At 46.8% G+C, this 103,190-nt stretch overlaps 2 protein-coding genes across 8 annotated transcripts; one reads left to right on the top strand and one right to left on the bottom strand.

Moving 5' to 3' along the window:
- Positions 1-36,924: 36,924 nt before the first annotated feature.
- Positions 36,925-48,264, bottom strand: SLC25A28 (solute carrier family 25 member 28). Of its 2 annotated transcripts, XM_084800321.1 has the most exons (4): positions 47,832-48,264; positions 40,148-40,376; positions 39,095-39,151; positions 36,925-37,764 (listed from the first exon to the last, which is right to left on the bottom strand). In XM_084800321.1, exons 1-4 carry the CDS (start codon positions 48,120-48,122, stop codon positions 37,247-37,249), a joined length of 1,095 nt encoding a protein of 364 aa, XP_084656447.1. In that variant the 5' UTR covers positions 48,123-48,264; the 3' UTR covers positions 36,925-37,246. The 2 variants fall into 2 exon arrangements, with proteins under 2 accessions (XP_084656447.1, XP_084656448.1); XM_084800322.1 differs by lacking the exons at positions 40,148-40,376; positions 47,832-48,264 and adding an exon at positions 39,874-40,141.
- A 14,933-nt stretch (positions 48,265-63,197) lies between these two features.
- Positions 63,198-102,178, top strand: ENTPD7 (ectonucleoside triphosphate diphosphohydrolase 7). 6 transcript variants are annotated; one of them, XM_084754585.1, is made up of 13 exons: positions 63,198-64,261; positions 65,631-65,733; positions 66,745-66,927; positions 75,994-76,199; positions 76,851-77,001; positions 84,157-84,260; positions 88,761-88,817; positions 89,405-89,538; positions 91,655-91,821; positions 93,551-93,875; positions 96,367-96,452; positions 97,419-97,580; positions 99,404-102,178. In XM_084754585.1, the coding sequence occupies exons 2-13, from the start codon at positions 65,726-65,728 to the stop codon at positions 99,633-99,635; spliced, it is 1,815 nt and encodes a 604-aa protein (XP_084610711.1). In that variant the 5' UTR covers positions 63,198-64,261; positions 65,631-65,725; the 3' UTR covers positions 99,636-102,178. The 6 variants fall into 6 exon arrangements, with proteins under 6 accessions (XP_084610711.1, XP_084610710.1, XP_084610713.1 ...); XM_084754584.1 differs by lacking the exon at positions 63,198-64,261 and adding an exon at positions 65,135-65,370; XM_084754587.1 differs by lacking the exons at positions 63,198-64,261; positions 65,631-65,733 and adding exons at positions 70,165-70,270; positions 73,749-74,169 and having other exon boundaries at positions 66,792-66,927.
- The last annotated feature ends 1,012 nt before the right edge of the window (positions 102,179-103,190 follow it).

Genomic DNA, 103,190 nt, shown 5'->3' with positions numbered 1-103,190 from the left:
CTGTCACACCAGTGGACTCTACAGGCTACTCGCCCACTGAAAGTGAGTCGCTACTTCTGAAGTACAAAGGCGCAGGAGAAATGCAGGCAGCTATCCCATGTCTGTGGTTTACACTGTGGGTAGTAAGTGTGTGCCCCGGGGAGGTCAGAACCATAATGCAGAGTTGTTGGCAGCACCCAAACAGCCGGCTAGCATTTAAAGACATAGCCGTCGTTTACTGGAAGGTTTCCGCCATGTTGTCTTCCCTTAGCATTGAAATAAGGGTGTTAATGCATTAGATTGGTTTTCACTGGGGGTGGGGGGGGTGGGAGGAAGGGATGTGACGCGTTAATAACCTAGTGAGGAGCAAGCTGTCATCGTGAAAATCAGTGGTGTGTGTCCACTGACCATGGTAGTTTGCACTCCCTCCTCTGTCTTGTGTGTATGAAGGAAGGCTCCCTGGACCCTGATTTTTCACCTTTGCGGAGGGTGATAACCACTTAGAGGTTTAGGGCTGGGAAAATGATGGAACCAAGGTTTCTTTTGACATTGGTGGTAAATAGTTCCTAATTTTAACGTGTTACAGTGTTTATATATTGTGGGAAATGTTGCACTTTAGGCCTGGGGAAATCAAATATAGTCAGGTTTATTTATTTGCTTATTTTGAAAGGAGAAAAAAAAATGTATTTTGGCCCATGGTCTCAAATGCTCCCTGCACAACCAGCTGCCTCCATTGCTTTTAAGCATATTTGGCAAGGACAGAACATCGTGGCAGAGGAAACACTTTTCTTTTCTGAGCAGCCAGGGAGCAGAGAAAGAGGCAGCCTTGAGTTACACAGCAACTCTCAGAGGCCCTGGCAGCACTCTATAACAGTGGAAAAAGAGTCAGGGCTCCATGCCTTACACAAGCCTTACTGGCCTGGAGGACTAAGAGAGAAATACTGTGAACACAGAAAGGGGGAGCACGGTACTGTTAACATTCTGATGTTACATCTCGGATGTGACCCCCAGGACACCAGGGAAGAGAGAAGTTACTGTGGGCTCCACCAGACTCCAACACTGACTGTCCGTCTGCTGCTTATTTCTCTGTAACCGACCCACCTGACAGTGAACTTGCTGAGGTATGGAAGAACGAAAAAAAAAAAACAGTTGATGTCCTCCTGTGTTCTAGAAAGTGCCACCAGCACCCAGGTTTTCACAGAAAATAGATGGAGAGAGAGAGAGCTTCAAAATTCTCTCCACTCCAGCTCCCTGAGATGAATCACTGCCTTGGGTGACTTGAGTGTTACAGGAAGTGACCACCAGGGGGCACACTTTCATCACTGTAAAGCCGGGGTCTCGCTTCCCAGCTGGAAAACAAGCCAGCATGGAAGCCTTCAGGGAGCTGAGAAGGAACACACAGGTATCTTCAGAAAGAAACACATGTTTTTTCTTTGCATGCTTCATACCTAAACTCTATTGGTTCTTTCAAATATTGACCAAAGCTACTGTGGGGGAATGCTGGAAGCAGGATTCTCCATTTCTTTGGTCTAATGTGGCGCGGCTACGTAGACCCCAAGCAGTATCCTCTGATTGTCTTACTCTGTCTCCCAGAGTCTCGCTTGCTACACCTAATACCATTTACGCTGGTGGTTTAAAACAATTCCTACAATTAAAAAAAAATACAGAAAACTGTACCCACTTCCTGTGAGGTGGTAATGGATGATTTACTTTCTCAAACTCTGACTGACAGTGGGGATGCTGGCCAAATCCCTGGCTGGCTTCTCAGACACAGAAGGCTCCCTGCTCCCCCATTAAGTCCTGGTGTGAGTAGCAATCAAGATGAGGGTCTTATTAAAGCTGGAGATCTGGCTACCAGCCTTGACTGTGTGTGGCGCACGAGGTGGGGAGGAGTGAAGGCTGAGGCAGGAAGACTGCTACAAGTTCAAAGCCAGCTCTGTCTAGGTGAGACCAGGGGCTGGAGAGAGGGCACAGCAGGAAAGAGCACTGCTGACCAAAGCAAACACCTGAGTTCTAATCCCCAGCCCTCACGTAAAAGCGGAGTCTGATGGAACACAACACACACGATATGCAAAGTATTTAACTGATTAAAAATAAACCTTAGTGAGTTTTTTAAAAAAGTAATGAGATCCTGTTTCAAAGAAGAAGAGGAGGAGGGAAGAGGAGGAGGCGAGATTGGAGCCCTCACAGGCATTGTTGGTGGGACTGCAAAACAGTATAGCTGCTAAGGTAACTGACATGATGGTTTCTTAAAATAATAAAAATAAATGACCTGAATGTAGAAAAACCACATGACCCAACAAGTGTGGGTGTACCATATTCCCAAACGAATCAAAAGCAGAGGGGCTGGAGAGATGGCTCAGTGATTAAGAGCACTGCCTGCTCTTCTAAAGGACCCGGGTTCAATTCCCAGCACCCACATGGCAGCTCACAACTGTCTGTAACTCCAAAATTTGACACCCACGCACCAACGCACATAAATTAAAATTAAATAAAATATTTTTTTAAAAAAGGATCAAAAGCAGACTTGAGCTAAATGTGGGCATGTCTAATTTCATTACAACATTATTCATAATAAGCGGAAGGTGGAAGCAAGCCAGTGTCCATCAGAAACTAAGAAGCCAAGCGAAGCAATATGTGCTCACAGTGGCAAGTTGTTCAGCCCTAAGAAAGAGGGGCAACTCGAACGCACGCTACAGTGGAGATGAACACTGTAAACATTTTTGCTAAGTGACATGGAGCAGACTGGAAAGGACGAATAGAGTTCCACCTTTTTGGGATACCTGGAATGGCCCTCGTCGTACAGAAGGAGGCGTTGCCAGTGGCCACAGGAAGAGGACCATAGGAGAGGACAGTCGCAAAGTTAGTTTCAGTAATGTGACAACGATGGTGGCAGTACAACACGAATGTGCTTAAAGCCTCTGAATTATGCATTCAGAAACAGTTTAAACGGTGACACTTTATACTACCTATGTCTTACAAAAATGAAAAACACAGTGCATCCCTGGGTCCTACACTACTGGTTCCACGGGTTTGGGAGAAAGCACAGGAACTCTCCATTTTAAGCCCTGGGTTTTTCTTTTTCATGTGTATGTCACATATAAGATTTAGATATGGTTGTCTCTTTCCACTCAAAACAGCACTGGCAATAGGGACACAAAGGTGGGGCTGGAGTAGGGGCTTGGTGTACAAATGTGAATATCTGGGTTCAAATCCCTCACTCCCACATAAAAACTGGGCATGGCCAAACATGCCTGTAACTGTAGCACTGCAGGATGGAGAGGAGGTGAGGATTGAAGGAGCCTGCGGGCTACCCAGCCTAGCCAAAATGGCGAGCTTCAGACTCAGTGAGAGACCATGTCCCCAAAGAATCAAGCGGAGAACGAAAGAGGACACACAACACACACAGATTTTTAAAAAAATTAAAACAACCTACATATGTCCACTCAATTATGATACGGGTCATTAGAGCTGGCAGTGTAGCTCAGTTGGCAGTGTGCTTGAGCAGCACACAGGAAGCCTTGGGTTCAATTCCCAGTCCCGATTTAAAATCTGAGCTTGACAGCTCATGTCAATAATCCAAGGAGGCAGAAGGATGAAAAAAGCCAAGGTCATTTTAGGCTACACAGTAAGTTCAAGGCCAGCCAGGGCTACATGAGACTTGGTCTCAAAAACAAACAAACCAAAAAATCCCCATGAGCTGATGATACCTTAGCAACTAGCATGTTTACAAAGCATGTTTACAGCCGCATTATCATTTAGCTTGTGGGGCTGTTTGTGAGGCAAACGGCATCATCCCCTGATAGCTGAGTCAGTGCATCTAGACAACTGCATTTCCACTGCCAAATCTCTTGTGTCTTGCATTCGCTTTTCTTTGCTTGGTGTTTCTGGCACCTCTTGCTGTCCTAGAATACGTCAAGTATGATCCGTTCATTAGCAGATCAACCCCTTAGTTGAAGCTGCCCAGACTGAAAGCCCAGGCGGCCAGGAAGCAGCTAAGGGTCTTTCCTTGCCTCTCAAGGATATCAGAGCCAAGTTCTTGAGCACTAAATGGCTCCTTCACAGACGCGCTGTTGGAACCACACTTCTGCTTAATCTGCTTGGCAAGCAGAAATGTCAGGTAGTTTGTGAAAGGGTATAGTAGAGACAAACTAGGTTCATTCCTCTTTATGATTAAATCTGTTTCTCAAGGACTGGGCTACGCCCCACCTGTAACCTTTACTACACGTGGCTCCGTCCTGCCTGTTCCAGGGAATGGCGACCATGCCTTTGTCTTGGGGGGTTGTTATGGTCAACTTGCTGTGCTTGTGTCCTGCCTTTGTGACCCCCACCTATTTACCTTCCAAAGCCACCATTTGGAAACCCCCTACTCCTAAGCTACAAAAACCTTATCTTCTCCGCATCCGGGGCCGCTCTCTGAAACCTGCATTAAGGGAGATGGCTGCCGGACCAGCAATGTGTTCTGCCATGCACAATAAGCTATGTGTTCTGCCATGCACAATAAGAAAGCTTGCTCTAATGTGGCCATTGGGTTGGTGATCCTCTAGTCCTGCCTGCTGGCCTTAACTCTTCTCTCCGGGACTACTGTTGCCAAGTTCTTATGGGTCTTACCAGAGAGATTCATTCAGTTGTAAACATATGTTTACCACTCTCGAGGGGATGGGACCTGAGAGAATGGAGCCGAAAAAACGAGGCCGACTAAAGTCTCACACATGCCCACTTTATTCAGCGAATCAGACAATTTATACTCTGCGAGTTAAGAGGAGTCACATGAGTAAAGTGTCCGCATCACAGCGGCAAGCCAAATGTGGTGGGCTAGCTGCGTGCAGCAAAAGCATGGTTTTCCATAGAGGCATATAGACAAATAGCAATGGCCAGTTGCAATGAGTAATCTGAAGTGAACCCACTTCTATCCACTACACCTGGGGGGGGGGGGCCACAAAAGCATAATCCAAGAGGCCGCAACTGAGGCCGCAAGACCATTGCCTTAGTTTCTTGGTGTTTCCTCACAAGCACTCAGAAGTCTCCTCACACAACTCCATTCTTGGACTGTGTTCTGACACATACACATACAACATATTATCTATCTTTCTTTAGAACACACATAGGCACACAAACAATGACATACTTTACTCATTGTTCTCACACACACATATATGTATATGTATACATATATACATACAGACATACACACACATATATGTATATGTATATGTAAATACATACAGACACACACACACACACACACACACACATATATATACTTATATATCAGAGATCATTCCTTATCCTGTTTCAGTTTTTCCATGGCTACATAAATTCTGCTATGTAGACTTGACGTGGTTCACGTATCTTGTTCCCTTTATTGGTTTTGTTTTGTTTTTCTTTGAGACAAGGTCTCTCTACATAGCTCTGGTTGCCCTGGAACTCACTATGTAAACCCAGAGATTCTCCTGCCTCTGCCTCCAGAGTGCTGGGGTGCTTTAATAGGTGTGCACCACCACACCCAGCTATCTATTCCCTTTTATGGATGACTATGCTACCAACAGTTGCCAAAACGCTATGCCTGAATTCTTGCAGCTCATTTTCCTGCAGGTGAGTTCTTCTATGGAATTGCCAGGCCAGAGGTTATGATTTGTTTTCAACTGTGATAGACGTAGCCAGGTACCTTCTGAAGACACTGCACCAGCCCACAGCCTCGGCAGCAGAGTTACCACACTTTTTTATTTCTGAGCTCTGCCTCTCCAGTGACATAGGAGCTTGTTGCCATCTTAACTTTTATTTCTTATGATCAGCAAAGTGGAGCCTTGTCCAGTGGTTAGGCACCAGCCCCTCTGTGAGTTTACAATTCAGATCCTCATTTCTGTATTGTGCTAGATTTTATTGATTTTTTCCTTTTTTACTTACATAAATGTTTTACCCACTTAGAATGCACATTTGGGGGCTGGAGAGATGGCTCAGACGTTAAGAGCACTGTCTACTCTTCCAAAGGTCCTGAATTCAATTCCCAGCAACCATATGGTGGCTCACAACCATCTATACTGAGATCTGGTGCCCCCTTCTGGTGTGGAGGTGTTCATGCAGGCAGAGCACTGTATAAATAATAAATAAATCTTTAAAAAAAGAATGCACATTTTGGAAGGCACTTGTAGCCAAGCCCGAGGGCCTGAGTCCAATCTATGGCAACTAGATGTTAGAAGGAAAGAAAAAATTACTGAAAATTGTCCTCTGGTCTTCATAAGTGAACTGTGGCACACACGCATGCATGCATGCATGCATACAAGCACACATACACACACAAAACAAATAAATACATGTAATGAAAAGGATGTTAATTTTAGGTTCATGAGCACTTAAAATATATTTCTCATTTTGTTTTTTTCTTCATAAGAACTTTGTTTTGCCAGGAAGAATAGTTTAATGAAATTCAGCTCTTCTTTTACGGCTTCTGGATTTTGCAATACACTCAGACCTGTGTTTGCATGTGTCCTTTCAGTGTTCCTTTGAGTCCACTTGGAATGTATAAAGTATGAAACTTTTATTTGGCTTTATTTGGCTACCTCATCATGCTAGCATTTATTTATTGCCTTTCCCCCATGGGTTTGAAATTCTGTCTTTATAAGATAGTAAATTCGTATTTGCATTTCTGAACATTCAATTTCATGCACGTTTACTTTTCTTTCTGAGCAGCCTATGTCATTTAAAGAATGGTTAAGGATGATTGTAGCTGGTCTTTGCTATTTTGTGGGTTCTTCTTTTTCCCATCCTTTATCTCCCCAGTTTCACTCCGTATCACTAGATAGGAGAAAAAGAAGCATAGAGGGGAGAAAGAGAGAGAGAGATCCCTGAATCTAATTTCTTTGCTCTTGTCTCTTCTTTGAGCACAACTACTAACAAGCTGCAGCCAACCCCCATGAAGGACCACCAACCACCAACCCCACCCACTGGAGCTCCAGCATCTATAGACCCTCTGAAAAGTTCCCAGAATTCCAAACATCACACAATTGCAGAAACTATCTGCAGCTGGCAAAAAATCACGCTTCTGCTAGAGCATGAGGCAAATCATAGCCAGCTGCTGCAGACATTCCAAAGCAGCCCCACATCCCCACACCCGGGAGTAGACAAAAACATATTCTTACAGTATTTCCTTTTTTTTTTTTTTAAAGAAACCAAAATTCCAGGCTGTGATGGAATTACTTTATTCACCACTCTTAAATCGGTTAACACTCTCTACATAATTATTAAGAGCAATAGCTGGATGATAAAGTCCCCATCTAGCGTGTTCAAGGCACGGGGTTCGATTCCCAGGACCAAAGAAGATTAGTTCAATACAACCACCCCTAAAGCACTAATTCTGGTATATAATTACTTTCATGTATGCTTGAAAGAAAGATAGCATAATGGGAAAGTCCTGGGTTTCTGTGTCTACCTCACACTCAGCTGAGTGACCTTGGAGGCCATCCTTAGTCACTTACCTGCTCCAGCTGGTCTTCAGTCTCTTCATTCATAAAACAGAAACAATTTCAGACCTTTAGCCAACGAGCCAATTAAAAAGCAAAGGAAGGCAGACTGTTTACGGCAGTGCCTGGTAGGCAGCAAATAGTTATTGTCATTTCTGTTGCTCTTAGGATTTAACCCTCAGGTGACCAACTTGTGTCCATTTGTCTGGACTTTTCCCATTTTGCCACTGATATCCCAGAGTTGGGGGCAATCTACCGGTCCCGAGAAAAACCAGGGCATTTGTTCACCCCAACAATAGCCACATGCTTGTTTTTTCCTCCACAGAGCCCATACTGCTCAGTCCTCACATTCATTAACTCGTTTCTTACATATTTGTCACAAAATGTGTGCTTTTTCTGCAAACAATCCAGATTCTTTTCTGGGTCCAGTAGACTGCGCCCTCCCTGGGGCTAGTAGGCATTCTTTGGCCATCAGAGCCTAATCTTGGATTTCCTCAGGTTTCCACCCAAGTCAAGATCAAAGTGCTGCACCCCGAAGGTGGGGAGGTTAGAAAATAGAGCTCAGCCGAGACAGAAGGCAAAGGATCCCAGGGCGAGGAGACTGGAAAGCTTTGCTTCTAGAACTGACGAGACACCACAGGCAGTCTCCCCAGAACCGACTTGCTAGAGTGCGAAGGCCAGTGCTCTTCCTCATCACTACCATGCTCTCCTCTGCTCTGATAGACAAGCCGTGGGGCCCAGCGGGGCATGTAGCACATTTTGTGTTTCTCAGCTGGGCCTGCTCAGAGTCCACACAGACAAAAAATGCTGGGTCCTGGTTAGCTCCGTGTCAGAGAAGTCAAGTTGGTTTAGATTTAATTTAATGATGCAATAGAAAGAGATTAGACTGAAAGCCAGAAAATGGAGTTTTACCTCACTCCTTTCATGGACTGACTCTGAAACCCCAAACCACTGTCTTCCTGCACAAAATAGGCAGTTCAAGGTGTCCAACACACTGCTCCCACATTCTTTGCCAGCCCTCTGCCTCTGCTGGACAACAAAGGACAAAATTGAATGGGTCTTTATCATTTATTTATTAGCATCCTCTGTGCTCGGCTCTGGTAGTGCTGTTGGAAAAGGGTTGCACCCTGATGCTCCCACCTCCTGGGTGTCAGTGGCTTCTTTCCAAAAGGCAGCGTGATAGAGGGGGACCTGGGGGACCTGCAAGAGACTGAAGAAAATGAAACACCAATGTGGGGGAACACCCATCATGTCACTGTCAACTTCTCCTGTCTGGCCATGTCCTTCATCTGGCCTCAGAAAGCAAACTCTAGAATGGGCAGAGTCTGGCTCTCTGGGCAAGGCAACCTACCCTTCTCTGGCCAAACAGCACCAGAGTGACCCGCGTTCTCTCTCCCTGTCACATCTGATCAGAGGACTGGAAAGAGAGCAAAGCCTTAGCAGAGGAAAAAGCGCCCTAAAACAAGGGCAGCAGAACAGGAATCAAATCTGCCCCCCACGCCCACCCCAAATGTTTGTCATGGAGCTCTCTTGGGACTCAGCAGCCACCGTCCACCTGTGTGTTGCCTGTGTTGCTTTTCATCTCCAATGGCAGCATGCAGTAGTTACGATAGATGCTATCTGCCTGAAAGGCCCAAGGTATTTATTATCTTGGCCTAATAGAAAAGTTTGCTCATCTCTGCCATAAAGGGATTGCCTGGTAGTTCCTGCTAATGAGACCCCCAGCACTATGCCTGTTCACTGCAAGAAACAGGTCTTTGGGGTTCCCTTCTAGTCTGGGGGTTATGCTGTACTTTTCTGAGACATTATTATTATTATTATTATTATTATTTTTTTTTTTGCTTATGCTAGTGTGGGTCCATTATTATCGCAAAGAACCAATGAAACCTATCATTTTAGCATTTACTGTTTGTTTGTTTGTTTTTTGTTTTTTTCTAGACTGGATTTCTCCTGGACTCACTTTGTAGACCAGGCTGGCCTCGAACTCACATCAATCCGCCTGCCTCTGCCTCCTGAGTGCTGGGATTAAAGGCGTGCACCACCATGTTAGCATTTACTTTTTATTTTTCAACTTTCTAAAATTTTTTTCACAGACATTTCACTGTAGCTGGGGGTCCAATCCCACCCACTTTAGAGGCTGAAACAGGAGGAAGTGAGGTTCAAAGCCTGAACAGCCTAGGGAGAGCTCCACCCAATCCCCACCTTCACCCACAAAACAAAAGGAAAAGGGGAGGAAAGCATGGAAGAGGGAGAGCATGGGCCTTTCCGTATTGGCCCTGGGTTCCGCGTTCACGCATATACGGTCCCCAGGCTCAGACACAGGCAGGGGTGCAGCCTCTTGAACCGTCCGGGTCTGTTGCAGGGCCTGTAAGCACTTGAGGCCAGAATGGTTAGGGATTTCTGTTTTATGCACTCCTTGAGTTGTGGTGCTCCTAGCCCTTAAAACGTATAAAGGTAGGGGGCTGGCCCAATTTTCACTGGTCTCGAGGGCATATTTAGTTTACTTATCTTGAGCTTTGTGGCCTCTAGGTACAATGTAGCTGCCAATCAATATTTGGCAGGACCTTTGACAGATTTAGAGAAACTTTGGCCGTGAAGGCCAGGCCATTGTGGGGCCACAGGGGGAGGGACAACCCAAATTTATCGTAATATCTGGGCCTGAGTAAGTCGCCCCCACAGTCTTCTGATAATGGGAAGAGGTCCAGAGTCAGTGTTGGGGTCCCAGTCAGGTCAGAGGGAGAAAACTTGCCCTATCCGGTCTGCACTGTCGCACTGGTCCCCCGTCCAGCCCAAGGGCAGCTTTTCTACTCTTGTCAGAGACTAATGGGTCTGACGTTTCCAGTCATACAGACGACTGCTTGAAAAGGAAACTTGACAAAGTGGTCAGAGCCAGGGGCAACTGCTCTGGTGAAGGCTTGAGGTCACTAAGTGGTAGTGTCACATACCTTAAATGCCAGCACTCAGGAAGCAGAGCAGATAGATCTGATCTATAAAGCCAGTTCTAGGACAGCCAAGGCTACTCAGACAAACTGTGTCTTAAAGAAAACAAAAACAAGCTGGGTAGTGGTGCACATTCCTTTGATCCCAGCACTCAGGAGGCAGAGGCAGGTGAATCTCTGTGAGTTCAAGTCCAGCTTGGTCTGTAGAGCGAGTTCTGGGCAGAGAAACTCTATCTTGAAAAACCAAACCAAACCAAACAACAACAAAAACACCCCAAGACAGAAACAAGCAAACAAAGAGGCTACAGATCTTAAGCAGGGGTGGGAGAGTGTGGGGGATCTTGCACCAGAGCAAGCCACTGGTCAATACAGGGAAACTGGTTGGGTGGCCAAAATCTATCTCCTAGTCGCCATGGTCCAGACAGCCTGAACCACCACTGGGCCATCGAGAGCCAATTGATTTCATGGAAAGTCTAGAGGGATTTTTGCATCACCATAACAGCAGCTGCCACAGCCAGAGTCACCACCGGGCTGGTTTCTAAAGATCTCTCTGTGGCCTTTAGAAATGTCACAAGGTATCCGCTAGAGAAGACTGCTCAGACACAGATTCAAGCCGATAGAAAGTCTCTGTTTGCTGGTGGGCGAATGCACCGGCTGCTCAGGACCCTACTGCAGTCCCGAGCCTTTCTCAGTGTGAGCTTTTAGGCACAAAAGCCACGTCCTGGGTTGACATACTTCAGTTAAGAAGAACGGCTAGCCAGAAGCAGAACCACGGAAGCCAAAAGGCAAGGTTAGTGCATTCAGGGACTTTCCCAGAACTCTGGACTCTGATGGATCAGCTTTGGTCCTCATTGTGGCAAGAGGTGCTGCCCATGTGCTGAGTGCCACGGCCTGAGTGGTACTTCCATCATGGCGTCAGTTGTGCTAAGGTTTTGGGGGCCTGTTACCCTCCCTCACTTCCTTCTCTCCTCCCTTCTGGTGATGGGAGCTGAGCTCAGAGCCTCAGGCGTGCACTTGTAGCTAACTTGATATTGTAAATGTTCTAACGGTGTTAGAGGACAGCGCGAGCACGGTGAGATCCGCGTGGGGTTAGGGATCCTGGGCTCTGGGCGCGCTTCTTGGCTCTGGCCTAGCAGTGTTTTGTACATGAACAGGACTTCTGAGAGTCGCAGCATTTGAAAATGCAATGGAATATGCTGATAATCACTATGGAAGAAAGAGAGTGCGAGTTCAGATAATTTCTTCAAGCCGAGCCAAGAAGCAGAGTCTGGCTGGTGCCAGCACTTTCAGAAACGAAACCAGCGCTGAGGCTTGTGTGAAGGAAGGAGACAGATCCTCCGGATTTGCAGAGCCTGGAAGATGCCTTCAGTGATGAAAAATGTCTATCTGGATTGGCAGCCTCCAATAAGCAGGCGGATTATCTGGCTTCCTCGGCTCAGAACTGACCGGACTTGTTAGACCACGCCATAGCTTTCAGGAAGGAGGGAGGGAGGAGGAACTGGCTGGTAACATTTAGTGCAAATAAGACACAAGCTGAGCTGGCACCTGGGAGCTGGCAAGTCGGCCAAATTCAGGTCTGCGGAGCAGAGTGGAGGGAAAAAATGGTCGCTGACTTCACACACAGCGTAACCTCCACTTACCAAGAAGCACCGTGGCCCACTCGAGTGTATCAGTGAACCTGAGATTTGTCACCAACTGAAATCACGAATGTTTTCGAATCACATCACTTTGTTGTAGGTACCACAAAACATTTAGGCTCATCACTACTTTAAAATTATGATAGATGCTTGACTCGCTGCTGTAGAGCTTGTTTCTTTGTTTGTTTGTTTTGTTTTGCTTTGCTTTTCAAGACAGGCTTTCTCTGTGTAGCCTTGGCGGTCCTGTACTTGCTTTGTAGGCCAGGCACCCCAAAGAGCTGGAAGTACAGGTGTGTGCCAACATGCCCAGTTTAGAGTTTGTTTCTTAATACATAAAGTACCTACATTAGTACTGTGTTGTATAGTTGGGGTTTTTGTTTGTTTGTTTTGCCTTTGAGAAAGTCTCACTCACTGTGTACCCTGGCTGGCCCAGGAAGTCACTGTGTAGACCAAGCTGGCCTTAAATTTACAGAAATCCACCTGCTTCTGCCTCCCACGTGCTAGGCCAAAGGTGTGTGTGTGTGTGTGTGTGTGTGTGTGTGTGTGTGTGTGTGTGTGTGTACACGTGCACACAAGCATGTGTGCAGAGGTCAGAGGACTTGCAGGAGTCATTTCCAACTGCAGGTGCTGGGGATTGAGCTCAGGTTGATGGCAAATGCCTTTACCCAGTGAATCACCTTGTCAGGCCTGGCTTTTCAGTTTTCCTTTTTATTACATTTCTTTACTTAGTGTGTGGTGTGTGGCTATGCGTGCGTGCCACGGCACGTATGTGGAGGTCAGGGGGAATTACTTCTCTCTTCCTCTCAAGTGGGTCCTGGGCCACCAGTTCAGGTCATCCACTTTGGTGGACGCCACCTTCTGAGTCACGCTGACAGCCCCATAGGTTTATTTGTGTAACTGCGTTCTGATGTAATTTATTTTCTAATCCTATAAATCACATGCATTCCAACAAGGGCTCTAGGGGCTCCAAGAGACTGCCAAGGGGGTTGATCCATGGAGTCTGTTCTAGAAACAGTCAAATAGAATAGACCAACGCCTTTCCAGAAGACATTAAGGGATCCCTGTAGAAATGTGGACAAATGCTTCAAGTACACTGTGACAAAGGAGTCCTTCCACATGGCTGTACCTGGGGGTGGAGTGGGGATTCTGTTTAGTTTTTTGTTTTCAGATGACAAGTAGAAAGATGAAAGACTCTGAATTTGCTTTTACACTGTCATTACATCAGCCTTTTTGTGTCTGACGGTGCAGGGGTGGAGCCCCGGCCTGGAGCATGCTGGGAGGTGTGCTCTGGCAAGGAGCTGCATCCCTGCCCTTCCCTTTCTGTTCCACTCATCATTTTAAAAAGCATTTGAGATCTTTTCCTTACTTAGCTAAGACACCATTAGGATTGAAGTAATGAGGACGAATATTCTAACCAGTTTTTATGAATTAAACCAAAATCCATGCACCTTAAAAACAATCGATAGAGCTCTCTCGCTCTCTCTCTCTCTCTCTCTCTCTCTCTCTCTCTCTCTCTTTCTCTCTCTCTCTTCTGATACAGAAAGATTATAGCATTGTTAAGTGGGAAACCAGAGCAGCACATGAAACAGACAGAACCCACTGCTGGATTTGTTCTTTGTTTTGTTTTTCAAGACAGGGTTTCTCTGTGTAGCCCTGGCCAGGCTGTCCTGGCTCACTCGGTAAACCAGGCTGGCCTCAAACTCACAGATCTGCCTGCCTCTGCATGTGCTGTCATGCCTGACCTCCACTTCTATTTTAAACACACACACACACACACACACACACACACACACACACACACTGTGGAGGTCAGAGGAAAATTTGTTGCAATTCTTTTATCCACCCACGTGGGTTCTAGGGATCAAACCCAATTCAAGGGCCTTTGCCCATGACACACTACTGTAATGTAACGCTATAGTCCATCCATCACCCAGCCGGTAGATATTTATTAGATGTCTGATGTAGCTAGGGATATGTAGGGAAGGGAGAAGGAACAGGGGAAAGCATTAAAGTTGGCTGATCTAGCTAAGGGTGAAAGAAGCAAATTCTTTTCAAGTAATCCAGGGACTGTGCTGGAGAGCTACTACACCACTATATTGGGGGGAGGGGGTGTGGGGGGAGGTCAGAGATCTCTACAGAAAAGATGCTGGAATGGAGCCTGAATGACAAGGAGCAGAAGGAAGCAGCAGCAATGTGTTCTGGGTAAGGTTAACAGCAAGTAGGAGGTGGTGTGAATTAGTGGAGAAAACCATAGGCTGTCTGGTTCTATTTCAAATTCAGTTAAGCCATGGGAAATATTACAGTATGTCTAAAATGCGATGTATTTAAACGCTTTTTCCTTGGTTTAGCTGATATTTGAGCTTGGCTGGATGTCCTGTACATGATGGGACCCTGTCAGAAAGAGCACTAAACAGGGAGGCAGAGCTGGAGTGATGCACAGAGAGCAATGAACCTGGGTAGGTGGGGGACAGAGATGCTCTGGGGACAGCAAAGAGGTGGCAGGACCCAGAGCTTGGGCCGCATAGAAGAAAGTTTCCAAAACCAAAGTTATCAACCAAGGTTGTCCTGAGAGCTGCTGCTCCTCCCACTCAGGGAAGTCACTGGCTTTACCTTTCTGCAACCCTACGTCTTCTGGGAAAGGCTTCTGGGAAGATGAACAATTGTCTGGGCTGTTATGCTGGGTGGTGCCTGGGGAGTCCTCAGGCCACTAGTTGGCTTGCCTGAACATAGCGTGCGGTATACATTGTTTGGTCTGAGCTCTTAAGTGCTCTTTCCCTGTTTGTTTGTTTAATTCCTGGGCTTTTGTATGTGGTCCTCTATAAATCTTCCTTTTCTTAAGGGCTATGTTTGACAACTCCATTTCCCCCTAACTGGACACATTTCCCCTGCTAAGGGTCAAAAAGACTAATTTCCCTAAACGGGAGTATCAGAGACACCCTTAGGCTCACACACTGGGAGTGTCTAATTCTGGCCATTTTAAGAATCTGATGAGATCATATCTAACTACAAAGGCAGTGATGTTCTCCAAAGCCCAACCATGTGCCTTTTGGAAAATAAACTCCTGACCCCCTCAGCAATGGCCACTGAAGACCCTACGAAAGATATTTTGATCAAACACTTTAATTTCCACGAGAAACCTGGAGTGGTGATGCCTGCCTGACATCCCTGTGCCTGGGAGGCAGAGTCAAGGTGGGATCAATGCAAGTTCAAGGCCAGCCTGGTCTGTGTTTCCAATTCTATTCCAACCAGGACTACATCTCAAAAACCCCCTAGACAAGCTGGGCATGATGGTATGTGCCTTTAGTTCCAACAATTGGGAGGCAGAGGCAGGTGGATGTCTGAGTTCCTTGCCAGCCAGGACTATAAAGCAAGACCTGGTCTCAAAAACAACAAACAGCTGGGGGTGGTGGCGCACACCTTTGATCCCATCACTCGGGAGGCAGAGGCAGGCGGGTCGCTGTGAGTTCAAGCGAGTCTAGGACAGCCAAGGCTACACAGAGAAACCTTGCCTCAAAAAACAAAACAAAACAACAACAAAAAGGCGAAAACACCTCTGCCAAAGTTTTCGTATGAGACAATTGAGGCCAGTGAAGATCATTATTTGCTTAAGGACCCCAAACTGATAGTGGTGCTTGAACACTAGTTCAGAACTAAGTCCCTTCTTCCCTCCAGCCATGTTGAGCTTGGCGAGGAGGAGGGGGCAGGGATAGAGCGGAGGAGTGGGCGTGGTCACATGGGTCAGCCTGGAACATCACCTGAGGCTTTTAAGGTTATAAAACACCTGCTTCCCTACAGGACCCCATTCTGGTGACATGATCTCCATTTTGCAGGAGGACAGGCTGGAGCGCAGAAAGGGTTAAATGACTGGTCTAAGGTCACACTGCTGGTAAACAGAGGACAAGACGTCAAAAACCCAGCTGTTTGGCCTCCAGATCTCTGTGACTCCCAGGCTGGTGCGGTCTCTGTAGCAAGTTTCATGCCAGCCAAGACTATGTAGTGAGACAGGGAGGAGCAAGCTGGCATTAGTGTCTCAAAGATCTAGGGTAGGCAGGCATTTGACGTGAGGGAGAGGCCCAGCCTGGTGCTATGTTAAACTCATCCTTCTTACCTCACATCAAGCTTATCAGTGGGGTATAAGCACCCCCACTTTAGAGAGGGGAAGACTGGGGATGGCTAAGAGGTCACTCGCTGGTAAGGAACAGGCTTAGGATTTGACTTGTCTGAGATGAGACCCTTAGCAGGTTTCCACTCCCACCTTCGTTTCAATGGAAAACTTAGCCAGGGGCTGGGGGTGTGGCTCAGCTATTAGAGTGCCTACCAGGCAGGAAGCCTCCAGAACACCACACGAACCAGGTATGGCAGCGCACAACTACAATTCCAGGACTCAGGAGGCGGAGGCAGGAAGACCAGACGTTCAAAGTTCACCCTGAACTCCATAGCAAGTTCCAGGCCAGACTGGGCTACCCAAAACCCTTTACGAAAGTCCCTCCCTCTTCCTTCCAGGCCATAGCTTGGTTTTGGGGGCCTGAACTGGAGCTCTTCCTGTGTCAGAGGTCAAGTTCCAGCCTTGGCTCTGTGGACCTCTGGCTGGCTACTCACATCTCAGAATCTCCTTTTCTTAGAGCCCTGTCCCCAGCATCTCCTGAAGGCTACCAGCGCTAGGCAGGAAGCAGACCTGGACTGCCTTGTGTTTGTGCAAGAACGTGTCCTGTCTCCCCGTCTTCTTCCCCTCCTGCTGCTAATTTTTGTTTCCCAGATACTCACGATGTGTTTTCCCCAACCAAGTGTCCCTGGAGAACTAGTACAGAAATTCCTTCCCGCGTTCCTTTACCGCCTCCAGACAACCACCTTGCTCCTCTGTTAACCCAGCCCTTCCTGTAGCATCAAGCCTTTCTGCTCTGAATCAACAGAGTGGGGAAAGAGCTGGGATCCCTCGGCAAGGCTGTCATTGCTAATGTCTCTCTTGTTTAGACATCCTTTGTAGCTAATGGATCTCTCCAGGCTTGGCGTCTGCGACATTCCTCAGAAGCCTCCCCATTAGGCCAGGCACTGGCTGACCCTCTCTCATCCTTTGTGGGAATGCAGAGTCAGTGAATCTGGCCCAGTAGCTCGGGGTCCCCGCGTGATGAGTGGGGCACACTGCCCAACAGCCAGCCATGGTATGCCCCTTTCTCATTCTTTTGGTTTTTTCCCCCTTCTCATTCTTGCCAAGGGTCTATGATCACTGGAAAACAAGTGAAAATGTAAGTCCAAGAAAAAACAAGATGAGCCGGTGGTGTATGCCTTTAATCTGGGGAGGCAGAGGCAGGCGGATCGCTGTGAGTTCGAGGCCAGCCTGCTCTACAAAGTGAGTCCAGGATGGCCAAGGCTACGCAGAGAACCCCTGTCTTGAAAAAACAAAAAAACAAAAAAACAAAAAAACAAAAAAGAAAGAAAGAAAAAAGAAAAAGAAAAAGAAAAAACAATATGTACTCAGAAAATGTGATCAGTGTTTATTCTCAGCAATAAAATGCCAGCATTTGGAGAAGATAGTTGAGGGTACATAGAGGATTCTTTCTCCCTTTTCTGGGGTTGAATTCAGTCCTTCACATATGTAGGCAACAGTTCTACCACTGACCTACGTCTCCAGCCCTCTTTTTTTTTTTTTCCACTATATTTGAGAACTTCACATTTACCTAAAAAATACCTTAAAGGTAAATGTTACACAAATAAAGAATAACCTTAGACAGGTTATTTAGCTTCTTCCAGCTCTGGAGTCTTCATCTAATGGTGAGGAGGAGGAAGGGGGCTGGATGAGAGGATGCCAGCATAGTGGTAGGGCAAGGCTGGTACCAGCAAGACCCAGGAGATGGGAGGTGGGGCCAGCCAAAGGGGCAGCTCTCCCGCCTCCAAGCCCCATGGCTGCTCGGTCTCCACTATGCTATGTCTCAATGTCCACATCACAGACTCCCTGGTGTTACTGAGCTGCCCACACGAGGAGCAGCCTACTGTGTCTGCCCATTTCCCAAGGTTTCTAACTGCTTATTTGTTGCTTTGGTTAAGAAGAGACCTCAGGCTGGTCCTGATCTAAGAACCTCCTGTCTCGAGTTACAGGTAGGCACCACCATGTCTGGTTACAACTGGTTATTTTATTGTTTGTTTGGTTTTGGTTTTTCGAGACAGAGTTTCTCTGTGTAGCCTTGGCTGTCCAGAACTCTGTAGACCAGGCTGGCCTTGAACTCACGCTATCTGCCTGCCTCTGCCTCCCGAGTGATGGGATTAAAGGCATGAGCCACCATGCCTGGCCACAGCTGGTTATTTTAAAGGGCAAGCTCGAAGGTGCTTATGAACACTAATTGTTTTGTAAGCTTAGGGGCATAGGCCTCTTCTTCTTAGTGCATTCATTTGTTTGTTCGCTCATGTAACAAGTCTCAGTTGGTGTGATAAAGATAGGGACCATAGTCCAGACACTGTATGTAGAATGCAGAGCAGAAGAGGCCTGTCCTTGCCCCCTGGGATACTCACTTCCTAGGAACCAGCCTTTCCCTGTGGTTTCCTCTGGTTTCCCGTCTCTGCGGCAATACCCAGCCTTTTTGCTCCAGGATACAGACAGCTCAGGCTCCCACAGTCACATAGATCAGGTACACAAAACATGGCAGCACTATGGGCTATGGCTGGCTAGTCTTCTGGTTTTGGGATAAACTTGGCCTTGGGAAATACTTAGGGCAGCAGCGGCTGTAACTGCAAACTCTTTCCACTCCAGTGTCCCCCCCCTTCCACGTCCACTATGTATGTATATATTAACTAGTCTATACCCAAGACTGTCTTCCATGTCATCCTGAGCACTGGGAATGTGGATGCCTCACGGAGCGGAGTGCTGGAGGCTCTGGGTTCAATCCTTAGCCCCGCAAAACACACAAACACTCGGAAACCTCTTTGCTAAGCAGCTTTCCTCTTTCTTGCAATATCCCCTCCTCCCAAATTTGCAGTCAGCCTCACCCTCCCCAGGGACGGGTGGGGACTCTTCCATCCACCAAGAGTTCGTCATTTCAGACATCATTACAAGTTGAGATAGCCACCCCTGCCCATCCTCTCTATGTGCAGTTTTATGCTCATGTTTGCCTCTGCTACTGAGCAGTCTCTGCTTGCCGGGCAAGTAAGTCTCTCCCACTGGACAAAACCCCCAACACCTATTCATCTGTTTTACAGGAAATTAGGTAACTTTACCTTACTTTTCATTTTAATAAACTTATGAGAGGTATTTATCTTGAATAAAAACAATTATTTTCCCCTCTAAAGCATGATTTCAGTATTGCTTATTAACTGCTTTTATGATTTATAATCTATAGAGAAGTCTTTTAGATTCCTCACAGATAAAGTATTAGCCACATTATAGAGGAGGACCCCGGGTGAATTCTGCACAGCGTGGTAGCCAAGTATAAGATTCTGTTTATGCCCGGGCAGAGGTGACATACACCTTTAATCCCAGCACTGAGGAGGCAGAGGGAGGCAGAGCTCTGAGTTTGAGACTTGCCCGGTCTACAGAGCCCAGGACATCCAGGGCTACACAGAGAAATCCTATCTTGAAAAACCAAAAGAAGGAAGAGGAGGAAGAAAAGGAAAAGGAGGAAGAGAAGGAGAAGGAAAAGGAGGAGGAGGAAGAAGAAGAGGAGGAAGAAGAAGAAAGGAAGGAAGGAAAAAGGAAAGACGATTCTGTTTCTGAAATGCTGAAAGGATGCTCAGTGGTTATCAGTGCATTTAGATTATGAAGAAGTAAGTTTCTGTATTATCTCAGGAGGTGAGGAGCCCAAGTTCTAGACTCAGTCTGGGTCTTAACTTACCTTTCCCTAAGAACTTGGTTAGAGGTGACCCAAAAGTAGAAAGAGAGGAAGGAGGTGGATTGTTATCCCAGAATCTCAAGAGGCAATAGCAGAGACTGCTGGCTACATATGCTAAAGTCTGTTGTTAGTAACTGAGCTCTGATCTTTATCAGGACATAGGGATCTGAGTTTCTCAAAGTGAAGCTACTCGTAGTGGTCGTAAGTATCGCCATTATTGTATTAGTAGCCTACAGCCCTGCTCTCTCTCAGATCTCTCTTTGGCCTAACATGGCATCTGTGGAGCAAGAGCCCTGTCAGGTTCTGGGTTTGTTGCCAACCCATTCATGCCTTTAAGGGAGAGGTGAACCCATGTTCCCTGGCCTAGTAACATGCCTGGCATCCTCTTTGCTTTTGTTTCCTGGGTCTCTGAGTTCCTGGCTCCTGGAATTCTCACAGTGAGTGTATGGGGGGGGGCAGTAAGGGGGAGATGTTGGGGGGCAGGGTACTGACTGCGCCAGCTTGATGGTGTAGAGGGTGGATTAGGCAGGAGGAAGGGGAAGTAATCTACCTGTGTGAAAGCCTAAGCAAACCAGGCAAGCAGAGGAACACTTAGGGACCGAGAGAGGAAGAGACTGAGAGGTTTCTGTTGGGGGGTGCGGAAGATAGGCTTGAGTGAGAGGCGGGGCAACCTTGTTGTGGAGGGTCTTCAAGGCCTCGGAGAAGAGTCTGGATTTGATCTTGGAAGGGGAAGAAAAGCTGCTCCATTTCCGAATAGGGCAAGGACAGGCAGTGGGCACTGTTTCCAAAAGAGTAAATCTGGCCACAGTATGCAAAACAGACAGAAGGCAGGAAGAGCCTGGAGACAGAGAGACCAGTATAAATCTTCTAGCCGGTCATCAGAGAGCCAAACATTGTCAACAGAGCTTGAAAGACGCCGTATGAAGCAGCCGAACAAAAGTGTAGAGATTTCAGCCAAGCACAGATGAGAAAGCCTTTCCCCCAGAAAGACATGTCTCACACAGAGCAAGCCACAGATAGTGAAAATTGGTTCAGTCCTTCGGGAAAAGAGTTTGGCATGCTAGATCAAGAGCCTTAAGCATGGTCACACCCTTTGACCCAGTAATTCCACTTCTGGGAACACTAGGGAAATAATCCAAACCAGAGAGAAAGAAACTACAGGGAGATTTTAAACACAACCACACTCTAAAATTTCAGAGACCATCAGTGATCCATGCTGGGAGGGAGCGTAGGGTGGCGAAGCAAACTGTGGCTGTCACCTAACTATCGCGCGATCCTTAAAGGTGGCGGATGACCATGGCAATGACATGAGAAATACAGACGATATAATGTGAGGAAAGCAGAATGTAAATTGGATCTGTTGGGTTGACATACGCTAGACAGCTCAAGTACAGAGAAAACAAGACTTAAATGCATATTCCCAATCATTCTCTTGTTTCATTTCATTGATGGAAGAATATATTTTTGCTTTTGCTTTTTCTTTTTTCTTTATTTTTCCTCCAATGCTTTTATGACGTGCATACATCTGGGGGTTGCTGGGAATCCAACTCAAAGCCTCATGCATCTACACACACTCTACCACTGAGCTATGCCCCCAACACCTGCTCGTATGTCTAACTATAAAGAGTGTCTAGGAGAATTGCTGTTTTTCACAAGTCACCCTGCTGCTTTGCTTTTATAAGAATGTACTGAAAGCAAAGCCTGGCAAGATGGCTCAGGAGGTAAAGGTGCTTGCTCTTGAGACCAGTGACCTCAGTTCGATCCCTGGGACCCACAGAACAGGAGAGAACCGACTCATGCAAATTGTCTTCTGACTTCCACATGCACACCATGGCATACCCCTCATCAAAGAAAGAAATGTAATGTAAAAATGTCTAAACTGCCCAGGCATGGTGGCGCACACCTTTAATCCCAGCACTTAGGAAGCAGAGACTGGCAGATTGCTGTCAGTTCAAGGCCAGCCTGGTCTACAGAGCAAGTCCAGGACAGTCAAGGGTACACAGAGAAACCCTGTCTCGAAAACAAAAACAAATGTCTAAATTGAAATAAAGTGTTGAGCATGTATTGCTTATGTATTAAAATGAGTATTCAGACAAAACATGCTAATAAATGCATAAGAAATGTTCATTTTATTAATATGTATAGTTAATCTTTTTACTATATTACTAGTATATATACATACGTATGTACGTACATACATACATACACACACTCATACACACAGGGTTTGGAGGGGCAGAGGTGTGGCTGGTCACCCACGCATAGCTGAACAACCAGGGGTGATGATCTATGAAGCAGAAACTAAGGCTCCCTTTGCCCAGTCTTTGAGGGGATCAAGCGAGAGAGCATGTGGGAACTCTTTCAGCACAGCGCTGTGTGTTTAGGAGCGTGCAGTAAAGCGGTTGTAAATTTTTCTAGCTATCACTCTCTCTTTTCTTTTTCCTGCCTCTTAGAGCTAAAGAGCCTTAAGTTTACAAGACGGACTGTCTAAGAGACAGAAACGCCAGGCTGTTTCTCAGCCTCCTGGTGAGTTTACAATGCAGCCACTCACATTGGAGTTTCCCCACCCTGATTTCAGCGAGACATTCCCACTCTTTGAAGACCTGCCTTTGCTATGCTTTTTCTGTGCCAGATCACACTCTTGATACAAATGAACTGACTATAGACGACAAAGTTTATTTTTGAAAGAAAGGTTTATGCTTTGCATACTCAGCTGGCATATATGCCAGAACTGTTTAATGTTTTAGATGCTCAGGTCGAAACATAAAGTGGATTTAACTTAAATCATTCTGTTACACGTCCCTTGACCCTGGTTTTTATGCAAGTCCCGGTTTACCACCCTGCTCAAGGCTCAAAGCACAAGTCCCTGGGAAGGGTGCACTCCAATTTAAAGGGTCATTGAGATTAGGAAAATGACAGAGCGAGAATGCGATAAGGAAAGTTGTAGACCACCTAGGACAAAGCCAATTAATGCCAAGAATGATTTTGGGGGCTGCTAAATGGCACTACAAATTTTTCCAACATCCTGCTTAATAAAACTTTCACACTCGGCCAGATTTTCCAAGTTTCTCAAGGACTGCTTAAGTGGGAACCATTCAAAACCTTATTAAAGTCCAGGGAGATGATGTTTATTGGCTCTGTGTGGTCTCATAAGGTTGCTGACTGTCAAACGGATAGCAGGCATTGCCTGTGGTTCCCAGTGCACTGGAGAGTGAGCCTCGGCAAGGGAAGGAGAGCCTCCACTTCCCCACCCCCACCCCCTAGCCCGTTTTGCTTTTGCACGGAGGAGGAGGTAGCCAGTCTGCAGATGGAAATACTGTGGCACTAAGCTCACAGATCCTGCCCTTCTCCAAGTCGGATTTAACTGTTGTTGTGACAACAGTGAGCTGGTTTGGGGAACACCTCACCTCCGTTTAGAAAGAATGACTCATGAAAGTGCTGCAGGCAGAGGAACTGGTTTATTAGCATCTTGGGGGAAATAGCAGCCTCTCAGGGTACAGTCCTTCCTCCACTGTAGGTTGTTAGAAGCAGGATTAGTGGTGCTGACTTGTGTCCTCCCTGGCTGTGCTCGTGTGGGGAAAGGTTCAAGTCCTATCTCCCATCTGTGGGTGCTTCCTGCTCCTCTGTCCTGTTTCTGAGCCGTTTCCCAGGTATGGCCTCATGTGACCCTTGAGCATCTTCATTTTCAGGCAGAGAAATTTAGCGCTAGAGGTTTCTTACTCTTCGCTGGCAGGCGGAGGAGAGTCTGGTGTGCCCAGTTGCCGATAACTAAATATTCAGTGAACAAAGGGATTCCCAAGGGTGTGTGGGGGTGGGGTGGGGGGGGAGCGGAGAGGTTTGCAGATCTGTGTCCACATACTTGCAGCCATGTCCTCCCGTCCCCCTCTCTTGCTGTTCTGTGGGTGTGGCCTCTGCTTGGCACAGTCTTGGAAAATTATACATGGAGAAACCCAAGAGCCCGTGGTTGCCAGGTTTACACATTTCACAGCACTGGCACTGTCACTGCTGTCCCCAAAGGGAAAGCCTTTGCCCCATAGGCAAGATGCCCTGTTCGTTCCTTCCCCCTCACAGGGTCTCACTGCATAGCCCAGTCCTTCTGCCTCGACCTCCCTAACGCAGGGGTTACAGGCAGGCACCACCTTGCCCAGCTGTGAGATGTCATGCTTCCCTTTACACAGAGTCTCTTGAGACAGACGCTGGCTGCTGCTGTTCCCAGGCAAAGGCCAGGATGAAGGAGGTAGGTGTCCTTTGCAAGGTGAATGACGCTGGCCAACCACAGCTAATGTTGGACGAAAGGCCACAACCTCAAGGGCAGTCCTGAAAGAATGGGTGACATAGATCCTGTGTTATGCTCCTCAGAGGACACGACCCTGCCCTGCCCAAGGATTAGAAAGAGCTCTCCCGGGTATTGTTGGATTTCTTTCCTTTCCACAAGGAAGAACAACCCCTGAGCCACAAGACGGTAGAACATCTGAGTCAGAAGAGGAAAGGGGTGCTGTGGGAAAGAGGGGGCCCTGATGTGTGCATGCAGACTGCTATGTGTGCATTTGGGATCTGGGTCTGCCTAGACGCCACTGAGCCCAATTCCTTTTTTTTTTTTTTTAAATATTTATTTATTTATTATGTATACAGCACTCTTCCTGCAGGCCAGAAGAGGGCATCAGATCTCATTATGGATGGTTGTGAGCCACCATGTGGTTGCTAGGAATTGAACTCAGGACCTTTGGAAGAGCAGCCAGCAGAAGCTGCTTTTAACCTCTGAGCCATCTCTCCAGCCCCAATTCCCTATTTTTTTTAAAAAGATTTTATTTATTTATTTATTATGTATGCAGTACTCTGCCTACATGTACATCTGCAGGCCAGAAGAGGGCATCATGTCACATTATAGATGGCTGTGAGCCACCACGTGGTTGCTGGGAATTGAACTCATGACCTCTGGAAGAGCAGTCAGTGCTCTTAAGCACTGAGCCATCTCTCCAGACCCCTTATTTCTTTTCTTTTTTTCTTTCTTTTGTTTTTGTTTTTTCGAGACAGGGTTTCTCTGTTTAGCTTTTGGCTGTCCTGGACTCTCTTTGTAGACCAGGCTGGCCTCAAACTCACAGCGATCTGCCTGCCTCTGCCTCCCGAGTGCTGGGATTAAAGGCATGTGCCACCACGTCGGGCTCCAATTCCTTATTTCTAAAGAGGCAACATGCTTGACGCTTTCGTAGTATCTACCTTACAGATTGCTGAAAAGTTGACATTGATTTTCTCAGCAAAATGCTTTTTGAGCTTGCTGTTGGGCCTGATTGTGTGCAGTGAAGAGGTCTAAGGCCTCACACTGAGGAGACAGGCAGTATCATAGTGATACTTGCAAAAAGAGAGAGACTGCCACATGCCCTGGACGGAGGGCTGTGTTAGAGTGTTAGAGGGCTGAGTGGAGATGTGAGAGGGACGTGGTGCCCTCTGCAGGACAGTGGATGCAGCAGATGCGTCCAGTGGGAAGAAAGAAGAGCACCCCTGGCCTGTCCCCTCTGGCTCTCCTGTGTGAGCAGTTAGACCTTCCTAGATGACCATCCTCTGTGGGCTTCCTGACTCTCTCGACAATTAGCAAAGTGACAGTTACAGAAAGATAAGAGCGACATCTGAGATGATGCTGAGAGGCCCTCGGATCCCATGCATGTGAGCCATTCCTGGAGCAGCCAGAAAGAAACCCGTTTCCATCAGCAGAGATGCTTCTCACTGTGCAGGGGTCCCAGGGGTCCCAGGGGTCCCAGGGACCAGAGGTGAGCCGCACGGCCTTGGGTGGAACCCTGGTTGACTGGTTGTGTCCTTCCTAAGATAATTCAGGCATGCTTTTCCACTCTTCAGACTCTTGGTCCTATCTGGAGACTTAGATATTTGCGAAGTAAACTATCAGGACTGTGTTGTAAGACTGAATAAGGCCTAGAAGATAGTGCATGCGGTGGTACATGACTGTAATCCCAGAACGTAGGGAACTGAGGCAGGAGGATTGCTGCTCAAAGGCTGATCTGGATTACATAGTGAATGGCAGTCCAGATCGAGTGCCACAACGAGACTTGATCTCAGAACAAACAGACAAAACAAAAATCAAATTACAAAACTTAAGGATCGCGTGTTGCCATTGCCTGCACCCCAAATGCCTAGAGGTAGTACCTGCTCAGGACAGTTTGTGTAAAAATGGTCCAGAGAGTGCTTCATACTTAGAGCTACTGCTAAGACAAGGCTATTCCCACCCGGACGTGCCCTCGGAGAGCTAGGGCTGTCTGCCTCGGCACACCTGTGAGACAAGCTAAATCCCCCGTCTTAAGTCCTCGCTCCAAAGCCGTTTTTAACATCTTGTTCTCAGATGGCAGCCGTGTCACGCTGTTAACTTGATATGAACGGGTACCAAGCCTGATCTTTGCCTGAAGCCAAGATGTTACACCAGCTTCTCAGGCGGCTTGGCCGCCTTCCAGCTCCTGGGAACAGGGTCTCTAACCAGCCCCATGCAGCCGTTGGCTCACAAGGTCCCTACTCAGAACTTGCGTCTGGAAAGCCTCCTATGAGCAAGCTTTCAGCCACGTGACAGCATGGACTGGGTGGCCTAGGGAAATCAAAGTAGCTCAGAGCCCCGAGAAAAGGGAAGGATGTCTCCGGCAGAAGAGTGCAGTGGTTGTGCGGCCACTTGAGGATCCTACCGGCCAGCCAGCTTGCGGCTGGAGCAGGTTGGTGAGGGGAGTCGCTAGCTACGAGGCGGCAGAAGTCTGTGGTTGACAAGGACTAAGACGGCTCCTCCCCTTCCATTTCGTCCTGGTGTGCCCTGGTTCCAAGTGCCACCAGTACTTCATTCGATTTACTGAGACCTGACCCTAGCATGTAGAAAAAAAAAAAAAGTCACCATGGGGCTGCAGATTGTTGAGCTGGAAAAGGCAAGGCTAACAACCTGAGTTGGATTCCCAGGACTCTCAAGGTAGAAGGAGAAAATTGGCTCCAGCAGGCTGTCCTCTGACCTCCACATGTACATGGTGACGCATCTGTCACACCCCACCACGCACGAGCGCGCGTACACACACACACACACACACACACACACAGAGAGAGAGAGAGAGAGAAATGAAATAAAAACACGAGCTTGCCCATACAGTTTTCCTGCATTTGCACTATGGGGCAACACAAATCCTACGCATCTATGTATCTAGAAGTTACAAGCAGCCAGGCTTTCTTTGAGTTGGCAGCTGAAAAAAGTGGTCAGGGTGAGGGTGGGGGTGTGGGGGTTCCTATCTTCCAAAAGGTGGGGAGCTGGCAGGCAGGACTAATGCCTGCTCTCCTACTTTCATTTCATGGGCACTTTGCCCAGGCCGACCAGACTCAGCTGAGTGACTCTGAACGAAATGAGTTTTGAATTTTGGTAAAACATTCACCGGAGCTCAGAGTGTAGCTGGACTGAGCTGCAGACCACAGCAGCACCGTCTGGGAACCGGAGGTCTCTGTTAGCGCTGCCCCAGTGATGTGTCACCGTGGAAGCAGGCCTGAGGGCCCTCAGCTGAGGTCCCTGCCAGCCTGTGGCTACGGGACGGGCCTGATGCCCTGCCTCTGCTCCCAGGGTGGAGCTAGCTCCTTTCCATATATCTCATTATTTGTAAAGTCCCCACTGCCAGTTGAGCACCACCATCTCTTCCTGCTCTGGTCTGTCACATTTCTTATCCACCTTCCTTTTGGAAGCTCCTCCCACTACCCTACCCCAACAGATCACTTGGCTCACAGGGGCTCTGTTTGTGTTCTGTATCCTGCTTGGTATACAGATATCTTTCTAAACATTTTTCAGGCCATGTGGCAGAGACCGGGTGTCTCTCTCTGATTTGGGGCAAGACCTACAATTTGTGCATTCAGCGGGCACTGCACTCCTGACCCACAGCTACCCTGTTCAAGTGTAAGCCCTCTAGCTACACACACACACACACACACACACACACACACACACACACACACACATGCAGAATATAAGACAGAGCTAGAGTTGGTGTCTGTACTGTGAGCAGGACAATCCCCTCTAGTTTCTTTTGCTGTGCACACTGAAAGAAAGATATACAGGTGTGTGTGTGTGTGTGTATGTGTGTGTGTGTGTGTGTGTGTGTGTGTGTGTGTGTGTGCACGCGCGCGCCCTCTGTAAATTAGTCCTAGGCCTGTCCTGGGAGGCCCAGAATCTAAGACTCTGACCTGATGGAATTTGCGAAGAGATGATTGGAAAGGAAAAAAAACTATCCTGAGCTGCCTCAAGGTACAGACTTGACACCCAAGTTCCTCTTTCCTCTCTTTCTTTCTCTCCTCTCCGTGTTAAAGGCCGTGCTGAGCAGGGAGGAGAGAAGGAAGATGAAGAGCCTGCTCCTGCATCCCACAGTGTGGCTGACTTCCCACTTACTGTTCCAGGGCCTGTAGAGTCCTGTGCTTCTCTCAAACTCCCACTGTGACTCATAAATGTGGGTGTCTCTGTGCCTCTTTCCCCATGCACTCACATCACACAGCTTATATGGAACTCTAGGGAGGGTTACAGACCTCATGAAGGCCACCCTCGAAATCCACGGGGAGGTCAGTAAGGATGACAAAACAGGAGGAAACAGAAACACATGACAAATGCACCCCCAGCTGTTTCTGATAAATAATATCAGCACACTATGGATGGTGTCTAAAAACAATCCTAGCAAGCACTGAATTCTAGCGGTACAGGCTAGCGATCTGACATACGTTTTATATGCTATAGACTAAGAAGATGAATGAAGAGGAGCAGAGATAATGCTGGTCAGTTCTTGGTAAAGTGAGTGATAAACATGAAAAGGGGGAAGGGTAAGATGGAGATGTGTGTGTGTGTGTGTGTGTGAGAGAGAGAGGGGGGGGGGAGAGAGCACAGTCTAGGAATAAATTGAGCTGAATGGTGGTGCACGCCTTTAATCCGAGCACTCAGGAGGCAGAGGCAGGCAGATCTTTGAGTTTGAGGCCAACCTGGTCTACAAAGTGAGTCCAGAACAGCCAAGGCTACACAGAGAGACCCTGTCTCAGGGGGAAAAAAAAAAAAGAATTGAGATACGGAGAGTGATATTCCTTACTTTCTCTGCTGAAGGGCATAGAAATAGACACCACAGAAGCACTAAGTGCATGCAGCAGCCAGGTCTTGGTTTTTAAATACCATTTCTACAAAAAAAGCACAATTCCTGAGAGATGGCCAGTCTAGGGATAGGGAGAAGAAAGGTGCAAGATGAGTCTTTGTGGCAAAAAGCAACAAGATGCTGTGAAAACAATGAGGCTTTGTCAAAAGAATGAAAGAATTGCAAGGGTCCCCGTTGGCCTAATCTGGATAATCTGAGGACCCAAATAAGTAACCACGGCAATAGTAGCACAGAATGAAATAGCCCATGAGTGCATATTAATATGGACAAGCAAATAGAGGGAAGAAGGGCCGGTCCATCTGTATCATATGCTCAGCATAGGAGGAGCTGCAGGCCTGGAGTAGCACTCCCGTGTAATGCCACGAGCCTTTGGTAATGGTCTATTCAGACAATTATCAACGCACACTAACTAACACTTGTTTAGAGAAGTTTAGAGGAAAACAGGTGTTTCCACAGACTCAAAACAGTTCCCTGGGGCCTGGAGTGATGCCCAGTGGTTAAGAACACACACTACTCTTGCAGGAGACAAGAATTTGGTTCCCTACATCCATCTAACTCCTTAGAACTCCAGCTCAGTCGGGATCAGCGACCTCTTCTGGCCTCCATGGGCACTTGCAGTAATGTACATAAACACACAACACACACATACACACACACACACACACACACACACTACAATTTTTTAAAAATTAAAAAAATGAAACTATGATCAAAATACTTTTTGCACGAAAAGTTTTTTAAAAAGTAAATTTTAAAAACTGGTCATGGTGGTGCACACCTTTAATTCTTTAATTCCAGTACTCAGGAGGGGGGGGTGGGGGGAGGGGAGGTGGGAGGGGGGGGATGGATCTCTGAGCTTGAGGGCAGTTTTTTCTATAGGACCATGTAGAGAGATCCTGTCTTTAAAAACAAACAAACAAAAAAACCCCAACAACTTATAAAACAGTTCCCTACAACCAACTTATTAACTACAAAGGGACATTAGTGACTCCATTGCCAGTTAACAGGGTGAAAACCACCATAACCATTAGATAAAAATTAATAACATAACAAATACCAGGTATAGTGGTGTGGTGGTATGGTGGCACACGCCTGTCATTTCCACACTCAGAAAACTGACACAGGCCGGGCGGTGGTGGCACACGCCTTTAATCCCAGCACTTGAGAGGCAGAGGCAAGTGGATCTCAGTGAGTTCAAGGCCAGCCTGGTCTACAAAGTGAGTCCAGGACAGCCAGGGCTACACAGAGAAACCCTGTATTCAAAAACAAAACAAACAGAAAAACCCAGAAAACTGACACAGAATGATCTTGGCTTCAAGGGCAACTTATATTAAATAACCAAACCCCAGTCTCATCACTACCACCACCAATAATAATAATAATAATAATAATAATAACAACAACAACAACAACAACAATAACAACAACAATAGGGGTTGGAGAGATGGCTCAGAAGTTAGGATCACTGACTACTCTTCCAAAGGTCCTGAGTTCAAGTCCCAGCAACCACCTGGTGGCTCACAACCATCTATAATGAGATCTGGTTCCCTCTTCTGGCCTGCAGGCACACATGTAGACAGAACACTGTATACTTAATAAATAAATAAACCTTTTTTTTTTTAAAAACTGCCTTTCCTCTTTAAAGATTTATTTAAAAAAAATAATAGAGGGACACATCAACCCTGTGTCTTCTGATGCCTCAAAAGGACCCAATATCATCCCTTTGGTCCACCTCCCAAAATTGCACAATTGGAATTTAATTATAAAGAAATAGCGAACAAACTAAATTGAAGGGTATTTGATATAATAACTGGCCTAAAATCTCAAAAAAAAAAAGTGTATATGAACAGAGGGGAGGCTGAGACCTGGTTGAGATTAAAGGAGAATGAACCAAGGCAAACAGCAAGTGCAACATACGACCCTGGGGTGGACACTAGATCAGCAGGAATTGGCACAAAGGGCATTTTTGAGCAACAGGTGAAGTTCAAGTAGGACCAGTAGGTCAGATAAGAATTTAGTATCCAGAGGTCATATTGATGTGAGTGGCCTGCACTGCCACCTGAGGCCAAAGGGGTGATGTCCGGGTCTGTGCTGCCACCTAACCTATGGCCATGTCTGTGTCCTTGTTCCTGCTGAGGAAGAGGGCCCTGTTGGTGTATCTGATGTCCATGGCATGTACTGATGCTGGACACTAAGTGGCTATCCGTGGTCCGTGCCATGTCCAGAAACAATGTGTTATCTCCGACTGTGTTCCCTCTAACTGTAAAGTAGGGAGCTACTTTTGCCATAATATTGATGACTGCAGATGCACAGTTGAGAAAAAGGGACATAGAAGGCTTCTGTGACAACCCTTACCCCCCCCCCCCAAGAAAAGCCTAGACAGAAAGCTACCAAAGAGACTCTTTAAAAGTTGTGATGAGAGGTGGGAATCTGCCAGGGGCTGGCTTTCTCCCTTGGGGTGGGTCTCAACTTGGGCCAGTCACTGTGTGGCCCTTCCCTCAATCTCTACTCCATCTTTATCCCTGCACACTTTGTAGATGGGGTAAATTTTCGGCCAAAGGTTTTGTGGGTTGGTTGGTATCCCCCCCCCCAGACTGAACCACCAACCAAAGAGCAAGCATGGGCTGGACCTAGGTCCCTTACACATTTGCAACTGATGGGCAGCTCAGTCTTCATGGGGGTCCTCTAGCAATGAGAGAGGTGGGGCTGTCTCTGACATGGACTCTGTTGCCTGCCTTTTGGATCACTTTACCCTAGCTGGGCTGCCTTATCAGGCCTCAGTGGAGGAGGGTTTGCAACTAGATGTGCTGAGGCAAGTTGGTAGGGGTAGGGGTTTTCCCTTTTCTGAGGAGAAGGGGAGGGGAGAGGAGGGAGAGTATGGGAGGGGGAACTAGGAAGAGAGGAGGGAGGGGGCTGCGATAGGAATGTAAAGTGAATAAATAAGAATTTTAAATTAGGTTTAAAAAATGTCTCTTAGGGTCGGTAAGATGTGTAAGATGGCTCAGTGGGTGAAGCAGAAACCAGTGACCCCGAGTTCAAGATCCACACAGTGGGAGGCGGCACTGACTCCTGAAAATTGTCCTTTGACCGCTCCACATGCATATGTGCCTGCCCATTTTTTTTTTTTTTAATTTTGATTTTTGGATACAGATTCTAGCTCTATAGCTCAGGCTAGCCTTGAACTCATTATCTTCCTAAGTGTTGGAATTACAAGCATGCATTAGCATACCCAGTGTATAGGTTAGTTTTTTTTTAGGGATTAAAGACAGTAGTTGTTCTAAACACCTGAGTTCTTCCCCCTCCCCCCCCCTTCCAGAGACAGGGTTTCTCTGTGTAGCCTTGACTGTCCTGGAATCGCTTTGTAAACCAGGTTGGCCTCGAACTCACAGCCTCTGCCTCCCAAATGCTGGGATTAAAGGGAAGTGCCACCAATGCCCGGCATAACACCTGCCTGCTCCATCTCCTCTATCCTAGTGATAACTTCTGTACAGTTGACTCCAATATCCATACTGTAGACACTGCCCATTTGCTCAGCTCAAAACACATGCTTAAAACTATACTATTTTCCCCAAGAAAACCTGCTGCCCGAGAAATCCGAAAGCTTTCCAGCGACACTCCTCCCCTGAACCCTGAGGGCACCTGGCTGCCTCACTCTCTTGAATCCTCTCCACGCTCCCTCTTTTTGTCGTCCTTCCCTTCACTTAGGTGTTTATACTTCTGCTGCAGCCGCATCGTTTTCTAAGTGTTTGAATAACCATGGCCTCACATGACCACACAGTGGCACACAGCACTGACCACGGCACAAGCCTCGCACCTGCTGCTGCAGCTGTGCCTTCACCTGCTCAGTACTTGGCTCCAAGGGGAAATGGCCCATCCTTAGGGCAGCAGCAGTATTTCCTCTCACAAATTTTGGTGTCTGCCCACAATTATCCCACAGTCAAGTAGGTCTAAGTCTGGGTGCAGAAAGTCATATGAGAATGACACTGTCCTGAGACCTGTCTATGCCAGACACCCTCAGTCAAGAGTACAAAAAAACCTGGTCACCTGTCTAACCTTAACCCTGAGACCCTAGGCTCCCTCAGCTAGAGTTCCCGTCTCAAGGTTGCCTTGTATGTGGGCTCATACCTTTCTTCAGTCAAGTCCCTCCCTGATTGATAGCTATTAGCTGCCAAGTCCAGTCTCTGGCTTCCAGGCTCTGTGCTCCAACCCTCACTGGATGACATGACAGCTATCTCAATATTTCTGAAGGGCTGTCAGAGAGGAAAAGGATTAATGTGCTTCTGCGCTGCCCCAGCAGGCAGAAGGAGCCATCAGAGGTGGAAATTTGCATACTCAGTCTCAACAACTGCTGTGTGGTATTTCTGACAGTGTAGACAGATTGCCCATCAAGCCTCTATTTGTTTGTTTGTTTGTTTTGAGACAGGGTTTCTCTGTGTAGCCCTGGCTGTCCTGAACTCTGGACTTTGTAGACCAGGCTGGCCTTGAACTCACAGCAATCCACCTGCCTCTGCCTCCTGAGTGCTGGGATTACTTCCAGCCCATCAAGCCTTTTAAAGTAATCACTGTGAACCCGGAAGGAACACTTCAGATTTTGAAAACAAAAAAATAACAACAACAACAACAACAACAACAAAAAACAGCAGTCTGTGTTAATGCCTCACCTTCTGGAGGCAGGGTGGCGTTAGAGGCGCTGAGCCAAATTATATAAAATCCTACTGGCCATGATGAAGAATTTGGTTTTTATTCCAAAGTCAACAGTAACAGGGAAGTGACAGGATCCCTGGGTGGAAGCTGGAGACCACAGACTTTCTATTAGAAGGAGCTTCAGAGCAGCGCTACTGAGGGTCTCACACAGCAAGAGGCCAAACCCAGGAGCAGGGGTGGGGCAGCCTGACAAAGACACCAGAGTCCAGTAAGGCTCTGGAGAGATGCAAAGCAAGCTCTAAGGACCCTCCTAGCCCTGACGTTCTTATTGTCCAGCCTCCTCCCCTCCACCACGGGCCCTGGCAGAACCTAGGCAAGAGCCATTCCACTCTTCTTGTATCCATCTGCTGCTCTCCCTCGCTCACTCAGAGTCTGACTGCTGCTGCTGCTATGTTTCCGACAAACGCACACCAGAGGACAGATTGGACTTGTATATCTATACAGCAGAGTGCTGTGTGGCCATTTACATTGTGGTGGCAGAAGGAAATTTAATGGTGTGCAAAAATGGATGCTATATTTACTATATAAAATAAGCTAATGACAGCCGGATGGTGGTGGTGCACATCTTTAATCCCAGCACTTGGGAGGCAGAGGCAGGCGGATCTCTGAGTTCGAGGCCAGCCTGGTCTACAGAGGTGAGTTCCAGGATAGCCAAGGCTACAAAGAGAAACTCTGTCTTAAAAAACAAACAAGAGAGAGAGAGAGAGAGAGAGAAACAAAAAACAAAAAAAGAGTAGATTACAGCAAAATCTCACTTTTGAAAATAAATAAAAAAATACTTGTGGGTGTCCTTCAGTGGTAGGTTTGCTTAGGATGCACAAGGGCCTGGGTAAACCCCAGCACCACACACACAAATACAAATTTACACATTGAAAAATGACAACAAAGCATCACCTGCTAGTCTAGCTTGGTGGGACATATCTGTATTCTGAGCACTGGGGAGGCTGAGTTTGAGGCCAGCCTGGGCTACAAAGTGAGACCTAGCTCAAAAAACCAAGAGTTGGGGATGTAGCTCAGCAGTAGAGCACTTGCCTAGCATGAATGATGCATTAGGTTGTTGCCAGGACAGCAAAAACTAATCAGCATCAGCAACAACCACAAAGCTACATTCTCTAGGATCAGAGGCATTTTCTTTTTGATGTTCTCTGAATTCTACAAATTTAGCATGATTTTGCTTTTACAGAACTAATTTTATTTGCTAGTCACCCTTTTCTCTGTTAACTGACCTCCTACAATGTTTTCTGACAGCCCCCAGAACCCACTGCCTCACCCAAATGCCAAATGAACCATCCTCTAGTAGCCAGAGCACAACTGGAAGTTGGAAGGTCACTTTGTAATTTCTACACAATTTTGTAATTTGTGAACAGCATTCGAGCCAGGGAATCTATAGGGGCCACCATTTCTTCAGAAATTACCCCTTATCCCCTTCCTGAAAGCTGAGTCTCGTTACTGTGTTGAATGCACATCTGATGTTGTGCCAACAATATATTTCCATAAAGCTGACTGCGGCACCAAGTCCTATGTTTTTGTGGCTTGCTCTGTGTTGGGAAGCAGCTATTACTCCTGTTGTTCCTTGTAACCCACCTGGCATGACCTCTGCAGCAACAGCATCTCAGCAGCCACCTCCAGAGGTAACCCTAGTGCCGGTGGCTGCCACTCAGCACCACAGACATCTCTCCTTCCCCTCCCTACACCAGAGAGGCAGCAGCTTGCTTAAGCAGAGAATAGAGGCCCCTGCTGTTTGCTTGACAGTTGTTTTCAAGAGCATTCACACACAATTCTCCACCCATGCTTGACGAGCTGTCAGATGGAAGGACGACAAGACTTCGCCTGTAACTAAATCCTCTTGCTCCTATAACCCACGCACGGCTCCAGCCTCATCGGTCCTGGTGTGGACCACCGTGCAGCTGTCACTGTAACAGCTTTCTACATGGTCTGCTTGCCTGTCCTGTCTTGTCCCCCTTAATCCTTCTCCAGGAGCCCAAGTAATCTGTTTAAATGGTGAGTGTGGTCATGGCCGCCTCATTTTAAGCCTGTAATGCTTTGCTTCGCCGTAGGATAAACTCTGAGCCCCCTGAGCTGCACCCTTCCCCACTTTCAGTCCTGCCCACTACTGCTATCCCTCCGCCAAGCTTCCCACTCGAGGACTCCCCTCCCCCTCTCCGCATTTAGCTCATCTGCCCTCGTGTCACCTGGCTAGACGACGGTTCTTACATGCTCTAGGAGTATTCTCCTCTCTTGTCACTTGTCTTCTAGTTGTCTACGTGTATCTTTCTCCTGACAAGAAGCTCCTTGGCTGTTCAGGCTGTTTTCTTTATCATCACATCTCCAACCCCAGGCATGGATGCCTGAGAAATACTCAGCCGCTACTGGGCGGTGAAGGAAAGATGGCGGGGTGTGTGGACTACTCGTATGTACCAAAGCTTTCTTGGAACTGACCCAGGCAACCCAGTGAGAGGCCGGCCCCAGGTCTCCAGAGAGCATCCACACGGACAGCTAGAGCCCCATGCTTCTCAACTCACTTCCTATCTGCAATTAGATTCACTCACGGGATAAAAGATCCATGTCAAAGCCTGTTCTGCACTTACCGTGAGGCCTTGGGTGAGCTGCAGCAGCCTCCCTAAGCTACTGTCAGTCAGACAGGGGACAGTGCACTGCCTACTTCATTACTTTGTCACACCTACATGAGATCACGTATGCTCAAGTACCCTGTAAAGCAGTCAAACAGGCTGGCAATGGTTCTCAAGGGTAAAACACACGCCTGGCATTCATGAGGCCCTGTGCTTGCTCTCCAGTATCACAAAATAAACACTAAAAAAATCAGAAGTCAAATGAAGTCTTGTTACACAATCTTTGGGATGCGCAACTTCAATGAATAATTTTAATTCTGCAACTGCATTAGGAAACACACGTAAATGTTCACTGCTCAAGTAGAACTAGACCCGGACCAAGGGAGCATCAGCTCTGTGCCCCACCGGAGGTTAAAGGAAAAGGCACTACATGGATGAGGTGCACCTACTGAGGGAGGGGCCGGAAAAGGCCCAGTGTTCCTGACACCAGGGAGACCCCTTGTAGCCCACGACTTAGACAAGGGACACAGGGTCAAAACCTCTTAAATCATCTCAAGTCAGCAGATGCGAAACTACAGACATACTCAACCCATCCTTTGATTCACGCTTCAAGTCAGGTCAGAAATAGTGGGCAGCACTGCATGCCCCTTCAGGCGAGATAAACCCAACACAACATTTGAAGACTTTTTCTTTTTAATTAGGAACCAGGGGAATGTGCTGCTTATTTCTCTGCACCGGTCTAGAGCAGGTCGCCAGGCCCAGGATGGAGCTGGTCAGAGGTACTGCAGCGGGCTTTGCTGAACTTGCTGACGGCCCAGGAGGAGAGACGATGATAGCGGAGGTTGGCTGGAACTAGCATTAGCCAACTAGAGCCTGGAGAAGCTCTCTCCATCCCTTCCAACTCCACTGGAGACCGGAAGGTGCCAGGAAACAGAGAATGTGCTGGAGGGGGCAGGATGCAGCAGTGCTGTCAGACCCTGGTGCACTCAGCGTCCCTTCACTTGCCTGCCCTCCACTCCTCTTGCCGCTTCGTGATCAGGTATTTGAAGAATTCATACACAGACCACGCGATGGCTGTGGAGGGGATCTGGTAAATTACTCTGGCCTGCACCCCTCGGAAGTAGGCAGTCATCCCGCCTACTTGATACACCGTCCTGAAGGCACTGGCCATGCCTGTGATGTGTCCTGTAATGTTTGAGTTCAAAGCCAGGGATTCCTGGGTGTTGAGCAGTGTTTTGCAAACGTCCAGTGGGGTTGTGGCGGCGGCAGCTACGGCCCCTGCACAGGCTCCGCAAAGCACATGGGAGCTGGGGTTGTACCGTCTCTGGGGGTTAAAGTGCTCCTGCAGAAACTCATAGGTCATGAAGTGGATGGCTTGGAAGGGAACGTTCATGGTCAGCTGGGTGGTGTAGCTGCGGTAGAAGGCCCCGGCCCCTTCGTTCTGCCACACTGCCCGCACACAGTCCGTCACCCGGTGATACGGCGAGTTGTACATCTGCATCCTCTGCTTGACCACTGGGAGCCAGCAGAAGGGAGAGGAGGGAAGTGGGGACAGCAGCGAGCCCGCGACAGTCCCGATTCAGGGTTCCATGTCAGCAGATCAGCCCAGGAAACAGGAAGAGGAAAAAAAGATGAGAACATTTCCCAAAGGTTTGCGTTTCTCTTATTTTAGGGGAAGACTGGGCAAAGGGTTAATTAAAAAATTTTTTAAATGAGCCCATTCCCAGTAGAATTTCTTTAAAACAGGTAGCTAATACCCAGTGTATGTAGACCTTTTATTATTACTTCAACCTTTTCCAACAATGGACGGATGGCGCAGTGGCAGTCAACACAGTACTGGACAGAGTCCTAGCAATCCCACTCCTTGGGAACTCAAAGTTGAGCAGGGAGGGGACTGGAGAGAGGGCTCAGTGGTTAAGAGCCCTGGCGATTTTTCTAGAGGTCCTGAGTTCAATTTCCAGCTCACAACCATCTGTAATGGAATCTGGTTCTCTCTTCTGATGTCCATGAAAAAAGAGCACTCATATACATAAAATAGATAAACTTTTTTAAAAATTGAGAAGGGAGGAAAAAGACAATGCAACCAAGAAGAAACTACAATTTTTGTTGTTGTCGTTTTGGTTTGGTTTTTCGAGACAGGGTTTCTCTGTGTAGCCTTGGCTGTCCTGAACTCACTTTGTAGATCAGGCTGGCCTTGAACTCACAGAGATCTGCCTGCCTCCCCAAGTGGAATTACAAGCGTGTGCCACCACGCTCGACAAAACTACAATTTTTATTCAAAAAGTGCTAGCTTCAGTCTCTATCTCCTGTTGCATCAGGCAGACACCATGGTTTGGGTTTTGTGCCCTTCACACCCCATAGCCTTGCCAGGCACGAAACTGAAGGAACATGGCAATTATGTTAGCCCCTCATCTTTGGCCGATCACCTCAATTCTCACAGATGGCTTCTGGAGAATTTCCCTCCACCTAAAAAGCTACTACCCTAGTAGCAAAGAAACTGTTCAATTATTCAATCTAATGTTTCACTTTTGTTCCAATAAGTGTTCTTTAAGTTTTAAAATGTTAAAATATTTTTTCTTTTAAGAAATATGAAATAATTTGATACAAATCAGAGACATCGAATGTACTACCAAGTGGACTTCTAGGAAAACGCAGGAGTAAGCCAACAGCGCCATCACTTTTTTCAGGAAAACCTCAAAGAGGAATTCAATCCCAGACTACACCGCCTCACCAAGGGAGATGCCTCTCAGGTACCAACCATGCGGAGGGAGCGCCACCTAGTGGTACACCACGATAAGTAAGAGGATTTGGTTTTCTTTGCAAGGATGGGTTAAAGAACCTTTACCTTCTGCTGGATTCATGGCTGCATCATGAAGTAATGTTGCCACACATCCGGCTGCACCTGCAAATGAGAAAACAACTGCCACATGTAAGGCCAAGAGGGTGAGCAATTCACTGAGGCCCCAGGTAAAGGCGAGTGGCTGTGACAACAGTGAGAAAAGCAACGTCAGAGTCAGCCCAAGAGGTGGTTTCAGAACCCCGCGGCTCCTGAGCTCCTGCTCCCAGAAAGAAAGACACCGCCCTAACTCAAAAAGGCCATCACTGCACATGGTACATCTGACGGGAAGGCCCAAAGGGGACAAAGAAAATAGGCCAGGTATCTTCAGTAAAGGATTCTAAAACATGTGGTTGTGCTCTGGCAGGAAGCAGATACACTTCTGCAGGCACAGCAATGGCCACTGGTGCAGGGAGACCGGGAGCCTGGCAGCCAGAGCCTCACAATCTCATCTGCTTCTTCTCCTACTGCCTGCACGCCACCCATCCAGGCCTTCCCTTTCAGTCCCCAGCCACTATAACCCACTCTCCACTCCTGGCTCTCACTCTTGGGACCTTGTGTTGCTATTTCTTCCTTCATTTCCACCCAATCTCTAAAACACCCCCAGTCTCCAAACAGCCCCACGACCCCACCCCCATTCACTTGTCAAGGCTGAGGTGAAAAGCTGGGGCTCCATCAGTGTCTTCCTGGAGTGGATGGGTCACTTCCAAGCCTGCCCTGAGAAGCAAGACACCACCCAACTACCAAGAAATACATAGTGGGGCTAGTTCAGTGTGTCTCCACATTACCAGGCATTAGAAGCTGATGCCAGGGAGATGAGAGGAAAGTCAAGCTGGTAGGTAAGGGAGGATACTGTGACCTTGGTTGAGGTGCCCCAAAGGAGGAGTGGAGTTGAAGCAGCCCGCTGTCCGAGCACATCAGGTTTGGAAGTCCCTCCCCTATAATCTGGCCTACCCCAGCCCAAAGCTGCAGCTTGAAACCATGCTGAGACTGGGGAGCACTGACAGCAGCAAAGCCCAGAGAGTTGGGGAAGTGGGGGACCAGCACAGGAAGGCTCAATACCATTGGCAATATGGCTATTGCCCCCTGGGTGGATTACATCACTCAATGTCTTTTTTAACTTTTCGTAGCAGGCAAAATAGAGGGCGTGGGCAGGCCCCGCGCCTGTTGCTGTGACATTCAGCCCCCGCATGGGCCTCCATAGGCCCTCTGTTCTTATAATTCTCCAGAGGGCCTCCAACACGTTTCGGTAGCGGGCGGCTGGGTCAGGCTGTAGACTCTGCATCCGGGTCTGAAATTACAGCAAAAAAGGTAAAGTCAGTGGCTCCAACCTCTCGTCCTCCCCATGGTGCAGGCCCTGGGCGCTGGGCAGGCCTGTGGGAGGGAGACTTGGCATCCAGCTTTTACTTCTTCCCAAATCTATGACTCATCTTTCCAAGCCTTGGACCTTTTTTCCTAGTCATCCACAGCCAAAAGTAGAACACCATCACATCCCCTGAGAACACTGCCTCCTGGCAACATCCTGCAACTCCAAAATGACCCACTGCCCCAGCAAAAAATATCAAGCACAAGACCCACAAAGTGGCTTTTTCACACTAACACACTCAGCGTAAGTTTAGAGATGAGGGCTGGAGAGACAGTGCGGCAGTGAGGAGCATGTGCTGCTCTTGCAGAGGGCCTGAGCTCCACTCTCACGCTGGGTGGCTCGCAGTCACCTGTAATTCCAGCTCCAGGGGACCTAACACTCGTTTCTGGCCTCTGTGGTCATTTGTACTCACATGCATCCCCCTCCGCCAGGCACATACACATAATGTAAACCTTTACATTCAAATATTGATTGTCTACAACATACTTGGGTGCCCTTTTTCTAAAGAGAAGGCCTGGACCTGCTCCCTGACCACAGGATACCCTGACTAATGGGAGGCTGGCTCACCTTTTGATATCTTTTTAGACTTTTTGGCTTTGGCAACTAGGTCTACATTTAGAGTCTTGATAGAAATGGCATTCCCAACAGATGCTGTTCCTGGGAAACAAGTTTGGCTCCTACACTGTGGAGATGGCAGAACCAAACTAATCCTTAAAACTGAGGGACCAGGCTGGAGAGATGGCTCAGTGGTTAAGAGCACTAGCTACTCTTCCAAAGGACCCAGGTTCAATTCCCAGCACCCACATGGCAGCTCTTAACTGTCTATAATCCAGCTCCAATTGATTTGACACCCTCACATAGACATACATGCAGGCAAAACAGCAATGCACATAAAATAAAAAATAATTTAAAAAAAAAAAAAAACACCTGAAGGACCATTCAGACTTCTCATGTAAATTGACTGGATCCTCAAAATGGCCTGGCAAATAAACCAGTTTCTGGGAAATACAATCCTTAAAGATCCAACGGCTGGAATGAAAGTGTGTGTGCGTAGGAGACACTTGTAGAATATCCACAAAGGAAGCTGGGCTATGGTGGCGCACACCTTTACCCAGCACTCGGAAGGCAGAGGCAGGTGAGCTCATAAGTTCTAGGCCAACTTGGTCTACATAGTGAATTCCAGGACAGCCACAGCTATAAAGAAAAAAAAAACTGTCTTTAAAAAAAAAATCTACAAAGTTTTACTGAAATTTGGGAATCCAAGCCAGTTAGAAGTCTAAGTGAGTAAAGTCGCTTGCCACCAAGCCCGACAGCCTGAGTTTGAGCCTTGGTGGAAGGAAAGACGGGATTCCAACAAGTGGTCCTCTGACCTCCATAGGTATGCTATAGAAGGAAACATGCAAAAAATATTTTTTAAAAAAGAGACAGAGGGCTGGAGAGATGACTCAGTGGTTACAAATGTATACTGCTCTTCCAGAGAACCCAACTTCGGTTCCCAGCACTCATATTGGGTGTTCCTAACTGTAAGTCCAGCCCCAGGGGATCCAGTGCCTTCTCCTGGACTCCATGTGTACACACCTGCCCCTCCCACTCCCTTGCACAAACACTTATTATATACGATTTAAAAAGTAAAAACAAATCTTCAAAAGAACACTGGATTAATCCCAGCACTTGGGAGGCAGAGGCAGGTGGATTGCTGTGAGTCTGAGGACTCACAAAAGTGAGTTCAGGACAGCCAAGGCTATACAGAGAGACCCTGTCTCAAAAAAACAAAACAAAACAAAACAAAAACAAAAAACAAAACCACTGGAGATCCATCTCATCAGGCCTCTCTGGAGTGTGTCTTAGTCTCCTGAAGTACTTCAAAGCTAAGGCAGCATGGAGCCTGGCAGTGACGCCTGACTACTAGTCACAGGGACCTGCGGGAAAGAACGGGTGTTCTGTCAGGTCTGTCCACACCAGTTCAGAACATAACAAGAACAGGCACTGGCGAGTCAAAAGAGGCAACTGATACCCAGCGACAGTTTAAACTCCTGCTTTGTTCCAGTCACTAGATTCAGTTTAGATTTAAAAGCCTGAATCTGCCTTATTTAAGCTAGCCAGCTAGGCTCCAAGAATAAGGCCTTTTCTCAAGAGCATGCAAGAGAGACTAACCAGATTAACAGGTCCTGGTTAGCCGCAAGCAATCTACATTCCTCTGGAGTTATTTTCTCCTGCCTGCTACTAACAAAACACTGCATGCTTCTAATGTTAATTACTGGACTTCAATCAGAAATATCACATATCACCTCATCACAATGGACATTCAGTTTCCAGTTCTCAGAAACACCCAAATACAACGTGAGCTTTATGTAAAGGGTGTGATTTAATCTGGACCTGGTGGCTTAACACCACACATTCCTTAGTCTGTCTAAACCTGGTCTTCTACAAGAGGAATCACCATCTGCAATTCTCTGCTGGGGTCAAGGGCACAGTTAGCAGGTCTCAAAGAAAGACTCTGGCCTCAGAGAACTCTCCATCCCCATGAGGAAACTGGGCTCTGCAGAAGTCACTCTTAACATCTTACAAGCATATTTAAATCAGTGACAGTGTATCCTGTGCAGACAGCACAGGACCCAGACACAAAATAGTCCACATGCAAAAGTGAATATGGATGCCCACATTTGTGAGCAAACAAATCTTTCTGCAGAATGGTGAGGACTCTAAGAACATATTAAGAGCTGTAGTATGAAAAAACAGAAGCAAACAGCACTACCTAGCATTGAAGAAAAGCTAAGTAAGCCAGACTGTGATGATGCACACCTTAATTCCAGCACTCAGGAGGCAGAGGCAGGATATCTCTAAGTTCAGGGCCAGCCTGGTCTACAGAGTGAGTTTCAGGACAGCCTAGGCTACACAGAGAAACCTTATCTAAAAAAAAAAACAAAACAAAAAACAAAAACCATGAAAACAAACAAAAAATGTGGAAGGGTTCGATGCTTTGGTGCCAGCTTTGCCAGACACGCTTAGTGTTGGGGCTGTCACTCAACTTCTGTCACCGTGACTGTCATCATGAAGGACTGGAAAGATGGCCCAGCAGTTACTAGCACCAGTTCTTGCAGAGGTAATAGGCTCAACTCCCCGCACAGCTCACAACCATCCATGACTCTACTGCCAGGGAATCCAATGCCCTTCTCATCTCCATGGGCACCAGGCGCTCATATGTGCTCAGACATATATGCAAGTAAAACACTCATACACGTGAAATGATCTAAAAAGTGCTCATAGAAAAAGAAAATTGCCAAGCTATGTGATTAAAAGAAATAAGGCATGTAGAAACTGTAATTTATAAAGTACCACAAATATATGGGTTTTAATTATTAAAACATGATTCTAAAATATATTTGTTTATATCCAAGAATTGACAGGTCATGGCCGCATGGTATACATCACTTCACATGGGTAATTAGCCAGTGGCTGGCCAGAGTCAGCTTTATCTCTAATGCTAGCGCATGTGAGTGAGTTTACTATGAGGCTTGCTATTCTAGAGTGGTTTATACTGCACATCCAACTGTCACTCTAAAGTACACATTCACAGATGAGCTTTATTGTAATTCTTTTTGCTTGGTTCTTGAAACCTGCTTTTGGGGAGCTATCAGGAAGGTTGATGAGTCACAGACTGAATTCAAATCAGGACTTGGCCACTTAGGCTCTGTGACCTTTGACAAGTTACCTACCTGCTCTCCAAGCCTTTCTTCATCTATGGAAAAATGACAGCGGTGTGAAGCACTTCACACTGCGCTGAATGGAAGAACAGCTGGCATTGACCAGTTGCCTAATTAGCATTATGAGGCGTGAGGAATGTAAGTCAGAGGCTACATTTCTATCCTTTCACTGGTGGGCACACAGAGGTGACCCTGTACATCTCAAGTCTGCAAAGTACTATGTGCTACTTCTTCACCACTGCAGAGCCCCCGACGGTCCCCTGCATGGCGGGGAGGGCAGCCCCAAGACTGCGGCCTAGAAAAGGAAACTGATTTATCTGGATTCCCAACCTCCCTATTACGATCATGGAAATCGCTGGCTTGATAACCATGGCTTAGCAAGGCTATGTTGACTTCCCATGGTCCTTTCCAAGGATATTTTAAGTCAACTTGACCCTGATAAGTGGCCAGGGATACAAAGGCCAGCATGCCAAGAGGCAACGTCAGCATTCCTTTGCAAACACTGTGGTGTCCCTTTAGGCTCCAACACTGAGACCTGTTTCTAGTCCTAGAGTCTGTCTGTAGTCTGCTCTTCCTCTCCACCATCCACGGGAAAGAAGCGGAGCTGCCAGGGGACAAATGACCTGGGAAGCCTTTCTAGAAGGGATCTGAGACACAATCATGCCTGCACAAAAACATAATGTTGGGGCATAAGCTCGTACCAGGCACCGTCTCATTCATTCCCAGCATTAACAGCAAGGAGAAAGGATTCTTCTAAGATAGACTTTCACATTTTGGAAGACTATTAGGCATTTGTCCTTCAAATCAAATAACCAATTCTTTAGTGTAGAGTTTAGAGGCAAGACTGCAATGCTGTACAGTGAACTTCTTTAAAAATACAAATCCCAAGATGTACACAGGTGATGGGGAGCTATTTTTCACACTAGTTAACCTCGGAAGGCTGGAAACAGCTTACCCCAATAACACTCTGGTTATGCAACCAGCCTTTAGAACTCCCCTCTCATGTGCTCCCTCAGTTTACAAGCCTTAGAAGGAAACAGGGTAGCTATTCGGTCCCTCACAGATAGCAGGCAGTGTGGCCCATTCTGATGTGGCATATTAGATTCTGGGTATTCTGTGTTTCTGTATAATCTTAGTTGATTCTGGTCATGGGACAAAGATTTGCCCTCACTAAAGATATGCTAGAGGTATTTCTTTGTGTGTGTGTGTGTGTGTGTGTGTGTGTGTGTGTGTGTGTGTGTGTGTGTGTCCGCGCGTTTAGAGACAGGGTTTCTCTGTGTAGCTCTGGCTGCCCTGGAACTAGCTCTGTAGACCAGGCTGGCCTCAAATTCACAGAGATCTGCCAGTCTCTGCCTCCTGAGTCCGAGTGGTAGGATTAAAGCTGTGTGTGTGCCACCTCTGCCTGGCTCTAGAGGTGACTTATAAAAACGTTTAAAGCCAGGTGGGCATGGTGGCACATGCCTGTAATCCCAGCACTCAAGGAGACAGAGGCAGGTGGATGGCTGTGAGTTCAAGGCCAGCCTGATCTACAAATAGAGTCCAGGACAGCCAAGGCTATACAGAAAAACTCTGTCTTGAAAAACCAATAAATAAATAACATTTAAAGCCAAAGCAGCATCATAAAGTAAGGGGAAGCCTCTCATTATTTTGTAACAATACAATGGCCAAACTGAGAGGTAGTGGTAACATTGTTCTTCTTTCCTTTCGGTGCCACCCGTTTGCTCCAGGGTCTCTTACAACCGGGAACTCGAGGATTTGGTTGCACTGGCTAGCTGGTGAGCTCCAAGGAGCTGCCTGTCCCTACTTCCCTAACACTGGCATTGCAGATGTGTGATCCACAGGCCCAATCCCAGGAGTAACATTTTGACATTGATCCGATTATCACAGTGCATTTTCTAGCCCACCGAACTCTCTGCGTTCTCTGGCCTGTCTTCCGCACAGTGCCCCCCACCCCCTCCGGGCCCCCTGCTGTACTCAGCGCTAAGTGAGAAAGAGGCTGCTCTGTGGCTACACTGTCTCAGCTTCTGGATATGTAGCACTCACTAACTCAAGACATCCAACCTACAGTCTATTGCACAAATGTCTAAATCACTGTTATTTCTACATATCTATTTTACAATTCCTTAGTGATTTCTCTCACACGGCCTTTATTGTTTCTTTTTAGGGAAGACACAGCAAGCTGTCTTGAAAAAGCTGCTACCTAAAGAACACTAGGGCCTTACCTCCAGTCCAAAGTCTAATTCTTCCTTTGACAAGGACATTTAAAATGCTAATGTTCACCTCACTCAGGTGCAAGTAACCATTTGTCAGTGGGCACAGCTCTTGCGAGGTGTTATCCCGTGGTGTGCTGAAACACTGGCCAACTCAATGTCATTCATAAAAGCTCCGTGAGCACTTTCTCCATTTTCTCACCACAACTCAGTGTCATTCACAAAGCTCCAAGAGCACTGTCCGGGTTCCTCACCCACTTTACTAACGAAAATTTAAACAGTGCTGAAATCAGAGGCAAGCAGAAGAAACTGATTGTTGTAAGGCTAAAGTCGATGCTATCCTAATCGGAGGAAACATACATCAAAGAACTGACAGGACACTGCCTATATAATTAGTGTAAAGAAAGCACAGCTCTTTCTCATCAGTTATTTCAGCAACCCCTTCAGCTCACTTCCCCTTCGGTTTAGGCTTCACCTTCAGTAGTTGGCGCGGCTCCTAAAGTACAAGAATAGCAAGGGAAAAAAATCACCTCTTCCTATCTTCACCCAGGCTTCTTCCCAGGATCTGATGTCTGGCTACTAACCATTCTGCTTGGTTGTGGATATGACTGTATGTCCAACACTGATCACACCCTGATAAATCTCATTTTATTTACCACATATCTACTTTCTAATACCCAGCTGTTTCACCCTTTTTGTCAAAGTCAGATGCCCGAAGAGAGGGAGAGAAGAGACGATCAGTTTCACCTCGACTGGTCCTATAGAGGCTGCAGCGCTCCGAGTCTCAATCCCAGCTCAATTTTTACGTTCAGGAAATAGATGGGCTATCAGTCTTGCCTCACAGAGAAACCGAAAGCTTTTCCTTAACATGCCTTTTCCTATATCCAGTGCAGTCTGGAACTCTCACTTTTGACTGCACAATGATTTTCAACCACTCACGGGTTAAGATTTAACACGTACTTTTTAATCTAGCCGAGCGATCCCAGATTCCGGTTTCTGCCTCGCCGCCCCCCTTCCCCCGCCCCCCTTCACTTAAGGGAAGACGCAGCAAGGAGATTGTAAAAGTACCGACCAAAGCACATCTCAAGGCAAGCTATCAGATCGAGTTCACGGTCTGATTTCACGCCAGCTGGCTTTACCTTACTCGAGTTGTAGACTTACCTGAGCTTCGGGATCCCCCATCCCACCCCAATCCCAGGTGGGGAATCAGGTCTTTGGCTGACAAGATTTTTGCTCCGAGTCTCGATTCAGATCTCACTGACCGTTAGAAATAAGTGCTGGTTCTTGACTGAGCTCATCTCCCAGGCAGGACTTTGCTTGCACGGAATATTGGTTCAAATCGCGCGTAGAGGTAGGAGGCAGGAAGGAACCCCTCAGCTCTGGGTCTTAATCGTGGTTCTGGCTCTAAACCAGGCTCAGGGTCGGGTCAGCCCCAGGTCGGGTTAGCAGCCCGGTCCAGGTCTCACCTTGACGCAGTCGACTGGGTACATCACGCAATGCTCCAGGATCCCTGCCACGGCGCCCGCCACCATGTGCGTGGTGACAGTGGCTCCAGCCGGCAGCGCCTCGTATTCCGGGCCCGACTCCGGATCCTGCCGTACAGGGGGCTGACAGGCCCCCGCCTCCCCGCCGCCGGCCCCCCGGCCCACGCCCCGCTGCAGCCACCCGTCCAGCAGCGCCGACTCCCCGGGGCTCCGCCCGGGCCCAGCAGCTGGTCCTCCCGCCACACCGCCTGCACTCCGACCCTCCAACTCCATCCACTCGGGCCAGCCGCGGCGCCCAGCCGCGCCGCCGCCACTACTGCCGCCGCCCCCCGGCCCCGTTGCGTCCGCCTCAGGCGCGGCCCAGAGAGCCCGGGGCCTCCGGCTCCCGCTTGGCCCCGCGGACACGCCCCCCAGACAGCCATTGGCGCAGACTTTAACGTATCCCCGCCCCTTTTTTACGGAGAGAAATCGTATCCGTTGGTATTCGCCGAAAGGCTTGTCATTCCCCTCGTAGGTCCCACCCCTTCCCCTTTGATCTTGGAAGCTTCTTGTTTATTGGCCCTTGATTGGCGGATTTAGCCGATCGGCCCGCCCCTGGCGTTTCGGGGGCGGGAGAAACGTAAAGCTGAACTTTGATAGGCTCCACCGCTCTGGCTACTTTGGCGGCGGCCATTGGCCGGGACCACTTCGTTCTTCCATTGGCTGTGGAGAGAAGCGCCTGGAGGACAGGGACCGGCTCCGGGCGGCCGCCGGGCTCCGCGGGGGTGGCGTGCGTGGTGGCCGGGACTACCGGGGAGAGGGGGCGGTGCCAGACCTTCAAGGTCAAACCGCTGTCGGTTGCCGTTACGACTCGTGCTCTGGCTTGCACCGAGTGTCGGGTAGCCGGGCTCCGACTGTTCCCGCGGGATCTCAGGAAGGGGCGGAGTCGGCCCGGAGCCTGCGTCCCCTGGCACGGCCGGATCCGCCGCTAGGGCAGGGCGGCCGTGCGCCTCCCGTTGCTCTGGAGCTGTGGGCCCTCGGCCTGGCGTCGCTCGCCTTTGGCCTCCCTCCCGGAGAACCCTGCAGTTGGTGCACGGATGGGTTCTCGTTGGATGGGCTCTGTGCGGGGAAAGGAGATGGCGACACGGGGCGAGATGAACTCAGAGGCGACGACAGGTGGTAGAGTGTTGGAGCAGCATCCCAAGCGGTGCAACTGCGGATGCTTCCAAGTTGAGCTTGTCCGGACTCTTATCCCCGAGCTGACTCGCTGATAAACCCCCCCCCCCCAGGCGTTGAAGACTGTTTTGTGTTAAGATCTCCCTCTCTCCTCTCCTCTCTCTCCCTCTTCTTCCCTCCGCCCCACCCCCCACCCCCGTCCGCTGAGCTGGATCTTGTTAAATGGTGCCAGGGACGTCTAGCCCTCGGGACCACCACAGGGCCATCATATTGAGCAGAAACAGGCACCGAAGCGACGCTTAGGGCCTCAGCCTCTCCTGAGGAGCGAGGGCCCCTTTTCCGCTGGTTCTGCCTGCATCCTCAGGCTGCCTTCTCAGCGGCGTGTTTGCACACGCTTCCCCGGTTTCTAGCTCTGCCTTTACAACCTATTTTAATGAGACGATGACGCAATTGCAAACTTTTCCATCTCTTCATAGCGTCTCCTTAGAACGGTAGGCGGCTTTCCCATTTCGTCTCTCTCATCCATCCATCTATCTATCTATCTATCTATCTATCATTGTGGAAACCGGCAACGCCAGCAAGCTTGAGTATGTTCTTGATACCAGAGCTCATTTCCCGTCCATCCCAGATCGTACAATTGCCCGCAGCTGTGCTCTTCGGAGGAGAGGTTGGGTTAGAGTAGCCCCTGGATGAATGAGCCCTGAATGCCGTCATGCTTGTGCTCTCACGTTTGCTCCAATAGAGAGCTGCTGATGCCAAGTTTGGAAAGGATATTGGGGCATAGTTTGATAACTTCAGGGTGGCGGATTGCACCCATGTACTCAAACCACGGACCCAGTGTCTTCGGGGATCTGATCTCTTAACTCCTTGCCTGGTGGCAAGGAGTCCAGTGATGACATGTCCAGGCCAGGATTGGGTGTTTATCCAGTCTATTGCAGCACTGGGCTGATACATACTCAAGGCGGCGGTGGCGCCGGCGCCGTGGTCCGTTTTGCCAAACGTGATCATAACTGTCTTACATCGACCCTTGACCTCAGGAGCTACTCCGAACCTTCTCTGATGACCCCATCACCACACCGATGAGTAAGGTGCAACATTGGCTAAGCAACGCCAACATCTCCAGTGCTGTTGCCGGTCTTTCCTTGAGAGAGTGAAGCTTAAGAACGGGTGCTCCATCCTCGGCGGTAGTTGGGTTGGGACTCCAGCTACTGGTAGGACTTCCCATAGTCCCGGAATGAGGTAGCTCCCCGGTGCTGGATGAAACTTTGCCCTGTGGTCGGCATTCAACATTGACAGGGTGTTTAATTCAAGCTCTGATTCCTGGGTGAGGGTCAATGGCATCGACGGGGTATTGGCGGAACTTGCCACTAAATTTATACTTGATCTCGATGGCTCCGGCTCCAGATCTGAAGCATCATTATCGCGTCTTGAGATCTCTCTGGGAGGGGTTTCAGTCGTTCGGGCGTTTGGCGGCCATTGTGCTGGTTCTCCATTTCGTCTCTTAAGCTTAGCCCTTCTGTGGGTCGCTCTCAACTCATCTTTGGTGGTGGTTACTAATTTCTGGATCTTGATCTCTTGGAAAATAAAGCTCTTAAGTCCCAACCCTATCCCCAGTCACACATAAAATTGCATTTCGTTTCAGGTTTTGGGGTGAAGGAGATTCCGTTAACTTTAAAGAACTCTTCCCCTACATCGTGTTCAGTCTTTCTGTTATCCTGAACATTTCTCTGGAGAGATGAAAAGTTCTGACAAAAAAGACCCCTCAATCTGCTAGAATATCGAATATCAGTTTTCTTTCCTGTCAAATTGTCCCAATTATAATTCATACCTACTATGTCCTTTCTTATACTCTGCATCCTTATTTTATAGTCATGAGATGATATTCCAAACTCAATGGCTTCTGGTGATGAGAGAAAACAATTGTCCTCCACTGACTCACAGCCTAATAAAACGTTCTGCTCCCCCAAGCTTTTGGATTTCTAAGTATCTTTTTGGTTTGGTTTGGTTTTTTCAAGACAGGGTTTTTCTGTGTAGTTTTGGCTGTCCTGGACTAACTTTGTAGACCAGGCTGGCCTCAAACTCACAGCGATCTGCCTGCCTCTGCTTCCCGCTCGGCTTAATTTCTAAGTATCTTTCACTTCCCTGGCCATTGGCGTGGAACACTCAGTCTTCAATACATTGCAGAATTTCACCATTACAAACTCGTTTTCCTCCCAGGAGCTTTCTGTTTTCCTTTCCACAATTGCTGATGGCAAGCAGAGGTCAGTGCCGACAGGTGTGGAGAAGGAGATCCTAAAAGGAGAAACGGGTACAACCATCCTCAGGTGAGAACAAGTTTAAGAAAAGTGAGTTTAGGTTGGGGATTTAGCTCGGTGGTAGAGCACTTGTCTAGCAAGCGCAAGGCCCTGGGTCCGGTCCTCAGCTCTGAAAGAAAAAAAAAGTGGGTTTAAAAAATTCTTTATTACCTATTTAGGGGTAATCTGAATTTTTGTTATAACAGATAAATTTTATATGGACACATGCACTTCCCCAGAATTAATTTCGTCTCTCTCCCCTTTTAAAGATCAAAATGTTCATTCTTGAAGGTCCAGAACTTAACATCCTCCCCTGCCCCAAGCTGGCATTGTACCTGGCATGAAATATAGGTGTAGAATAAACTGAGAGGGATTTCAAAAGCCAAACGTGAAAGTAAGTCTGACTTCCTTACTGTCACGGAGATGACCATGAGAACCGTGGGCGTTCAGAGCGCAGTCAACCAGAGGAATGAGGTGGCCTCACCTGGAAGCTGTAGAGACTTCCTGAAGAGTGTGTGGGAAAGAGGTTCAGGAGACCTCGTCTGCTGTTCTCTGTGGAACCTTTCCTAAAACTTTTAATAGAGGAGCTGGAGAGATAGCTCAGCAGTTAGGAACACTTGTCAAAGCCGAGTGGTAGTAGCACACGACTTTAGTCCCAGCACTTGGGAGACAGAGGCAGGCGTATCTCTGAATTCCAGGCCAACCTGGTCTACAGAGTGAGTTCTAGGAAAGCCAGAGCTACACAGAGAAACTCTGTCTTGAAAAGCCAAAAATAAAGTGAACTTGTATCTTACATTTTTTTTTGCTGAATACCCAGGTTAGTAGTAACATTTTCATTTTCCTTTGCCAAAAGACTATTTGCTGTGTCACTTTATACCCAATACAATGGCTTTAATAACAGGACAACCATCAAGCAAGGTATAGCACAAATCTGTATTCCCAGCTCTCAGAGGACTTAGGTAGGTGGATGTCCAGTTTGGTGCCAGCCTGGGGCCACACAGATTCTACCTCCAAAGCCAAACAGCACGACACAATCACGGCTGAAAGTAACAGCCATTATTAAAGGTGTGGAGAAGTTGAAACTCTCACCCGTTGGTGATGGGAACGCTCAAACCACTGTCTCAGTGTGATGAGCCCTGGAAAATTTAAGCAAGGGGCTGGTGAGGTGGCTCAGGCAGGAAAACCGCTTGCTGCTCAAGCCTGAGAGCCTGAGTTGATCCTGAAATCCACGTTGAGGGAATTAGAGAACTGACTCCTGAAGCTGTCTCCTGACCTCCACACACCGTTACACAGACTGCTGTGTGACCCAGAGATTGCACTCCTGGATATAGATGCAGAAGAAAAGTAGGAGATAAAAGTGTACTCAGGTTAAGGGTGGACCTTCTACAGCAGGCAAAAGGCAGATGCGCTGTAGTCGTCTGTAAGTAGAACAGATAAGTTCTGTGTGTGTGCAGTAAAGAAACAGTGACAGCCAGGCGTGGTGGTGCACGCCTTTAATGCCAGCACTCAGGAGGCAGAGGCAGGTAGATCTCTGTGAGTTCGAGGCCAGCCTGGTCTACAAAGTGAGTCCAGGACAGCCAAGGCTACACAGAGAGACCCTGTCTCGTATAATAAAAAAAAAAAGAAACACAGTGACTAATCTAGCTATGAAAGGATATGAGGACATACTGACACCCGAGTTATGATGGACAAACCTTGAAAGCCTTCTGTTTAATGAAGGAAGGTAGAAGGAAAAGCACATGGAATTCCACATAGGTGAGATATTCTGAGTAGGCAGCGAGAGCTCAGGCTCAAACTGAGGAAAACCACTGGTTTCGTTGGTGTGTCTGGCAGGGAGTTTTAGTCCATAGCTATATTCAAACTCAGCGGGAGCAGACACAGAAAATTTGGTATGGAAAATGCATGTTCATTTTTGTTTAGCACAAATCTCACTGCCACTCTTTTTTGCTCACTTAATTTTAATACCCATATAGCATTGACAAAAACTGTTACAAAGCTTGTAAATAAATTCCCCCCAAACAATTGCAGATTTACCTAAGTCCTATTAGTCACTCAAGACCTACTTTTTACTGTTTATTTCTACAAAGAAGATAAACTTAATGTCTGCTTTTACATTTGTGGTAGTGGAGACTGAACCTAAAATTTGTGCATTTAGATAGTGTTCTCCCACTGAGCTCCAGTGTGAACCCTCTCCTCCTTAACTTTATTTTGAGACAAGATCTCCCCTAAGTTTCCCAGGCTGGCCTCAAACCCACTCCGCAGTCAAGGCAGGCTTTGAATTTGTGATCCTCCTGCTGTGTTTTAGCCACAAGTAGCTGTGGTTATAGGGCTGTGAGACCAGAACTGGCCAATCTGTAGTTTACTCCACAGAACCAGCAAAGCCTACTACTTCCCTCTCCAGATCAAGTTTGTAACAAACTGACAAAACTGAATTAGTCAGAATGAGGAAGGAAGGAGGAAGAGCTTTATCTAACGCATCCCATCCTACTTTCCTCTTGAGTCCCTGTCAGGAAATGAGAGCAAGGAAGATAGCACAGGGTTGCAAGGGTCCCTTACTGGACCTCAGCCTCAGCTTCTTCTCCTACAACGCGGTGATAATTATAATGGCAGTAGGTACCTGGTGTGTGGCACAGCTTTTCCTGGAAGGAAGAGACATGTCAACTCATCCCTGGCAGGGAGCTCACAGCAGACCGAGTACAGACACCACCACCAAAGTCCAACCTGGTGAACCATGAGTATTAATCAGAAATACTTGGTTAGTTTTGTTTTTGTTTTTAGTTTTGGTTTTTTGAGGCAGGGTTTCTCAGTGTAGCCTTGACTCACTTTGTAGACCAGGATGGCCTTGAACTCACAGCGATGCACCTGCCTCTGCCTCCCAAGAGCTGGGACTAAAGACATGCGCCACCACGCCTGGCCAGAAATACTTGTTGAGTAACAGTTATCTCTGAGGATTGAAGCATTATATCCTGCAGGAAGATAACTCAAAATAGCTTCAGGAAGTCCCTGAAATTTAGGAGATTCATTAGGCCCCTCCCTGCCAGAGTAAACAAGTAAAGCTGAGAGTCCCTATCAGACTCAGAAAAGCTAGGAACCTGGAACATCTGCCCAACAAGTTGGAGGGTATCCTTTCCAGGTGCCTCGTGTGGTCTAAACCTCTTCCAGGCAGCTCAGCTGGTTTCTGCTTCTTGCAGGCAGCTGTTGGTTTCAGGATCTTTGCAGCTTTTCTCCTCTGAGAGTCCTTGCTGCTCAGCTTCCCTTAGTCTGATAGGGACTCTCAACAAGTATTTCTGATTGAGAGTTAAATTATTATTATTCATGTTTCCTTTATAAATGTTTGTGAACCATTGCAGAAATCCATGACATCATAGTATCCCCCTCCCAAGCAAAATGACCACTGACAGTGTCCTTTGTTGTCCTGGTTATTTTTTTTTTCTTTTAATTGTCAATTTGACACACCCAAGAGTCACTTGGGAAGAATTGCCCAGATTGGCCTGTGGCTTTGTCTGTTGGGAATTGTCTTGAGTTTTGATAATGTGGGACGGTCCAACCAGAAATGGGCAACACCATCCCAAGGCAAGTGTGCCTAGATTATATAAGAAAGCTAAATGGGGCTGGAGAGATGGCTCAGTGGTTAAGAGCACTGCCTGCTCTTCCTGGTTTAATTCCCAGCAGTTGCAGGTGATCTGACACCCTCACACATAAAATAAAATTAAAGAAATTATTTTAAAAATTAAAAAAAAAAAAGCCGGATGCTATGCCATTAAGGGGCTTTCTTGTATGGATCTGTTTCAATCCCTGCTTGAGTTTCCGCCTGATGGACTGCACCCTGAAACTACAAGCCAAATAAGCCCTTTCCTCCCTAATCTACTTTTTCTCAGTGTTTTGTCACAGTAACAGAATACAAACCAGGACACCTGTTCATGTGATCATCTTGTTGTAAATTTGACTTATCTCACAAGTTTTTTTCTCACAACAGCAACTGTGAATGCCAGGCCCACAAAGAACAGTCGAAACCCTTACATAAAATTGCTAGAATTTAAAAGGCTTCCTGGGCAGCTGGGCATTGTGGCGCACACCCGCAGTCCCAGTACTTAGGAGGCAGAGGCAGGCAGATCAGTGTGGGTTCAAGGCCAGCCTGGTCCACAGCCAAGGCTACACAGAGAAACCCTGTCTCAAAAAACAAAAACAAACAAACAAATAACAACAACAAGGCGTCTGCGGCTGTGCATAGTGGTACTTGCTTGTAATCTCAGCACTTGGAAGGATCAGGATTTGAAGATCAATCCTTGGCTACATAGTAGTTTGAAGCCAAGCAGACCAATATGAGTAGGCCCTATCTCAATTAAAAAGAAAAAAAAAGCTGGGGCTGGAGAGATGGCTCAGTACTGCCTGCTCTTCCAAAGGACCTGAGTTCAATTCTCAGCAACCACATGGCAGCTCACAACTCTCTCTTGTAACTCCAAGATGTGACACCCTCACACCAATGCACATAAATTACAATTAAATAAAATATATTTTTTTTAACCGGGCGTGGTGGCGCACGCCTTTAATCCCAGCACTCGGGAGGCAGAGGCAGGCGGATCACTGTGAGTTCGAGGCCAGCCTGGTCTACAAAAGTGAGTCCAGGACAGCCTAGGATACATAGAGAAACCCTGTCTCGAAAAACCAATATATATATATATATATATATATATATATATATATATATATATATATATATATATATATATTTTTTTTTTTTTTTTTTTTTTTTTTAAAGCTTTCCTGAATGTTACCAAATAAAGTAATGGTCTGTTGTCCTTGACATCCAAAGAACACAGGATATCAGGAGGAATGAGGTTTGGATTAGTTGTATTTTTAATCCTCTGTGGTATAAATATGGAACACATTATCAAAGTGAACAAACAAGGCTTTGGAGGCAGCAATCATTAATAATCACATTGTCATCATTAACAAACAATTTTGGAGGTCGGGCTGTGGTGCTGCACACCTTTGATCCCAGTACTTGGGAGGCAGAGGCAGATGGATCGCTGTGAGTTCGAGGCCAGTCCAGGACAGTCAAGGCTACACAGAGAAACCCTGTCTCAAAAAACCAAAAAATAAAAAAATAAAAATTGGGGGGCATTATATGTGGGCCTCAAACCCATAGACATCCTGAGCTATCTGCATGGGGTTTCCCTGGCTGTGCTCCAGGTTGTATTTTCATATATTCTCATGTTTGTTCATATTCTCCCTCTTTTTGTCTCTCCCTCCCTCTGCCCCTTCCATTCGCCAGCCCCCTCCCCCAAACTCCCCAGCTGATGATCAAACCCAGAGCTATTCCCATGCTAGGCACATGCTATCTTACTGAGCCCCAGTCCTCAGTTTACATTCATTTACAGCCGCCATCTTTGCCTCTTACTAGGCTTCTACTTACTCAATGCCCTCTTCCTTTTCATTCTTTTAATTAGTCAACTCTTGACCTCTTCAACTTCTTTGTCTTCCTTGTCTTTACATTACACACTGGCATCTCTAGGGCAGACATTCCAGGTGTAGTGCTGTAAATAGTAAGTAGTGTAATCCTAGCACCCCGGAAGCAGAGGCAGGAAGATCTGAGTTCAAGGGCAGCCTACAGTGATAACAAGCACCGATGAGGCTGGGCGGATCAGGATGGCGGTGGTAGTTGTGAGGAGGGGCAACTTTAGGCTTCTAAGTCATCAACTGCAACTACACAAGAGCAGGTGAAAACTGCAAGTGGGATGTTATCCCTGTAGTGACAAATGGTCAAAATTTACTCTTGGATTTGATTGGCTCAACTCAAGAGCTATCTGTTGGACTTCAGTTCTACAGATGCTCAGGCCTGTCCTAAGGGGCTGAGAGAGCTGAAGAGAGGCAGAGGGGCCAGGGAGGAGGCACGAGCAGTAATCTGGTGAAGACAGACATTCATGCATCACACAACAACGCTAACACCTATTATGAAGGGCTTACAATGTACACCCAACGTATACATTTATTTTAAGCCTGTGTGATTGTATATTGGTTATCTGCTATTCAGTGACAAATTACCATAAAACTTAGTGTCTTAAAACAATAAACAATTATTATCTCTGTGGATGAGGGATCTCATGCAGTTGCCTGGGACTATAGATACCCGGAGACTTGCCAGGACGGAAAATATACTTCTCCGACGGCTGGCTCATTTGTCTGGCAAGCAGATGCTGGGTATCTGCAGGTGGCCTCAGTTCCTTCCCACACTGGCCTCTCCAAAGGGTTGCTCGAGTGTCTCTATGACATAGTAGTTCATGGTTCCACACTCCTGGCAAATTACTCTATCATCCTCAGCTATATAGTAAGTTCCAGGCCAACCTAGATTACATATTCATTCATTCATTCATTCAGTTCTGCTCTCTAGAGAACACACATGGTTAGATGTTTTTGTTGTTGTCTTCTGTCAGTATTTTGTTTGTTCTTTTCAGTTTGGGGACAAGGTCTATAACCCGGCTTAGCACCAAACCTTCCCTTCTCGTAATCAGTTTCCTCAGGGGCTAGGGTTATAGGTGCATATCCCCATGTCCAGTTTTATCAGTATTTTTATTTAGCAGTACTTCTTTGAGATCTCCACTTACTTGTACACTCTGAGCTTTCTTTTTCATTTTTGGAGCCACATTATTGCTTTGATGGAGTTGTTATTCCAGTTGTGGGGAGACAGACAGTAAACCAGTAAGTAATACAAGGGGTTTTTCTCAGTGGGAGCATGCTGGCCCAGCCTGCCAGCAGCCCTAGGCTCAATAGCCAGGGCTAAGAAGCAAAATAACTATGGAACGAGTAAAACACTTTGTAGTTAAACAATGACATAGGAAACATGGGGCATTGGGAGTGAGTGGGAAGAGTCACAGTATTTATTTATTTGGTTTTCCAAGACAGGGTTCCTCTGTGTAGCCTTGGCTGTCCTGGACTCACTTTGTAGACCATGCTGGCCTTGAACTCACAGTGATCTGCCTGCCTTAGCCTCCCAGTGCTGGGATTAAAGGTACGGGCCACCACTGCCCGGGAGGAGTTACACTCTTAAGTAGGGTGGTTAAGGAGGGTCCTATTGAGGTGCTATTTTAATATAGACTGAAGGAGGCCAACCGGTGGGCAGGGTGTGGGACGAGAAAGTGCACAAAATCTCTGGGGAAAGGAAAACTACAAAAGTGAGAGCATGTGCGTCGTGTTCTAGAAGTGGTAAGCAAGCCTGGAGTAAAGTGAGTGAAGGAAGCAGCAGTGGAGACACAGGTACAGCGGTAAGAACTGAGTCCACTAGGTCGGCACAGAGACCTGGAGCTGGTAAGTTATAAGTGTCGGGCTTTGCTCTGAGGAGGAGGAAGAGGAGGAGGAGGAGGAGGGTTGAGAAGAGAGGTCTGATCTTAGACTTGAAAGGTTCGCATTGATCACAGAGTTCAAATAGAATGTGGGAACAAGGCCAGTTCAGAGACTGCAGCAATACAGTAGGGCGTAGTAGCAGAGGACCAGGATGGTAGCAGTAAGATTAGTGGGAAACAGCGGGCTCTGTATATAGTCCTCGTGCTAACAGTCTTGCTGATGTAAAGTGTGCATCCTATGATACCTACATCATAGATGTATAGAATGAATGGAAGAGAGGAACTAAAGAGTGTCTGGAAGAGTGATAACACAGCAGTGTAGGGTGTGTGGCACAGGTTTGTAATCCTAGCACTCAGGAGACGGAGGAGGGCTCTGAGTTCGAGGCCAGCCTGGGCTTTAAAGCAAACAAAACAAGCTCTAGAAATGTAGCTTAGTGGTTGCGAACTTGCCTGGCTTGCACAAGGATTCTACTCGGCTAGTGCCCTCCCCGAGGCAACGATTACAAAAATACATCAATACTGCTTATATCATACTTTAGTCTTGGCCAGTTTTAGTAAATGATGCTATCAAGGGCCTAGGTTTGCTTGTTTGTTTGTTTTGCATAATATTCTTTTTTTTTTAAAATAACCTTTATTTAGTTTTATTTTATGTGCACTGGTATCATATGCCTTGGAACTGGAGTTACAGACAGTTGTGAGCTGCCGTGCCGGTGCTGGGAATTGAACTCAGCTCCTTTAGAAGAGCAGACAATGCTCTTACCCACTGGGCCATCTCTCCAGACCCTTGCGTAATATTCTTATTCAGTTATTCCAAGACTGCGCTGTAGCACCACCAGGCAGCATATCCTTAAGTTTATGTCAGAAAGCAAAGGGCCTTCATTCTCTTATCTTACACACTTTTTAAGGATTTGTATTTGTTTTTTAAGGTGGAGAAATGGTTTCTTCCCTCCGTCTCTCCATTACGTTCTTACTTCCCATTCAGGATCATTACCTCACTTCCCACTGGGTGCCCATGTTTAAGGTGAGGTCTGGTGAGGGTGTGGCTCTCCGTGATTGACTTAGGCCAATGACAGTTTATTCTCCAAGGCCGGTGTTGAAGCCAGGTGCTTCTTCAAACACAGGCACGTGCTTCCCCCACAGGTAAACAGGCAGTGAGCAAAATCTGAGTTGTGCTAAGATCTCAGAGTCTATTCAGGTCTAGGGCCCTGTTATACAAGCGCATACAATCCTCCCTGGAATGCTCTGAGAAATGTCCTGACTGTTAGGCCTGCACACCATGCTAAGGAGTGGAAAGAGCGTGCCCCATACCCTGTTGGAGTAAAGAATTGCCACATCAGGGCCGGCGTCGTGGTTAAGAGCATTTGCTACCCTTGCACAGGACATGGGTTCAGTTCCCAGCTCCCATCTGGCAGCTCACGACCATAGATCACATCACTCTAGTTCCAGGGGACCCAATTCTCTCTTCTGATCTTCACAGGCGTTGTACACATATGGTGCATATACATACATGCAGGCAAACACATGTACATGGAATAGAATGGAATAGAATAATTGCTAATGGATTTTAAGTCAAGAAGTAGCATGAGTAAGGTCCACAATAATTTCAGGGTGGGATAGTGTCCTGGAGAGCACACAGTCTGGAGGCAGGCCTAATAATAGTCAGAAATTTGCTCAGAAGGTTCTAGGGAGGATTTTAGGTCTTTATGTAACAGGACCCCAGACCTTAGTAGACCCTGAGACCTTAGCACTACTGACTCCATGATGCAAGTACCATTTAGGCTGTAAAGCTCAGCACACAGAAAGCACTACCTGCCAAAACTAAAACAAATACCTAATCCAGCAAAGCCCATAGTTCTGGGAAAGTCTCTAAATGTACTAACCTTGCTTTTTGGCTCCTGCAGTTCAGCATCGGATGTGTGTCAACCTAGGATGTGCTTTTGTGCTTAAAAGCCCACCATGAGAAAGGCTCAGTGCTACACTGAGATCCAGTGTACTCACCAGCAGGTTTAAATGCAGGTCCAAGCAGTTTTCTCTGCTGAATACCCTATGGTCCTTAAGTTAAGAACAGAAACTGGGCTGGGTGGTGGCACATGCCTTTAATTCTAGCACTTGAGAAGCAGAGGCAGGCAGATCTCTGTGAGTTCAAGGTTAGCCTGGTCTACAAAGATGTCCAGGACAGTCAAGGTTACACAGAGAAACCCTGCCCTGAAAAACAAAAACAAGCAAACAAAAACTTAAACATTTTTTATTTTATTTTGATACACACACAGACACACACACACACAGACACAGACACACACACGATGGAAATGAGGAAAGAAAGTAGAGGTGAGAGAGCCTAGAAGGACTCCTGCATAGATTCCCATATGGGCTAATCACAGGGTGTTTTGTTCTAGATGAACATTTTGGAGGAGGGTTGGGTGGGTAAAATGAGTGGAGAGATGGCAGGATTGGCTTTGAACAGTGAGCTGCCTGAAAGGACACACAGGAGTACGATTAAACATGAGAGAGAAACCTTTACAGGTTAGACAGGTGGCTGTGAGAGTTGAAGGGGAAATGAAGGAGCCAGGGACAGAGCGAGGGTTCCTGACACCCTGTGGTGAGGGTGGAGGGGGTGGGGCAGTGTTGTGTTGGGGGGTTGGCTGACTTTGTTCAGGGTTGGGCATCTAGGGCATGTTGACAAAATTTTTGATGTAATTGCAGACCAGCCTTTAAGGAGCAGTTAAAAACCTGTTTTGAAACGCAGCTTTCTATAATTTGTTTCAACATGTCGTCGGGTTACAGCAAACGAGGAAGAGAAATGGTCTCACCCTTTTTTGACTTGGCCTGCTGGCTGGAAACCTCAGAGCTCAACCTTATGAGCTGCTAATGAGATAGGCATGGCAGGGTTTTGTAGAGAATCATGCTGAGCACATGCCTGGGGGCAGATGGACTTGTTAAAGGAAGTGTTGTCCAAACCAGCTGTCAGAGACAAATTTGCAAAGAAAGTGTAACAAGAGCCTGGCATGTGGCCCACACCGTTAATCCCAGCACTGGGGAGGTAGAGGCAGGTGGATCTCTGTGAGTTCAAGGCCAGCCTGGTCTACAAAGCGAGTCCAGCTAAGGCTACACAGGGAAACCCTATCTCAAAACAACAACAACAACAAAAAGAAAGTGTAACGAGAAACTCTTTGCGTTAAAGTATACTTTTCTCTTCTGTTTTATAACAGTAGTTACAATGTCCCTTTAGATTGTAACGTTAACATAGATCACAAATCCTATGATTTAGGTATTGTTTACAAATAGGTGGAAATCTATAGCCTCTAAAACACCTATTTGTTGGTGCACTGGAGTTTAAAATATACATATTTTAACTCAAGGTGGTGGCCCAAGCCTATAATCCCAGCACTCGGGAGGCAGAGGCAGGTGGCTCTCTGTGAGTTGGAGGCCAGCCTGGTCTACAAAGAGAGTCAGGACAACCAGAGAAACCCTCTCTCAGAAAATAATAAAGAAAATATACATACATATTTTAGACTTGGAACTCAAAGACTTTTTTGTTTGTTTGTTTGTTTTTTGTTTTTAAAAAGCATTCCAAAACAACTGTTGAAGTATTTCTGTGTCTTCCTCTCTTTAGGTACTGAACTGTTCTCTAGAATAATAAAATTATCGATAATTATATAATTTTGTTGGTAATACCAACTTTATGCAATGTGCATGTGTGTGTGACTGCATGAGAGAGTGTGTGTGTGTGTAGTCCTGACTGCCTCACAGCAGCCTTCCCACTTCAGCTTCCTAGGAAAGTGCTGAGGTTTAAGAACTGTGCCATTAAGCTGGGCCCCACCATTTCTTTTTCAGGACAGGCTCTCTCATATAGCTCAGGTTGGCCTCAAACTTGCTCTGTAGCAGAGGGTGACCTTGAACTTCTGATTCTCTGGCCCTGGCTCCAAGGATTATAGGAATGTACCACTCTGCTCAGGCTTTTGTTTTGTTTTCTTTCTGTGGTGCTGGGGGGGGGGGCCGGCGGGGGCGTCAAACACAAGGTTTTGGAGGCGAAAGCCCCCTGCTTAAAGTGGGACAGTTTCACGGTCTGTGCTAGGAAAACACTCTCCCAGCTAACCTACATTTCCCCCCCTCACATCTGCTTGTCTACTTTCTCCTCAGTGTGCCTTCAGGGTCCAGGCTAATTATAACACTAACGCAGTGTGGTGACCAGGGGAGAAGAAATTGAGAGATGAAGGTTCCAAGAGAAAGGACAGGTTAAAATGGCAACCCGAATGACAGCGTAGCAGAAGGGAAAGTCAAACCAGACAAAGGTCAGATCACAGATGACAAAATGCTGGTCAACCTCTGCAGCAATCAGCCAGATAGGGTCTTTTTGTTTATTTGTTTGTTTTGTTTTTTGAGACAGGGTTTCTCTGTGTAGCCTTGACTGTCCTGGACTCCCTTTTGTAGACCAGGCTGTGGAGGAATGTCTTCAATGGATGTAACAACTGTCAATAAAGTGCTGTTTAGCCAATAAGCTGGGCAGGACAGGATGTGGAAGGCGGGGCTTCCTGGAGAGGGAGGCTTGACGGTTGAGGAGAGAGAAGGTTGACTGTTAAGGAGGACGGAGGGAGAGAATGGCCGGAGGAGCACCATAGTGGCAAATGCTTGGGGTATATGTATGATATATGAGGGTTAGAGTAGTTTGTTTACCATAGTTTAGGAGTGGATTTGTATTAGTTAAGATTCTGCCCAGCGTAGTGCTGGCAGCTTTAAAGTAAGCTTCAGACTGTGTCTTTTATAGCAATCTTAGGCTGAACCGATACCTTTTTAATGTAACACCAGGCTGGCCTCGAACTCACAGCGATCCACGATCCACCTGCCTCCGCCTCCCGAGTGCTGGGATTAAAGGCTTGCGCCACCACGCCGGGCTCAGAAAGGGTCTTTTTATATAGTCCTGCCTGTCCTGAAACTATGTAGACTGGGCTGGCCTGGGACTAGCAGATATCTGCCCGTCTCTCTGACTCCCGAGTCCTAGGATTAAAGACGCACAGTACCCTAAGCTAGTTTCTTTTTTAGTTGCTCTTTTCCTCTCCAACTCAGGCCCGTCCAGAGAGTGTGGTGTTACTCTGACCCGGTCACCTAGTCCTCAGCCTTTCTCGGCTATGAATAGAGTTACGTGAGCCCTTGTCCCTTTCACTGTTAACCCGCTTTCCTCCTCTGACAGCTTCGAGTCCCGGCCAAATGCAATGACAGTGACTGTCACTGGCTACAGCCAGCCTTGAACGGAATAGTCACTACTGACCTCACTTTAGTCTTCATCTCTGTTCCCGTGTGCGTTCAGATCCCAAGTTAGCGGTGTTTTATGTGTGAAAGCGTGGCCGAGCTTTGGGAGTGTGTAAAAGCAGATACTCCTGGTTTCAAGAATATATTTTGCTAATGAGGCAGACCGGGCAAGATTTTTGGAGGAGGATACTCTTTTTTTTTTCTTTCTTCCGAGACAGGGTTTCTCTGTGTAACCATGGCTGTCCTGGATGCACTTTGTAGACCAGGTTGGCCTCGAACTCACAAGGCTCCGTCCGCCTGCCTCTGCCTCCCCAGTGCTGGGATTAAAGATGTGTGCCACCTCGCCCGGTTGGAAGAGGATACTCTTAAACCAAAGGTAAGGGATGAGTAGAAGCTGATAGTCAAAGCAGGTTGAAGCAGCAGAATGAACAAAACTATCAGGTCCACACTGGCAAGGTGTCAGTAAGGGATGAAACTTAGCCTGGAGGCGAAGAGACGCAGTAGACGCGTCGTGGACAGTGGTGAAAGAGACAGGTTGCGAAAACTTTAGATTTTTAAAATTTTGTTATTATTATTATTATTATTATTATTATTATTATTATTATTATTATTATTACTACAACAACAACAACAACAACAACAACAACAATAATAATAATAATAATAATAATAATAATTTTACCATTCTAGAAACTTCTTTATGCCAATGAGACACAAGGCTGGTGTAAACAAGGAATAAAAACAACAAAGGTCCGTTGCTTTTGTACGCATCACCGGAAGGTCCCGGAGGACACTCACACGAATATTCACTACCTGCACATAGTAGACAATCAACGCTGAAGGAATGGACAAGAGGGCTTTGATACGAACATCATTGTCTCCATTTTTTTATTTTATTTTTTCTCTCACAATGTTTCTATCACGAGAGATGACAATCATCCCGGGACATCAATTTGTGGGCAAAAGGGATGGAATGGAGGAACTGCCATTATGGGAGGAAAGGTTGTGGGTAACTGGTGCATGGCTGCGGTGAACATCCCGCCCACCCACCCGCAGGAAAGGTTCAACAGTGGAAGCAGCAGTAGTGGAGGCCACCCGCAAGGAGCTGGGGACACAGCAGTCGCTGACCTCTCACCTGTGCGGGCTGCGGGTGCCCGCCCTCCCTCTAGGCGGAGTCTGGGTGCGACGCCTTTTCCATTGGCCGCGGCTCTAGGTCCGGGGGCGGGCATTCGGGGCCGGGCGCCCTTGGGGATTGGCCCCGCTGTGAACAGTCGCTCAGTGTGAGCTCGCTGCCGGTTCGTCCGTGGCTCCGGCTGCGCGCAGGGCGGACCTCTCCGGGTCCCCGCTGTCATTGGCTCGGTGCGGTTTCCTTGGGGACGTGGCGCCGCCGAGGGCCAGGCTGCCTTCCGGCTGTGCTGGGAACCACGGGGAGCCGCCGAGAACCCGGCCGGGCTGTGGAGAGGGGCGAGCGGGCCTCGGGATCCCGTGAGTGGGACTGCGGGAGAGCGCGCGCGGGATGGAGAGGGACGGGGAGAGGAAGCTGGGTCCCCCATCCTTACCATCTGGGGTGGCATGCTCAGCGTGCCGGGATTCGCTGTGCCGGCCCTCTGGGACCACGGCAGGAGAGAGAACAGACACAGAGTGTAGGGGTCAGTACAGTGGGAGGGAAGTGTGCTGTCATTTCGGGGATTCGGCCCTTTGGACACTGCTGGAGGTATGTATGAAAGCCAGTCAACCTTTTCCAGGCTGCAGCCTTAGGAGATGCCGGGGACTAAGAGGCCACCCTCTCAGGGCAAAAGGAAAAGGAGGTGACAGACGTCTAGACCACTGAAGGGAACCCATGGCTAGGTAAGGTTTGCACCCAGGTATCTTTGGTAGAGGGCCCAGTGGAAGGTGGTAGATAGCTGTGTATGTTGAACGGCTGGGAGGCTAAGTGGCTTGGATCTGAGGCTGCTGAACTTTGCATCCTAGTGAGTTGCATGCCAACACGTCAAAGCATTATTTGTTTGTAAGGCCAATAATAACCTGTGGTTATCTTTTTAAGGTGGTAGAAACGGGGTAAAGATTCAGTTTTCACTATCTGTTAAAACTGATTAAAAAACAAAGACTTCTTGTGTATATAATTTTTTAAAGCATTTAAAAACTCAGCTGAAGCTGGGTGGTGGTGGCGCACGCCTTTAAGACCAGCACTTGGTAGGCAGAGGCAGGCGGATCTCTGTGAGTTCAAGGCTAGCCTGGTCTACAAAGTGAGTCCAGGACAGCCAAGGCTACACAGAGAAACCCTGTCTAGAAAAACAAAACAAAAAAACCAAAAACCAAAGCAAAACCAAAAACCGAAACAAAACAAAAACTCAGTGAAATAATGTTTCTAACCATCTGGTTTCTTGACAGCATTACTAGTGGCCATGATGCATTTTCTCCGATTCACCAGTGTTAGGAAGTGACTCCCAGAGACTGTTGGTCTTTCCATTAACACTAAATTAAATCTTTGAGTTGCACTCAAGTGCAAAGTTTGGAAACGGAAGGTCAAGTCTTTCTTTCTTTTTCTTCTTTTTTTTTTAAACCTCAAACTCACAGAGATTGGTCTGCCTCTGCCTCCTGAGTGCTGGGACTAAAAGGCGTGCGCCACCACTGCCTGGCCTAGATCAAGTCTTTCTAAACTGCGTAATAGAAATACCATGAGCCATAAGGTGCTTTTCTCTCAATTTGAATCTGAAAAAACAAACACAAAAAAACATTTAGACTTCTCTTGGCATGAATTTTTGCCTTGAGGGCTTTCATCTAGTTTTAAAATAGTTTTTTTTTTAAACAGTAAATTTATAGTGGTTTAAGACTTAACAAATGTTTGTGTCGTTCCAGGATCAGTTTTTCCTACCTCTGCCCAGCCTCCTGGTACCTCACTGTGCCCACAGTGAGCCCATTTCTCCGTCAGCGGGTGGCCTTCCTGGGGCTCTTCTTCATACCTTGTCTCCTTTTACTTCTATTAATCATGGATTTACGACACTGGGGCACCTCGTTACCCCGAGATAGGCAGTACGAGAGGTGAGTCAGTTTCTGATCACTCTAATCAGTTTGCTGCTGAAGTTATAAGCTTTTTTTTTTTTCAGTGCTGTCGACAGACCCAGGGTCTTACACACGCTTGCTAAGCACTCTTGTCACTGAGTTGGGTCCCCACCCTTGAAAAAAATGTTGATTGTTGAGACAGGGTTTTCCCTAAGTTTCCCAGGCCCAGAATGACCTGGAACTCACGCTGTAGGCTGATCTTGAACTTGGAGTCAGTGTGCAGCTCCGCTTCCTGGGGAACGCAGTCTGTGTCACCAGCCTTGGCTGTCTTTCTTGTTTAAAATGAAGTCTTCAATGCACTCACTACCCCTGACTCCTGAGAGAGATACTTTTATTAGTAAAATTGCACGTCGTTTATCTCATAAGGAAGGTCCTAAGTCCCATTTTGGCCGTGTGCAGTTTTAGGTCAAGAATGCGGGCTGCTGGATTTCAACCATAAAAGAGAAGCTTTCTGTTTTCTAGTCTGGGAGGACTGAGGCTGGCTGGTGCAGACATGCTTAAGATTGTTGTATGCTTTGGATGAATTGACTTCTCTGTTTTTGTTAAATGAGCCTCTTTATTTTTATTTATTTATTTTTGGTTTTTGGAGACAGGGTCTCTCTGTTAGCCTTGGCTGTGCTGGGCTTGCTTTGTAGAGCAGGCTGGCTTCCAACTCACAGCAATCCACCTGCCTCTGCCTCCTGAGTGCTGGGATTAAAGGCGTGCGCCACCACGCCCGGCGGCGTTAAATGAGCCTCTTTATCCTTGATTTTGTTCTTTGCTCTGAAATCTTGTGTGGTATTAATATAGCTATTTCAGCTTTCTTCTGAATCATGTTAAATGTGATGCTTTTCTGAGCTTTTAAGTGTTGTCTTTAGAAATATTATTTTTATTTGTGTGTGTGTGTGTGTGTAAGCGTGCGCGCACGTGCCTCTCCCTGAGTACTGAGATTACAGGAATGTGCCACTGCACCCAGCTCTTCTTTCTTTCTTTCTTTCGAATTGCTTTTAGACATGAGTCAGGAGACTTTGGGCTCCAAGTAATAACTCAGATTGACTTAAATAATAATAATTACAAAAAAAAAAAAAAAAAGAAGAAGAACCACCCTTCCAGCTCATATAACTTGATGTTCAGAGACAGAGAGACCATGGCGCCACATTAGCCAGCAGGGTGGAAGTTGCTGTACTGGCCCTCTTTCTGTTTACAGGGTTGGCTGTAAAACAGCACCTGGGGCCACAAGCATCCTCATTCAGGTCCTGTCAAGAGAGAAGCGGCCTTCTCATAAGGACGAAGTGAATCTCACTAGAATCCTCTAGCAGCACTTTGCATAAAGCTTTTGTGGTCAGAATTGTGACAGATGCCTAGTCTTACTTTTCACTGGTCTGTCCCCAGAATTTCTCATTTCATACTTTATTTTGTTGTCAATCAGTTAAAATTGTGTTGAGGGGTGGGGAAGGAGAAATTGTCTTGAGAGCCATGATACGTGTAGGTGCTGCTGGTCTACCATACACAGACCGTTTGGTTCCTTTTCTCAAGCTGCTTGTATGTTCAACCTCCCTTCTGCTAGAACTCCTGTTTGTTTGTAGTTTGGAGTCTTCTTTTCCAAGAGAGAATATAGTATTTGGGTGGCTATAAGCAATTGACCTTAAGAAATTTGTTAGCCAGGCGTGGTGGCGCACGCCTTTAGTCCCAGCACTCAGGGAGGCAGAGGCAGGAGAGCTCTGAGTTCGAGGCCAGCCCGGTCTACACAGAGAAGCCCTCTCTTGAAGAACAAGCAAGCAGACAAGCTCACTTTGATGGCATGATGGAGGATGAATTGGAAGGAAATAAGAAAGCCGAGAGACTTACTGTAGTAGTTGAGTGGAGAGGAGGGCAGCCTGAAGTGGGGCGGCTGCAGCACAGAGAAGAGTAAAAACACTGAGTGGTCTGCAGGCCACTGAGTGACCCTGAGTTCTTATTAGTCACTGAATCCTAAGTGACCAGATCCAGGAAATAACTACTGAAGCAGTCAGCAGCTACTTTATTGACGGCTACGCACCCACTGCCACAGCCGAGTATACAAGTGCCACAGTGGCAGCCTCCACGAGGCGTCTAGGAGCCGAACACTCTATAAGTTCTTGCCGTGTGTTCGCTGCATCAGATAAGATACTGGGGTACAAAGATGAATGAAACGTGGCTCCTGAGTTCATAACCTCATTAGAGAGCACACCTGAGTGAACAGTTGAGCTAGTCATTTTAAAATCAGGAACGCTACCCAGTTAAGAATCAGGAACAAAGTTAATCATAAATGAACCCAAAGAGACCCATGAGTAACCAACCAAATGTGCTGTCAGTAAGTCCATGTTCTCAAGGGGCATGTACTTTATGATAAGACAGGCTCTTTTTTACAGCTTGCTTCTCCTTTTCCTGGCCCTCCTCCTCCTCTTCCTCTTCTTCCTCCTCCTCCTCCTCTCCCTTCTTGTTTTATTTCTGCTTTAGCTTGCTCTCACTCTATAGGCCAGGTTGACCTGAAAGTCACTGTGTTTCCCCAGGGAAGAAGCTTCGAGCTGGCAGTGCCATCACAGGCCACCACACCATTGCTCTTCCTTTCCAGTGTTTTAATTAGCATGGCTTCCGTTTGTCTCACGGAACCACAGATTACAGCAAACCTGAATGATGGCTCCTGCGGGCTCAGGTTGTCCGTAGTTGCAGGTGCCCTAAAAGCAGTGAGCACTGGTGTCTGGCAGTGAGGCAAAGGGAATTTATTAAAGACGGCCGTAAGATCCTGACTCATCAGATGCAGTGGCACATGCCTGTAATCCCAGCAGGTGGATCGCTGTGAGTTCAAGGCCAACCTGGTGTACAAAGCAAGTCCAGGACAGCCAAGGCTACATAGAGAAACCCTGTCTTGAAAAAACAAAACAAAACAAAACAAAAACCTCCCCCAAAAAACAAAGCAAGTCCAGGGCAGCCAAGGCTACACAGAGAAACGCTGTCTTTAAGAAACAAAACAAAACAAAACAACCCCCCCCAAAAATACCAAACCCAAAAAACAAAGCAAGTCCAGTACAGCCGAGGTTACACAGAGAAACCCTGTCTTGAAAAAACAAACAAAAGCTTTGCTTTTTCTTTTCCTTCCTTCCTTCTTCCCTCTCTCCTTTCCCTTCCCTTTTCTCCTTCCCTCCCTCCTTCCTTCCCTCCCTCCTTCCCTCCCTCCCTCCTTCCCTCCCTCCTTTGTTCTTTTCTTTCCTGTAGTAGCAGCTGCTGCTTGAGTACCAGGGAGCACTAGCTGATAATACAGTGACCAGCCAGGGACCGAGAAGTCATGGGGAAAACGTTTATCAACAGTTCGGAAGGATTTAAGGCAAGTCCTGTGCTGTGACTTTTAATATTAGTACAGATGTAGTATATTTACACTTCTACTACTGAAGTTATTCCTAAATCACGTGCTGAAATTTGAGTCAGTGTTCTGTGGTGGTGTACAGATGGTGCCATGCTGCTGGGAACAGACCCCAGGTGTCCTCACAGGAGCAATTGTGGTGACCTTTGCTCTGGGGAGTGTGTGCCAAGGACACCGCAGTTGTTCTGTGGTCGCAGTAAATGGAGCTTAAGCCTATGGTGGTTCTGCATCTTTCTGTTTCATACTAATTATTTTCTGTTAAAGGGCTTTGCTTTTAGTGATTTACCCTTTCTAAGGTAGTATGTCTGAACGCATCAGAAGCTTCTGTCGGCTTTCTGTAGGCAGTTTCAGAACCAAAGAGTTGTATTTTCTTTCTCTTTTCATTGTGAGCACATCCCCATAATGTTTCTAGAAGTCAAAAAGAGAGATTGCATTAAATTAAAATAAAAATGGTTCGCTTTAGGATGTACATATGAAGTTAGGTTTTCTTTCATAAGAGTTTGAAAGAGTGCTTTTCTGGTGAAATTGGAGACTTCTCTGCCCATGTATTAATTTGCTGTTACCTTAAAAGCAGGGGTTTGCGTTATAAATGTTGTTATCTGTCTTGGTTAATCTTGTTTTCCTGACTTTTCCTGAGCATGTATGGAGGCCACTGTGGACAGCTACTGTAATGCCACACTATATTTGGTTTTGACTCATGAGTAGTGTTATAAAATACGATGACATTCAGCAAAGAGCTGGTAAGGTGGCCCTTGTGGATGGAGGCCCCATTTATTGACTTTGGCAGACTTCTGAGTTCTGTTTGAACTCGGCAAGTGCTGTAATTAATGTTGATCCAGGTAATAGTTTGGTCAGTTATAGCTGTAATGCTGTTAATATCTTCAGGATAATGGCAGTGAAAAGCCCTCATCTTGCACTTCTACTTGGGGAGATGTATTTGTGGGTAACTTTCATCCACTCAGCAGTGACTAGAGGAAAATCATGTTAGGGAGAGGAGGAGGTGGAAAGGGGAGGGGAAGGTGTGTGAGGAGCGGGTGGATTGTTGGCTCTTTCTTGAGATGGTGGCTGAAGGATTTCAGAGCTCTTAAAGCTTTTCTCATAGGCTTCCAGCCCTTTCTAGAAAGTGCTTTGTGTGCCACCGGCCAAGGAGAAGGGTCCAGTGGTGCAATGGTTCATTTGTGATGTTCAAGGCCGGGTCTGCAAATCATAAATGAAAACGTTCAGGAAAGGACTGTTGGTCTGCTCGAGTGGGCGAATAGAGAGAGACTGTGAGATGGTTGGAAGGGTAAGAAGGCGGATAAGATTATGCGAGGTTAGCATTCCAGAAAGTGGTACTTTGCTACTTCTGGGAGGGAAAGCCCTTCGGTTGCTTGTCTGTTTGCAGGATAAGAAAAATGGAGACTTCCTGCTGCCTGCAGTGATTGATCAAAGACTCAGTGAGGGAGCAGAAAACAAATGCCATCTGTCCCTTCCTCTCTGCCCTGTGGTCTGAAGCCAGCTGCTGCGTTTTCTTTTTTGCTGTTGCTCTCATGATGAAGTCTTAAGGGAAGAGAAAGCTAAGCTGAGCTGCACCAAAATTAGAACTGTGAAATTGCTGCTTCAGCAAGAATCTGCCAAGTCACTGAAACTGTCTTGAGAGGCCAGTTGAGCTTGAGGATAGCAGAGCAGAGACACAGAAGAATTGTGAGTGAACCGACAGCTCTACATTGTGGGCTCCAGGGACCGTGAGCACTGCTTGACCGCGCCTCAGCATTCACGGCTGTGAGTGTCACTGTCTGTAACCGGTGCTGCAGGCAGTGTGGCTGCTCTTGAGAAATGGCCTAAGCAAATGGAGAGAAACCTTAAGGGTTCATGCTGAAACAGATACCAGCTACTGAAAGGGCACAGTGCTCTTAGAGCAGCAGATAAGGGCTTTTTGGTAGCTAGAGAGATGGTGCCATGGCTAAGAGCGTGCTTTGTTCTTGCAGAGGACTTGAGTCTGGTTCCCAGCACCAGCACCCTTTAAGGTGACCCACAGCCACATGTAACTGCAGCTCCAGGGGATCCAGGCTTCTGGCCTCTAAAGGCACACACACAGAGATACAAATTTTTTTTTCAAAAAGGCCAGTGTGTTGGCCTTTAGTTTCAACACTAAGGAGGCAGAGGTAGATGGATCTCTATGAGTTTGAGGCCAATGTGGTCTACGTATTCCAGGTGATCTTAGTGAATGGATGGATGGATGTAAAGGAATTTTAATCCAACAACATGGCTACTCTGGCTGGAATACAGACACACTTGTAATCCTAAGAAACAAGAGGCAAGTAGAGTTCTGAGTTCAAGGCCAACCTGGTAAAGAGCAAGTTTCAGATAGAGAAAAGTTTAGGTCCAGGCGTCATGGTATGTGCCTTTAATCCCAGCCCTCAGGAGACAGAGGCAGGCAGATCTTCTAGTCAGTTTTGTTCAGTCACTTTGGTTGAGTAAGTGAGTTGAAGGCAGTGCAGGCGAGTTGAGTTTGTGGCAGTTCAGTTTATGGAATTCAGAGGCAGTGTTACTGGGAGAATTTTACAGAGAAAGATTGAAGAGAGAACAAGCCAGACACAGGTGAGGACAGAATGAGCCAGAGAATGAGAAAGAACCAGAAGATTAGACAGATTGCTGGAGTTAGTTTGAGGCCAACCAGAGCAATTCAGTGAGAAACTGAGAGAAGCCAGATTAAATCAGTCAGCTTGGAGAGAAGTTTGAGCCAGAACAGCTGAGTTGAACCAGCCAGTCAGAGTTCAGAGAAAACTAGTAAGAGTGAGCTTGTTCAGCAATAAGTTTCAGAGGCTGAAAGCATTCTAGGCCTAGATAAGATTGTACAGATGCTAGAAGCTTCTTGAGCTAGGCCTAGGTTTGCAGACAGAGGCAATAAACCTCCAAGACAACATTTAAAACAGGCAAATAAAAGTTACTTTTATAGATAGATAGATAGATAGATAGATAGATAGATAGATAGATAGATAGCAGGTGAATAAAAGTTACTTTTAGGTCAAAAAGAAAAAAAAAGTTACTTTTAGGGCTGGGGCGATGGCTCAGCGGTTTAGAGCACTGGCTGCTCATCCAAAGGTCCTAAGTTCAATTCCCAGCAACCATATGGTGGCTCACAACCATCTATAATGAGATCTGATGCCCTCTTCTGTCATTCGGTCATACAAGCAAATAGAGTGTTTATGTACACAAATACACAAATAAATGCCCTTAATCCTAGCCCTCTGGAAGCAGAGGCAGGTGGATCTCTGAGTTAGATGACAGCCTGGTCTACACAGAGATACCCTATCTTGAAAAAAAAGAAAAGAAAGAAAGAAAGAAAAAAACTTGTTTTCAGGCCCACAGGTGTTCAGTACACAGACACACACTGTAGACTGTTGTCCTCACAGCATTGCTGCAAACAGGTTCCTAACCCTCTCTCTTTCCCCTCACACAGGTCTATTTTTCTGTCTATATCTTCAAGCACGAAACCCAAATGAATTGAGTGTGTCAGCCAATCAGAGACTCAGGATCCTTGAGTTTAAAGATGTCACAGGCAATACCGAGTGGTGGTTGGCTGAAGTTAATGGGGAAAAGGGCTATGTCCCATCCAATTATATCAGAAAAACTGAGTACACTTGAGGCCAGGTTGCCTCCCATCCTCCCTTGCTGCCACTTTCAGTCCGTTGAAAGGTTTTGGTGGGCACCGGGCGCCTGCTCCTGAACAGGGGCCCACCACACTGCTTATCCTAACAAGGAGCACAAGATAAGCAGGGAAACCATGCCAAAGATGATGATGAAGAAGAAGTAGAAAAGAAGATGAGAGGGTGGATGCGTGGGAGGAAAAGAAGGTTTCATTACAGCAGTGGTCCCAAAGTGTGAGTCCTTTCTGAGAGCTGTGAGTTCAGAGCTGTTATGATACTGAGATGCTATATACCCATGTCATTGTAGGAAATCGCACATGCTTCACCTCCAAAGAAAACAAATGTCAGTACTTCAGATGAAATTTGAGCTTCCACGGGAGACTTAGGATTTTGAAATGTTCATCTTTGCGGTTGTAAATTTGGCACTTCCTAGTACCTTAAATATTTTTATGAGAAACATTGGTGGTGATATTTGTGAGCTTTTAAAACTGTAAAATGAAATGCGTGAACATTAGGAAGATTTGCATAACTTAATTGAATGAAATGTTTTCCAATAATGATGTCAAAGAATCATGCCTTGTCACAAAAAGCACAAGATAAACCAACAGATTTTACTGTAACAGAATATAAAAATTTTTGAGTAGGATTTTTGTGTTGGCTATGTTTTATTAGTTTTATTTTTTATTTTTAGACAGGGTTTCTCTGTGTAGCTTTAACTGGTCTGGAGCTCACTCTGTAGACCCAGCTGGCCTCTAACTCACAGAGACTCACCTGCCTCTGCCTCCTGAGTGCTGAGATTAAAGGCTCAAGCCACCATGCCCGGCCTATTAGTTTTGTTGTTGTTATTTTTGTCAACTTGACACAGGTTAGATTCTTCTGGGAAGAGGGAGTCCTCAATTGAGAAAATGTCTCCATAAGATCAGCTAGTTGGCAAGTCTAAGGGGCATATTTTTGATTAATGGTGAGTGACAGAGGTCCCAGGCCACAGTGGGCAGGTGGTACTGGGTGGCTTTAGAAATCAGCTGAACAAACCATGGGGAGCAAGCCAGTGAGCAGCACCCCTCCGTGTCCTCTGCCTCAGGGTTCCTGCCTTGAGGTCCTTCTCTGACGTCCCACAGTGATGGACTGTTACCTGAAGTAATAAAACGAAATCAACCCTTTCCTCCACAAATGCTGCATGTGGGCATTTACCACAGCAGAGAAACCATGACTAATACAGTTTTAGATTCCAATTGTAACAGACCTCTAAGAAGCTCTACTTGTTTGAGGTCACAGAACAGAAGCGGTGTCTGCAGCATTCGGAAATTTATCAAAACCGCCTCTTGGGTCTGGGGGTGTAACTCAGTGGCAGAGTGCTTGCCTAGCATGTATGAGGCCCTAGGTTCAATCCCCACGTCAGTCAACCAATCAATAAACATACATTTTTGAAAGGAAAAGAAAACCTTCCTTTTTAGAGCAGGTGTGAAAGGCTAGACTGTCACACACTCAACTAAGGCTGTGTCTGTAGCACACTGTATACCGAAGCAAATGGACGACTGTTAATCAAGGCACAAAAGACATTTGTGACACTATGAAACAACACCGTTCTTTCTTTTTCTTGTCTCAGGAAGTGTGACGCGCGCGCGCATGTGTGTGTGTGTGTGTGTGTGTGTGTGTGTGTTATGAATTGAATTTATCTATACTAGCTATCCATACATAATTTATTGTTAATTAAGTGAATTAATATTTAAACATTCGCTGGGTCTGGTGGCACATGCTGCCACTAATCCCACCACTCAGAAGGCTGAGGCAGGTAGACCTTTGTGAGTTCAAGGCCAGCCTGATCTACAAAATGAGTTCCAGGCCAACCAAGGCTACAATAGCGAAATCCTGTCTCAAAAACAAAAACAAACAAACAAAAACTTAAGCATTTCTTACTTTATTTTGTAATATACCAAGTATACATAGATATAACCCAAGTACCCCAAAGCTTGGGGGCCCAGTCGGATGAGGGGGTGCTGGTGAATCATCTGAAGCCGTGCTCGTCATGAACCATCTCATCCTGTTTCATCCTCTTAGGTATTTGGCTCGGGTCGGGGACCTGGAAGCCACCAACACGGAAGACCCTGATCTGAATTACGGACTCGTGGTAGACTGTGGCAGCAGCGGCTCCCGGATTTTTGTTTACTTCTGGCCACGGCATAATGGAAACCCCCATGACTTGCTGGACATCAAACAGATGAGAGACCGAAACAGCCAGCCTGTGGTTAAGAAGATCAAGCCAGGTACTGATCAGAGGAGTTTCCTTATGGCTCTTCTACCTGGTGTAGGCGGCAGGAGACAAAGGGGAGCCGGGCGGAGGTGGCGCACGCCTTTAATCCCAGTGCTCTGGAGGCAGAGGCTGGCGGATCACTCTGAGTTCGAGGTCAGCCTGGTCTATAGAGTGAGTCCAGGACAGCCAAGGCTACACAGAGAAACCCTGTCTCAAAAAACCAAAAAGCAAAACAAAGCAGACAAAATCCATAAATGTAGATCCTGCCATAGAATCTTTTTTGTTTGTTTGTTTTTCAAGATGGGGGTTTCTCTGTAGCCCTGGATGTCCTGGAACCTGCTCTGTAGACCAGGCTGGCCTTGAACTCAGAGACCCACTTGCCTCCCAAGTGCAGAGATTAAAGAAGGGCACCACCACTGCTGGGCACCTTTGACAATCTTCTTTGTTGCTGTTGCTGTTGTTGTTCACTTTACATCTCGATTGCAGCCCCCTCCCTCATTGCTCTCCACTGAGTGTTTGTTTTCTGAGTATTGTGTGATCGACGACATTAAAAAAAAAAATAAAATATATATATATATATGTATAGATATGTTTTACTTTATATATTATATATATTACATGTATACATTATATATTGCACATATATGTATATGTTTTATTTAAGGAATCTCCGCAATGGCAGACACTCCAGAACATGCCAGCGATTACCTGCGACCTCTGCTGAGCTTTGCTGCTGCTCACGTGCCTGTGAAGAAGCATAAGGAGACACCTCTCTACATCCTCTGCACAGCGGGCATGAGGTTGCTCCCCGAGAGGTGAGAGTCAGGACTCTGTGGGACCCAGGGAGTCCCATGCAGCCAGGATGGAGGCGGCTGAAGGCACAGCACGCAGACTTGCGTTCACGGGTGTCTTCACAGGTGGCAAAGGCTGCTCGCTTAGAAGCAGAGTAGCTGTCCCTGTACCCAGTTATTGCAGGGTCAGACAGTTTGTCGCTTTGGGATCAGCGTCTATCTGAGATGACAAAGCGGTTCTGAGTTTGGATTGAAGGCGTGGTGGCAGTTGGGAGTGGTGGCGGTGGTGACTCAGTCATGAAGCAGGTGTGGAGAGACTGCACAAAAGCAGTAGAAGGGTCACCTGAGGTAGAGCAGTGGTACTGGGGAAGTGGTACGGGAGGCTAGGGCAGCCATGCAGCGTTCACTGTCACTCTGTGTGGGTCCTGTGATGATGCTGAGTGCCCCCTCTCCCTGCTACACAAACCTCAGTCTCTATATCACTTTATATTTCTCAGCCCCAGCCAGTGTGTGGGCGTGTGTGTGTGGAGGTGTGTGTGTGTGTGTGTGGAGGGGTGTGTGTGTGTGTGTGTGTGTGTGTGTGTGTGGAGGGGTGGGGATGTGTGGGGGTGAGGGTGTGTGGATGGGAATGGGTGTGTGTGTGTGTGTGTGGTGTGTGTGTGTGGGGGGGGTGGGGATGTGTGGGGATGGGTGTGTGTGGGGGTGTGTGTGTGTAGGTGTGTGTGTTGGGGTGGGGTGTGTGTGTGTGTGTGTGTGTGTGTGTGTGGGCGTGTGTGTGGGGGGTGGGGATGTGTGGGGATGGGTGTGTGTGGGGGTGTGTATGTGTAGGTGTGTGTGTGGGGAGGGTGTTGTGTGGGCTCCACCTGAACCTGCATCAGCCTGGTATCCTGACACCTGATCCTTCTTCCTACAAAAGAGTATGAGAGGGAGGGGGATGTTGAATTCAGCTCAGACACCTCCTTGTTTGTGACTTCCCTCTCCTGACGCCTCCTGGGTCCCAGCACATTTACATGGACCTGGGGTGGGAGTGAACTTCCAGAGTGTTGGTTTTTCCTCATTTTATTTTGTTGTGAGAACACAGCATTACACTTTGATCATTATGACATGCACCCAAGAGAAACAGTTGAAAGGGAAAGATTTGTTTTAATCCCCAGTTCTCACCTGAAGCCTACTGTATTGTTTATGGGCCTGTGGTGTGGCAGAATATCATGGCAGGTGGGCACAGCGGAGCAGGGCTGCATGGTTCACAGTGGCATAGATGGCCAGAGAAGGTCCTGCAACAAGAAAGACCCCAAGGGCATGCCTCAGTGACCTGCAGTTAGCCCTCATCACTTCTCAGTAGTACCAGCAGATTATGACTCCATCAGTGGATTAACTAGTGATGACATCAGGGTCCACGTGACCCAACTACCTGTCTGTGCTTGGACCTACCAGCTAGGGAGGCAGTTGTCAGCACATGAGCCTGTTGGGTTTCAGACTCAGGGCAAGCAGCTGAAGTACCCATTTAACAAACCAAAGCTGACCTGGCTTCCCAAGTTCTCCCAGCATCCCTCAGTCCTTACCCCACCCTCTACCCAGAGGCAGGGCTTCCCCTTTCCCAGAGCCTCTTCACTATATAATCCAGACACTTTGGTCCCTGTGTGTCTCTTCTCTCCTTCCTCCCAGCTCCTCTTTTCCCTGTCTGCATGGTGATTTCCCTGTCCCTGCCCCTTGGGACTAGTCAGCCTGTCTGAGAGCTGACCCCAATAAACCTACCTTTATACTTTTAATTCGGCTTGAATTGGCTTACTTAGTTGGCAGAGAAAACCTGTTAGATCCTTTTGGGAAACACATTGTATCGAAGATGCAACACATGCTTAACATGAGCTCTGTCATCTTAATGAGTTTTTTTTTTTAGCCTCCTCATATTTAATTTTTTAATATCTGGATGTGTGCACATACGTGAGAACAGTTGCCGTGGAGACCAGAAGAGAGAATTGAATCCCCTAGACCTGGAGTTATAGCAGGGGTGGGCCACATGCTATGGGTGCTGAGAAACCGGCTCCCGTCCCCAGCGAGAACAGCATGCGCCTTCTTTGCAGGCCCTGTGTGAGGTTTTGAGTGTACAACACATTCTGTTGGCTATGTGCAGAGCTTTATGCCCGATCCCGAGAGCTTCTTTACCGTGTTTGCCTGAAGCTTTGCGTCTTTTCCTTGGCATAACGTCCTCAAGACTGACCGTGTTGGCTGGCAGCCTCCTGCATTACATATATAGTTTTTTAATCCTGTCATGTGTCTGGCCATTGAGGTCATTTTTACATATGGACTGCTGTAAATAATGTTGCAATGACTGTGCAAGTGTTAGTCTGTTTTCAGGATCCTGGTTTCAGTTCTTCTGGTAATCACCTCGAAGGTGATATTCTTTGTTGTTGTTTTGGTTTGTTTGTTTGTTTGTTTGTTTGTTTGTTTTGAGACAGAGTTTCTCTGTGTAGCCCTGGCTGTCCTGGAACTGGCTCTGTAGACCAGGCTGTCCTTGAACTTGGTATTAAAGGTGTGTGTTACCACTGCAGGCTTTTTGAAAAACAAAACTCCAAAAAACCAAAGAAAGGTGCTGGGGTCGAATGCAGAGCTTAGCTAGGCAGATTTTCCACAACTGAGATGTCGCCCCCACCTACTCACATGCAGTGTTTTGAAAAGCTTTACTTACTTTTATTTTATGTATGTATCTTTTGCCTCCATGTATGTATGTACACCACATTTTGCAGAGACCACAGAGGTTAGAAGAAGGCATTGGGTCTCTGGAACTAGAGGTTACAGACGGTTGTGAGCTACCATGTAGCTGCCAAGAACCAGACCTGGGTCCTCTGCAAGAGCAGGCATTGTTCCTAACCGCTGAGCCAACTCTCCAGCTGTCTATATGTAGTTTTAAAGTTTTTAACATGGTGTGTGCGTGCATGTGTGCGTGCGTGCATGTGTGTGTGTGTGTGTGTGTGTGTGTGTGTGTGTGTGTGCGCGCGTGCATGTGTGTGTTTGCATAGAGGCCAGAGAGTTGTTTTCTCCATCCAACATGTAGGTTCCAGGAGTCAAGCTGTGATCGTCAGGGTCAGCTTTCACTGCAGTCATGTCGCTGGCCCTCCACATACACTTTCTGGAAGTACCTGGATGTTGTTTTCCATAGCTGCTGTACTTTTTGTAGTTCTGCCATCAAGGGTCCCTGTTTTTCCACATCTCGGCAAATACTGTTTTTTGTTTTTTAGCCACCCCAAGAGGTGTGAATAGTCTTTCACTGCAGTGCTGATTTGCAGTTCCCTCATAAGAACCCTAAGAATTTCTCATGGACCAGTTGGCCATTTGTTTGGCTTCAGAGAAATGGCTGATCAAGTTCATAGATCCATTTGAAAATCAGGTTGTGGGCTTGGGGATTTAGCTCAGTGGTAGAGCACTTGCCTAGCAAGTGCAAAGCTCTGGGTTCAGTCCTCAGCTCTGAATGAATTAATGAATGAATGAATGAATGAATGAATGAAAAGATCAGGTTGTAGGTTTCGTTCTATTATGTTGTAAAGTTTCTCCTGTGTCTGAGGACTGAGCCCCTCATCAGATGCGCAGTCTGTAAGTACTTTGCCCGTTCTGTAGCTTGTGTTTTCGCTTTGTTGGTCATTTTCAGAAGCTGCTTTGTTTGGTGTACTCCCACATTGTTGGCTTTGGTGTTGGTGCTTGTGCTTTTGGTGACACGGGGAGCTCAGTGCCAGCGGTGACTTTGGAATTACACTTCTAGAAATGACCATAGTCTCATAAGCATTGGGCATTTCCTATGAGTGGAAATATTTTTCCTTGATAAATAGCAGTTTGCTTTTCCATCCATTTACAATTTCTCACTTGGCGTTTCTTAAAACTACGGTAATAAAAGCCCTAGATGTTGGCGTAGGGCTTCAGTCTGGGTGTGCCATGTGACGTAATGCCCCACAGCACTGTGCTCCATGGACTCCTTGCCCCCTCTGTAGACTGTGAGTGGCTTGCTTTCTGGCTTACTGGTGAGCAGCAGAATGTTTATGTAGTCATTTGTTATCATGAGAGGCCATCTAGTTCTCTGTTTACAAATTTTCATTTTGATGTTACAGACCACACTTTAAATGTTAAAGCGGTAGCCTTGCATCATTAGCTGAAGGCCTAACAGTAGACCAGGACCGACACAGCTGTGCGTTCTGCTAGCCAGCCCTTCACTTTGTGTGGGTGCCTTTTCTTTGCGTATTTATATGTAACTCTACAAAGTTATAATGATCCTATAATTCACATTATTTACATATTTTTAAACAAACTCAACAAAGTATTTTGAAAATCTTTTCATGTTATCATTTAGAAATATAGGTCCGGCCCAGTGGCGCACGCCTTTAATCTCAGCACTCGGGAGGCAGAGGCAGGCAGATCGCTGTGAGTTTGAGGCCAGCCTGGTCTACAAAAGTGAGTCCAGGACAGTCAAGGCTACAGAGAAACCCTGTCTCAGAAAGAAAAAGAAATATAAATTGATTAATATGGTAGTAATTTCATTACACAGATGTTCCATAAATTATTTAACTAGTTCCTTTGTTATCATCTTATTTCCCCATAATTACTATAATAAATAATAATAGCTCGGTGTGGTGGTGCATGCCTTTAATCCCAGCACTCGGGAGGTAGAGGCAGGCGGATCTCTGTGAGTTCGAGGCCAGCCTGGTCTACAAAGGGAGTCCAGGACAGCCAAGGCTACACAGAGAAACCCTCTTGAAAAAAACTAAAACAAAACAAAACAATAATAATATAGTTGTCTTTTTTAATACTTGAATTACATTTTTTAAGTATAGTGGCTTGAGCTAGAGAGATGGCTCATTAGTCAAGAGCACGCGTTCTCAAAGATGACCCAGGTTCAGTTTCCAGCACCACCATCCGTAGCTCCAGCTCCAGGGCATCTCACGCCCTCTTCTGACCTCCATGGGCACCAGGTACACAAGGCTGGTGTCCATCTTTCCCTGGTGTCAGGCCCAGGCCCAGCAGTCCCTCCCCCAGGAGTCGCTCAGAAGCATGTGCAGTCCAGAAAGATGGAGAGCCCCCTGGTTATCCTGTAAACTCTCTAAGAATTTATTACATGTGACAGTTAACACTGTAAAGGAGATGGTATTGGAGAGTTAGTTCAAGTGTAATTCTGTACTTTGAAGTGGCAGCAGTATTCTTCCCTGAGTTATACTGACAGCTGGCCGAATAGAATATTCCTGTAATAAGTAACTTCCAAAGTCCAAATGGCTGGGGAGAGGGCTCGGATGGGAAAGTACTTGCCCTACAAGTATGAGGAGCTGAGTTCAGATTCCCCAGCTAGGTGTAGTGGTGCATGCTGTAATCCCAGTGCTGGGGCTGCAGAGACAGGAGCATCCCTGGAGTTTGCTGGCCAGCTAGTGTAACCAAACCAGAACGTTTCCGGTTCACTTAAGAAGCCCCGGCTAGGAATCAATTAGCTGGAGGGCTCGAGAGATGGCTCAGTGGTTAGGAGCACTTGTTGCTCTTGTAGAAGACCTGGTTTCTATTCCTAGCACTCACATAGTGGTTTACAACCATCTGTAACTTCTGTCCCAGGGGATCTAATGCCCTCTTCTGACCTCCACTGGCACCAAACTTGCATGTAGCACACATGCATACATGTAGGCAAAACATAAAATAAAATGAGTAAATTTAATTTTTTTGGAAAGGAAGAAACTAGTTGAGGAAGACACTCAGTGCCAGCTTCTGATTTCTATCTACATATGCATATGAACACACACACACACACACACACACAGAGAGAGAGAGAGAGAGAGAGAGAGAGAGAGAGAGGGAGAATGAATCTAAGATATTACCCTTTGCTTTGTTTATCTATTTTTACCTTGTCTAATAATCCTAGGAAAACACTTAAAACCTCAGAGAGACGCCCACGTAGATACTTGTAGTGAGAATTTGGAATTTTGGGTTCCTTAAAAAACACAGAAATATAAGGACATGTTTTTGTTTTAATCCCAGGCATGGGGATTTGGGGCTGCTTCGCAGAAGCTAACTGATTTGCCTCATGCTCTAGCAGAGGCGTGATGTTGTCAGTTTCCCCAATTGTGTGACTTTGGGAATTCTGGGGACTTTTCAGAGGGCATATAAATCCTAGGGCCCTGAGTTGGCTGTTGTTGGTCTTAGTTTGTTAAGTACTGGTGTGCAAAGAAGAAACAGGAGGAAGAAGAAGAAATGAAATATCCTAAGGATGAAGATCAGCCTTGCTAGCCCAGGAGCTCAGTGTTCCTAGTCAGCGGGAAGTGGTCCAAGGACAGGGTCAGCGTTGTCCCATTTAGGACCCCTGACTTTATTCAGGAATCGCCTTTCTTTCCTTTCTATCCTTTTTTTCTCTCTCTCTCTCATACTTAGAGTTAAGGGGTTGAAAGGGGAGAAGAAAAGGGGTGGAGAAGGCAGAAGAAAGACGAACCCACAGAGTAGCTGACGCTAAGCTACAAATGTCACCCTTGAAATGGAAATTCTTACGAACTTTGGGTTTTGAACTTCAAATGATAAGATTTTTATACAGAAAAACGTCAACCCTTGAAACATAGAAAAGGAGATTAAAAAGTTAATTGTTAGCTTATATAAAGGATTATATAAAAGCCTGTGGAACTCACAGTGTAGTTTGTGAGGCATTGTCTGTATTGTGTAAGGTCTGAGGGTGAGTGTATGCTCTGTAGTCGCCTTCCTCCTCTCACAGTAGTTAGGAGCATCTGTGATTCCCTGTGACTTATTCATACCCTCGCAGGGTCATAAAGGCACGCGCTCCTCACTGAGCACTGAGTTACAGCATTATTTAAGGGATACTGCTGCCTTTCTTTGGATGCAGTGTGAACCTCTGAAGTCAAAATAGGAGCCAAAACAGAGCATGGTGCAGGTAAAGGCAGATGTAAATGTGTGACTTCTAGAAGCACCGTGTGAAACAGGCTCCTAGTGCAGGGTCTGCAAACAGATTGTGACCAGTGGACGGGGTAGCCGGACTGGCATCCTGACATCTTGTGGTTGTCCTAAGAGACAGGCCCACTGCGTTCTCAGGCTAGCGCTCAGCCCCTGGGCTCAGGTGCCCCTCCCACCCTCTCCTCAGGGGCCAGGTGCCAGGTGCCAGGTGAAAAGACGGTTAATCATTAACTTTGGGATTTTTTTGTTCTTTTTCCACAGGCAGCAATTGGCTATCTTGGCCGATTTAGTGAAGGATTTGCCATTGGAGTTTGACTTCCTCTTTTCACAGTCTCAGGCCGAAGTGATCTCTGGGAAGCAGGAAGGTACTCAGCCTGGCAGGGCGGAGCTGGGTTGCCTCTGAGGTGCTCGGATCAGCTTCCTTAGCAGGTGTTCGGGATTACTGCGTGCATCTGACTTCCGTTTCCCTGTCAAGGATTGTCTTGGTTCAGCTGCATAGTCTGTTTGCAAACTCTGCACTAGGAGCCTGTTTCACATGCGTGTTTCTAGAAGTCACACGTTTACAACTCCCTCTACCTTAGCACAGAGCACCATGCTTCATATATGCATCTTTGCTTAGCTAATTGCATGGTTGGAAACCCACAGTTCTAGGGGTTATGTGTACTTTACCTAATTAGGTATGAAAGCAAGTTATTGCATTAAGTGTGGGGAGACCTAAGTCAAGGCATGATTAGGCCGAGTTACCTCGTCTTGTTTCCGGTTTTCCTTTTATTGCAGTTACTGTGCAGTTGTGTTACTTTCCTTCACACACCACTGCATTGATGTTCTCATGTGGCCCAGACGTTTCCCGAAGGATGAGTTACGACCAATTCTTTTCTCTTTTTGAGACAAGGCCTCTCACCATGTAGCCTTTGCTGGTCAACAACTTGCTGGCTGGCTTCAAATTCAGAGCAGTCCCCCTGCCTCTGTTTCCTAGTGCTGGGATTACAGGCGTGCGCCACCATGCCCGGCCATTTCCATTTCTTGAAAGAAGGTGATCTCTTCTGAAATGGGGACATGGCTCAGTTGGTAAGGTACTTGCCACACAAGCAGTGGACCTGACTTGGATCCCTCAGCATGCACATAAAAATCCAGGTGTGGTGATGCACACCTGTAGTCCCAGAGCTGGGGAGGCAAAGGCAGAGGAAGGCCTGGAGCTTGCTGACAAGTAAGCCTAGCTGAATTAGTGAAAGAGCCTGCTTCAAAACATAAGATGGAGGGTGACTGAGGACGACACCCAGTGTCATGTCTGGTCTCCATGCATGTGCGCACACACACACACATACACACACACACACACACACACACACACACACACACAGTTAAAATCCTTCTTAATTTTTAAGTTTTTTTCATTTGTTTGGTTTTTTGGGTCAGGGTTCTCCGTGTAGCAGCCTTGGGTGTCCTGGACTCCTCTATTTGTAGACTAGGGTGGCTTCGCACTCACAGAGATCCCCCTCCATCTGCCTCCTAAATGCTGGGATTAAAGCCGTGCTCTGCCACGCCCTGCTAAGAAAATCATTTTTAAAGGAGGTGGTTTCATATGTCTTCTAGTCGCCATCCATCAAAGGAAAGAAATTTGTTTTTAAAAATTTAATCCTAATGTTTCCATTTTTTCCTTAATGCTCTATTTCTTTGCATACACACACACACACACACACACACACACACACACACACACACACACACATATGTGCGTATACATAATTTATTTTCCCCCTGTCCGGGCAATACTACTCATGTTTCTTAGTCACACAGCCATTTGTCATCTTTTTCATTACAGTTAGTATCTTTATCATCTCAGAATTGGCATCTTCTCACTCTTTTTCCCTTATGAGGTAACATTTTCCTGCTTTTTGCAAGACAAATAATCTTTATTACATCCATGAATATCATGAGGTTGTGGGTCCTGTTTACAGCAGAAGGACAACATTGATTTTTTTTTTCTTAAAATAGACACTTTCATCTGGTTTACATTCAACTTTGTACATTTATTATGTGGGTTTATTTTATTTTATTTTTTATTGCTTACTATTAATTCTTCAGGATTTTAATGTTTAAAACATTTTTTAATGATTCATGTGGGTTCTGGGAATGGAACCCAGGTCTTCTGAAAGAGCAGCCAGTGCTCTTAATCACTGAGCCCTTACTGTTTTTGGTTTTTATTTTTATATTATTCTTATTTATTGTGCATTGGTGCTATGGCTTATGTGTGAAGGTCAATCCTCAGCAGTCATTTCTCTTTCAACACATGGAATTAAGCTCAGATTAGCAGACTAATGTCTTTCCCCGCTGAGTCCTCTCACTAGCCTTGGACCAGGGTTTTATTCTACTCTGCTCTGCAGTGTATATGCAGGACGCTCATTTTAAGCACCTTCTGTGATGAGCTACTCACTGGCTCTCAATGATTAGGTCTTTAATCAAAGCTTTGACATTACTGTTTGCATTTGTCCCATGTGTATCAGCCACTGACCATTCTGGGACTGGGCAATGAACTGTCCCACAATTCCGTTCTGGAAACTGTGACTATATTGTTTAGGGTCAGTATGTGTAGCTTGGAGGTGAGCCCAGTTCCTTCACAGATGTACTCTGTGTTCTCGTGGCTTTCCTCATACATTCTGGTTCCTTGGAGCCCAGGGTCATGCTCCTCTGCTTAGTAAAACAGGCTTTGAGTTCATCTGCTCTGCCAAGTTGGTACCGTGATTGCATCTGCAACCAAAGCGGAGTGGCTGGAGAACAAAGGGAGAGAAATAATGTATTTTCCCATCTGCTTGAGGCTATAGCTCCTCAGACCAAAGAGAATTCACTTCCTTTACACTTCAGGTGTCTGCTCATCTGTACCCCATCTTTGGCAGGAGTGCCCCAGTAGGGAGGAACAGAGTAAACAGAGGCAAGCCAGGCCCAGTGAGGTGGCACGTGCCTCTGATCCTAGCACTTGGAGACTGAGGTAGGAGGATTGCCCCTAGTCCGAAGGTACATAGTAAACCGAAGTGTAGGCTAGCCTGGGCTACAGAGTGAAATTGACAACAAAATGGACTGGTCTGGGAAGATGGCTCAGCAAAGTATCTGCGCGAGGAGCAGTTTGGATCCTCAGCACTCATGTGAAAACCAGGCATGACTCGGGGCACGGGGGCACACACCTGTAATTCCAGCAGACGGATCTCTGTGAGTTCGAGGCCAGCCTGGTCTACAAAGTGAGTCCAGCATAGCCAAGGCTATTATATAGAGAAACCTTGTCTCGAAATACTTAAGAAAAGAGAAGGAAGGAAGGAAAGAAAGAAAGAAGGAAAAACAAACACGAGGGGCTGGAAAGATGACTCAGAGGTTAAGGAGCACTCACTGCTCTTCTAGAGGTCCTGAGTTCAATTCCCAGCAACCACATAGTGGGTCATGACAATCTATAATGAGATCTGGTGCCCTCTTCTGGCGTGCAGGCTCACATGCAGGCAGAACATTGTATATATAATAAGTAAATACATGTTAAAAAACCAAAACAAAGCAAACACAAGATAGGCATGATAGCATGTGCCTGTAAACCCATTGCTGGGCAGGCGGACATGAGAAATCCTGGGGCTGGTGACCAGTCAGTCTTTCTGAGATAGTGAGCTCCAAGTTCATTGAGTGACCGTGTCTCAAAAATGTAAGATACAGAGCAATAGAGGAAGACGAAATACAGACACACATGCACACATACGCATGCACACACACACACACAGATACACACACAGACATAACATGCACACACACAGGTACATATACACATAAACACGCACATATAAGCATACACACACAGACACATGCACATTCACACACACACACATACACACACCACCACCACCACCACCACCACCACAACAACAACAACAACAACCAGACAAGCAAAAACAAATCCCCCTGGAATTGCCCCCCTACTGCCTCTGAACCTCTAGAGTCTGTTTTCCTACATTTTGAGCTAGAAAGCAGTTTTAAAGTTCTTTGTATCCACACCTGGTTCATACTTTATCTCAAACTGCTTCCAGTTGAAGCCAAGAAATACCTAAGAAAAAAAGGAAAGGAGACTCAGTCTAGTTTGGGCACATTTTAAGCAAATTAAGTGGTTGGGATGTAGGTAGCTAGCATTCATGAGCCCCGGCACCCTTAGGATAGGGGAGTGCAGTGTGCCAGATGGGGAGAGACGGGTGAGCCCAGCTGGCACCCTTAGGATAGGGGAGTGCAGTGTGCCAGATGGGGAGAGACGGGTGAGCCCAGCTGGCACCCTTAGGATAGGGGAGTGCAGTGTGCCAGATGGGGAGAGATGGGTGAGCCCAGCTGGCACCCTTAGGATAGGGGAGTGCAGTGTGCCAGATGGGGGAGATGGATGAGCCCAGCTGGCACCCTTAGGATAGGGGAGTGCAGTGTGCCAGATGGGGAGAGACGGGTGAGCCCAGCTGGCACCCTTAGGATAGGGGAGTGCAGTGTGCCAGATGGGGAGATGGATGAGCCCAGCTGGCACCCTTAGGATAGGGGAGTGCAGTGTGCCAGATGGGGAGAGACGGGTGAGCCCAGCTGGCACCCTTAGGATAGGGGAGTGCAGTGTGCCAGATGGGGAGAGACGGGTGAGCCCAGCTGGCACCCTTAGGATAGGGGAGTGCAGTGTGCCAGATGGGGAGAGATTGAGGAAGAGAAAGGAAACAAAAAGGTGTAAGAGCCATGCCAGAAAATATGGAGTAGAATATTATGGTTCTTTTTATTTTTACTTTTCTGATAAAAGAGGCAGCCTTGGGGAGGGGTATAAGCTTGGTCCAGCTGTAGCAAATTCTAGCGAGGCCTTTTCCGTTTCTCCCTAGGAGTTTACGCGTGGATTGGAATCAACTTTGTTCTGGGAAGATTTGACCATGAAGATGGTAAGTCTCTCCTGCCTTAGCATAGTCTTCAAGGCGGAAGCCACTTCCCCAGCTGTCAGCAGTGTAGTGCTTGCTTTGAGCTTCTCTTCTACGGAAAGCTCCAATCCCCTCTAAAAGTAGAATACCCAACAGAATGAGCATAGATGAGCTCCTCCCATCACCCAGTCTCAACACTGCAAATATTTGCTCACAGAACACAGTAATAAATAAATAAATAAATAAATAATAATTCCCCATTGTTGTTAAGCATTACTTATTGTACGTGTGAGGACAGGTATGAGCAGGCCATGGTGCATGTTAGAGGGCAGCTTTCTGGAGTTGGTTCTCTCCTACGCCTGTGGGTACAGAGCTAAAATATTATATTTAAGTCATTTGCAAGAGTTATTCTCTGTATAATGTACACCCAGTAGTTAGATTAATTTATTTTAGTTGCTTTCAAGTTAAAAGCCAGAACTTTTATAGGATAAGCCATCTTGCTGGCCTAACAACTTTCTCCTCCTCCTCCTCCTCCTTCCTCCCCCTTTTCCTTCTTCCCCTACCTCCTCCTCTTCCTGCCCCCCCAATGGTTCCTGTATCTGTGATTTCAGAGTCAGATGCCAACACTTCCCTGGACTCAGCAGCAGGACGCAGGAGGACTGTGGGGATCCTGGACATGGGAGGAGCTTCTCTCCAAATTGCCTATGAAGTTCCTACCTCAACTTCCGTTCTTCCTCCCAAACAGGTATTTGGCCTTGCATGGAAGTTCCTTTAGGGATGTTTGTGCTTCTGAAGGATGATCACTGTTTGAGGCTGGGTTATCTTTTGGGGGGAGGTGGGATGGGGGTTTGGGGGCATCTCAATATGTGGCCCTGGCTAGCCTTGAACTCACAGAGATCTTCCTGCCTTTGCCTCATTAAAGGCCTGTGCCTGCCACGGCACTGGCAGTAGCTTGCATTATCTTGGGAAGGTTACCTTCCTGATCCTTAGTGTCCAAAGAGCATAATTGTATCTGTCTTGCCAAGTTGTCGGGACACCAGGGTGTGAATCACTTAGCAAGCCGCCCAGCTTATGATAAGTGTTTGATACACTTTAGCAGTTATGATTAATACTGTGTATCTTTTGGGGTTGCCTGAAGAGTAACCACACAGGTCAGTCCTGGATACCATTCATGCTCACCTTGCTCTACTGTTCCTTTCCTTCAGCTCTACACTGTTTGCCTGTGTGCTCGTGTGTGGGTGTACACACACTGTGTGCATGTGTATGTGGAGGCTAGAGGACAGTGTCCGGATCTTTCTCAGTTGTGTGCTACCCTACTCTTTGAGACAGAGTCTGTCACTGAACCTGGAACTTGTCTGCTAGTCTGGCTAGCCAGCAAGCCCAAGGGGGCCTTCTGCCCTCTCTTCCCCAACAGTGGGATTATACCCATCTTTGTGTGTGTGTGTGTGTGTGTGTGTGTGTGTGTGTGTGTGTGTGTGTGTCTATGTGTGACTGTGTCGGTGGTGTGGGTGCTTGTATAGGTAAGAGTGAGTGTGGAGACCCAAGGGTGACATCACACACCTAGGTTTTCATGTTGAACTGGGGATCCAACTCAAGCCCTCATTCTGTGTGTGGCAAGTACTTTACTGAGTCCCTAGCCCATTAGCAAATATATTTTGATGCTAACTTTTATTTGCTTTTTGTGCTCCTGTGGATTTATCCCAGGGTCCTGCATATGCTAAGCCAGTTCTGTACCAATCAGCTCTATCTCCAGCCAAGAATGTATTGTAGGGTCCTGAGACGGGGTCAGAGCATCTCTCTGGTCTTTTGGCTCTGAAACCCTAAGACTTCATGAGTTCAAATAATTCACATTTGTGCTCCTGAGTATGAGGAAACCTAAGGAACATCTATGTCTGAATTCCCATGGGTGGGACTGTTGGAAATAGGAATTTTACAGGCAGAGGTGTCCATGCTAGGGGCGGAGGTTGGGGGAACTAGTGTGACTATGAGGCTTTTTTGCTGAAGTTGTTAGTATTTATTCAATAGGTAAAAGGAACACATGGTTCTGATATAAGGAATGGGTGGAGAGTGGCCCTAGGCTGTAAGGTCTTAAGTGACTCATGTGTACACACTTAGAAAGCAGCAGTGGAAGCACTTGCAGCTGCAATTTTTTGTTTTGTTTTGCTTTTCCAGACAGGGTTTCTCTGTGTACCCTGGCTGTCCTGGACTCACTTTGTAGACCAGGCTGGACTTGAACTCATGAAGATCTTCCTGCTTCTGCCTGACCTTGTCTGAAACAAATGAATAACCAAAAAACACCCAAAGAACAACACCTTTCCCCTGTCACAGGAAATATTAAAGCTTCTCAGATAGCTGTAGACAAAGTCATGGAATAGACCTCATGATGATCCAAACTGCCTGAAAGAAACAACTTAAGAGGAAGGGTTATCTTGGCTTACATTTAAGGGGGCGTGGCCCGTCGTGATGGGGAAGGTGTGGCAGGGGTGAGGGCAGCTGTCACACTGCATCCGTAGTCAAGAGGCCGAGAGAGAAGAATGCGGTGCTCAGCTCCCAAGACCCCGACCCGTGGGGCTGTCCCCACATTCAGGGTGGGTCCTCTCTCTTCAGTTAACTCTCTTGGGAAACGACCTCACAGACACACAGGGCCTTGTACCTAACTCAGATTGTCTTTGAATTGGTGATCCTCCTGCCTCTGCCCCGTGAGTGCTGGGATTACAGTAGTCTTTTACTGCCCCTGGCCATGAGGGTGAAAGGCCATTGGAAAGAGTAATCATAGAAATGGTCTGCTGTATTCACAGCGCCACCACTGCTTTCTGAAAAAGGACCAGAAACGCTTTTCCTCTCTTGACGTTGCGTTATAGGAAGAAGCTGCCAAGATCCTGCTGGCTGAGTTCAACCTGGGCTGTGACGTGCAGCACACGGAGCATGTGTACAGGGTTTACGTCACCACCTTCCTGGGCTTTGGAGGCAACTTTGCCCGGCAGCGCTATGAGGAGCTTGTGCTGAATGCAACACTGAGCAAAAACAGGTACATTTGACCCAGATCCCACGTTTCTAACGTACATTGTCAGCAAGCTGCAGACATCAGGTAGAAACAGCGATGCCCAGCTAGGATGGCTCGGTCCACTGCCCCTTTCCAGGAGCGTCTCTGGGGCCCCTGTTTTAGCCCCTGCTCTGCAATGGTACATTCTGCCCTTTAGTAGAAATGCTAGCAGAAGTGTCCATCCTGTTTGTTTGTTTGTTAGCCACACCCGACGTCATGGAATGTGGATTAGGTCCTCTTGTGTGAGAGTTAGGTTTGCTCCTGTGCATTAAACCAATTCTGTGTTTTGAAGAAACTGAGGTCCCAAGCCTCGTGTCTTGTTTTCTTGGAGTGCTCTCACAAGCACTCAGAATTCTCCTCACAGGACTCCATTCCTGCGCCTTGTTCCGACAGACCACTGCTGTGCACACCAGGCTAACTGGCCCCTTAGCTTCAGGGTTTTCTCTCTGCCTCCCATCACTCTGTAAGGCCATGGGGTTACCGTCACATGGCACCTCGCCTGGCAATCCCGTGTGTTCTGGGGACTAAAACTCAAACACTCACACTTGAGCATCAGTGCTCTATGGCTGAGCCATCTCTTCAGCTCCCACTGTGTGTTAAGCAGGAATTCCTTGTACCTACAGAGGCGTGCGGGAGTGAAGGCTGGAGGGAGAACAGCAGATTCATAGCTCCTGCTTTACCCTACACTGGGAAATACACATTAATAATAGTGTTATGGTTAATTTATCAGTATGGCCTAATAATGTTTATTATCAGGCTTATAATTATTATTCTGTCGGTATTTTCTAACCCTCTAGCAATCAGTGAAGACACAGACACCTGTTATATTTTAAAGTAGCCGTACCTAACCTGGAGCAGGGCAGATATTAATCCCCTAAACTACAGCCCATATTGGGGCAGGTATCCCATACCCTGCCCCCATCCCATGCCATCTGCTTCTAATAATTTCTATTGAGCTACCTCCCATCCATAATCCAAGGAGGATCACCAGTTCAAAGACAATCTGAGTTAGGTACAAGGCCCTGTGTGTCTGTAAGGTCATTTCCCAAGAGAGTTAACTGAAGAGAGAGGACCCACCCTGAATGTGGGAACAGTCCCATGGGTCGGGCGGGGTCTTGGGAGCTGAGCACCCGCATTCTTCTCTCTCAGCCTCTTGACTACGGATGCAGTGTGACAGCTGCTAATTATCATCATCTGGACCAAATCTCCATCCATGCCGGCCATGTGCTTCTTCTCCACCTAACCCATGGCCCAGCCTTCTTTTTCCTCCTCTTCTCCTCTGGTCTCCCTTCCTCCCAAGATTCTCACTCTCTCCCAAGCCTGGGAACCTTAGCCAGCCACGCCTATCCTATTTGCCAGCACCACCGAGGTGTGATGGCCCTTTATTGGTCAAACAGGAAGTTCCTTAGGCAAAGTTATATAGTAACCTTGGTACAGAGACAGCAAGCAGTAATTAGCATCAAAATACATCAGAGCAACCTCCAACACCGTAGGATTGAGTAAAATCCATATCACTGGTACATGCATCACTCTCTTTTTCTAAACTTAACATGCTTAAATATGCATGTGCTGCTGCTGCAGCACAGTGATGCCCTGCTCAGTCCTTGCTGCTAGGGCTGTCGTTGAGAAGCAGAAGGGATTTATGAAGTGCCTTGTAGTTCTCAGAAGAGGTCAGGTCCAGCACTCCCATACTCTGTTTTTGTCGTTGTGACAGATTGCTAGGCCAGAAGACAGGCCTGAGTCCTGACAATCCATTCCTGGACCCCTGCCTGCCTGTGGGACTCACAGATGTGGTGGAGAGGAACAGCCAGGTCCTGCATGTCCGAGGCAAGGGAGACTGGGCCACTTGTAGGGCAATGCTGAGCCCCCTGCTGGCCCGCTCCAACACCAGCCAGGCCTCACTCAATGGTATCTACCAGTCACCAATTGACTTCAACAACAGCGAGTTCTACGGCTTCTCGGAGTTTTTTTACTGTACGGAGGACGTGTTGCGCATTGGTGGCCGCTACCACGGGCCAACGTTTGCCAAGGCTGCTCAGGTAACTTATTAATAATCACAATGACTCATACTGGCAGCTGCCACTTATTAGGTGCCTGCCTTTGTGCCAGGCGTTGTGCAAAGGCCTTTGCACGCATGACCTCATTTGAGTCTTTACAATGGCCTTTTTTAAAGGCCATTTTATAGAGGAGAAAGTGAACTCAGAGGTTGAGAAACCATCTCTGCTAAACTGCCTTCTGATGACTATATTCAGGTTTCCTTGGCTGTATTATCGCTGGGGTATAAAATGGTTCTTATGGTGAATAGTTAGGCTTTCTTCCAACTCTTCTGACTTTGATGGTTCAAATGCGCCCTCTCATATATTTCCTCCTTTGCTAGGTGTGTGACTTGTAATGTGCTCTTGGTCGGCAGGTTTTTCTTCTCTTGCTTTGGACTATTAAGAGGCCAGAGTTGGGCTGGAGAGATGGCTAAGTGACTAACGTGATTGTTGCTCTTCCAGAGGACCGGAGTTCAATTCCCAGGCTCCATGTTGGAAAGCTTACAACAAACTCCTGTTAAACTCCAGCTCCAGGGGCTCTGATACCATTTTCTAGGCTCCTTGAGCACTTGCACACATGTGGCACACACAGACCGCTCCCCCCAAAAATAATTAAAAAGAAAGTCTTGTAAAAGAGGCCAGAATGGTATAGGGGGTTAGTGGTAAAAGGTGCTGTAAACCCAAGTGATGGTGGAAGTAGTTTTTGAGTGAAAGAGTAAAAATTCACTTTGCATCTATATAGAACTTAAACGTCTTACAGGCTCACTTCTTTAGTTACCTGCAGAGCTGAACGTTTGAGCAGCTCGCTGTACCTCCTGGAGCCTTAGTTTAGAGGCTGTGATAGTGAAATTTGATGCTATCTCTCATTTTAATTTTTGGTTTTGTTATGTTTTTGACATAGAGTCTCACTATGTTACCCTGGCTAGCCTGGAATTTGCTCTATAGACCAGGCTGGCCTTCCTACCTCTACTTCTCAAGAGCTGGGATGAAAGTTTTGTTAGTCGACTAAAAAAAAAAAAGATCACTAAAGCAAAACACTTGCAATGTTCAACTTAAAAAGAAGAAAAGTCTACTTTGTCTCAGTTTGTAGGTTCCAGGCTACAATCCACTGGCCGCTTTGCTCTGGGCACACATCAGGAAATGCAGGGCTGAGCCTGGGAGCAAAGTGTAGAGGGAGCTGGGATCCCGCAATGTCCTTTAAAGGGCTGCCCACAATAGTCTGCTCACTAGTCCCCTCTTAAGGACTCTGTCCCACCATGTCCCAGCAGTGCCATGGCCCAAGTCTCTAAGATATGAGTCTCAGGGAACATTCTAGAGCGAGCCCTGCCATCTCTTTGATCTATCTGAGAGACAGATGGGAAGACTCCTCTTGTTTTTCTGCTTTCCTTTCTTCTTGCCTCCACCACATGTCGTAAGGTTGGCATCCAACAGAGCGCTGTCTGTGCTTTCTGCTACCCCATGCCCAGGGCAGTCCGGGGACTACTGTGGCGCTCCTGCTTCATGCTGCTTCTTCCCCGCTCCAGGGATCCTATCTTCCTCTCCTCCCAGAGTCCAGGCCTCCCTGAGCGGCCTGGCTTGGGTCTTTCTTGTCACAGAGATTCTCCAGATCCTTTTGTTTTCAATGCCAAGGGGCTCAAGGGATTGCTAGTTGCTCGTGACGCAGTAAGCTGTCTGAGTCACAGGAGCCCTGGGCGCCACCTGCTCTTCCTAAGGTCGAGTTCAATTCCCAGCAACCACATGGTGGCTCACAATCATCTATAATGAGAACTGCTGCCCTCTTCTGGCCTGCAGGGGAACATGCAGGCAAAACAATGTATACATAATAAAAAAAATATTAAAAAAAAAAAAAAAGATCCTACTCAAGTGCTGTCTTCCTGCCTTCTTCCCTAGATAACCCTGTCCACAGCCACCACCCCCCTCACAGTACCCATTTCCTGCTTTCCTTCCACTGAACACGGTGCCTCCTTGCACACTCTGTGATGCTCGTGTTGATTCTCTTACCAATAGAATGGAAGCTTCATGGGGACAGGATTTTTTTTTTCTCTCTCACTGCTTCATCCTCTGGCACATAGGAGAGACCTAGCACCTGAGAGTCAGCAAATCTTCTTTCCCTGAACACCCCACCCCGCCCCCAGCCTTTGAGAGTTGTGACCTCCAGGCAGGCTGGTGATGGGCTGGTCTTCTTGCCTATGTGAGTTCTCCACAGAGTGGAGGGGAACTAGCTCCCTGGCTTTTGAGGTGATTCTTACTCCTAACCTTCAGGCTCTCTGACGCCCGAGAGGCTGAGGAGCCAGCCTGGGCTGTTTTGTATTAGACACGGAAGCATGGGACTAGAGGAGGCGTGGCAGCCTGTTGGGTGGTCCAGTGGGCCATTCACTTCCCTTGGTGAGACAGAGTAGCCCAGTGCCTAGAAGTGGAGCAGCTGTGCCTATGGGAAGTTGGAGGCTTGGCCTGTAATTTGTGTTGCCCCGTGTCGTCTCTGTGCTTGTTCCAGGATTACTGTGGCATGGCTTGGTCAGTACTAGCGCAGAGATTCAAGAACGGCCTCTTCTCTTCGCATGCGGATGAGCATCGGCTGAAGTAAGGCCATCCCCTTTCTCCTCTGGGTGTGATCTTAAGGCATGGGCGGGAGACTGGCTGTAACGGGGACTTGTGGAATAGCACAGATTGGATTTTAGGTTCAAAGAGAATTTGATTATTTCAGATTTTGGTTTTCTGGAGTATTGGGACCACTGAGCCCATTTCTGTGTTGGGAAACCAATAGTTACCAAAGAACACTCCCTCCAAGTGATAACCTTTTCTATTTTAAACATTTTGTAGAAAATTAGCCAAGAAGTAGAAAGAATGAAAATGCTAACTGTGGTCTGGAGAGATGGCTCAGAGGTTAAGAACACTGACTGCTCTTCCATCTATGCCCTTGAATGCCCTCTTCTGGCCTGCAGGTGTACATGCAGATAGAGCACTCATAAAAATAAAAATAAATAAATAAAATCTTAAAAAACATGTTAACTATTACCTAGATTCAAATGTTAACATTTGACAAGGATTCATAATATTCCCATTTTTAAATGTTTAGTTTGAAAATTTCTAAAGTGTCAGGCATGGTGGTGCACACACCTTCAATCCCAGCACTCTGGAGGCAGAAGCAGGCAGATCTCTGAGTTTGAGGCCAGCCTGGTCTATAGAGTGAGTTCCAGGACAGCCAGGGCTACACAGAGTAAAAAAAAAAAAAGAAAAAAGAAAAGTCTAAAAGAGAAATTCAAAGAACAAACCAACGTAAAATAGCGCAGCAAACTCCTGTGCACTTGTTACCCAGCTCCCGAGGGACAGCGACCCTGCCAGTCCTGTTTTCATTTATGCAAATCACAGATGGGATACAAATACATCATAGTTATTTCAGGGTGGTTTCTGAAGACCTGAAAATAGGAAATGACAGGCTCAGATTTGGCTGAGGTGAGAAGGTAAATAAAGCCGGGAGAGGCTGGTCAGTGACATCCTACAAAGAATGTATCACAGTTATATTTTCTTCTTCTTCTCACAACTCAGGTATCAATGTTTTAAGTCAGCTTGGATGTACCAAGTCCTGCACGAGGGCTTCCACTTCCCCTACGACTACCCAAACCTGCAGACGGCGCAGCTGGTGTATGACCGGGAGGTACAGTGGACGCTGGGAGCAATTCTGTACAAAACCCGATTCCTGCCACTCAGGTAAAGTCGGACTAACCAAGCTGGTACCTTGACCTCAGAGGGTGTTAAGCTGATGCCTCAGAATAGCTTTCTCTAGAGAGCTGCTCCGCCCTTCCACGGTCCAGAGACTCCTGTTGCTCCTTCCGCCTGAGCCATTGTTCCTGTCAGGCCTGCTGAAACAGAACATGGAGATGGACCGGCCTGGAATCCCTTCCTCATTTTTTCCCATTTCAGAAAGTCAGCTTTATTTGTTCTCCAGCAGATAAGTCCTTAGGATTGGGCTTATGCCGAATGTTCCTAGGACACCACTGGTGACCTGAGATGTCAATCTTTTGTTTGTTTGGTTGGTTTTGATTTTGGTTTTGGTTTTTTTGAGATGGTTTCTCTGTGTAGCCTTGGCTGTGCTGGACTCCCTTTGTAAACCAGGCTGGCCTCAAACTCACAGCGATCCGCCTGACTGTGTCCCCCCAGTGCTGGGATTAAAGGCGTGCGCCACCATGCTCAGCTCAAGATGGCAACCTTAAGTTAGTCTGGAAAACATATTTGACAAGGAGCTGGAGGTGGCTTCTGGGGAAACTGTCTTTCCTAGTGGGTAGAATCATCCCAGACACGTGTTTCTGACACCTGGCACAGTTGTGGTGGTCTAGCCTCAGAAAAAGGACCTGAAGTGGTTTAGGATGGGTATTTTCATCTGCTGTGGGAGACCGATGCCTCCTTGTCACGATGTCCTGTAAGCTATTTGGGACAGGTTTTAAGTCCTTTCCTAGAACAGGTTCAAATAAAATAAGTACTTTTCCTCAATTGTGCCTTTCCCTCTAAACTCAGGAAGCAGATGGGGACAGAGGTGAGGGAAGTAGGCTGTGTGGCAATGTGTGGAACCAGAGAGTGCCCCAACTAATTCCTGTCCCAGCACTTGCCAGTTCCATTTGTTCAGAGAAATCATAAATCCATATTTTATATGAAATCTTTCCATGTGAAGAGTTCTACTTTTAAAAAACATTGCAAAGCCAGTCATGGTGGCATGCGGCTTTAATCCCAGCACTCAAGAGGCAAAGGCAGGCAGATCTCTGTGAATTCTAGGACAGCTAGAGTTGTTATACAGAGAAACCCTGTCTCAAAACAAAACAAAGCAAACCAAACAAACAAACAAAGAAAAAAAACCCATTGCAGGTCATACAAATAAAAACGGGTCTAGTTGTTGGATGATGCCGGAGTGGCCCATTCTAGACAGGCCACAAGACCAGTGCTCTTCAGGGTTTATAATGCTGTTTTCCAGGTTATAATGCAGCTGGCCAGGCCACAACTGCCTTCATGTATGAACATATTTTTAAAAAGATCTAGACACATTCAGTTTGGGGACACTCTATTCTTAGTACTGTATTTAGAAACTCTATTTTAAGACTTATGTTACAGCTAGGTTTGGTGATGCACACTTCTGATCCTAGGATTCAGTAGGCAGAGGTAGGTGAACCTCTGAGTGGGAGGCCAGCCTGGGCTACAATACTGAGTTCCAGAATAGCCAGGGCTCCGTATATAAACAAAACTCAAAACAACAGCAAAAAAGATTTCTGTTGCAGGTGACCAGTTTTGTCTTTCTCTTCACTTTTTTTTTTTAACTTTAGTTTAAAAGGCCTTTTGATTTTGTCTCTACATTCTGTAGAGCCCACAGGACTCTTCCATCTGTGGACCAGAGAAAGGAAGGTGTAGGAGGAATCAGTGATCCCTTGGGCCCGGATGTTAGTAAGCTGGGTAGAGTGGATGAATACTGGGAATGAACTAGGATGGACCCTTCAAATCACAGCACTTTCCACTCTGACACTAACAGTTCTCTCCACAACCCCTAGGGACCTCCGGCAGGGAGGAGTCCGGCAAGCCCACGGCAGCTGGTTCCGGCTCTCCTTTGTCTACAACCACTATCTCTTCTTCGCTTGTACCCTGGTGGTGCTCCTGGCCATCGTCCTGTACCTTCTGAGGATCCACAGAATCCACCGCCGGCAAACTCGAGCCTCAGCCCCGTTGGACCTGCTGTGGATCGAGCAAGTGGTGCCGATGATTGGCGTCCAGGTGGGGCCGTGAGAACTGGAGAAAAGTCCAGGAGCCTAGGGATCGCTGCTGCCTGCTGAACTCCACTTTCATGAACTGGCCTCAAATGCTGCTTTGGCCTGGGAATTTCTACTTTTTCCCTTTAATTTCCTTTTGGTGCCCAGGATGGGACCTCCTCTCAGAAGCCGCAATTTAATTTGCGAGGAACTAAATGGCGGTGCTAACATAGGGGACTACACTCAGCCCAAAGGAAGCATGCTTCTCTTTTATCTCAGAAATCTCGTGTTTTCTGGGATGTAGCATTTCTCCACCCTCCACCCCACTCCTTGCTGAAGCAAGTTTTCAATTGGGCAACTGGAAATGTGGTTGAGACCAACTGGGATTGACTGATACAAATCAAGGGACCTTCCAGCAAGAATAGTTGCCCCCACTTTCTCTGTAACAGAGAGATCCTTCTGTGAAGACCCACGGCTTTGAATAGGGACCCGAGATCTCTGAGGTTCAGTGGACCAGCTTCCAAGGCAACCTAAATGACACAACTGCCCAGCTTACTTGACAAGCCGTTGTAGGTGGGCCCCGGAATCCCTGACAGAGTTACTGATCTTGTTATGTAGATCTGAGTGGTTAGAGCCCCTTTTAAATGAAAGATTTATTGAAGATGTGACAGTATTTTATCTGACACTTGGACTGACCAGTATAGAAAACATTTCCATGTCTATGTGCCTCCCGGGCTGCTTGGGCATCAGTGTTGCCTTTTGAGCCTTAAGTGTGTTTATAGAATGCAGAAGCTGTGGTGGGAACCAGGGACCTGGGTGTGCGTGTCTTCAGGTTACAGTCTCACAGGCATGTCGTGGGCATATAGTGACTGCTCTCATTTCACTGCAGAGGGCTTATATATATTTTGGGAAGGGATGTATTTGTTTTGTTTTAAAGAAAGAATAGCAGGAAAGTGGGCCAAGGCAATAAAATCAAAGGGTTTTTTTTTGTTTTTTGTTTTGTTTTGTTTTGTTTTGTTTTTAGACAGGGTCTATGTAGTCCTGACTGTCCTGGAACTTGCTCTATAGAACAGGCTGGCCTCAAACTCAAACTCACAGAGGCCTGCCTCTGCCTCCCAAGTGCTAGGATTAAAGGCATGAGCCACCATTCCTGACTTAAAGTCAAAGTTCTTCCTATTTTTGGAATGCTTGACAGATAGCAAATTCTAAACTTTGGAATAACTAGCTAAATAGGCCATGAAGCAATCTGGCCACTTTTTGGATGCCCGTCACAAGTAGCTCTTCCACTAAGGGGAAGAAGAAAGCCATATCCACGGTGTTCTCACCCGCTGCCTCGGAAGCTGGGTCTCCGCAGCCAGCCTGTCAGCTGCACGTGGTCCATCTTCAGGAGCGCCTCTCCGCCCCGTGGACTTTCTGAAGAAAACCATGAGGGGCCTGACATGGGATTGTTCCCATGGCTGAAATAGTAGCTTGATTTCTTCTTTGGGGGAGTTAGGCAGGTCTCACGAGCCCGATTTTCTAGGTAGCCAAGGCTGCCTTGAACTCCTGACCTCCCTGACTCCAGTTCTTGAAAGGCCTGGACTTAAAGGTGTGCACCACCAAGCCTGGCTGGTTTCTTCTCATCTTCATCAATGTCTTTGTATTTCTAGGGTTAGAATAGAGGGGAAAAAAAGTTCAACTTTAAAAAATAAAAATGGATTTCCTTGAAAATAAGTTCCACACTGGGAGAAAAAGACGGTAAATGCTTTATGAAATAGAAGAAAAAAATCAGGATGGCCCTAGGAATAAGTCAAGGTGAAGATGGCATATTGACTCTGCTGTTAGGCAAGTTCTGGATTGTTTTCTTCTTTCTTTCTTTTTTTTTGGGGGGGGGGAGAGGTGGGCTGCGGTATTTCTCACTATGTAATCCAGGCTGGCCTGGACTCAATGATTCTCCTGCCTCAGCCTCCTGAGTGCTGTGATTATAGGCATGCCCTACCATGTGCATACATTAGAAAAGTGTACATCCAGCAAAGTCTTCCACTCTTACATTTTTTACTTTTCATTAGACTGTGTCATTGACATTTCCTTTAAATGTCAAGGCTTTTCAATTGTCTCAATTCTTTTTAATCCTAATTTTTATGTCCTGTGAGTGAGCCCTTGCTTTTTTTTAATGCTGCTTTAAGATGACAAAAATGTTCTTGCTAGCCATTTGCCTCCTCAGGGAACTTTTAATTTCATCTTGGTTTCTATATACCAGTCTTGGTGTTCTTGGGAGACCTAGTCAGAAGTTCCTCGCTGGGTTAACAGTGACCGTATTCATGTGCTCACTGACGCTGGAAGGGGAGGTGGTAACTAGTCCAAATATGAAGCTCTCATTACTGAACTTCCTCTTCCTCCTGATGGTCCTGGTAGCTACCATTTGTCAAGCACTTACTCTGTGTCACTCTTAAGAACTCTGTGTTCTCGGTGTATTATTTAATCATTATGTCAGCCTTTCGGCATTGATAGCCCTACATTCTTTTTATAGATGGAAAAAATTTCTCAGGATGCCAATCTTTATCATTTCTCAACATAAATATATTTCTTAATTTATTTTAATTAGTCTTTGGCTTTTTGTTTGGTGCATTATATCCTGTTTACTGTTTTAATATTATGGGATCTAGACTTCCCAGAGTTCCACAGCTTAAGAACAAGAAGGGACAACTGCCGTGGTTGAGAGGAACTGAGCACACTGCTCGTGACTGGTCCCTGAGTTCTTCCACTACTCCCATTGGGTAGGCTTCGAGTGGAATCTCATTTGCCAAGTTTTCACTAAATCTGTTTTAATCATTATTTTTTTTTAATATTTTTGATTTTGGGTTTAAGCAATTAGCTGACTTTGCACAATTTTTCTTAACCACAACATTCCAATAATATAATTACAATATGAATGAAGGTATGATGCCTAATAGAGATACCTACCTCATCACAGATCTTGGTGGAGATTCTTTGTATGTGAATTCATCTTAGTTGGACTAGGAACTAAGCAGGAGTAGTGATGGTTGTTTCAGAGTCCCTTAAACTGGTCTCTTAGACTGTGCTTAGCTTCAGTCTTGCTGTGGGGATGGTAGACTTCTGCCAAACTCATGAAGATTTTGTTGGTACTATAAAAATTAGTATGTTCAAAAATAAGGACTCAAAACCAAGTTTTGGCACCTTGGACTAACAATACAGAATAACAATTTTTTTGTTTTGTTGACTTCTTTGAGACAGGGTTTTTTGGTGTAGCCTTGGCTGTCCTGGACTTACTTTGTAGACCAGGCTGGCCTCGAACCCTCAGTGGTCCACTTGCCTCTGCCTCCTGAGTGCTGGGATTAAAGCATGTACCACCATGCCCAACTACAAATTCTTTTGTAAACAGTGATTGCATCTGAAATCAAAGACTTTGAGGTAATGTTCTGTATTGTGCGTGGCTCTGTGCTTGGCCTCCACCCACCTCCTAACTTGGATCTAAGTGGGAATGCTATTGCGCCCTACTTGGGTTCCTGTCAACCCTGGGGTTTCTGTTTCTGTGGGTAGCTTGTTAAGGTTCTATTTTAAGACAGCTTTGTCTTGTTTTATATCCCATTAA

This window comes from Acomys minous (genome assembly GCF_964271855.1).
Source record: "Acomys minous genome assembly, chromosome: 2".
Classification (NCBI taxonomy): Eukaryota; Metazoa; Chordata; class Mammalia; order Rodentia; family Muridae; genus Acomys; species Acomys minous.
The sequence above is the reverse complement of the archived record's forward strand: the minus strand, read 5'-3'. Positions and strand labels throughout refer to the sequence as shown.

Excerpts from the sequence above, each read along its gene's own strand:
- SLC25A28 (XM_084800321.1), bottom strand. The coding sequence starts at position 48,122 with ATGGAGTTGGAGGGTCGGAGTGCAGGCGGTGTGGCGGGAGGACCAGCT. Across the intron at positions 40,377-47,831 it reads ACCCAGTCGACTGCGTCAAG|ACCCGGATGCAGAGTCTACA; the intron begins GTGAGACCTGGA and ends CTGTAATTTCAG. Across the intron at positions 39,152-40,147 it reads CAATAGCCATATTGCCAATG|GTGCAGCCGGATGTGTGGCA; the intron begins GTATTGAGCCTT and ends TCTCATTTGCAG.
- ENTPD7 (XM_084754585.1), top strand. Across the intron at positions 84,261-88,760 it reads GATCTCTGGGAAGCAGGAAG|GAGTTTACGCGTGGATTGGA; the intron begins GTACTCAGCCTG and ends GTTTCTCCCTAG. Across the intron at positions 96,453-97,418 it reads GCGGATGAGCATCGGCTGAA|GTATCAATGTTTTAAGTCAG; the intron begins GTAAGGCCATCC and ends CTCACAACTCAG.